Raw genomic sequence first — 144179 nt, 5'->3', positions numbered from 1 at the left:
GCTTAAGGGTAGGCTGAGGTTGGTGGGGCAGTGCCCCTATGTGCCCCAACGGACCAGCCTCCACTGGTAGAAGGTCGATTGGGACCTACTAGTAGCTCTGAGTGATATTGTAGTCCATATGAAACTGTTTCTGGGTTCCCAATTGTTCAACAGCAGCAACAACAGAATGACTTTTTTCCCATGTAAATTATGCTGCTGTAATGAAGAAAGATAACTGGACTTTTGTGTGAAAGTACAACGTGGTCAGTTCAGTTCTGGTTCTCAAAAAAAAAAATTCCTTTGCTCAGGACACACTCAGAGGCACATGCTACTGCTTTGTTCTAACTGTGTGCACATCCGCAACATACGTGTTAAAGGACTGCTTTATTTATTTATTTATTCATTCATTTATTATTTTATTTAAATCCCTCCCTTCCTCCCAGCAGGAGCCCAGGACAGTAAACAAAAGCACTAAAAACACTTTCAAACATCATAAAAGCAGACTTTAAAATACATTAAAACAAAGCATCTTTAAAAACATTTTTTTAAAAGCTCTGAAGAATCTTAAAAAAGAAAAAAAAGGTTAAAAACATATTGTTTTTTTAAAAAAGCTTTAAAAAGCTTATTAAAAAGCAATTCCAACACAGATGCAGGCTGGGATAAGGTCTCAGTTTAGAAGGCTTGTTGAAAGAGGAAGGTCTTCAATAGGGGCTGAAAAGATAACAGAGATGGCGCCTGCCTAATATTTAATAGGAGGGAATTCCACAGGGTAGGTGCCACCACACTAAAGGTCCGTTTCCTATGTTGTGTGGAACGGACCTCCTGATAAGATGGTATCTGCAGAAGGCCCTCACCTGCAGAGCACAGTGATTGACTGGGAATATAAGGGATAAGACGGTCTTTCAGGTATCCTGGTCCCAAACTGTATAGGGCTTTGTACACAAAAACTAGAACCTTGAACTTGGCGCGGTAGCAACTGGGCAGCCAGTGCAATTCTTTCAGCAGCGGGGTGACATGTTGGTGATACCGTGCCCCAGTGAGCAGTCTTGCCACCGCATTTTGCACCAGCTGCAGCTCCGGACCAATCTCAAGGGCAGCCCCACATAGAGCTCATTAAAGTAATCCAGCCTGGAGGTTACCAGTGCATGGACAACAGTGGTCAGGCTATCTCAGTCCAGAAATGGCCATAGCTGTCTTACCAGCCAAAGCTGGTAAAAGGCACTCCTAGCCACTGAAGTCACCTGGGCCTCTAGTGACAAAGATGGATCTAGGAGCATCCACAGACTATGGACCTGCTCTTTCAGAGGGAGTACGGCCCCATCCAAAGCAGGCAACTGACCAATTATCCAAACTCGGGAACCACCAACCCACAGCGCCTTCATCTTGCTAGGATTCAGACTCAGTTTATTGGCCCTCATCCAGCCCACCATAGAGTCCAGGCAGAGTCAAGGGCTTGCATGGCCTCTCCCGATTCAGATGTTACAGAGAAATAGAGCTGGGTATTGTCAACATACTGCTGACACCTTGCCCCAAATCTCCTGATGACTGCTCCCAAGGGCTTCATAGAGATGTTAAACAGCGACGGACAAGATGGTACCCAGCGGCACCCAACAGCACAACTGCCAGGGGGCCGAAAGACAATCACCCAATGCTATTCTCTGAAAACAGCCTTGGAGATAGGAATGGACCCACTGTAAAACAGTGCCTCCAATACCCATCTCACCAAGTCGGCCCAGAAGGGTACCATGGTCAATGGTATCAAAAGCCGCTGAGAGATCAAGTAAGAGTAACAGAGTCACACTCCCCCTGTCCTTCTCCCAATAAAGGCCATCCATTGGGGCAACCAAGGCAGATTCAGTCCCATAACCAGGCCTGAACTCAGACTGGAATGGGTCAAGATAATCTGTTTCATCCAAGAGTACTTGCAATTGCTGCACCACAACCCTCTCAATCACCTTCCTTAAGAAGGGAGCATTTGCGACCATCGGTAATTGTTGCAAACCAATGGGTCTAGTGTGGGCTTTTTCAGGAGCAGTCGAATCACTGCCTCTTTCAGGGTGGCTGGAACCACTCCCTCCTGCAATGATGAATTGACCACACCCTGGATCCACTCAGTCAACCCCCCTCGGCAAGCTTTAATAAGCCAAGAAGGGCAAGGATCGAGATGACACGTTGCTGGCCGCATCATCACAAGCACCTGTCTACATCATCAGGCCACATCAACTGAAACCATTCCCAAGAAGTTGCAGCAGATGTTGCACTGGACACCTCATTGGGGAATACAGTAGATGCGGATGGGGCATCAAGCCTGCTATGGAGGTGAACAACTTTACCCTCAAAGTACATCACAAACAGTTTACAGTGGGTCTCCGAAGGGTCTAGAACTCCATTTCCTGGAGTTGATGTCAACAGACCCCTGACAATATGGAAAAGCTCCACCGGATGGCTACATGAGGATGCGATGGAGGCAGAGAAGTGGGCCTTCTTCACTGCCCTCACCGCCACACAGCAGGTACGGTTATAATGTTTTACTCATGCCCGATCAGCCTCACAGCATCTTTTGCTACTTGCACTGTAGCCGTTGTCCAGCCTGTTTCATTGCCCTTAGCTGCTGGGAACTGCTGGGAACTGTAGCACTGTGAGCTCAGCACCCTTAGGAAATGACATTTCCCAGGATTCTGCATGACTGTTAAAAGTGCTACATCAGTGCTTGAAACGTCTGGTGTGGATGTGACCTGCTGTACGCCTTTTGCACCTGGCTCTGGTCGGTAGAGATCTTGGGGCTCTGGAGGGACAGAGATGGGGAACCTGTGGCCCTCCTGCTGCTGTTGGACCCCAGCACCCATCGGCCGCAGGCAGCATGGCCAAGGACCAAGGGAGGATGGGGGCTGCAGTCCAGCAGCATCTGCAGACTCACAGGCTCCCCACCTCTGTCATTTTTTTAAAAGACAGAGTAGAAGCAACCAGCAGGAGGTGCCATCCGGTGGAACAGCAGCCTAGAAATTCCACAAATGAGCAGGAATGGACTAATCTGTCACTTTTGGTATCTCTCAGTTTCTCATTAAATTCAATTCCCCACATTTCTGCAGCCATTTGCAGTTTTAAAGTCCTAATGAAAATTTGTCAGCATTTTAATGCAAGTTCCCCCTAATATACACATTATTGTAAGCAGTTTTCCCTAATATAATGCATTTTGCATGTTATTTTCACTAATATATGCATCTTTATGCAACCTTCCCCTAATATATTCATTTTTGTACACAATGTTTGGTTGGAGGACTGCACTGCAAAATTCAGAGAAGTGCAAATTTCAAAGGATAATGGTCATTCAGTTTCTGAATTGGTTTGAGACGTGTGGATTAGGAAGTTTGGCATTCAGATGCAAACTGAATTTAATTTCTCCCCATCCCTCCTCAGGGTCACAGAGACTAGAAAGCGTAACCAAAGGGTGGCCGTCATACAAGGAGTTGATTTGGAAGGAGGGAAAGGAAGGGGAAAGAACGCTCCTGAAAGAGGTTTAGTAACATGAGGCACTGACCCGTCTGCAACTGAGAGAATGCATTCCATTCTACTACAGCTTAATTTCAGCCACCGGATGGCCTTTGATGTCTGTCTATGGATTGCCAAGTACCTACTTGTTTCTCCAGGATTATTGAAATGGAATTTCTCTCCGATCCCTACAAATGAGTAAATCCAACAGGATCTCTACTTCTTTCAGAATTCTTCACTGGAAACATCTCTGAAGCGTGGCTGTATCCGAGAAACTTCCCTGAGGTGGTACATCAGATTTTGAATATGTTTATTGATCCAGTGATCATTACAAAATTGAACAAGCATTAAAACCAGTTGCTCTATAAACTGGTAATCAGCAAACTTTTTAGCCCTAGTCTCAACAACAATGCTTAAAAAAATGGCGTTTAAAATGACATAGGGACTATTACAGTTTAACCATACTTTCAAAATAACTCCATCAGCTTGACCAGGAAACTGTTCCAAAGTGGGATGCAAACTGTCCCTCGTACCCTTATAAAAATAACAATAGAAAAACATTTGTGCTATAGACTCCACAACACCAGAACCACATGGACACAGTCTCTGATTATGAGGTATGCCTTGGAAGCATCCTTCCATCATCACAGAGGACATGGCATTAATGCCAGCCAGAAAGAATGCTCTCTTATACTTTGGCCGAAATAAAGGGCACATTCTTTGCTAGGGGGAACATTCTTTGCTAGGTTTGACAGGGCTATCATATGTTATCCAGAATTCTCTGCTTGACCAAAAATTTAGCATGCAAGCTGTTAAGCGTACACCGCTCTGCAGTAGAAAGGCCAAATGAAGAGATATTTTGTGACAGAGCTTTTTTCCACAGAGAGATGCTCAAGTCCTTCAGTGTCAGGTAACATATAAATCTGCAGCTTCCCCGTATAACAATCTGATCCAATAACATAGAGCATGGCTTCAAGCCAGGCTTGTTAGCATGCATAGGCCCACCTCCACACTGAAGTGAGGAACCTTCAGCCTTCCAGTTGTTGCTGAACTACAACTCCCATCATCCCTCGCCATTGGCTATGCTTGCTGGAGCTAATGGGAGTTGCAGTTCAGCAGCATCTGGAGAGCCAAAGATCCCAAACTCTTGAAGTATATGAAGAATATTTGGAAAACTGTAAGCTAGAGCCATAATATACCTCCCAACTCATCTATTTAAATTCTATGCAATTATGTTACTGGTTACTCTGATTGAAAACTGTAAATCTTTAAACACAATTGGCTAGCAGAATTGGGGAAAAGTATTTAGCTCACACTATGGGCTATGGGTTCTCTCCAGTATGAACCTTTTCCAGTACGCTTCCTACACTCTGGAATTATCCTCTGTGTCCTCAAGCAATACAATGAGATACCAAAGTGCAAGGCACATCAAAGGTGGCCAGTGTCAAAACTTTCGTGGATTGCATCCAGAAAGAACAAACTCACACAGTGGTGTGCGTGTGTGTAGAAGAAATGGGAAGAGAACCAATGCTTCCTGAATCACCCATGCCTCGAGGCTGATATTATTTTCACAGCGTCTCATATGGACTCCCAAACTGCACAGCGAGGTCTGCTTTTCTACCTTCCCCCACCCCAGTTCTTCCCCACTGCTGCACAACCCCAAATGTGTGAGCCCCTTGACCTGACTCTCCCTTGTTTTCTTCCCGAAACTGTTGTTTCTTCTGTGACCTTTTTTTTCTCATTGCGTTTCTCCTCCCCAGCTTCCAGTAATTTGCCGCCCTCTCTCTGATCAGGATGCCCTGGTTCGTCTAAAAGAGAAAAATCTGGATTTGAGGACAGTGGTGTGAGTGTGTTTTATTTTTGTGATTTCCTTTCCATTTGTAATCCTGGATTTTCTATTCTTTGTGGAGCTGCCCAGTAAGGCCAGCTGGACTTTGTCTATGAGATGCTGCAACAGGGTTCTGGTCACTGTGCAAAGTAAGGCTCCCAAAATGCCCTGCAATGGACAGCAGCTGAGAGAGAAAAACAAAGTATTCCCTGAGTGGGACAGATTTTCAGGAGCATATTTACACAGTCTGTTTCCTGGTGAAGAAAGACTTAGAGGCAGCCCTGTAGCCAGCTTTCCTTGTTAGGTGGGGCAGCCACATTTCTAGGTGGAGCATTTTGGAGGAGTGCATAGCTCCCAGGGCCAGCACCAGAGAGTGGCCAGATCAGGCCCTGGCCGAGGGGCCCTGAGGGGCCCCTCCTTAAGGTGGGTGGGTAGCACTCCCTTCCACAATCCACAGCAGCATCGGCTCCCAACCCAGCCGTGGATCACAGAGAGGGAGCTCCTAGGCACCCCCACACACTACCACGCTGGCCTGTGATGCTCACCTGCATGCCCCACCTACCTTTCCCCTGAAGTAAATGCTGGCTGCACTATGGGTGCCTGCCTGCCAGCAACCAAGATGGTGGTGGAGGCTTCCCTAAGGGGCTGATGCCCCTGCCGCCATCTTGGTAGATGGCACGCATGTGTGCACAGTGCGGCCAGCATTCAATTCAAGGGAAAGGTAGATGGGGCGTGTGGGCAGGTGCTGGGACCCAGGGCAGGCTGGTGCCCAAGGGCCCCAGCATGCCTGGTGCTGGCCCTAATAACACCAGCCAGTCCCCCTCCTCCACCGGTAGAGAGGATGTGAAGACCAGGCCAGGAGAAGGGAAAAACAGTGGCCTTCCCTATCATTCCTCCTCCATCCTGAGAGTGTGTTGGCTTACATGACTGAACATTAATCTGTTGAATTGTCTTAGTTTAGCATCCGGGCACTGACAGGTGAGTCAGAGCAGACCTGAGACTTTTTTATTTTATTTATTCATTTATTATTAAAGGTATATCCTGCCCTTCCTCCCAGAAGAAGCCCAGGATGATCAACAAGCAATAAAACACACACACACTCAAACACCTTTAAAACATCTTTAAAGTGTTTAAAACAAAGCATCTTTAAAAAATCTTAAAAAGCAATTCAGACACAGGTGCAGACTGGGATGAGACAACAGAGACGGCGCCTGTCAAATATTTAAGGGGAGGGAATTACCTTAACCCTAACCCAAAGGGTGGTCGCCGCAACACTAAAGATCCAAGTCCTATATTGTACAGAATAGGCCTCCTGAAAAGATGGTATCTGCAAGAGGCCCTTCCCTGCAGAGTGTAGCTATCGGCTGGGTGTATAAGGGGTGAGATGATCTTTCAGGTATCCTGGTCCCATGTTGTAATGGGCTTTATAAACCAAAACCAGCACCTTGAACTTAGCCCAGTAGAACCTAGAATAGTGAATCTAGACTTGTGAGTGCAGGGAAGGGAAGGGGGCAATGGGCGAGGAGAGGGTTGGTGATGCCCCCTCCGTTAGTTCCTGGCATATGCCCATGATTTATAAATTGGGTGACTTTTACGTTGAACCACAATCCATCATCACAGTAGGATGCCATTCTACAAAGTTCAGCGTGGTATACATTGTTGCCAATAAAAAGGCCGTGGGATTTTTAAAAACTTTTTTTCAAAATTAGAAATTAAAATATGGACCAAAAGAGGGGGAATTGAATTAGAAAAAAGATATTCTGACAGTAGACGTCCTTCATACTTTCCTCCTGGTGAACCAACGGCAACAACTTGCTGGGCTAGTGCCAAAAGAACATTAGGACAAGGGGTGAGACGTGTTACATATCTCAGCAGGTCAAAATTTAAAAACAGAACAATTAAAATGTTAGAAGTAAATATGTCTGAACAAGGCAAGACAGCAAACCAGGATTCAGCGCCAAACAACACCAAGAAGTTGTGAGTTTCCTGCTGAAGAGGAATAATGACACCTTCAGACCTGTTGAGGACAGAACTTTAATACACTCACAATTTCCTTTTTTTTTTAAATGCCAAACTATGCTGCTGTCCTTGTGACGAAAAACAGCAACACTTGAACCCAGATGGGGCATGTCAAATCTAAAAAGCGGGAAACAGTATGAGCAAGAAGGACCATAGTTCAGTGGCAGAGCAACTGCTTTGCATGCAGAAGGTCCCAGGATCAATGCCCTGCATCTCCAGCTAGGGCCGGGAAAGACCCTGCCTGAGACTCTGGAGAGCTGCTTCCTGCCAGTGTTGACAATACTGAGCTAGGGGGACCAATTCAATATAAGGCAGCTTTCAATGTTCCTGAGCCTTCTTCCAGCTGTGAATGGTGAGCCTTCAAAGTATTGTGTTGCACCTTGCCAATCTAATTACTGGCAAAAAGACTGGACATGGCTGGTGCTAGAGCCCAGTAGCATCAGGCAAATGCCAAGGCCCAGAGCCTTTATAAAGGGGCCCATCGTACCAAGAATGCAGTCATTCTTAGGGTGAACCTGGCTCCTGAGCACCTTGCATGTCACAGAGGACACTGAAAAAACAGAGGATTCCCATTTTGCACAAACCCCTCTGAGAATGTCAGAACAGTGCAAAAGCGGCTTATGCTACTTTTGATCTCCCCTAACCTCTTGATGCTAAGCGAGGGATCACATTCCTCATGAGTTCTCTGCAATGCGCAAGCTCATTTCAGTTGTTTTTTATTTCCATATTGGCCAGAAGTCATAACAGAAAGCAATGTGCAAGAGAGGATAGTTCGATGAGCACTAGGAGCCACAAAATATCATATGTGCTCTCCCTCTCACACGTTAAGGGAGCAGACTGGTGGGTCTTTTTGCTGAGAACCCCCAAGTCCTTCAATGTAGAGGAAATACAGAATAATTTGAGTATAGCAAAAATTGGAGAGTATAATGAATCTCTTTATGCAGCCATAGTGCAGTGCCTGATGCTGTTTCCCCATGGTAAGATGTACCACACTGAAGCAAGACACCTGTTGAATGAACCAGAAGACCCAGGTAATATGGCCTCCAAAACCCAACTGATCAATCTGTCAGCACATACCTCCATGGACCGGATCAGAGTGTCTAGACCACTCTGATTGATCATTGGCTAAGCTGGCTGGGGTTGATGGGAGTTGTAGTCCAACCACATTTGGGGACCAAAGGTTGAAGAACAGCGGTCTAGAAGGTAGCAACAGCCCTACATTCCCCAGTTTACCCTCTAGATATACCTGTTTCTTCCTAGTGGGTTGATTCCAGAGCTTGGAAAAGTTACTTTTTGAACTACAACTCCCATCAGCCCAATCCAGTGGCCATGCTGGCTGGGGCTGATGGGAGTTGTAGTTCAAAAAAGTAACTTTTCCAAGCTCTGGTTGATTCCAACACAAGATCATGTGCAGTGGGGGTGGGGCTTTTTCAAGTGAGAAGGGCATGCATGTAAGGAAGTTGTATTGAAACAGGCTATCCCTGTGATTTTTTCCCGAGAAAGGATATGTGAGCAAGATCCAACAGGCAACAAGAAGACATGGGGATGCTCCAGTGTCTTTTTGAAGGGGGGAGTGATTATGAAGGAGGTCCCAGTGGAGGTCGTTGAGTTACAAAGCGGGACAATGAGCATGTTTATCTGGATGGGCCTGAGTGCTTCAAGATGAGGATAGTTTTTTCACTGAAGATGCAATGGTAGAAGAGCTGCCATTCATTCCATTGTCAAGCCTGGTTTTGCAGCACTGAACACCCACAAACCCCTTTTGTTCAGGGATGATAGTGGGACAAAAGCCATGTGTGTACGTGGCAGGGAATGAATTGATGCTTCAAACATGCCACCTTCAGCACTCTGAGTAGGGCAGGGAAATTAAGGGGTTAGGCTAAAAGCTTCATTGAAAAGGTGGGTTTGGGGAGAGGGATGTGAAGGAAGTAGAAGACATAAGAACCATAAGAAGAGCCTGCTGGATCAGGCCAGTGGCCCATCTAGTCCAGCATCCTGTTCTCACAGTGGCCAACCAGGTGCCTGGGGGAAGCCCACAAGCAGGACCTGAGTGCAAGAACACTCTCCCCTTCTGAGGCTTCCGGCAACTGGTTTTCAGAAGCATGCTGCCTCTGACTAGGGTGGCAGAGCACAACCATCATGGCTAGTAGCCATTGATAGCCCTGTCCTCCATGATTTGTCTAATCTTCTTTTAAAGCTATCCAAGTTGGTGGCCATTACTGCATCTTGTGGGAGCAAATTCCATAGCTGAACTATGCGCTGAGTAAAGAAGTACTTCCTTTTGTCTGTCCTGAATCTTCCAACATCAGTATTACACTGATGTTCTGGGAAACAGTTCTGAGTGCTCAATGAAGCCCACTTTGCTACCCTCCCAGAGTAAGCTTGGCACACACAGGCTGTGCCCAGACATAATGATAAACACTGGTTCATTGTCACAAGAATGAGCCATGGGCTTCTGGAGTATCCCCATTCCCCTCACCTCCAACACACCCACAAGGAGGAGTTTGGGAGCTTTCATTTCCAATTTTCAATTAACCATGGCTTAGCATTGCATCTGAACCCTAAACTGTGGTTAATCTTAACTATGATTAGTTGAAACAAGCCAGCTTCATATCCTACGGTTTGAAACTGACTTGCTTCAACTAACCATAGTTAAGACTAACCACAGTTACTCTGGGTTTAGACATAACAGCAAGCTGTGGTTAACCTAAAGCAGAAGCAAAAGCTTCTGAATTCCTTCTTCAGGCCACAAGGGACAAGAAGAAGGGATGGGGAAGCATGTGAGTCTGGGGCTCACCTTGGTTAACTCTCATGATGCAAAACCATTGTTTACTGTTGTATCTTACCACAGCCACAGTCTACAATTTTGATTCTTTCCTGATGCATGGGAATTGGATCCAAGTGGCCTATTTGTGTGTTAGTCTCTGGGCGAAGCTCCCATGTGCCAACTCCAAGGCTATGAGCAACCTGCTGTGTGCATCAGCAAGCATGCAGAGGATTTTGACACACATTGGCAAGAGTCACTTTTTTTGGATCTTGCCAACTGATGCTGTCACTGCCGTTATCTGCTTTGGCTTGTAACTTGTGATATAGAAGGAGGCGCCTTGACTGGAGCTTCCTTCCCACTAGGTTAGGATGACCCTGCCCGATTCAAGAGGAGAGACCAGACAAAACATGGCAGGGTGCCACTGGGCTTCAGAAAGTTGAGGAGGGTCTGCTCCACTTTCTGTTCTGTAATAAAGTAGCTTTTTCCCCAAATCTTGCTGGTTCTGCCCCCTGTTTGATAAAAGATGAAGCTGGCTATGTCAGCAGCACTCCCCATGATGACGATGACTGTGATCATTAACAACAGCATTGCATGTCACCCCATAACATAGATCAGCCTTAGTCAACCTGGTGCCCTCCATATGTTTTGGACTGCAACTCCCATCAGTCACAGCATCGTACAGGGAGTTGTAGTCCAAAACATCTCGAGGGCATCAGGCTGGCCAAGGGTGGGATGAGGTTTTCAGGGCAGCTTACGATGAAGAATAAAAACTGTAAATATGATATGTCCTTTACCATAACCCCAAAGTTAAAACATAGTTGTTTACATGGAGAAGTCCAGTTCCATTAGTGTTCTCCCAAAAATTCAAAACCATTTTTCAATCTTTGGAAAATATTGACGGTTTATTTCTGGGTCCATTTTGAGGTGCTCCCAGTAGTGTTTAAAGCATTACACATCTTAATCCCTAAATATCTGAAATATTCCTTTCCTACAGACGCACTCAGGCATTAAGATGAAAATGTCTCTGTTCCACTGCCCTGTCCTCAGACATTCAGGAGGCGGGTGGGCCAGGAGAGAGCATTCTCTGTGGCAGCCCCTAAGTTGTGGGATTCCCTCCCCACAGAGGTGCATCTGGCACCTTCATTGTGTAGTTTTTGTTTTATGCTGAAGAGGCACCTCTTTACCCTGGCCTTTGATACCACAGATATCTATATTTTGAGGACTCACCCAAGTCTTGTGGCTGTAATTTATTTTATACTGTTTTTAATATTGTATTTTTAAACTGCTCAACCTGCCCTGTATGGTGAAGAGTGGGTAAGAAATCAAAATAAGAGTAACAACAATAACAGACTCTAAATTCCTGGCATGGATTGTAGCTTTTGAGACAGATGGCTTATTGTGGATTGGCACAATAGTGTTCCCCTGTCTCATTCCATTCAGTGATAAGGAAGTAGGTTTACTGTCTTCTGTTTAAGAACATAAGAGCATCTGGACTGTGGGATTCCTGCGTTGAGCAGGGGGTCGGACTCAATGGCCTTATAGGCCCCTTCCAACTCTACCATTCTATGATTCTTGATCATCCCAGAGTGCAGGACACGGTATAACGGGCTCAACTAATAGGAAGCCAGATTTCTGCTGAATATCAGGAAAAACTTCCTAGCTACTCAAGCGGTACCACAGTAGAACCAATGACCTAGGGAGGTGGTGGGCTCTCCAACACTGGAGGCCTTCAAGAGGCTGCTGGACAGCCACCTGTTGGGAAGTTTTAAGCTGGATTCCTGCATTGAGCAGGGGGTTGGACTTGATGGCCTCATAGGCCCCTTCCAACTCTACTCTTCTATGATTCTCTGATAAGAAGAGGCTGCTGGATAAGTCCAGTGGCTAAAAAGAATAACAATGCATACAATTTCTATTCCATTACTCTACATTTTGTGCCCACATTAGGTGTCACATTAGGAATAACAGTTGTAGGATGTCAGCCTGCAGCTCCCATCATCCTTGACCACTGGTCAAGGAGGCTCAGTTTTAAGGATGGATGAATCTGTCAGTTTTAGTTTCTCTTAATTTCTCATTTTTTCCAATCTTAAATTCAGCTCTCCACATTTCCATATCAGTTTGCAATTTCAAATTTTAAGAAGTCCTCATGAAAATTCACCAGCACTTGTAGATGAATTTCTCTTAATATACTCATTTCTGCATGCAATTTCTCCTGATGTACACAGTTTTACAAAGCAGTTTCCCCTGATGTAATGCATTTTTGTATGCTAATGTATGCATGTTTATGCACACTTTACTCTGTACATGCACTGGAATTGCACTGGAAAAATTTGAAGGATGGCTGCGGTTCAGTTCACGTGTTGTTTCAGGAAGTGCATGTCAGGTAAGTTCACCCTTTAAATGAGAACTGAATTGAACATCCCCCATCCTTACTAAGAACGAAAGCCAGTGTGGTGTAGCGGTTAAGGTGTTGGACTATGACCTGGGAGACCAGGGTTCGAATCCCCACATAGCCATGAAGCTCACTGGGTGACCTTGGGCCAGTCACTGCCTCGCAGCCTCATGAAAAACCCTATTCATAGGGTGGCCATAAGTCAGAATCGACTTGAAGGCAGTACACAGTCAGGACGAAGAAAGGTGAAAGGCCAGTCTCCTCCCTCTCGCTGTCTTTCTGGTTACAGATAGTTAAACAATCCATGCTGAAATGATAGATGTCAAATCTAAGGAAAGAAAGAAAAAGCTGATGAGTAGGAACTAAGGCTGCAGTCCAATACACACTTGCCTGGGAGTGAGTCTCCTTGAACCCAATGGAGCTTACTTCTGAGTAGATATGTACTGGATTGCAGCCTAAGAAAGAAAGAGGTTAGTGCTATTAAGGTGTAGAACCAATGTACAATTGTCCTGCATTTAGCAGAAATGCAGAAGGCTGAGCAACCTGCTTTCCATCCTGGCCATTTTTTTTCCTTGCAAAGGTAAGTGTTTTCCATCCTCAGTGTTAACATCTTCTTTCAAGCCAGCATGTCATGGCTTATGAGTCAAAGAGATAAAGCGCTGCAGTTTTGCCCTGGTAGCTAATGGGGTATGTGATGTTCCTGTATTAATGTAAATATGGTAAGTGCTGTTTGTATAGAAGATACATGGTAAGTGGAATGAAAGAGGAGGGGGGAGTAGATGAGCAGTAGAATGCTGGATGATTGGCTGAGCTTTTGAATGGCTGAGAGTATAAATGGAAGAATGACCGTTGAATCTGGGAGGTGTTTGGAGGTGGGTGTTAGGTGGTGGATGTCAGGAGAGTGTGGAGAAAGAGGGAGTGGGAGTTCTAGTTAATGATAAGTCAAGTATCACAGGAATAGATGAAACCATATGCTTAAGTACCATTAGAAAAGTAATCTTGTTATTTCTGTTATTGAATAAATACTATGTTGGTTTACCGAAGGCCTGATCCTTGGCTGGGGTTTCACAGACCAGAAGGGAGGGTAAGGTAATTACCAAGGCTGAAGGGCAACAGTAACAAATGGTGGCAGCGGTGAAGAGGAGAATAATAACATTGCAAGTATCCAGAGCAACCCCGAGTTATATGAGTTATCTACATTGATACAAGGGGGTTGGGAACAGCATAAGCACGCAGTCACAAAAGTAACCGGATAGAGGGAGACTCAGGCAAAGTCTCTGGGAACATTGGTTATAGAACGTGACTGGTGGTGCTGCCTAGCAGGGGGATCTAGTGAGATCTGTGCTAGAGCGGAGAGAGAAACCATAGAAAAGGATAGTCCGGACTGGTGGAGTCCCTGGTAGTGCCTAGTGAAAGGCAGTAGCCACGCGCAGGTAGGAACCTGACAGGGAGAGCCAGGGAAGGGCATCACAGGGTACACTGCTGCTCTTCCATTAAAGGGTCAGATCTGGCTTACTACTCTCTCTGTCTTTGAGAGGAGAACTTGCTGCTTCTGCTCTGAAATCCTAGTGACCTTGAATTGCTAAGGATAAAGACAGGAATTTAAAATTCCAATAAATTCCAGTAAATTTTAGTAGCACAGATTTGACTGCTATAGTCCCATAAAGCTCTCCCTCCACCACCCCCATGCATGCACCCACAAATCCCACACTTGAAATTCCAAGTACCATGTAAAATGCTACAAATAAAACATTGCAGTGGGGAAGGAGATGGAAGGCGATGATCTTTCGGTGAATGCTGAGGGCGGGGGAGCGCCCCTGCAGCCGCTACTATCTTACCATCTGACCTCTGTCTGCTTGCCCTTAATATCGGCAGTGTTTACACCTTAATACCTTTGTTTTTGGCTTCTGAAGAGAACTTCCCTGTTAGTCGCGACTTTAAGGGGTTTGTTTGCTGCGCCCCCCCCCCCCCGCTGAATGTACTGGATGTTGGATGCTGAGATCAAGAGGGGGTGTTGTTTTTCGGTCTTGCATATGGACTATCACCCACACCAGTCTTTGTGCAAGGGTGGGAAGACTCACATCACGAGTTTCCATCTGAAGGCGCACATTTTGGACTATACAGATGAGAAGCCTTATTGTAACTGAATTAGTTTTTATGTTATTGTTCAGCTTTCTTGCTTAGTGTTTGGTGTTTTTGATGTTTTACATGTTTTTTGCTTTGTACGTCGCTCAGAGTGGCTGGACAGCCAGCCAGATGAGCAACTAAGAAATCGAATAAATAAATAAATTCCTCTACCCCCTACCCCTGTTTTCTCACAACCCCTGCTTGGTTGTGTCCAGAGGCTGAAAGAGGTTGGGAGAGGGCCATAGCTCAGTGGCAGCACATCTACCTTGCATGCAGAAGGTCCCAGGTTCAAGTACCTGATGTCTCCAGGGCTGCATTCAGAAAGCAGTTTATTCCATTTCCCCAGCATTTCTTTACCTGATAGTTTCCACATTTTATTTTATTTTTAACACAGTGTAAAAGCCACTTCTGGAAATCTTGCAGAATATAGCGGAAGTTTAGAGTTCATTTTCATGTTAATTGCTTCCAGAAAAATCTGTTTGCAACCCCGTTAAATTGCAGAAGTTCTTTCCCACCGTTTTATGGGGGAAGTGCACATGTGTGGAAAATGTGGGGGAGTAACATTGTGTCCAATGATATTCATTGTTGTGTTACACCAAACACATTGGCAGGCCCGGAACCAATCAGTGGCCAGGTCAGGCATTGGCCAAGGGCCCAAAAGGCCCCTTCTTAGGTTGGTAAGGTGGAACTCCTGCTCCCTGCTCCATGATCCTTGCCAGCATCTGGTCATGGGACCCTGCAACCCAATGCTGCCACAGATCACAGAGATGGATCTCTAACCTCCCAGGAAACACCCCCCATGCAGGTGGTGTTAAACAGGCCTGTCCACTCCACCTACCTCCTCTGTTGCCACATCAACACACAAGCAGGCTGTGCACACATACCTGCCATCACCCAAGATGGTAGGTGGGGTGGGGTGGGCCTATTTAAGCCTGCGCCGCCTGCATTGGGAAGGGGTGTTGGGTAGCAGGATAACGCAGGGCAGCCTGGTGTCCAAGGGCCCAGTCATGCCTGGTGCTAGCCCTGCCCACTGTTGTGCATGAAATTTAGTGTGAAATGCCACTGGCATTTAGTGGCATGTCAGTCAGAAAGGCACCGTTCCATAAGACAAGAGGTACTGCAGTGTGAAAGGAATGTTAGAAATCAGAAGAGAAGTGCTCCCATTATCATCAGGAAAAGTAACGCAATAAACCCCATGTCTGAATGCAGCCCAGGACAGGAAGAGCGAGGAATGTTGCCTGCTTAGAATCCTGAAGAGCCACTGCCAACCATTGTAGACAATACTGAGACTGATGTTCTGACTCTGTGTAAGGGAAGGTCCTGAGTTCCTAAAAGGGCTCGTCCAAGTCAAGCTTGGGAGGAGACTCTTTCTCCCCTACAGGCCCCCTTGCTGTTGGGCTCTGAGCCAGAGTGGTTGATTTGAGCCGAGGAAAGGATTCCTATTGCCCTCTCTCCTCTTCTGCCCAAGCCTGAAATGTCCTGTGCATACATTTCCTCTCTGCCAACATAGTTTACTCTCTCCTGTGGATGAGGGATAATCATATAATCATAGAACAGTAGAGATGGAAAGGGTCTGTAAGGCCATCGAGTCCAACCTCCTGCTCAATACAGGAATCCAAATTAAAGCATACCTGAAAGGTGGCTGTTCTTGGCTGCCTCCTGAATGCATCCAGTGTTGGAGAGCCCATCACCTCCCTAAGTATTTGGTTCCATTGTCGTACCACTCTAACAATTAGTAAGCTTTTCCTGATGTTCAGCCGAAATCCGGCTTCCTGCAACTTGTGACCATTATTTGTTTCATTTCACATTTAAAGACGAGCCTATCAGATTTGCACTTCCCACAACAATGCACAAACCAAAATGCAGGTATAGTTTTGAATACACACTTTTCTGAATTTTGCAATGCAGGTTTCCAGCCAAGTGGCGTGTACAAGAACACATATACTAGGGTAAAGTGTGCATAAAAATGCATGCGTTCATGAAAATAACATGGGAAAATGTGTTATATTAATGAAAAGGGACTGCAAAAATGTGTATATTAGAACTTTACTGATGAATTTTGAAAAAAATAACTTGCAGACTGGTGTGGAAATGTGGGGAACTGAACTTGTGACTGGCAAAATGGGAAACGGAGAGAAACCAAACATGACAGATTCTCCCATCTCTACTCTTCCCTCCTCCCCCCCCCACCCCCGGGCCTTGGGGCTAGCACCTGCATATGAACTCAAATCTAAATAGCTCCATATCTCTCTCACCCCAGATATTAAAATCCAGCCCAAATAAGGAGATGTTGCTGAGTTTAGGGGAAACATTCAGACTGAAAGACTGGCAAATGTTCAGGGGGAACAATCTGTACAGTGTGGGACAGCCACTAAAATCACCTCTCTGTATTTTCTTGCATGTACTACTGGTGTCGTCAAGACCTTGGCTGATCTTAAAAGTCATTGCACGGCATAGGGAAGGAGGTGTCTTGACATATAAGAGCTGTTTAAAGCTTGGACGGCAAAATAATTACTAATGATGATCCTTAATATTAATGTAGTGCTTTCAGGCACTGAATCCACTTCACATATATTACCTCTCAGTAGTCCTTCCAACAGCCTTGTAAGGTGGATGAGTGTTATTTATTCCCATGTTGCAGATTGGTGAGTGAAGATAAAAGAGACTGGCTCCTCTTAAGGCCATCTCAAGGTGAAACTAAAACTCTGGGTTTGGAACGGCAGCCACAGAAAGAGTGAGGCAACTGCATAGGAGAGGAGGGACTAATTCTTTGCCTCGGTGCTACAGCAGCAATTCCTGTGGTGGCTGGTGGTTCCATGTCAGTGGGGCAGTGGAAACTGCTCCGGGTTTTACTGTGAACTTTCAAGGAACTAGCCAAGGTGCTGGACCCTTGAAAGTTCAGACTTAAACCCAAATCAGATTCCACTGCCCAATGACATGAAGCCACTAGCTACCACTGGCCAATCCAAGTCCTTCTTAACCCCCTAAAACTGCTTAGAGGGGGAAATGCACAGTCTAACGGCACAATCCAAACCCGAGATCCACAGAGCTGAGTGAGGTTGGAATAGGCAGGAGTTGGGCTGACCCAGTGAGCCAGAGTAACTCCCTCATCCTTTTTCAGCTGGATATATACCAACGTAACTCCCTCAACCAGGCTGAACCGGAGTTATGTTGGCTCAGCTGGTGGAACTGGCAGAGCAATTCTAACTATAGGAAGATGGTGGAATTTATGCCATCTTAAATTGAAAAATGGAAATGGACAGCCTTCCAGTCAATTCCAACTTATGGCAACCCTACGAATAGGGTTTTCATGGTAAGCGGCATTCAAAGGGGGGTTACCATTGCCTTCCTCTGAGGCTGAGAGGCAGTGACTGGCCCAAGGTCACCCAGTGAGCTTCATGGATGTGTGGGGATTCGAACCCTGGTCTCCCAAGTCACAGTCCAACACTCTAACCACTACGCCACACTGGCTCTCTACCATCTTAAATTAAGATGGGGTAAATTACCTCTATTCCAAACTCCATTCAGGCATAAGGCTACTGCCTGAGTAGAGGGGAAACAAGCCTTTCAAACAGAGTTTGACTTACACCACCCTTTTTGCCAGTGTAATGTCTGCCAGGTTGGTGTAGATCTCCCCCTGCCCCTTTTTGAGACCCACGCCAGCTTCGACTTAGCCCCAGCTAAGCTGGGATGAAGGATTCATGCTGGCGTATCTGTGACTGATCCAGGAGTAGGGATTTATGCTGGCATACTCCCAGCAGAGCCAAGGTTCAACCAACTGAGCTAGAGATCGACCCAATCTTAACTCATTCATACCAGCAAATTTTGGGTTTGGGTTGTCCCTTGAGCCTAATGAGGCAGAATCTGAACTGGGAACTGTTTGCCTTGTATCTCTCACTCTTAGACCTTTTGCTATGCAGACTTTTAAAAATTCTGTTACTATTTCTGTGTTCTGTGAATCAAACATGGCCTGAAGTCTTGGAAACATATCGCAGAGCTTGGAAAAGTTCCTTTTTTGAACTACAACTCCCATCAGCCCAATCCAGTGGCCATGCTGGCTGGGGCTGATGGGAGTTGTAGTTCAAAAAAATTAACTTTTCCAAGCTTGTAGCATCTTTAGGGCCTGCATGGCAGCACAATGGTGTGGTAGAATCCTGAGATGGTTGAAGGTACAGATGGGGAATATCATTTTTGAGTGCCTTCCATATATATTTTTTAATCACTGTAGACACACATTTGTAGTCTACAATCAGATAGACCCCCCCTCTCTCATTTCATTCTGAAATAACCCAACTGATCTGTTTGACATAGAAAGCTGCCTTATGCTGAATCAGACCATTGCACCATTTAGCTCAATATTGTCCACACTGACTGGCAGCATCTCTCCAGGGTTTCAGACAGGAATCTCTTCTCAGCTCTACCTGGAGATGCCGGGGATTGAACCCAGGACCCTCTACATGCAAAGCAGATGCTCTACCACTGAATTACAGCTCTTCCTTTAAAATACCTGGCCTGTGGCTTCTGTGGGCTGACTGTGTGGCCTCAGCTTTCTCCCTGCGCAACTCCCTTGTCTATTTCCTCTCTCTTGTCCAGTTCAGGAGGGCAGGAATGTGGTCTCTCTCTCTCTCTCTCTCTCCCCCTGTTTATTCAATGCAAGGCAAGACCCATCTCAGTAGAGATTTAGTCAAAGCAAACCATGAACGTTTGACATAACGTGGAAAGGGGCTGCCGCTTCATATTTCTTGTGGTTTAAACTGTGTAAACCATGTCATCAGCTTTACAAATCCCCTTTTGAAAGCAAAATAAACCCAGCCTGCTTGAAATGCAAGGAAGCCGCAGCGGAGGCCCGCATGTGGCTCTTCTGTCTTGGAGAAATTTCCACAGCACACTTTGAAGGCAAAAGGAGCCATGCGGATTTGTCCGTGTGGTGATTACCCTTTTCCTACTGTGGTAATGGCAGCCATTATCTTTTTTCTGCATCACTTGTCAATTGGTAAAAAGGTAGCCAGGAGGGCATGCTGTTGCGTCCCCCCCTCTTAGCATTATCAGTCTCCATGGCAACTGTTTATGAGAGATGGGAAATAACAAACATTTGCAATTTGGCCAACGTTAATTCTCAGTTATATCCACACCATACATTTAAAGCAGTAATATTTATTTGTTTCTTTATTAAATGAGTATCCCACCTTTGCTCCCAAAGGAGTCCAGGGCAACAAACATCAAAATGTGAAAACAGTAAAATTTAAAGTAAAATAAAAGCATATTTAAAACCTTTAAAAACAATTTAAAAAACCTAAAAAGATTTAAATCCAATCACATACCCTCACAGATATTAACTTCATTGTAGTCATGGCCAGTATCTATCAGCCATCAAACTGGGCAAACTGGGATGTCTTTAAATTTTACCTAAGAATCAACAGAGAGGGAGACAGACACACCTGACCCAGGAGGACATTCCACACATGGAGTACCACTTTTTTACCACTTTAAACAGTCATGGCTTCTCCCAAAGAATCTTGGGAGCTGTAGTTTGTTAAAGGTGTGGACTGTTGATACCCCTATTTCCCCTCACAGAGCTACAGTTCTCAGAGTGGTTTAATAATCAATCCCTCTTCTCAGGGAACTCTGCAAATTGTATCTCTGTGAGGGCAATAGGGGTCTCCTTACATCTCTCAGCACCAGGAGACTTTGGGGTAGCCATGACTGTTTAAGGTAGCTTAAAGGTGCTTTAAATGTGTGGTGTGGATATGGCCTTAATTTCCAGATAGTAGAAAGTCTTCTCCCTCTCCTGCTGGAGGCAGTATGCCTCTGAATACCAGTTGCTGGGAATCACAAATAAGGAGAGCCCTGTTGCTCTCACTCAGGTCCTGCTTGGGGGCTTCCAGAAGAGTCATCTGGGTGGCCACAGTGAGAAGGGGATGCTGGACTAGATGGGCCATTGGCCTGATCCAGCAGGGTCTTCTTATATTCTTATCCTCATGAAATGATGAAGCCCTATACAGCTCGGGACCAGGATACCTGAAAGACCATTTTATCCCTTATATGCCCAGTCAATCACTGCGCTCTACAGGTGAAGGCCTCCCTCAGATACCATCTTATCAGGAGATTCATTCTGTACAACATAGGAAATGGACCTTTAGTGTGGCGGCACCTACCCTGTGGAATTCCCTCCCTTTGAATATTAGGCAGGCACCATCTCTGCTATCTTTTCGGCGCCTTTTGAAGACTTTCCTCTTTCAACATGCCTTTTAAGTTGAGACCTTATCCCAGTATGTGTCTGTGTTGGAATTGCTTGTTAATATGTTTTTTTTAAAATAATGTTTTTAACCCTTTTTTAAAGATTTTTTAAAGATTTTTTTAAAAAAATGTTAACATTTTGTTTTAATGTATTTTAAGGTCTGTTTTTATGATGTTTTAAAGTGTTTTTAGCACTTCTGCTTGCCGCCCTGGGCTCCTGCTGCAAGGAAGGGTGGGATATAAATCAAATAATAACTAAACTAACTAAATAAAATGCTGATCCCCATGCCACAAAAGCTTCATCTTCTGGTTTTTGCAGACCAAGCTGCTGTTGAAGGAACAAGAACAGGTCTGGTTGGGGTTGTTGTTTTATCAGCTAGCAACCAGGAGCCATGTGTTCAGTACTGTGGGCTCGATTCTATGGAACTGCCTCTCAGCTGAGATCTGATAAGTCCTCTCCCTGTTGAACTTCTGGCCCTTGCGAAGACTGTTTTTTATTTCAGCAGGCATTTCAGCATGTTTTCTGATTCTATGGTCAAATTTAAATGATTTTATCTTTTATGATATCTTTTGTAACCTAACTGTACACCACTTAAGAGACTACGGTGTTAAGAGGTATATAAACTGTTGATAGAAAAATAAAAAAAACCTTGCTGCCTGTCCTGGCTTCAGCCTGCTCCTTCTTTACTGTGTTTTTACTATTGCAAGATGTGCTGTAGATTGTTTAGGCCATGAAAGAGGAGACTCTTTTTCGGGAGTGGGGCAAATTCTGTGTGCTAGGCATGAAACGCACTGGCACCCCTCCCTACCGACGCCAGCTGCCATCTTGTCTTCCCCGGAATTCACTGGAACAAAGTAGGTCTGGAGAAACCAAAATGGTGGCCAGCATACAAGAGCAAGCAGTTTTGCCACCTGTTTCACAAGTGACCTTCCTTGCCCCCATATTCAGATAAAAGGTAGCAGCAAATGGGAACTTTCAGTACAATAATTGCAGTGGGAGCTGGTCCTCCACAGCTCTTTGAAAGTTTGGACTAAAAGCCAGAGTGGATTCACTGTCCCACTGACATCAGCCTCCACTAAACAGTTGTGTTATTTTTCTGGTAACTTCCTTTTTCTCTTCCCTGCTATGTTGCCCCAAATATTTATTCGTTTATACATACTAGGTAGGCCCCTCATAAAACAAGCTCTCTGTGCAATGTACAGAATCCATTAAAAGTATAAAAAATTCACTAATAGGCAAAAAACCTTGTGGTTTAAGAACGTACCTATAGCCCACAGATATTCCTATCAAACTTTAAAAAGCAGGGAAATTAGGCAGCTATAGTGAATGCACCAAAATGCAAACACAATTTGGGTTGGTCTTTCACAGTCCAATCTACTTCCTGTGAAGCTTGGAAGAATTTGGTAACATGTGCCTCTGAGCACTTGCCGTCTCTAAAGATAGAGAATTACATTTTTGTATGTTTGTTGCTGTTCTTACTTTGTTTCTTTTCTGTGTTACTAATGTTTCTACAGAGATTCTAACGTAGAAAATTATATTTCTCTCATTATTCATCATAGAATATTCATCATTATTCATCATAGAATCCCCCCTGGGATAAAAACCAAAGAAATGATGAAATTTTAAAAGGGGTAGGCCTAGAAGTAGGCATTGTGAGAGCAGGGGCACAGGATATAAATTCAGAAGAGCAAAATTACCACAGGCCAAACCACAAGTGCCAAAGACACTTGAAGAGAGACACTGCTTACAAGTGCCTGTACGCTAATGCTAGGAGCCTGCGAACCAAGATGGGAGAACTGGAGTGCTTGGTCTTAGAGAAGAGCATTGATATAGTGAGCATAACCGAGACCTGGTGGAATGGAGAAAACCAGTGGGATACGGTTATCCCTGGATATAAACTATATCGGAAGGACAGGGAAGGACGTATTGGTGGCGGAGTCGCTCTATACGTGAAAGAAGGCATTGAATCCAGCAAGCTCGAAACCCCAAAAGAGGCAGACTCCTCCACAGAATCGTTGTGGGTGGTGATACCGTGCCCCAGGAGGGACTTAATACTGGGAATGATCTATCGTCCCCCTGATCAAAATGCTCAGGGAGACCTTGAGATGAGATATGAAATTGAGGAAGCATCCAAACTAGGAAATGTGGTAGTAATGGGTGACTTCAACTACCCGGACATAGACTGGCTGCATATGTGTTCCAGTCATGACAAAGAAGCAAAGTTTCTAGATGTTCTAAATGACTATTCCCTAGATCAGTTGGTCATGGAACCGACCAGAGGGACGGCAACCCTGGACTTAATCCTCAGTGGGGACCGGGACCTGGTGCGAGATGTAAGTGTTGTTGAACCGATTGGGAGCAGTGACCACAGTGCTATTAAATTAAACATACATGTAACTGGCCAATTGCCAAGAAAATCCAACACGGTCACATTTGACTTCAAAAGAGGAAACTTCACAAAAATGAGGGGATTGGTAAAAAGAAAGCTGAAAAACAAAGTCCGGAGGGTCACATCACTCGAAAATGCTTGGAAGTTGTTTAAAAACACTCTATTAGAAGCTCAACTGGAGTGCATACCGCAGATCAGAAAAGGTACCGCCAGGGCCAAGAAGATGCCAGCATGGTTAACGAGCAAAGTCAAGGAAGCTCTTAGAGGCAAAAAGTCTTCCTTCAGAAAATGGAAGTCTTGTCCGAATGAAGAAAATAAAAAAGAACACAAACTCTGGCAAAAGAAATGCAAGAAGACAATAAGGGATGCTAAAAAAGAATTTGAGGAGCACATTGCTAAGAACATAAAAACCAACAACAAAAAATTCTATAAATACATTCAAAGCAGGAGACCATCTAGGGAGACAATTGGACCCTTGGATGATAAGGGAGTCAAAGGTGTACTAAAGAACGATAAGGAGATTGCAGAGAAGCTAAATGAATTCTTTGCATCTGTCTTCACAGTGGAAGATATAGGGCAGATCCCTGAACCTGAACTAACATTTGCAGGAAGGGATTCTGAGGAACTGAGACAAATAGTGGTAACGAGAGAGGAAGTTCTAAGCTTAATGGACAATATAAAAACTGACAAATCACCGGGCCCGGATGGCATCCACCCGAGAGTTCTCAAAGAACTCAAAGGTGAAATTGCTGATCTGCTAACTAAAATATGTAACTTGTCCCTCGGGTCCTCCTCCGTGCCTGAGGACTGGAAAGTGGCAAATGTAACACCAATCTTCAAAAAGAGATCCAGAGGGGATCCCGGAAATTACAGGCCGGTTAACTTAACTTCTGTCCCTGGAAAACTGGTAGAAAGTATGATTAAAGCTAGATTAACTAAGCACATAGAAGAACAAGCCTTGCTGAAGCAGAGCCAGCATGGCTTCTGCAAGGGAAAGTCCTGTCTCAGTAACCTATTAGAATTCTTTGAGAGTGTCAACAAGCATATAGATAGAGGTGATCCAGTGGACATAGTGTACTTAGACTTTCAAAAAGCGTTTGACAAGGTACCTCACCAAAGGCTTCTGAGGAAGCTTAGCAGTCATGGAATAAGAATAATATCCTCTTGTGGATAAGGAATTGGTTAAGAAGCAGAAAGCAGAGAGTAGGAATAAACGGACAGTTCTCCCAATGGAGGGCTGTAGAAAGTGGAGTCCCTCAAGGATAGCTATTGGGACCTGTACTTTTCAACTTGTTCATTAATGACCTAGAATTAGGAGTGAGCAGTGAAGTGGCCAAGTTTGCTGACGACACTAAATTGTTCAGGGTTGTTAAAACAAAAAGGGATTGCGAAGAGCTCCAAAAAGACCTCTCCAAACTGAGTGAATGGGCGGAAAAATGGCAAATGCAATTCAATATAAACAAGTGTAAAATTATGCATATTGGAGCAAAAAATCTAAATTTCACATATACGCTCATGGGGTCTGAACTGGTGGTGACCGACCAGGAGAGAGACCTCGGGGTTGTAGTGGACAGCACAATGAAAATGTCGACCCAGTGTGCGGCAGCTGTGAAAAAGGCAAATTCCATGCTAGCGATAATTAGGAAAGGTATTGAAAATAAAACAGCCGATATCATAATGCCGTTGTATAAATCTATGGTGCGGCCGCATTTGGAATACTGTGTACAGTTCTGGTCGCCTCATCTCAAAAAGGATATTCTAGAGTTGGAAAAGGTTCAGAAGAGGGCAACCAGAATGATCAAGGGGATGGAGCGACTCCCTTACGAGGAAAGGTTGCAGCATTTGGGGCTTTTTAGTTTAGAGAAAAGGCGGGTCAGAGGAGACATGATAGAAGTGTATAAAATTATGCATGGCATTGAGAAAGTGGATAGAGAAAAGTTCTTCTCCCTCTCTCATAATACTAGAACTCGTGGACATTCAAAGAAGCTGAATGTTGGAAGATTCAGGACAGACAAAAGGAAGTACTTCTTTACTCAGCGCATAGTTAAACTATGGAATTTGCTCCCACAAGATGCAGTAATGTCCACCAGCTTGGACGGCTTTAAAAGAAGATTAGACAAATTCATGGAGGACAGGGCTATCAATGGCTACTAGCCATGATGGCTGTGCTCTGCCACCCTAGTCAGAGGCAGCATGCTTCTGAAAACCAGTTGCCGGAAGCCTCAGGAGGGGAGAGTGTTCTTGCACTCGGGTCCTGCTTGCGGGCTTCCCCCAGGCACCTGGTTGGCCACTGTGAGAACAGGATGCTGGACTAGATGGGCCACTGGCCTGATCCAGCAGGCTCTTCTTATGTTCTTATAGAAATCTGTGTCAAATTTATTTTTATTAATTTCAAAGCCTTTTTATTGGTCAATGTCATATGATTGACATAGACAGACTTTTGTGTTTCAAACTGGAGGTTATGTTCTATTTCTATTTTGGGCACATTAACAGTTTAATCTGAAACTGCAGTTTGATGTAAAATCAGACTGATTACAATATGTTGTTACTTAAACAATGACTCTAGCTGTTGGAAAAAACAAACTTGGCCTGCCCCAGATGCATGTGTTCAGCTTGCTATGCTTAAACTACTCCACTTAAGGAAAGGTGGGTATGGTCAATTAAAAACACAGAGTACATCTAGAATTTTGCTAGAATATATTTCACCTCCCACTGGTTTATCTTGTGCAAATTGAGACACTCCTGAGGTCCACTGGAGACTATTCTGCAGAATAATCAGTGCCATTATTCCACAACTCTTTTTGGAACTTTTTTTTGGTGTTGCAAAGTGTTGCTGTACTTCACATATTCACAGTAACAGAAGCAAAAGAAAATGATTTACTATAGGAAACTTCACTAAAATTGCAAAGTAAATCAAATATATTTAAAGTGACTATCCAAACTCTATCAACTGTCTTATTATATTGCTTCCTCCCTGCTAAAACAAGATCAGCACAGAACATGTCTTGTTTCTATTATTTGGGCTGATTGCAGGTGTTGCCACCACTCACCATATGCTCAGAGGCACGTTACCAAATTCTTCCAAGCTACACAGGAAGTGGATTGGACTGTGAAAGACCAACCCAAATTGTGTTTGCATTTTGACAAATTTGTAGGGCAGTACAATATCTCAGAAAGGAGGTCAGGTCTCCTGCTCTCCTGGTGCATTCGCTGTAGCATCCCAATTTCCCTGCTTTTTAAAGTTTGATAGAAATATTTGCTGGCTATAGGTACTTTCTTAAACCGCAAGGTTTTTTGCCTGTTAGTGAATTTCTCTGCTTTTTAATCCGGGAGGTAAGAAATGGGATCCTGTGCTAGTTTGCTGAGAATGGATTGATCATTTGCATGCTTATTGAGTTCAGTGGGACTTACTCCCCCTGTAATCATGCTTAGGATAGGTGAAACTGACCACAGGGGATGGGGAGGGGAGCAGGCAGGAGGAGGAGGAGGGTAGGTTTGATAATTTGCATGTTTATTGAGTTCAGCAGGATTTACTTCCATGCAATCATGGCTGGGATAGGTAAAACTGACGGGGGAGGAGGAGGGGGAGGGGAGAGTAGAGGGAAAGAGAAAGAGGGAGAGGGGAGCAGAAGGAGGTGGAAAGAGGGGATTGGAAGGGGAGGGGAAGGGATGAAGGAAAGGAGAGGGAAGGGACAAAGGGGGTGGGATGGGGAGGAGGGGAGGGCAGGTTTGATCATTTGCATGCTTATTGAGTTTAATGGGATTTACTCCTGTGCAATCATGCTTGAAAATGAAATGGACTGCCTTCAAGTCGATCCCGACTTATGGCAACCCTATGAATAGGGTTTTCATGGTAAGTGGTATTCAGAGGGGGTTTACCATTGCCTTCCTCTGAAGCTGAGAGGCAGTGACTGGCCCAAGGTCACCTAGTGAGCTCCATGGCTGTGTGGGGATTTGAACACCGGTCTCCCAGGTCATAGTCCAACACTGACCTGGGTGAAGGGTGGGGGGAGGGGAGGGGAGGGGAAGAAAGGGGAGGGGGGAGGGGAGGGAGGGCAGATTTGATTATTTGCATGCTTATTGAGTTCAGTGGGATTTCCTCCTGTGCAGTCATGCTTAGCATAGGTGAAATTGACCTGGGGAGGGGGAGGAAGGGGAGGAGGAGGGCATGAAGGAGAGGGGGAGGGAGGGAGGGAGGGGAGGGGAGGGGAGGAAATTGGGTGGGTGGGTGGATGGGCACTGGGCAGAGGGGAAGCCCCTTTCCTTTCCAAAAGAAAAACATTGTGAACAGTATCATTCTTTTTCAGCATTTCCCCCACCTTTTTATTCTACAGCAGGCACATGTAGCCTCTAACCCAAATTTAAACCAAAGCTGTCCCTGGCCACATCCACACCAGACCTTTCCACTTTAGACAGTCATGGCTTACCTCAAAGAATCCTGGGAAGTGTACTTAGTGAAAGGTGCTAAGAGTTGCTAGGAGGCGCCCTATTCCCCTCACAGACCTTCAATCAGAATGGCTGACTGTTAAACCAGTCTGGCCACTGGTGCTCTGCCAGGGGAATAGGAGTTTCCTCTCAACACCCTTCACAAATCACACTTCCCAGGATCCTTTGCGAGAAGCCATGACTGTCTAAAGTGAAATAAAGGCCTGTTGTGGGTGTGGCCAGGGACAGCTTTGGTTTAAATTTGGGTGGGAGGCTACATGTGCCTGCTGTAGAATTTTTTTAACTTTTAAGCTGCAGAAGATGAAGATGAGAGTATGGGGCAAAGTCAGCAAAGGATTACAGGTACACTGCGAACATGGCTGATTTATAATTAATTTCAACAGATTATGAGAACAGAAAAAAGTCCCAAAGGGTCTGGTTTTTTTCTCTGTTTTTACACTTTGAACTCTTGATTCTCTCTGACTGTTTTGTGTATCGCCATGAAAATTTAGAAGTTGTTAAGCAAGTGTTTCTGAGCTCAGGACTATAAATTTTGTAAGGTTTTGTTTTGAAATGAGCTTATGGGAAGCATGAGAATGGCATGGGGGTATTTTCAATTTAACATTGCAGAATGCAAAAAATACATGCTGACTATAGTATACAGCCACTTTTGTGGCTGTATGATACCATAGAAAATCCACAAGAAATCTTTAAAATCCAGGCTGGTATAAAACTCCAGCAAAGAAAGAGAATCATTGTACAATACAGTACAAATTCACAGGAGCAGAAACCACCAGGCTTATACCACAGGGACTAAAATAACAAGATCTTATTTCTTATTGGAACAATAAAGTACAAGATACTAAAAAACCATACTCTTTGGTGGGGGAAGTTTAATCTGGTGGGGGAATTTGGGAGAACATATCAGGCAGTACAAAACGTACAGAAGAGTAAAGTAAATTTGATCATGTGATATATTTGAATAGGACCAGCACATGTGTTATTATTTATTGTAATATTTATATTCTATTATAACAGTTATCAGGCCCGATTATTCAATGTATAGAGCTGTATATTATTCATATGTGTATCTGTATTTAACTCTTTGTGCATTTTTCATAAAAATTAAATTAAAAAAATTAAAGCCTGAGAGAACAAAGAAGTCTCAGCATAGTACCAAAAGGGGGCCAAGCAAGCTTCCCTGGGGAGGGCATTCAATAACTTGGGGGGGCAACATCACTGAAAAAATGCACTCTCTCATCGTCACCCTTCAAACTGGCACATGGAGAAAGGTCTCTGTTAGGGATGGGCTAATTTCAGTTTCTCATTTTCATTTCTCCGCATTTCCACATTAGTTTGCAAATTCTTTTTTTTAACGTCTTCATGAACATTCATCAGCATTTTAGTGTGAATTCCTTCAAGTGCATGCAATTTTTGCTTAATATACATATTTTTGCAAGCAAACATATAATGCATTTATGTATGTTCTTTTCACTAATATGTGATACTTTATGCACTTTACCTTGCATATACATTACTTGGAGAACTATGTTGCAAAATTCAGAGAAGTGTGAATTTTAAAGGATGACTGTGCTTAAGTTCACATATTGTTTCGGGAAGTGCAAATGTGTTATGTTTACCTTTAAACGTGAACTGAATCAAATTTCTCCACTACCCTTAGTTGTAGTATTTATCCTGGCCTTTGACACCCGAGACGGAAATTTTTAGAACCCACCCTATTTTGTGATTTTAGGTTGTTTTTAATGCTGTAGTTTAAAACGGTTGTAACCTACCTCTGGGTGATGGGCAGGTAATACATGATAATAGTCCAACAACAGTGGAGGGCATTGCCCTGGCTACCCCTCTAGTGTTGGGAACCTTGTAGCTCTCCAGATGTTGATGGGCTACAACTTCCATCAGCCCTGACCATTGGTCATGCTGGCTGGGATGATGCCAGGATCATTGAGGATAGAGACTTGTGAAGCCAACAGGTCTTGATCTTGCAAGCAAACCAGTTTGGTCACATCCAGGGGCCTTGCGTTGAGGGTCTTGTCAAAACTGTCAGGATCCAATTTTTTAAATCAAAATGTTTTTTAAATAACTGCCTCTCCTCTTCAAAGAGAGAACGTGGGAGGAATTTCCCATTAAGCCAGCATACATTTGGAGCTTTCAAAATACTACTGTTTTATGCTGCCACTAGTCCCTATTGGAACTGGTCAACAGATGCAGTGGGAAATTCTGAGGAGGAGGCAGAAAATTACAGGGAGTTCTTCATAAAGGCACAATGTGTCCCAGTGATTCAGTCCTGTATCCCATCTAAACACTTAACTTGTTTACCTGATAGCAAATTTCACGGATGGGAAATCCCAGTGGGGAAGACATACACTGCATGTCATTCCACTTGACTATACGTTCCCAGGCTTATTTGTCTATTATTTCAACATCCATCTTGTCAGGGTTCTCACACTCCTTGTTTTACCTTCAAATAAAACTGCAGTGATGCATTTTCCCTCGGCAATCTCTTCGGCCTCTCTGCCACTTCCTCTGCCCCCTCAAGTGCCAATCAATGAGGGGTTCCCCCGTCCCACAAAGCAGCTGTTCCAAGCTTGTGAAAGAAATGCTAAAAGATGCCATTTCGTCACTCTGACATCAGAGTTCTTCCAATGAATGTTATCCCTGGCATCTGTCTTTCATTGAGATAATGTCCAACATATGAATCTGCTAACCAAAATGAGAAAAGGGGTTTTGGTGTGTCCAGAGGAAGGGGAAAAGTTGGCTCCTAGGCTTCTCCTCTTACTGAGATAAGGGAAGGAGGTCTTGGCTGAGACAGGCCATCAGTAGCATGCTAGGGCCCAGCCTCCAAGAGGTCTTCTGTGTCTTTAAAAGTTGTGCAGGAGGAAGGGAGAATTCCACCTTGTGTTTTTTCCCATTACAGTGTTGCAAGAACACTTGCACTTGGCTGACTTTCTCTTCTCCTAAAGATACAGGCTCTGTCTCAGGCCATGGACCTGGCAACCCTAGGATGGAAGGATCTATGTATTTTGGTTTCTCATTTTTCCAGTCTTAAGTCAGTTCTCCGCATACCTACATCAGTCTGCGATTTAAAAAAAAGTCCTCATAAAAATTCATCAGCATTTTAGTGTGAATTTCTGTTCAACATTGTTTTAGAAAGTGTGAATTCAGTAAGTTCACTTTTAAATGCAAACTGAATTGAATTTCTCCCCCATCCCTAGGTCTGACTCAGTATATGAGAAGTGCTAAAATATCTTTCAGCTTGATCCATTTTGCTGATTTAGAGACCCTGAGGCTGTTGTTTTTTCTCATGGGTGAATGTTGTGAAGGGCCTTAGCGATCAGTACTCCACTAAAATCAGCTGATCTGTTTCTGTTCCACCCCATCCTTAGCACCAAACCAGACAGGTGTAAGAATTGCTGACCATTTTGTAAAAGGAAAGACAACTGTGGGAGCCTGCATGTTTGGACTGGTGAGCAGAGTGTGAAGGGATCAAGCACCTCTTACTTCTCCCTGGAGGCCATTCTGCTGATCAGAATTGCTTCTCCCAACCTATATCTGTGTACGTACTGCCTTCAAGTCGATTCCGACTTATGGCGACCCTATGAACAGGGTTTTCATGAGGCTGAGATGCATAGACTGGCCCAAGGTCACGCAGTGAGCTTCATGGCTATATGGGGATTTGAACCCTGGTCTCCCAGGTCATAGTCCAACACCTTAACCATCCTCTGTGGGTGGAATAGCAGCTCCAGGAGTGTGGTTTTGATCAGAAAATGTGGCAAGTGGGGAAAGGACTAAGTACATACTGTGGATGGTCCTGCCAAAGGAATCTCTGCTCTAGTAATCTCCCAGTTGGATTGCTGTAATGTGTTGTATGTGGGGCTGCCCTTGAAGACAACCTGAAAGCTTCCATTGGTGCAGAATGCGACTACCAGAATTTTAACCTGTAGAGTGAAATACAATCACATTACACTGATTTCCAAACCCATTGGCTGCCTTTTCGCTTCTGAACCCAGTTCAAGTGCTGCTTTTTGTCTTTAACGCTCTAAATGGCTTAGAACCGAAGTGCCAAAATGATCACCTCCACCTGAAGGAGCACCTCTGCTTACATCAACCCACCCGTGCTTCGAGATCTTGGAAAAGGGGCATAGCTCAGTGGTAAAGCATTGAGCTGTTTTAAAACTTGCTTTGCATGCAGAAGGTTCCAGGTTCAATCCCTGGCATCTCCAAGTAAGGCTGGGAAATATTCCTTGCTTGAAACCTTGGAGACAATACTGAGCTAGATGGAACAGTGACCTGACGCAGCCTAAGGCATGTAAAGAATATGTTCCTACATACTGAGGAAAGACTTCTCCAGCCCTGTTCAAGCATAAGATCTGAACAACAAATATCAGTTGGCCCTGCCCACAACATCCCTGAGACCACCAGCCTCACACTGTTTGGTCCCAACTTGGCTGTGTTGAGCTGGGAAAGTCTGAAGAAGGTGTCTACCTAAATTCTCTGGAATGGAACTCTCCACTCAACTGGGTCCCCTGATAAAGCAGGTTTGTCAATTGCACTGTGACTTCTACTCATGTTGGAAGAGCTCTTCAGGGACTTCCGGGAAGGGTGACTTAGCCTGTGCCTGCTTTTGAGACGGGCTCCTGCCTCAAAAGAAGCTTATTCAGATATATCAGTCAGATTTTTTCTTTTTTTGACTGATTAAACTTCTCCCGGGTAGGGAGAAACGAAGAGATTAACCTCAAAGCCTATTTTTGTTGGGACGACCAGATCTCATTAATTTATGGGACGAGGTCCAGCCGACGAAGGTGGGACGGATTTTTAACAACAAGCTCTATCTGGAAAAGCGAACGTTCATCTTATCTTCTAAGAGAGAACGCACTAACAGGCAAGCACCCTTCTTTCTATATTTTTCTTTTACTTGACTTAAATTGTTGCTGTTTAAAAGAGATTTGCCAGATTGATCGGTTTTTGACATCTCACTGGGGAGCCATAACTTCTCTCTGCTACTCACTAATTAATAGCTTATCTCTGTTTTTGTTGCAAAAAGCTGTCCTGGATTTGCATTCTAAAGATATACACAGAAGAGGGATTTCTATTCCAGATTTTTATTTTGAAGAATATTATATTGTCTGAGACTACTCTCTTTTTGGTCTATTTTATTTTGACGAATCTGTTTTCTGACGACCGCCATTAATTGTTTCGATCCTGGGAACTGCATTTTGTTTACTTAAGCATGGAGAGATAAGGCTGTCTGCTCTGTTTATACTGTGATGTCACCAAGTTTGGAGTATTAACCCAATTGTTGCTGAAATAAGAAGTGGTTTTCCTATATTTTTCTTTTAAAATGGCAATTAAGAAAGTGGCTGAGAAGCTGGAAATAACTATGTTTCAGAAAATAATGGATGAGATTGAGATAACGAAACAAAACCTGCGACAGGGTTGTAAGGAGCTGAAAATTGAATTGAGTAAAATGAAGCAGGAGATTAAAGATATAGGGGTCCCTGTGAGAGAGGTGACCCTGGAAGGGGTCCCTGTGAGAGAGGAGACCCCGGAGATTGGAACAAACGTGGAACAGGAAAAAGATTTGGAGTCTATGGACTTTAGAAACAAAATTTATTGTTTGGAGACACAGGAGATTAAAGACATAGGGGTCCTTGTGAGAGAGGAGACCCTGGAGACTGGAACAGGGGTCCCTGTGAGAGAGGAGACCCTGGAGACTGGAACAGGGGTCCCTGTGAGAGAGGAGATCCCGGAGATTGGAACAAACGTGGAACAGGAACAAGATTTGGAGTCTATGGACTTTAGAAATAAAATCTATTGTTTGGAACTCAATGTTATCTCTGAAGAAATTAATGAAGATTCTAGAGATAAAGTTATCAATGGCATGGATAATCTTCTGGACTGGAATGATGTGATGGAGCCCAATATAGAGAAAATCTATGGAATTAACTGCAGCCATGTGACAATGGAAAAACTTTCAAGAGATGACCCAGTGTATTTTGAAAAAAAGAACAGAGATATGATTTTACAGCAGTATTTCAGCAACCTATTCAGAATGGATGGCAAGAAAATATTTGGGATAGAGGTAATTCCCATCAGACTCTTACTATATGACTATGGCTTTGACAGCAAGATTATTATGGAATACTGATAATGGAAGATTGGATACTGAAATTACTGGACTTAACAAGACTACTGAAGATGGAAGATGGAAAATGGAACTAATAGGGATAATAGAACAATGGCTACTGAAATTACTGAACCTAACAGATTCTGATGTGATGGATTAATTGAAATGTTTATTTTGACTATGGTTATGACAACAAGATTATCATAATTAGTAATGAGATGGATTAATCGATATGCTTATCTGGAAAAAAAAATTGATAGATATATTTCTTAAAGAATTGAAACCTCTCTTTGACTTTTTGTGGAAAGAATAAAGTAATGTTTATGAGATTTGATGATTAAGTAAGATAACTACTGGAGGAAAGTGATTTTATAATATGACTTAAGAGACAGGATTGTTATATATTATAGACTTATAACTGATTTGATCTTTGACAAATGGGAAGTCAATATTTTACTCTTTATTTTTTATTTTTGTTTTTTTTTTCTTTTTTTCTTTTTGTTTAACTATTTTTGATTTTGTTTTTTGTCTTTGAATGTTTTATGATTTTGTCTTGTATGTTTTATGAAAATCTGAATAAAAATTATTGAAAAAAAAAAAAAAAAAAAGGAAGAGCTCTTCAGACTTGTCTTCCTCAATGTGGAAAGGTTTGGAATTGCCTCCTCCAACAAGGTGATAATTCCTATTCAGGCATAACGCACATTTCATTGTCACAGGTGGTCATCATGTGATGACACAGGGGTGAACCATCTCTGTAGTAGCCTTGTGTCTGTGGAGTATCCTCCCCCTGGCATGGATGTCATTACCATTTTTGGTTCCTGATTACATGTTATTTATTCACCCAGACATTTTAAAGATGCTTAAGTTGTGGCGCAGCTGTTGCAAGTACTCTTTGATGAAAATCTTGATCCATCCCAGTCTGGGTTCAGGCCTGGTAAAGAGGCCTTGGTCACCCTGATGGATGACCTTTATTGGGAGAAGGACAGGGGGAGTGTGACCCTGTTATTCTTACTTGATCTCTCAGCAGCTTTTGATACCATTGACCATGGTATCCTTCTGAGCTGACTTGGTGAGATGGGTATTGGAGGCACTGTTTTACAGTGGTTCCAAACCTATCTCCAGGGTCGTTTTCAGAGAATAGCATTGGGTGACTGTCTTTCGGGCCCCTGGCAGATGTGGTGTGGGGTGCCGCAGGGTACCATCTTGTCCCCCATGCTGTTTAACATCTATATGAAGCCCTTGGGAGTGGTCATCAAGAGCTTTGGGGACAGGTGTCAGCAGTATGCTGATGGTACCCACCTCTATTTCTCCATAACATCTGAATTGGGAGAGGCCGTGCAAGCCCTGGACTGGTGCCTTTACTCAGTGGTGGGCTGGATGAGGGCCAATAAACTGAGTCTGAATCCTAGCAAGACAGAGGCACTGTGGGTTGGTGGCTCCCGAGTTCAGATAATTGGTCAGTTGCCTGCTTTGGATAGGGTCGTACTCCCTCTGAAAGAGCAGGTCTGTAGTCTGGGTGTGCTCCTGGATCCATCTTTGTCGCTAGAGGCCCAGGTGACCTCAGTGGCTAGGAGTGCCTTTTACCAGCTTCGGCTGGACTGGGGCAGGGTATCGCCAACATATCACCCTGTTGCTGAAAGAATTGCACTGGCTGCCCATTTGGTACTGGGCCAAGTTCAAGGTTCTAGTTTTGGTGTACAAAGCCCTATACAGCTTGGGGTCAGGATACCTGAAAGACAGTATTATCCCTTATATACCCAGTCAATCACTGCTCTCTGCAGGTGAGGGCCTCCTGCAGATACCATCTTATGAGGAGGTCCGTTCCACACAACATAAGAAATGGACCTTTAGTGTGATGGCACCTACCTTGTGGAATTCCCTCCCCTTAAATATTAGGCAAGGGCCATCTCTGCTATCTTTTTGGCACCTTTTGAAACTTTCCTCTTTCAACAAGCCTTTTAAGTTAAGGCCTATCCCAGTCTGCATCTGTGTCAGAATTGTTTAATATGTTTTTAATAATGTTTTAACCCTTTTTAAAGTTGTTTTTTAAAATATATTTTTTAAGATGTTTTGTTTTAATGTATTTTAAGATTTGTTTTTATGATGTTTTACAGTGTTTTAGTGCTTTGTTTGCCGCCCTGGGCTCCTGCTGGGAGGAAGGGCGAGATATAAATCAAATAATAAATAATAATAAATAAATACGTTGGTGGAGTTTTTTCATCCTGCCCTGCAGTTTTAGCTGCCTTTACCTGTCTTTGATTATGTGTTTTTGTTTTTTTAAGGCTTAGCTGATTATTCTGTGCTTCATAATTTCACAACCTGTACCCTACTCTGCTATCTGTATAGATGAAGGGCCAGTTATGAATAATTTTCATAAATAAGTAAACAATGCACACACCTCTCCACTGATCAGCTCTGAAGCCTTCCCACAGCTGCCCAAATTCATCAGCATCTCTCTCTCTCTCTTTTATGTATATAAATGGGAATTTCCAGGTCACCTTGCATAACTTATATTATTAACAACAATGTATTGTATTTCATTTTAAAGGCATGTCTGCAAGAACAGCAGGGGTAGCAGATTAATTGAGGAAGAGGAAACAGGGAAAAGTCATTTTCCGAACACCTGCTCAAACGTTGGAGATAAAACCATCCCCATCCAATGAACAGGAGTGACAGATAGGAAGGGAATTGGCTTTTTCATTATACAAACCCTGCTGTTCCCTCTGATATGACCAACCCTGTGACCCCTCCGCCTTGCTCCTGTCTTGTTCAGCAAGGTCCTTGTCAGCAACCTGTGCCTTTTCTCACTCTTTGAGCCCCGAAGCCCTTCCCTTTTCTGTTCTGTGTCTGTGTGACAATCTGTATAAGCAGGAAACGAGCAAGGTCACAACCTCACACAGCCTTCCCCATTCAGTAAGATGTCACAGGCTGCTGGAGACGTAACACAGCACAGCTCCAGCCCAGACACAGCAGGAAAGGCTCTGATACCACCACAGGGCTTATTTGCTCCCAAAGAATGTGCTTCCTTCATGCCCTCAGTCAAGTGCCCGGGTGGAAAAAAACAGGCACCACTGGGGTCTGGTGGCTCCCTGTAAGTGAGGCAATGGAATCCACTCCAGGTTTAAGTAAAACTTTCAGCCACGGAAGCCATTTTGTGACAGGTGCCCACAATGCTTTCTCAAAATTCCAAATCTGCCCACTGGCCAGAAAAGGTAAGCAACCCCTACTGCAGGGGGCTCATTCCTTCCACTCAGGAAAACCTTTTCTTCTTCTTCTTCAGTTTTTAATTTTTTTTTTTAAACGGCCATGAATTCCTACTTTAAAGCCATCACTAAAATTACAAAAGGTTTGCCTTCCTTCCCTCACACATATAAAGACAGGGCTTTTTTGGGGAAAGCATCAAAGCTGGCATCTTCTAGACCAGTGCAGCCTTTGGCCGCTCATTTATTTATTTTCTTGGGAAAGACGTTTAGCATAGCAGAGATTTATAGCTTTGCAAATGATAAGCATGAGATGGAGAGGGATGGATGGAAAGGAGTCTTGAGGAGACACAGAACTATAAAAAAGACAGAAAGTTGCCCTTGTGAGCCAAGAACATCTGAGACCTTAAATCAATAAACTGAAGAACTCCCACATCATGGAAAAGAATCCTCTTCTGCTTACATTTTTTTTGTGGGGGGGGGGAGATGCTGAACCTCTTCAATTTGTTGCAAAAATTGTTTCTTTCTTTGTTCATTGAAGTATTTATAAGCTGCATTTTAATAAAAGTTTATCAAGGCGGCTTACAGTATACAAAAACATCATAAAATATAAAACCAATAAAAACATCATGAAAAACAATAATAAAAGCATCAACACATACTGCATTGGCTGGCAGGAAAAAAAATCATGTTAAAGGCCTGTCTAAAATGATGAAGGTCCAGCCTCACATGGATGTTCAACATGGGAATAATCAGCAGAGCATCATTCAGTGACATGAACAAGCATTTACTGATCAAAGGTGACAAACAAAATGTTTGTTATTGTATCATATGCACCGTTGGTCAGCGACTCATTTCACAAAATCAGCTGCGGCCATGTATACACCAGGATGTTAATGTGCATGTGCGTCACACAGATCCAATTTTTCCATGGGTACTTTTGTGTACTTTTATCTACGCACATGTACTTTCAATGTAAATCTTAATGCTTAATGCTTCCTATCCACACTAGTGGGCAGCGCTTGATGACATGTATTCACTGTGTGTGGTGTTGTCCCTTCCCCTCAGTTAATACTTCTCAATTTTTTGGAAGTTCCAGAACCCTGAGGTCCATTGTAGGCATGTGCACGTATTTGTTTATTTGTGCACATTCATCATTAAATAGATATTAAATAGCATTGGGGATAAGATGGTAACCTGCAGCACCCCACAGCACAACTGTGAGGGGGTTGAAAAACAGTCATCCAATGTTACTCAGTCCTGTAGGCAGGGCTGGAACCACCATAACATGCTGCCCCCAATTCCCATTCCATGGAACCATGGTCAGTGGTATCAAAAGCCACAGAGAGATCAAGAAGGAGAAGCAAGGTTGCATTCCCCCTGTCCACTGTCTGTAAAGGTCATCCATCAGGGCAACTACGGCTGACTCAGTCCCATAGCCAGGCCTGAACCCAACTGGAATGGATCTAAACAAATGCATTGTATGTAAATGTACGTAGCCTGAGTTCCTCTGTCATCTTCAGTCCAGAGTAGGACCTGCAGCTTGTTAGTGGGCAATATATAGCTATCAGTTGCTATATAGTTTATTTTATTTATAGGGTTTTTATACCATCTTTCCTCCAAAGCCCTCAGGATTGGGATGCCAGTTTTCTTACTGGTCCTCCCCATGTGCCCTTTTAACATCAACCTGATAGAGAAATTTAGTGGGTGAAGCTTTCCCCATCATCAGGGCCACTGTTGGCACTTGGCACCCTTGGGTAGTCAATTTTAATTTCCCACAATGCCTTGCAGCAATGCTACACTGGAGCATTGTGGGAAATTTAAGCATTGGTTAGACCCAGCCACGCTTTACCATTTGGGGTGCACCTCAAGTGATTGCTGCCCATCTGCCTCTACCAGCAAATAAACCCAGCAAGGACTGCTGATAAAGGATGGTGCTCAGAAGAGTAGTACACTTTGTCCAAGACCTCCTGAAACCTACCTACCTACCTACCTACCTATCTATCTATCTATCTATCTATCTATCTATCTATCCTCCCTACACCCAAGTCTGCCCATTATTTTATATCCATGCCTGGAAAAGTTTCACCTGATAAATATCTATGTATCAGGATGCTGTTAAAAGCACAGGACCATGGGCAGTTTTAAGAAGACTAGACAATGTAGAACATACATGAGAAGGTGCCATATGCCGAGTCAGATCATTGGTCGATCTAGCTCATCACTGTCTACCCTGAGTGGACATTCCCAGCCCTACCTAGAGATAGGGGTGGGGAAGGAATTAAATTCAATTCACATTTAAAGGCAAGTCTGCATATTCCACACTTCCCAAAACAATATGCAAACCAAAACACAGGCATTCTTCCAAATCTGCATTTCTCTGAATTTTGTAGTGCAGTCCTCCAGTCAAATAATATGTACAAAACTGCAAATGCTGGGGTAAAGTGTGGATATAAATGCAGATATTAGTTAACAAACAAAGTGCATTATATCAGGGGAAATTGCTTGCAAAAATATGCATGTTAGGCAAAATTGCATACAAAAATAAATATTCACGCTAAAATGCTGATGAATTTTCATGAGGACTTTTTAAACAAGAAATTTGCAAACTGATGTGGAAATGGAGAGAACTGAATTGAAGAGTGGAAAAATGAGAAACTGGGGGAACCAAAATTGACAGATTCATCGATTCCTAATTGGAGAGTTCAGGGATTAAACCTGAGACCTTGTGCATGCAAGGTGAATGCTCTGCTTCTGAGCAATGCTCCTAGCCCTTATACGGGGCAATATTCTATCCCTAAGTAGACCAGGCTTGAAAGATCTTGAAAGACACTGAATATGACAATTTTACTGGATTTATCTCTCTCTCTCTCTCTCTCTCTCTCTCTCTGGTTATTTTAACCTCAGATGTAGCAGTGCTCTCGTAAATAGACACATTCCCACTGGCTACAAGTTATGGGAAAGTTTCTATCTTGGGCCTAGAAGGAATGTGCCCCTGTTTTCTGCCCTGTGGCTGAGCTGCAGAGAAGCTGGCAAATCTGTAGAGTGGGGTCCAGCTCCATCAGAGAATAGACAGCAGACTCCTTCAAGAAAGGTGAAAGGTGGCCTTCCAAGGGAGAAGCCAAAACCTGGACGGGGGCCATTTTCTTGCTGGAAAAAAGGCCCAAAGGCATTTATTGCATCTTTTAAACACGCAAAACTTTTTTTAAATTTTTTTTAAAAATGCCTTATACCACTGTAATTGTCTTATATTATATTTTTGTACGGGTCTTGCCTAGCTCGGTAAGTGACAGTACCATCAACCCTCATGCAATTTGCCCGTGTATATGGAGTGAAACAGGTTTCATTATAGAGAGCAGGCGTGAGTAACAGGCAGACATCATTTCAGGCCCAACCCAGGAGGAAATCTCTGGCGTCAAAAGCGGCCGATGGTGGGAAACATGATTTATCTGCCCTCCATCAAATTCCCTGGCAAACACAGTGATCAAGTGGGTGATGTGATGGAAAAGCATCCGGTCCCTTGGGAGAAAGAATCCGGTGTAAAGTCCTAGCCCTCCATCCAAGCCACCATCCCTTTGAGATTGGCAGGCACAGCCTTCCTCCATGTCTCCAGAACGCCCTGTCCAGTGAGGTCCACTCAGCAACCTCTGTAAATTGCCTGCTTGCAAGTGTGTGCATTTTCATACCAAAAAATCCTTTGCTGGGTACTGACAAGTTTTTATTCTCTCTGCTGTGAAGTAGTCAGCTTCATCTCTTTCAGAAGGTTTTCACAAGACTAGTTGTGAGAGTAGCAAACCTAGGTCTGCTCTAACCATGTAAAAAGTAGAGGGGGCGGAGATCCAATTTTTGAATGTAAGGGGTAAACCCTTCCGACACCTACCCCTTGCCTACCTCTCCCCAGAGGATGGGAGAGAAATACAATTCAGTTTGCATGTGAAGGTGAGCCTACATAATTTGCACTTTCTGAAACAATGCATGAACTGAACTGAAACACAGCCATCCTGCAAAATGCACACTGCTCCATGTGTACAAAAAGGCACATACTGGAGTAAAGCATGGATAGAAATACATATCCTAGGGAAAGCAACATCCAAAAATCCATTATAGCTCTGGAAACCGCTTTGCAAAAATGTCTGCATCCTGCAAAATTGCATACAAAAATGGGTGCGCTTGGAGAAATTCCACCCAAAGGCTGACAAATTTTCAGGACATTTTAAAAAAGAAGGAATTGCAAACTGATGTTGAAATGTGGAGAACTGAACTTATTTATTTATTTATTTATTTATTTATTTATTTATTAGATTTATATCCCGCCCTTCCTCCTAGCAGGAGCCCAGGGCGGCAAACAAAAGCACTAAAAACACTTTAAAACATCATAAAAACAGACTTTAAAATACATTAAAACAAAACGTCTTTAAAAACATATTTTAAAAAAGCTTTGAAGACATCTTTTAAAAAAGTTTAAAAACATATTTTTTTTAAAAAAAAAATTAAAAACATATTAAAAGCAATTCCAACACAGACGCAGACTGGAATAAGGTCTCAGCTTGTTCATCTCAGGTGTGTTGAAAGAGGAAGGTCTTCAACAGGCACAGAAAAGTTAACAGAGATGGCACCTGTCTAATATTTAAGGGGAGGGAATTCCACAAGGTAGGTGCCGCCACACTAAAGGTCCGTTTCCTATGTTGTGCGGAATGGACCTCCTGATAAGATGGTATATGCAGGAGGCCCTTGTGATGTTCCTATATTAATGTATATATGGTAAGTGTTGTTGTTTTAGAAGATACATGGTAAGTGGAGTGAAAGGGGGGGAGTGAATGGGCAGTAGAATGCGAGATGATTGGCTGAGTGTTTAAAATGGCTGAATGTATAAAAGGAAGAGTGAGAGTGGAATCTGGGGGGGGAGAAGAGAAAGAGTGGATTGCTTGGTGGGGTTTGAGAGAGTTGTTTGCCAGATGAGAGTGAAGAAGGAGGGAGGTGGAGTTCGGATTAGTATTGAGTAAAACCATATGCTTATGTGCCTTAAGAAGAAATCTTGTTAATCTTGTTAGCTTTGTTATCTGTAATAAATACTTAATTTGGTTTACCAAAGGCCTGATCCTTGGCTGGGGTTTCACAGACCAGAAGGGAGGGTAAGGTAATGACCAAGGCTGAAGGGGAACTGTAACAAATGGTGGCAGCGGTGAAGAGAATAACAATACCAGTATTCAGAGTCTCTGGGAATACTAGTATTGGGACGTTACTGGTGGTTGCCTAGCAGGGGGATCTGTTGAGATCTGTGCTAGACCGGATAGGTAAACCATAAGAGAGTGCGGTCCGGACTGGTGGAGTCCCTGGTGGTGCCTATAGACAGGCAGTAACCACGAGCAGGTAGGAACCTGACAGGGAGAGCCAGGGAAGGACGCATCACATGTGGTGTCAGTAGCGGTGGGATACGAACAACAGAGAATCCAGATACGAATACTAGAGAATCCAGAACAGTGGTGTGGCAAACAGAAATAACAAAACAAGATTTCTTGTGAGAGTGACTGGCAAAGAGTGTGTGGCAAAGAGTGAGTGAACTCAAACACCATGGCTGAATACATAAAAATGAAAAGAGAGGAGCTGGTGGAGAAGTGCATAACATTCAATTTACCTTATGAGGGTAAAGGGGTAGATGAATTGAGGGTAGCACTTACAGGATTTGCAACTGCCCAGCAAAAACAACCTGTCAGGGAAGAGACCCCAGAAGGATATTTAAGCAATCCCGCTTATATAGAGTACTTGAGAGAGAAGTTAAGATGGGAGGCTGAGGAAAAAGACAAGCAGAGGGAGTTGGAAGCTGAGAGATTGAAGATGGAAGCTGAGAGATTGAGGATGGAAGGTGCAGAGAAGGAAAAACAGAGGGAGTTGGAAATTGAGAGAATGAGATTGGGGTTTGAGGAGAGGGAGAAGCAACGAGCATTGGATGCTGAATTACAAGTAGAAAAGTTAAAATTTGATAGAGAGAAATTTCACTCTGAGGAGACAAGGAAAGACAGAGATGGAGCAAAAATAAAAATTACTCCAAAGGACTTTGCTGTCTATGAGCCTGGTCAAGATCCTCAAATTTACCTCAGCTCCTTTGAAAAAGCAGCTCAGTTGTGGGGGCTACCTGAAGATAAATACATGCAGTATTTATCAAACCTGATTAAAGGGGAATTGGCTGAGGTATACCAATATTTCCCCTCAGACAGGCCCATCACCTATGCTGAATTCAAAGAAGCAGTGTTTAAAAGATTCAGACTGGGGCCTGATTATTTTAGAAAGTTTTCAGAAACTGCCAGATACAGACAGGGAGGTCTTTTGTGGAACTGGGAGCAAAGTTGATGGATATATTTGGAAAGTGGATGAGTAGTGCCAAAGCTCAGTCAGTGGAAGAGGTGAAAAGCCTCATGATACTGGATCAATTATACCATCAGTTACCACCAGAAATAAGGCTCCTGGTCAAAGACCGTTCCCCTACATCTGTGCAGGAGGCCACAGAGTTGGCGGATCACTTCGCCTCCAATAGAACTGGCTGGGTGGAGAAAACATCAAGAGAGTTTAAACCCAGACCATATAGTGCTGGCAGAAGGGATGTGGTACCACAGCGAGTGAGTCCTCCATTAAAATCTGAAGGGCACAGGACACCCCAGAGTGGATCTGTGTACCCTAAAAGTGAGGAGAAATTATGCTACAAATGTGGTAGACCGGGGCACCTACGTTTTCAATGTGAGGTTGCCAACCCCATTAGTAATCCTGCTCAGACAAGGGCAGTGAAAACAGAGCCCAAGGCTTTAGAAGCAGTGAAAAAGGATCAGTTTTGCCAGATAAACTGGACAGAAGTAACAGACCTTGATTCAAGTCTGAGAGAGGAAGTGAGCGTACAAGGGGCAACTTATTGGGCATTGCTTGACACTGGTGCCGCTCAGACGTTACTGAGGCCAGATTTAATAAAATCTGAAGAAATATTACCTCAGGAAACAGTGACTATCCAAGGAGTGAGGGGTCAACCAGAGAGTTTGCCTGTGGCCCTAGTGAAAATGGAATGGAGAGGCCGAAAGGGCCAATATAAAGTTGGTATTAATGCCCAGCAACAAGAACCAGTAATACTGGGAAGAGATGTTATGGGGGCACAGGGGAAAATATATGTAGTGACCAGACAGCAAATTGGCAGAGAAAAAGAAGCCATATTAAGGGGGGCTGAAACAAACAGGGTGGAATCTGTTAACCAGCCTCAGGTCACCATAGCAACCACTAGCAGGCCTGCTGAAGAAGACAAACTGTATCAAGTGGTCTCTGGGGAAGAAGCAGATCAATTCAGGGAAGAGCTGCATAAAGATATAAGTCTGAAGCAGATAAAGGAACAAGCACTGACCCAACAGATTCCTTTCACTGACAAACTGAGGAATCAAGTTGTGTGTGAGAATGGGATTTTATATAGACTGTGGATGCCTGCTGAGAGAAAGGATGAATGTGAACCAGTGAAACAAATGATGGAAGTGGTGAAAGAGAATCTCAGTCAAGCTCAGCAGAAGCAAAGTTACTGGTATGACAGAACAGCCAGAGAACGTGTGTATGATGTGGGAGATATGGTTATGGCGTTCATACCCAGGAAACATGACAAATTACAGGCTAACTGGGAAGGACCATATACCATCAGAGAAAGGCTTGACACAGTGACATATGTAAGCACCACAGACCAATTAAACAAAAGCAAAGTGGTTCATGTAAATATGTTGAAGCCTTACCATGCCAGGGATGCAAAGGTGTTGCAAGTTACCTTATTCCCTGAGGGAAGTGGGCCTGAACTTCCAGATTTGGTACAGGAAAGCAAAGACAAAGGAGGGGTAGATCAAGTGGAATGGTCAGAGGAGGTGAAGGAGGAAGTAAAAGAAGAGATTCTGAGAGTTTTGAAAACCTATAGGAATCTCTTTAGCAACAAACCTGGCCGAACCAGTATAGTTATACATTCCATTGATACTGGAGATCATGCCCCAGTCAGATCTGTACCATGCTGTGTGAATGGGAAAGTAGTGAGGGAAGTAATCTATGTAGGACATAAGGTGGGGAGTGGGAAAATCACCCCCTTATGGAGCAAGGTAGAGGCAGTGCAATCGTGGCCTATCCCCTTGCATGAATTAACAAAGAAGAAGTGTTCTGAGCGTGTGGTATGGACGGATGAATGTCAGAAGGCTTTTGATCTACTGAAGCAAGCCTTGTGCCAAGGACCCATATTAATAGCACCAGACTATGAGAAACCATTCATCGTGGCTACAGATGTGTCGGACCTGGTGCTGGGAGTCGTCTTGCTACAGGAGAGAGAAGGCACCAGACATCCAGTGGCGTACCTGAGTCGCAAGCTGACGCCGAGGGAGAAAAACTATTCGTCGGTCCAGAAGGAGTGCCTAGCGGTCATGTGGGGACTGAACAAGTTGCGCCCATACGTGTGGGGACGAAGATTCACAGTGACTACGGATCATCGGGCCTTGTTATGGTTGCAGACTATGAAAAACCATAACACTATGCTGCAGAGGTGGTCCTGGGCCCTACAGGACTATCAAGTGGACTTCCAGTTCATCAAAGGCAAGGACAATGTACTGGCCGATGGACTTTCCAGGCAAGTGGCTGGGACTGCAGTGACGTGACCAGACAGAGGAACAAAGAAAGACATTTTCCCCATAGAGACTTTTATTTGTTAACGCGACGTATAAATCCTGGAACAGGAATAATACTCTGCTGTTGTTTAAGGGGGGGGAAATGTGATGTTCCTATATTAATGTATATATGGTAAGTGTTGTTGTTTTAGAAGATACATGGTAAGTGGAGTGAAAGAGGAGGGGGAGTGAATGGGCAGTAGAATGCGAGATGATTGGCTGAGTGTTTAAAATGGCTGAATGTATAAAAGGAAGAGTGAGAGTGGAATCTGGGGGGGGAGAAGAGAAAGAGTGGATTGCTTGGTGGGGTTTGAGAGAGTTGTTTGCCAGGAGAGAGTGAAGAAGGAGGGAGGTGGAGTTCGGATTAGTATTGAGTAAAACCATATGCTTATGTGCCTTAAGAAGAAATCTTGTTAATCTTGTTAGCTTTGTTATCTGTAATAAATACTTAATTTGGTTTACCAAAGGCCTGATCCTTGGCTGGGGTTTCACAGACCAGAAGGGAGGGTAAGGTAATGACCAAGGCTGAAGGGGAACTGTAACAAATGGTGGCAGCGGTGAAGAGAATAACAATACCAGTATTCAGAGTCTCTGGGAATACTAGTATTGGGACGTTACTGGTGGTTGCCTAGCAGGGGGATCTGTTGAGATCTGTGCTAGAGCGGATAGGTAAACCATAAGAGAGTGCGGTCCGGACTGGTGGAGTCCCTGGTGGTGCCTAGAGACAGGCAGTAACCACGAGCAGGTAGGAACCTGACAGGGAGAGCCAGGGAAGGACGCATCACAGCCCTCACCTGCAGAGTGCAGTGATCGACTGGGTATATAAGGGGTAAGACGGTCTTTCAGGTATCCTGGTCCCGAGCTGTATAGGGCTTTGTACATCAAAACTAGAACCTTGAACTTGGCCCAGTAGCAAATGGGCAGCCAGTGCAGTTCTTTCAGCAGCGGGGTGACATGTTGGTGATACCCTGCCCCAGTGAGAAGACTTGCCGCCGCATTTTGCACCAGCTGCAGCTTCCAGAGCAACCTCAAGGGCAGCCGCACATAGAGCGCATTACAGTAATCCAGCCTGGAGGTTAGCAGTGCAAGGACACTTATGACAGGAAAACCAAAAATTATCATATTTGTCCATCCCTACCCAAGAGATAAGCTGTTGGCAGGAGGGAAGGGTTCATTATTATTATATTTCTCTATCTGCATTTCAGCCAGTTACATTCAACAGGATCAACTGGGTAAAGCCATCCGTACCCCTAAAGGCCACAGAGGAGAGCTGCCTGTGTGCACCTTATCCCATTGCCATGGAAGGCTTAGTGTTAGTGGGGCAAACCTGTATCAGCCACATTCAAAGTTCACTGGCCACATCCCAGTCATAAATGTGGCCAAGGTAGCCACCAAACATGCACTCTTGGACCACACTTACCAAATACACAGATCACACACATACCCAGGGCCAGCCTTAGGGGTGGGAGAGCTGGAAGGTCACCAAGTACACCAAGCTGAGTTGAGAGGGGCCCAAAGTTGAGCTTAATGGCTATTTTTTTTAATGTACTGTCTGCAAAGAGCTAGCGTGGCAAAAAACAAGTGTCTGCAACTTTTTTACAAGGTACTACAGGTTGTTTGGGTATTAACTGCAAAAATGATCTTCATCCGATTAGTTGTAAAGTATGTTTCTTTTTCAGTTTCTCCTTTGATGCCATTTGCACTAGGTAAAAATCAGTGGAATGTATCTTCACTTTGAGGCAACCTTACGATTAGCACTTCAAAAAATATAAACACTGCGGTATAAGCACTTTGGGCTCCTTCTGGAAGGAAGGGCGGGTTATAAATCGAATGAATGAATGAATAAAGCCCTATGCTGCAAGAGGTCAGCTAGATAAATTCCTTTATTATTTTTAAAGATAAAAATAATAGATATTCTAAAATAAAGAATGCTTACCAAAAGATAGGAACTGCTACAAAACAAAAAATAATAAAATTAAAATCTGTGATAGCTGAGGAGAGAGTTTTGGTGCTCAGGGAGGAGAGCTTACAGCAGGAACCATTTCGTGTGTGTGCTGAACATCATAAGGAATACAGGCCTACATGAAGCTTATAACTCCATTAGGTCATCATTTGGCCAGGGGTGTAGTCGTTCAGGGTCTTGGGGGATCTTAAACCCTTTACTTTTTTGGGAGCTGGGTCCCAGCAGGTTCCCTATGTGTTCAGCATCCTATGAGGCAATCAGCATGAAAGGGGAGTGTGTTAGCCACTGAGAAGAGTCTTCTAACATCTTTCCTTGCCCTTTCCTGATGATTGGAGCCAATCAGAGTGAAAAGAAGTGAGTCAGCCATTGAGAAGACTCTTCTCAGAAGCTAACACTCTCCTCTTTCCTGCTGATTTGCTCCTAGGAACGTCTGTTGTTGTGGGAGAAGGCATTAACAAGGATTTCATTCTCAACCCAGCAGCAAAATGAGGGGTACATGGCTGTAACTAACATGAAGGGATCCTGCACTTCTGAATTCGCCACTATACTACTGCCTTTGACAGAGACTTCATTGGGATCCTATAACTGGAGCAGGAGTGCACTGACAGTAGAGCAGCAAATAAGAGGTAGCTTGCTTTGGGCCCTTTTCATAAGCATTGCTGGGGGAAAGCCGGCTTGCTACACTGCTATGTTTTCCAGTCCTGCACAAACTATACAATTTGGTAACACTGCAAAGCTGCCTGGGGGAGGCAACTGGGGCAATTTGCCCCAGGCCCCCACAAAGCAAAGGGCCCCCGGCCTCAGTTCTTATGCCTAGCATTGGCCCCTGCCCTGACCCTGCCACATTGCTCACCAGAATTCTTGATATTTTGTTTCAAGTTTTCATAAAAAGAAGCAATGGCATATTAATGTGTAAAATGACACTGAATCTCAGCGTGCAATTGTGACATAATGGGACCTCTCCCCAGCCATGATGAAGTAAATATTTTACATAGTTGTATATGAAACAGAATAGATGCTAATTTGAGGCTTACACTGGCTGTAAAATGTATCCGTAGCAGGCTGGAACAGAGGGACATGCTGATTAGCTAGGCATGCACCCTAACTGTACGGGAGTCTAAATCAATTACAGTGAGGTAAAATGTTTCTTTATGTCTGGCAGCAAAAGCAATAGATTGGTCGGGGAGGCTTATGACTGGCCCAGGCCAAGTAGCCCCAGTTACAGTTTTTGTTGTAAAGAGAGAAGGAAAAGGGAAGACATTAAGGGGGGATTCTGTGGCAGAGTAGGTGGTCTGTGCTTGTCATAGAAAGAATTCGAGGCTCACTGGGGAAAGAGTTCAAGTAGTGAGTGAGTAAGGATGTGCTAGAATTCCTCATAATTTGGATTTGGTACAGAATTTTCCATTAATTTGCTTATTTGCTATCATTGCAAATCAGATTTTTATGTAATGATTTTCTGTGGCTACTTTCAGTTTTTTTTAAAAAAAATCCATGTCTAAAACATTGATGTTAATATCAATATTTTATTGATTTTCCCTTCAATTTATTGATATTTAATTTATTGGCATTTCCTTTCAAAATATTGGTATTACTATCAATATTTTTTCCAAGGGGGGGGGAAACAGATTGGTAAAAGCAACTGCTTGCAGATAAAGAATGAACTTGAATTGATAATAGGCCAATGGAAAGATTTCAAACTGGCACCAGCCAATGGATCCCATCCCTATGTGTGTGAACACCACCTAAGATTTCTAGGCAAGGTGTCACTAGAGAGTAGTTTTGTGTGGCAGTGACCACTGTGAAAGCCGTAAGAGTGGTGGGAGGCCAGGCCTGCAGGGAGGATTCCTTCTTTCCTGAGTAGTGGAGACCACCAGCAAGCCTCAACCAGAAGACCTGTGAAACTGAGCCCCAGGAAACAAAAAGAAGTTCTGCCAGAAGGAGTTAGGAAGTTAGAGGCAGTACCTCCAGAGAAGCCTGCTGCAGATCCCTTCTTATCAGGAGGTCCATTCTACACAACATAGGAAGTGTGGATCTTTGGTGTAGTGCCAGCAGCGTCACTAGCGGGAGTGCAGGGGGGTGTGGACCTCCGGTGCATGCCCTCCCAGGGGCATGGATGACGTGGCTGGGCTTGTGTGCGCATGCATGCATGCGTGCACTCGAGGCCAGCCACCCCATCCATGCCCCTGGGAGGGCATGCACCAGAGGGGCACCCAGCCGGAGAAGGCCTGGGAATGCTGGCGCGCCTCCCTTGCCCCACTGACGCTGCACTCGGTCTCACCCGTCCACCCACCTCCGAGGAGTTGGAGCAGCCTTGCCGGGCAACGGTGCGGGGTGGGGTGGCTCTGGGTGTCACCCCCCTCATGGTGACACCCGGGTGCGGGCCGCACCCTCCGCACCCCGGTAGTGACGTCCCTGTGTAGTGCCACCAACCCTGTGGAATTCTTTCCCCTTAAATATTAGACAGGTGCCATCTCTGTTATCTTTTCGGCACCTACTGAAGACCTTCCTCTTTCAACAAGCCCTTTATGTAGATATCTTTATTGCAGTCAGAATCTGTATTGGAATTTTTTAAAGATGTTTTGTTCTTAAGTTGTTTTTTTGTTTGCTTGCTTGCCACCGTGGGCTCCTTTGGGTGAAAGGGTGGGATATTTATTTATTTATTTATTTATTTAATAACTAGGGGGCAGAACCCCCCTGCTCGCTTCGCTCACCAACCCTCCACCCAAAACACACACACACACAGAGGGACTCTCTCTCTCTTTCTCACACACACAATCAAAGGCACCCCCAAATACACACACAGGGACTCCCACACACAGAGGCATTCACAAACCTTACCAGCCTCCCACCTGCCCAGGCTGCTTGCACCTCCACAGCTACCCTGCCTCAGCTGCTTACTGGCCTTCTGCCCCCTCCCAGCCTGGAGCAAAGCTGCTGCCCCCCCCGAGCTGCTTACAGGCCTCCCCCTGAAGCTGCCATTGCTGCCACATTGGCTGCTGCCGCCACCGTTGCCACTGTTGCCACCATGTGAGCTCCTTACCAGCCTTCCCTCCCCCCCACCCCTGGCCTTGAGCCCAGCACAGCTTAGATCTGCTTCCGTCCCTCCTGGCTTCCCCCCTGCCCCCAGCCTTGAGCCCAGCACAGTTGCATTTTGCATCCTGTCCCCCTTGGCCACCTGCTCCTGTTGCCACTTCCGCCACCACCACTGAGGCAGGCAGCTGAAGTGTTCATGCTGCAGTTTGCTCACTTCAGCCTCCCATCTCACCTGCCCACTCCACTTGCCATGAATGGTTCAGTAGCAGCCACCATGCGCCTGCACTGAAGCATTCACGGCAAACATTATATAAACCACTTATAAAAGTATAGCTATAGGATGATGATGATGATGATGATAGGCAGGCTTTTTAAGAGTCGATCTGTTTTCTATCTATCACTGTTTTAAACTGCAGTTTGTTTTAACTGTTGCTGATTTTAGTGAAAGTTTGATTTGTTAATTAGGTTACATTAGGCTGAAAGAATTGCACTGGCTGTCCATTAGCTTCCAGGCTAAGTTCAAGGTGCTGGTTTTGGTGTACAAAGCCCTATACAGCTCGGGACCAGAATACCTGAAAGACCGTCTTACCCCTTATATACCCAGTCGATCACTGCACTCTGCAGGTGAGGGCCTCCTGCAGATACCATCTTATCAGGAGGTCCATTCTGCACAACATAGGAAACAGACCTTTAGTGTGGCGGCACCTACCTTGTGGAATTTCCTCCCCTTAAATATTAGACAGGCTCCATCTCTGTTATCTTTTCGGCGCCTACTGAAGACCTTCCTCATTGAACAAGTCTTTTAAGGAGAAACTTAACTGCAGTCTGCATCCGTGCTGGAATTGCTTTTTAAGATGTATTTTAAGCTTTTTAAAAATACTTTTTTAAAGACGTTTTATTTTAATATATATTAAAGTCTGTTTTTAAGATGTTTTAGAGTGTTTTTGGTGTTTTTGTTTGCCGCTCTGGGCTCCTTCTTGGAGGAAGGGTGGGATATAAGTAAGTAATTAATAAATACTATTATGTAGTATTACAGCATACTGTAGTTTGTATATTTTGATTTTTGTAAGCTGCCTTGTATGCACAGTAACAGAAGATGAGACAGAAATAAATTGATGGGGATAATGAGAACTAACAGGCCATTTATTTAGAGTTGGGGTGAGGAAACATTTCCCATGGGCCATTTTTAAGAGGTGTATCGGCCACGGGTCAATCACCTGATATCAGGTGATTCAAAGTTCAAGCCCCAGGAGCCGGCACAGGTTTATCTCTGATCTTACTGTCCCACAACGCTAAGATTGGAGACAAGTCTCTGCATCCTCCTTAAAAGGCGTCAGGCAAAGGCTTACCTCCAATCTTAGTGTCCCCAAATGTTGTTGGACTCCAACTCCCATCAGCCTCAGCTAGCATGACCGATGGTCAGGGACAACAGGAGTTCTAGTCCATCAACATATGGATGGCCACAGGTTCTTCAGCCCTGATAAGGTCCTCAGCTGAGCCAGTGCCACAAATAGGCCATATTTGACTTTAGAAGATCAGCCTTCCAATGAGAGAAATTGCTGTAAGTGCCTATTTAAAGCTCTCAAAGTGAAGACATCTTTTGGCACAGTTATCATAGGTCTTAGTACCTCTTAAAATCGCCAGAATCCCACCTATTGACTATGACGATTGCAGCTTGCAATCCTCAGTTCTGCCCAATGCCAAGTAAATGCCACCCCTTAAATATTTTGGACATGATCCAGCCCAAGGTAAGCACGTTTCAGCCTTGTTCATTTCAATGGGAACACAAAGCATATGTTGAATTCACTCCCACTGAAATGAGTGGGACTTAAAAGTGATTTAAGGCTGGCTGCATCATGCCCTTCCTGTTTAATCATCCTGGTCTCCTTCTTTCTGCCAACTTTCCAAGCAGGAGCCCTGCATCCTCTTGATGGCTGTGGCTTTGACGCCCATTTAAAGCCATCTTATAAAGCCTTTTCACAAGAGTTGAGCCTGGCTGGTGAACCTTTTTCCAAACCTAACTCCAAGCAGAGCTTGTAAAAGTCTGAAACTGCCCTCATGTTGGACAGCCAAATTCATCCTCATGCTTTGGGGGCAAAAACTGCTCTATTGTCATCCTTACCATTTTTAAAGACCTTGAACTGCTTGATGTGCTTCATGCAGGTTATCATGGTAATTCTTACATCAGCCCTGTAAGACAGGCCAGCAGAAATGGCTCTGAGGCTGAGAGAATGTTGGCTTGCATGCAGCCACCTAATGAGTGTGAGATTTGGGTCACATCCACACCATAGATTTAAAGCACATTTAAAGCACATGGCTTCCCATATGGGAATCCTGGGAACTGTAGTTGAGCCCTGACAGTCAGAGCTTGGAAAAGTTCCTTTTTTGAACTACAACTCCCATCAGCCCAATCCAGTGGCCATGTTGGCTGGGGCTGATGGGAGTTGTAGTTCAAAAAAGGAACTTTTCCAAGCTCTGCTGACAGTGCTTTAATTCCCAGCACGCTGCAGTTTAAGCCTACGCACTCAAATGCTGTTCAAATTCAAAATTAAACTTGTTGAACTTCGGGCACATGAATAAAACGATCTTGTTCCAACAGACATTTTAAGGTAGAGGTTGGTTTTATTAATTTTTTGTTTCATTTTATGTGTGACTTGTTCTTACGTGCACTGCTTAGAAATGTGAATGATTAAGCGGTATATTAATATCCTAAATAAATAGATATTTTTCTTTCCTACTGAAGTCTTCCAAAGCTTTCAGAGACTCATTTATTGTTTGCAATAATAATTTTAAATGTTCTGTGGCATTACCCTATGGATGTTTGACTGTGGCACTGAGTTCAGTGGGGCATCCTCTCAAGTAAGGGTGCACCTTCCAAAACTGCAGCCTTAGAAGATTTAGCATGATGTGTCTTGTAAAAAAGCTCTCCAGTCTTCACTTTAAAGTTAGAATTCTAGGTGACTGCAAACTGATCATTTGCCTTTGCCCAAAGTCTCATTGTGAAATTATCTTCATCTCGTTATTATTCTTTCTCCATTGCATTCCCAAGAGGGGACTCGCTGCTACCATTCTTTTACAAATAATCAACTTAAAAATAGCAATTGAATCTTCTATATATAGCAAAAAGCCAGAGCAGTCTCAGTTCATCTGCATTTTTCTTAGTCTTACCAATGAGAGACACACCCTACCAAGGGAAATAATTTTGGGGCCTCTTCCTTCAGGAAACATAAGGACCAAAGTGCACTGATCCATGGATTGCAAGCTTCTCAATACTTGCAAGAACAAACAATTTTTGGATCATTGGCGGATACATCTTGGCCACAGTTAGGGTAAAACGGTTGTGACTGACCAATTTTCAAGAGCGGGGGAGCTGTTCCTGACTGCGTTTTGTTGTGTTTTTAACAGCAACGTGTAAATTTTTTTTAATTTTAAAAGAGAGTAAGAGGAGACATGATAGAAGTGTACAAAACGATCCATGGTGTGGAGAAAGAAACGTTTTTCTCCCTCTCTCATAATTAGGGTTGCCAGGTTCAGGGCCTGAGACCGATCCTGTATCTTTAGGAGAAGGGAAAGTCAGCCAAGTGCAAGTGTTCTTGCAAGACTGTTATGGGAAAAACCACAAGGTGGAATTCTCCCTTCCCCCTGCACAACTTTTAAAGATACAAAAGACCTCTTGGTTGCCAGGCCCAACCTCCAAGAGGTCTTCTGTACCTTTAAAAGTTGTGCAGGGGGAAGGGAGAATTCCACCTTGTAGTTTTTCCCATAATAGTCTTGCAAGAACACCTGCACTTGGCTGACTTTCTCTTCTCCTAAAGATACAGGATCAGTCTCAGACCCTCAACCTGGCAACCCTACCATAATACTAGAACTCCTGGACCTCCAATGAAGCTGAATGTTGGAAGATTCAGGGCAGACAAAAGAAAATTCTTCTTCACACAATGCACAGTTAAACTGTGGCATTCACTCCCACAAGAGGCAGTGATGGCCACCAACCTGGGTGGCTTTAAAAGAGGATTAGACAAATTCATGGAGGATAAAATTATCAGTGGCTACTAGCCATGATGGCTGTGCTGTGCCTCAGTGGTCAGAGGCAGTACACTTCTGAAGAGGAGAGTGCTCTTGCACTCAGGTCCTGCTTGCGGCCATGGGCATCTGGTTGGCCACTGTGAGAACAGGATGATGGACTAGGTGAGCCACTGGCCTGATCCCCCAGGCTCTTATGTTCTTTTTGCATTACAGCCATCTAGAGGGGCACTCGTGTGCTGTAGCACAGCAAAAGCAATACAAGACATTAAACTGGAACATTCCTGGTATAAAAGGTTACAAGATTTCCCAGGCATTTTAGCATGTGTTCTTAAATTGTTTTTTTAAAAATGTGTTTTTAAGTTTGTATATTTGCAGGGGCGTCACTACCAGGGTGCAGAGGGTGTGGACCGCACCCGGGTGACACCCTGAGGGGGGTGACACCCAGAGCCACCCCACCCCGCGCTGTTGGCCGGCAAAGTAGCCAAGAAGCGCTCCGGGTTGGCGCAGCCAACTCCTCCTCAGAGGCGGGCAGGCAAGACCGACAGCAGGTGCCCGCTCGCTGGCGGTGAAGCCGGGACGGGCCTTCCACCACCAGCCTGGAGCGTGTGGTGAGTGCGTGTGCAGAGGGTGCGCACTGGAGGGCCACACACCCCCGCACTCCCGCTAGTGACGCCACTGTATATTTGTTTTTAATGTTTTTAATTGCTGTAAACCGCCCTGAGAGGTTCAGGTATGGGGCGGTATACAAAAGTAAATAATAATAATAATAATAATAATAATAATAATAATAATAATAATAATGGGACATTCACTACAGGAAATTAAGTAGTATGTCTTCTCCAAAATGTTTGCAAGTGCAAACAGTACTGAAAGTGTGATTGTGTATAACTATTGCCCCAATGCCATTACAAGCACAAATCATCATGTATGCACAATATAAAGTACATATGGAGGGGCCCTTACTGTTGTTCTATGTATGTAGGTGTATCCCATAGGGAGGTGTAGGTGCCAAGGAAGATGAGTGTGATGGGGTGATTATTTAACACCAGGACTTCATTGACTGCAGCAAGAAGGGTGTAAATAATTTGGTCACTGGAAAGATCTCTCTCTTTTCCTCTCTATTCTTAGAAAATATTCTAGAGGTATTGAAAGCTTCATTTCAGGAACTGATGATCCCCAGACCAAGCAGGAGAAAAAATATGATTAAAAATAACCAACAGTCACTGTGAAGAAAGGAATTAAACTGCTTTTGAACCATAAAGCTTCTGCAATAACATTTTTGGCTGTGCACAATAAACTTGAATGTTTTAGGTTTAAGATGGCAAAACACAAAGGGGTGGAATTCATCACAGAAAGCTTAAAGCTAAGGAAAGGATTACATAGTAGTCGAGTGTGGGGAGGGAAGAAATTGCTCCGGCAGACTTTGATCATGTAAGGCAGCATTTAGCCAGTTTTACTGCAAGCAAATCCCCAGATGAAAGCTAGAGCAGAGAAATGTATGTGCAAAACATAACAGAAAGAAAAAAGAAACAAATGTCAGCTCACATTAAGCAAAATGATAATGCATCAATCCTAATTTAAACATATATATTAATACAAGCAGTCCATAGGTCCCGAAAGATATTCAAACGACAAGAGTGATGATTATGAGATATATGGTCAAATGTAGAAAGGGCAGTAAAGTTGAGTAATGGATGGTGAGTGTTTATCCTTCCAGCCTTGAAGTATAAGTCTCTTTGCAACCATAACAGCATGCATCTTTTGTTGTCCATAGGTTAGCCCCCACATCATAGAATATAATTTAAAAGTGCATGAGCATCCGCAGTTATCAATTATTTTTTCCAAAACAAAGTTAATACAAAGAACAATTTCTGACCAAAAAGAAGACACCACAGGACGCTAGGGTTGATGTAGTCCAAAACATCTCGAGACCACTTATAAATCTATGGTGCGGCCACATTTGGAATACTGTGTACAGTTCTGGTCGCCTCATCTCAAAAAGGATATTATAGAGTTGGAAAAGGTTCAGAAGAGGGCAACCAGAATGATCAAGGAGATGGAGCGACTCCCTTACGATGAAAGGTTGCAGCATTTGGGGCTTTTTAGTTTAGAGAAAAGGCGGGTCAGAGGAGACATGATAGAAGTGTATAAAATTATGCATGGCATTGAGAAAGTGGATAGAGAAAAGTTCTTCTCCCTCTCTAGAACTCATGGACATTCAAAGAAGCTGAATATTGGAAGATTCAGGACAGACAAAAGGAAGTACTTCTTTACTCAGCGCATAGTTAAACTATGGAATTTGCTCCCACAAGATGCAGTAATGGCCACCAGCTTGGATGGCTTTAAAAGAAGATTAGACCAATTCATGGAGGACAGGGCTATCAATGGCTACTAGCCGTGATGGCTGTGCTGTGCCACCCTAGTCAGAGGCAGCATGCTTCTGAAAACCAGTTGCCGGAAGCCTCAGGAGGGGAGAGTGTTCTTGCACTCGGGTCCTGCTTGCGGGCTTTCCCCAGGCACCTGGTTGGCCACTGTGAGAACAGGATGCTGGACTAGATGGGCCACTGGCCTGATCCAGCAGGCTCTTCTTATGTTCTTATGTTCTTATGGAAAGCTGATCTGCACTGGGTGACAGTGGCTGTCAGACAAGACTACGATGCAGCTCTGGGGATGCAAGGGATGAAACCTGGAACTGTCTGCATGCAGAGCTTAGGCTCTGTCACTGTCCTATGGCCTTTTCTCATGGATTTTTCCCAGACAATTGCCTACAGAACCAGAGTCAAATCACCTAAAGGGCGTGGCCAAGCTGGACTCATTTATATGTCTAATTACCAAGATTCAGAAACGGGAGAAACAGCTCAGTAACATGTGTTATGTAGATAATCACTCAACATAGCTTTGATTCAGCTGTCAGCGATGGGGGTGAAATATACTGAGCTGTGATTGACTCTTACGCTGAGCATCCTGGCAAGCTCAGATGTCATTTATGTTAAAAGTTTTGTCGCTGTGCTAACATCACAGGGAACACAGAAAACAATGTGGCCAACGTGCACACCAGGAGTGGGCAACCTTTTTTCTGTTCGGGGTAATCTGTTGGGGGCCACATGCTGTTGGTGGACAGAGACAAAGCTGATGACGGACACAGCCATAGAGAAAAATGTTCTGGATTCACCAACCTCCCTGATTCAGTTTCCACCATGCTGGTGAAAGTTAAAGAGGAAAGTACAAAAGCAGGACTGCAGCTGAACGTCAAGAAGACTAAAGTAATGACAACAGAAGATCTTTGTAACTTTAAAGTTGACAATGAGGACATTGAACTTGTCAAGGATTATTATCAATACCTCGGCACAGTCATTAATCAAAATGGAGACAATAGTCAAGAAATCAGAAGAAGGCTAGGACTGGGGAGGGCAGCTGTGAGAGAATTAGAAAAGGTCCTCAAATGCAAAGATGTATTACTGAACACCAAAGTCAGGATCATTCAGACCATGGTATTCCCAATTTCTATGTATGGATGTGAAAGTTGGACAGTGAAAAATGCAGATAAGAGAAAAATCAACTCATTTCAAATGTGGTGTTGGAAGAGAGCTTTGTGCATACCATGGACTGTGAAAAATATAAATAATTGGGTGTTAGAACAAATTAAATCAGAATAGAAGCTAAAATGATGAAACTGAGGTTGTCATACTTTGGACACATCATGAGAAGACATGATTCACTAGAAAAGACAATAATGCTGGGAAAAACAGAAAAAGGGGAAGACCAAAGAAGAGATGGATTGATTCCATAAAGGAAGCCACAGACCTGAACTTACAAGATCTGAACAGGGTGGTTTATAACAGATGCTATTGGAGGTCACATATTCATAGGGTCACCATAAGTTGTAATCAACATGAAGGCATATAACAACAACATAAGAACATAAGAACATAAGAAGAGCCTGCTGGATCAGGCCAGTGGCCCATCTAGTCCAGCATCCTGTTCTCACAGTGGCCAACCAGGTGCCTGGGGGAAGCCCGCAAGCAGGACCCGAGTGCAAGAACACTCTCCCCTCCTGAGGCTTCCGGCAACTGGTTTTCAGAAGCATGCTGCCTCTGACTAGGGTGGCAGAGCACAGCCATCATGGCTAGTAGCCATTGATAGCCCTGTCCTCCATGAATTTGTCTAATCTTCTTTTAAAGCCATCCAAGCTGGTGGCCATTACTGCATCTTGTGGGAGCAAATTCCATAGTTTAACTATGCGCTGAGTAAAGAAGTACTTCCTTTTGTCTGTCCTGAATCTTCCAACATTCAGCTTCTTTGAATGTCCACGAGTTCTAGTATTATGAGAGAGGGAGAAGAACTTTTCTCTATCCACTTTCTCAATGCCATGCATAATTTTATACACTTCTACCATGTCTCCTCTGACCCGCCTTTTCTTTAAACTAAAAAGCCCCAAATGCTGCAACCTTTCATCGTAAGGGAGTCGCTCCATCCCCTTGATCATTCTGGTTGCCCTCTTCTGAACCTTTTCCAACTCTATAATATCCTTTTTGAGATGAGGCGACCAGAACTGTACACAGTATTCCAAATGCGGCCACACCATAGATTTATACAACGGCATTATGATATCGGCTGTTTTATTTTCAATACCTTTCCTAATTATCGCTAGCATGGAATTTGCCTTTTTCACAGCTGCCGCACACTGGGTCGACATTTTCATCGTGCTGTCCACTACAACCCCGAGGTCTCTCTCCTGGTCGGTCACCGCCAGTTCAGACCCCATGAGCGTATATGTGAAATTCAGATTTTTTGCTCCAATATGCATAATTTTACACTTGTTTATATTGAATTGCATTTGCCATTTTTCCGCCCATTCACTCAGTTTGGAGAGGTCTTTTTGGAGCTCTTCGCAATCCCTTTTTGTTTTAACAACCCTGAACAATTTAGTGTCGTCAGCAAACTTGGCCACTTCACTGCTCACTCCTAATTCTAGGTCATTAATGAACAAGTTGAAAAGTACAGGTCCCAATACCGATCCTTGAGGGACTCCACTTTCTACAGCCCTCCATTGGGTAAAATGTCCGTTGATTCCTACTCTCTGCTTTCTGCTTCTTAACCAATTCCTTATCCACAAGAGGACCTCTCCTCTTATTCCATGACTGCTAAGCTTCCTCAGAAGTCTTTGGTGAGGTACCTTGTCAAACGCTTTTTGAAAGTCTAAGTACACTATGTCCACTGGATCACCTCTATCTATATGCTTGTTGACACTCTCAAAGAATTCTAATAGGTTACTGAGACAGGACTTTCCCTTGCAGAAGCCATGCTGGCTCTGCTTCAGCAAGGCTTGTTCTTCTATGTGCTTAGTTAATCTAGCTTTAATCATATTTTCTACCAGTTTTCCAGGGACAGAAGTTAAGCTAACTGGCCTGTAATTTCCGGGATCCCCTCTGGATCCCTTTTTGAAGATTGGTGTTACATTTGCCACTTTCCAGTCCTCAGGCACGGAGGAGGACCCGAGGGACAAGTTATATATTTTACTTAGCAGATCAGCAATTTCACCTTTGAGTTCTTTGAGAACTCTCGGGTGGATGCCATCCGGGCCCGGTGATTTGTCAGTTTTTATATTGTCCATTAAGCTTAGAACTTCCTCTCTCGTTACCACTATTTGTCTCAGTTCCTCAGAATCCCTTCCTGCAAATGTTAGTTCAGGTTCAGGGATCTGCCCTATATCTTCCACTGTGAAGACAGATGCAAAGAATTCATTTAGCTTCTCTGCAATCTCCTTATCGTTCTTTAGTACACCTTTGACTCCCTTATCATCCAAGGGTCCAATTGTCTCCCTAGATGGTCTCCTGCTTTGAATGTATTTATAGATTTTGTTGTTGTTGGTTTTTATGTTCTTAGCAATGTGCTCCTCAAAATCTTTTTTAGCATCCCTTATTGTCTTCTTGCATTTCTTTTGCCAGAGTTTATGTTCTTTTTTATTTTCTTCATTCGGACAAGACTTCCATTTTCTGAAGGAAGACTTTTTGCCTCTAAGACCTTCCTTGACTTTGCTCGTTAACCATGCTGGCATCTTCTTGGCCCTGGCGGTACCTTTTCTGATCTGCGGTATGCACTCCAGTTGAGCTTCTAATAGAGTGTTTTTAAAAAACTTCCAAGCATTTTCGAGTGATGTGACCCTCTGGACTTTGTTTTTCAGCTTTCTTTTTACCAATCCCCTCATTTTTGTGAAGTTTCCTCTTTTGAAGTCAAATGTGACCGTGTTGGATTTTCTTGGCAATTGGCCAGTTACATGTATGTTTAATTTAATAGCACTGTGGTCACTGCTCCCAATCGGTTCAACAACACTTACATCTCGCACCAGGTCCCGGTCCCCACTGAGGATTAAGTCCAGGGTTGCCGTCCCTCTGGTCGGTTCCATGACCAACTGATCTAGGGAATAGTCATTTAGAATATCTAGAAACTTTGCTTCTTTGTCATGACTGGAACACATATGCAGCCAGTCTATGTCCGGGTAGTTGAAGTCACCCATTACTACCACATTTCCTAGTTTGGATGCTTCCTCAATTTCATATCTCATCTCAAGGTCTCCCTGAGCATTTTGATCAGGGGGACGATAGATCGTTCCCAGTATTAAGTCCCTCCTGGGGCACGGTATCACCACCCACAACGATTCTGTGGAGGAGTCTGCCTCTTTTGGGGTTTCGAGCTTGCTGGATTCAATGCCTTCTTTCACGTATAGAGCGACTCCGCCACCAATACATCCTTCCCTGTCCTTCTGATATAGTTTATATCCAGGGATAACCGTATCCCACTGGTTTTCTCCATTCCGCCAGGTCTCGGTTATGCTCACTATATCAATGCTCTTCTCTAAGACCAAGCACTCCAGTTCTCCCATCTTGGTTCGGAGGCTCCTAGCATTAGCGTACAGGCACTTGTAAGCAGTGTCTCTCTTCAAGTGTCTTTGGCACTTGTGGTTAGGCCTGTGGTAATTTTGCTCTTCTGAATTTATATCCTGTGCCCCTGCTCTCACAATGCCTACTTCTAGGCCTACCCCTTTTAAAATTTCATCATTTCTTTGGTTTTCATCCCAGGGGGGAGGTTTATTCCGAACCAGACCTTTCTCAGCTCCTGTCGGGTTTCCCCCCTCAGTCAGTTTAAAAGCTGCTCTGCTACCTTTTTAATTTTAAGTGCCAGCAGTCTGGTTCCATTCTGGTTCAAGTGGAGCCCGTCACTTTTGTACAGGCCCGGCTTGTCCCAAAATGTTCCCCAGTGCCTAACAAATCCGAACCCTTCCACCCAACACCATTGTCTCATCCACGCATTGAGACTGCGAAGCTGGGCCTGTCTGGCTGGGCCTGTGCGTGGAACTGGTAGCATTTCAGAGAAAGCCACCTTGGAGGTCCTGGCTTTCAGCATCCTACCTAGCAACCTAAATTTTGCTTCCAGGACCTCACGGCTGCAATTCCCCATGTCGTTGGTGCCAACGTGCACCACGACCACTGACTCCTTCCCAGCACTGTCTACCAAACTATCTAAACGATGGGTGATATCCGCAACCTTCGCACCAGGCAGGCGAAACACCTTGCGGTCTACACGCCCATCACACACCCCACTATCTATGTTCCTAATGATCGAATCACCCACTACAAGGATCTCTCCACCCCCTGGAGATATATCCTCGGCACAAGAGAATAGCTGCTCATCCCCCAAGGAATGGGTCCCTTCTAAGGGATCGTTTCCCTCTTCCTCAGCTGGATGCTCTCCTTCCCCGAGACCATCGTTCTCCATGATAGCAGGAGAGCTATCATCGTTGGAGTGGGACACAGCTATAACGTCCCTGAAGGCCTCCTCCACACACCTCTCTGCCTCTCTCAGCTTTTCCAGGTCAGCCACCTTGGCCTCAAGGAAATGAAGTAGTTCCCGGAGAGCCAGGAGCTCATTGCACCGAGAACACAACCACGACTTCTGTCCAACAGGCAGATAGTCGTACATGCTGCAGGCGGTGCAAAACACTGGAAAGCCCCCACACCCCTGCTGGCTTCTTACCTGCATAGTTTTGTTTAAGGATTATTACATCAATGGGTTGGAGACTGTGGTTTAGTTGAGGTCCAGACGGGCAGAGTGGGGGGCCCTGGCCTCCTTGCCCTGCTGCCGAACTCGCTCTGCTGCTTAACTCGCCTTGACGCTTTGTCAGCTGGGGCTCCCTCTAGCTCGTGGAGCAGGCTCCCTCGCTAGGGTGCTCTGACGTTATATGTGTGGCTGGTTCCTCCCAGCTACTGCTGCCAGCCAATGATGTGTTACTTGAGGCTGATGGCTATCAGCTGGGGCTTAACTCTTTAGTATTCTCTCAGGCTTCCTTCCTTTGAAGGCAGGAAGGCAGGCTTCCTTTCTTCCTGAGCGAGGGGCGGGGCTGTTTAAGCTTTTCGCTGCTTTTAATCTAATCAAGGGGCTGTGCCTTCCAGGCAAGTCTTTTGTGTTTGTTGTTTTCCCACCTAGAACAGCCTGACCTTTCTTTAACCGAGGGAAACAGAGCTTGTGGTTGTGTTTCAGGAAGGCTGAAGCTGCCCTTTTTAGCAAGGACTGAGCTGACTCTCTCCCTGTATGTGTCGGTAGAGTTTCCTTTTCCCCCTTCTCTCCGACTGGAATTTAGCGTTGTTTACAGTGTCCCCTGAAGCTTTCCTGCTAGGGTGGTGTTGAAAACTAGCTTTCTATAGGCTTCCTTCTCCTAGGATCTGTCTCCTAAGATATAGGTTCTTTCAGGATTTGGCTCCTAGCTCAGGGTGACCTTGGGCTGCCCTTATTACTTATTGCTCTGAGCTGTTTTACTTCAATTAAATAATGGAATAAATGGGAGCTACTTACCCTCTTTTCGCTCTGCTGCTTAACTCGCCTTGACGCTTTGTCAGCTGGGGCCTTGACGTTTCGTCAGCTGGGGCTCCCTCTAGCTCGTGGAGCAGAGCAACAACAGCAGGTTCCCTTGGATTTAGAATTCCCAAACATATGCAGTTTACTCACAAATAATCCCTGTGGGGTTTGATGGTGTTACTCTCAAATAAATATATAAAGGATTGTTTTTAATCCTGGTCTGGAAAGCAAGTGAAAGTAATTCCTTTCTGACATCAGTGTCCTATCCATGGACGCATCTGCATACACACACATACATGCACACACAATATGAAAAGCCTACCATTTTGCTCTCAGATGCATGGAGAGAAAACCTCTTTTCCCCACACCACATAACTAGGGGAAATTAAAAATAATCAATTTATTTTTATCAAATAAAATACTGCCCCTTCCAATTATTCTGAAACTAAGCAATGTTAGGCAACACTTTAAAAAACCAGGAAGAATAAGGAGGAAACAAATAGGAAGGAGCTCTGATGGGATGGTAGAATGAGGTTGTGAGTTATGCACTCCTCGAGCCACAAGTTGCTCACATGCAGTGTACATTACCTGAACATGAGTCTTGTTTGCTAAGTGCAGTAGATCCCTCCTGCCAGCAGAAGGCAATCCTGCAGTAAGATTTATTTGTGTCAACATGCCTGGTGGCCCACACTGGGGATGATACTGTAATTTGAAATACAGTACAACATATGCATACCTTTAAATAGCATTTTTACAAAATGAATATTCTTGCAATGAGGCTCAGATTTGACTCAGAATCATCTCTGATTCTGATGGTTGCACCACTGGAATTTGGTGGACGAAATCTGAACTTGGCCAAACTTCAGTGGTGGCATAGTGGTGGATATATAGTGGGAGAGGTTGCTTCCCCAGAAAACTAAAAACTTAAGACTTTTTTCCGTCTTACTTTATTGAATTTTTCAGGCAGAACTCAAGAAGGCAACACAAGTCCCAAAGAGCCAGACACAGAACAAACAAAAGAACTCAAAGGGATGAATGATACAACATAATATTATAAAGGATATTCCAGAATCAGATCAAGAATTCCAAATGTCCCGAGAACAGACTTTTTAGAAAAAAATCACCTCTCTTTTTAAAAATGTAAAACAATATTCTGGCAAGCTTTAGAATTACAGTATCTGAATTCTGCAAAACATAGACATGGTTGCATGCCTGCCATAAATATTGAAGTGGAACAAATCATACTCAAAACTCATCCCATAGACAACATTTTCATTTTTAAAAAATTTAAAGCCCCACTAGCGTTCATACATTTTAACTAGACAGTGGTCATGACTCATTTCTACGCCTGGAGTAGAGTCCCAAACTTTGTGGATTCTTCATTCTTGGGAAAGGTACACCTGCTAAATATCTGCTAAGTAATTGCTTAAACATCCTTAGTGACTTTGCAAGGGAGAACAAATGACAGAAAATCACCTATCCACACTCTGCTTACTGTTAGCTCCACCTACTGTTACCCCTGACTCCACCTACCTTTGATTCCACCAACCAATAGCTTACCTGCCACCGTCACCAGCCACCACTTTATATCCCACCCTTCCTCCCAGCAGGAGCCCAGGGCGGCAAACAGAAGTGCTAAAAACACTTTAAAACATCATAAAAGTGCTAAAAGAAATAAATCCTCTCTAGCCACTTTTGCCACTATATTAATTAATTGTTATACAGATTTATGCAGCACTTAACTGTTAAATATCTAAGTGGTAAATGTAAAACCCTCATTAAAATATGTATAATTTAATCAACCCTTACTCATGTTCTCTTCATAGTCTGCAGTCCTAACCTCACTTACCTAAGAGTTAGCCCTACTGAATTCAATGGAACTTGCTTCTGAGTAGACATGGATAGGATTGCAGCCTTAGTCATTTCTTCCCCTAAACTAAAAAATGTAAATGTACTGCCTTCAAGTTGATTCCGACTTATGGCAACCGTATGAACAGGGTTAGAGTTTTCATGGTAAGCGGTATTCAGAGGGGGTTTTACCATTGCCTTCCTCTGAGGCTGAGAGGCAGTGACTGGCCCAAGGTCACCCAGTGAGCTCCATGGCTGTGTGGGGATTCGAACCCTAGTCTCCCAGGTCGTAATCTAGCACCTTAACCACTACACCACACTGACTCTCTCCCCTAAACTAAAAAGCCCAAATGTGTTAACATTTCATCATAAAGAAGCTACTCCAAACTCTTGATCATTTTGGGGTTTATTATTATTATTATTATTATTATTATTATTATTATTATTTACCCGCCCTTTACCCAAAGGTCCTGGGTGGATTACAACTACAGTCTGTTCCTGGGATTCATCATTACAGCAAATCAATCTATTTTAGTAAAAAACATATTCCAAATTGTTGTATATAACCAGTGTAAGATTTCCTACTCTGTTTCTGGCCCTACCATATCCATATTTTCTGACGTGATGCATACTGTTGCCACAAAATAGCCTGAAAGTCCACAATGCTGTTGCTTTTGTTCAAACTAAGCAGGTCTCGTGCTAGTCAGTGCCTGGAATCTGTCCAAGGAGCCCCTTCTTAGCCATTTCTGACTTCCCAACAGAACAGTGAGAGGTGTGTCATAAATAAATAAAATACTTGCATGAGAGATTACACATGCTATTTTCTGGAAATGCCCCCACATGGCTCAATGTCTCTCGGTCGTAAAGACCGCTCTAAAGAAGGCATATTTATTCCTCCCTTCCTTCCTTTTGCCAAAGTTTTTTGGAGGCTAGAGAAAGGACTCTGACGTCAATGTCAAAGAAAACCAAAGAAGTCTGCCTGCTGCAGCACTGAGTTAGCAGCACTTGGGAGCCGGGAGTATCCAGACGACTGCTGGCTGGCTCAGGGGTCTGGGACCAGGAGCGAGGCTTTCTCCATCCAGCTGAATAGGCAGGTAAGGGCAATGATCTTCTCTGGACAGAACATGATGAGAGGCAGACGTTTGTGTGTGTGTGTGTGTGTGTGTGTGTGAAAGAGAGAGAGAGAGAGGGAGAGAGAGAGAGATTAGGGGCTCTTCCAGACCACCTATTTATTCAGCATTCGTCCTGATTTGTTTGCACAAAGCTTATGTGGAAGTTATATCCGATCTTTACTGAGCATTTATTCTGAGTTGTTTGTGGGATGGTTATATGACCATTCATCCTGCATTCACCTTGATTTATTAAACTATGGAATTCACTCCCACAGGAGGCGGTGATGGCCATGAACTTGGGTGACTTTAAAAAGATTAGATGGATTCATGGAGAATAACCCTATCCATGGCTGCTAGTTGTGATAGCTGTGTTAACTCCAGTATGCTTCTGAACATCAGTTGCTGGGAATCACAAGTGAGGAGAGTGCTGTAGCATTCACGTTCAGCTTGCGAGCTTCCCATGGGCATCTGGTCGGCCATTGTGAGAACAGGATGCTGGAGTAGATGGGCCTTTGGCCTGATCGAGCAGGGCTCTTCTTGTGTTCTTATGCTTTAAACATCTCCCCATTAGTCATTTGTGCAACCCACACTTTTCAATGCACTTCCCCATCACTTCCCAAACTCTGAAAAGCCAGATTCTTTTTTTAAAGTGAATTTGCTGCACTAGGGTGACACAGTGCTTTAAGCCATTTTAATTGCACAGATATAAATTTCCTGGTTTGCACTTGTATTCCTGCTGTGAAATATCGACAGTCTGCAAGCACCCATGTTCTCTTGGGGATTCTCACCATTGAAAGATGAGATGCAAAGCACTCGTAGGAAGCTGTCTGCATGACTGAAGTCGCCGGTGCGTGAGACAGCAAGGCTGGTCCGCATCCGTTACATATGTGTGCTCAAGGAGGTGGAAAAGGTTTACTCAAGTAGAAAGCTGTGGGAGATCAGTCTATGGAGCGAAACATTAGAAAGTGCAATGGGGAGAAAATGATCAAGAGTGGTATCCAAAGCTAGTCCTACTCAGAGTAGACCCACTGAAGTTAATGGGCATGATTAACTTAGGTTTATTCATTTCAATGGTTCTACTCTGAGCAGGATTTAACTGAATACCAATGGAGGCTGGTCTATTAGGGCAATTGGGGTGCTCTGCCACCAACTTCAGTCTGCCTTCAGTCAGCCCCACTTATGACCAGCCCAGGGGGTAGCCCTGGCCGTCAGCTGTCTCCTCCTTAGTCTCAATGTTGCCCTTGTAGAACTCAGCAGGGAGGAGGAGGATGGGGACAAAAACTAGAATGAGTTGGCTCTGCCTGTCATTGGCTCTGGCTCCACCTATCATTGGTCTCCTCTGCCTTCCGCCCCACCAATCCCAATGGGCGCCAGCCACCACAGCTGAACACATGGTTTGTGTGCCCTAATTCTGGAATCAATTCAGGTTAAGAACTGCTACTAGATTCCATGATGCTGTTACCTGCAAATCATAAGAGGTTTTTTAAAAAAATACATACATACATACATAATATTGTATATAGACAGCAAATCTTATAATCGCTGCAAGAATTATTAGAAAGTAGAACAAAGAGTCTTGTAGCACCGTACAGACTAATGAATTTATTACAGCATAAGCTTTTGTGGACTGCAGTGCACTTCATCGCATGCATGGAGTGTTATCCTTGGTTATAGATTTATATATACACACGGCATGGGTTTTTTTTGGGGGGGTGGAATTGTAAAATGTGAATTACAATACATCAAGAGTTTCAATGCTTTCACTTGTGGACTGAGTCAAAACACAGGCTTTTTAGCACATTATATGTATAAATAGGCTTGCCAATGCCAGAATGTCTTTATCATTGAGAATTGTTTTGTGAATTGCCGCTGTTAAGTATGTGTGCATCATTGCCTGTACTTTTCTGCAGTACATTTGACTTCACTTTTTACAACACCCCACCCCCCAAAAAGTGCATGCATAAAGAAACCTATGACGAGTCAGGATAACACTTTATGCATCTGATGAAGTGAGCCATAGTCATGAAAACTCATGCCCTGATCAATGTGTTAGTCTTTAACATGCCACAGGACTGTTTGTTGCTTTTGCTACAAGAGACTAACACAGCCACTCCTCCAGAAATCAGAAGACTCACGGGCAGTTGTTGATTGGAACCAGAACATCTGGCTTACACAATCCAAATGATAAAACTGACACTTTGGGATATGAGTAAAGAAGTTCGAGTGTGTGGAACAGGCTTTATTTTTGAAGTTATTTATTTCTTCTTTCTATATATATATATTTATTTATTTTATTTTATTTTATTTATATACCGCCCTAAGCCTAACGGCTCTCTGGGCGGTGTACAAAAAAAGTAACAGCTCAATATATAACTTCAATAAATATAAAAGGCAAAAACCAAAAACAGACAAACAACAACAAAAACCAAACAACATCATAATATAACACTAGTAAAATACAATTAGGAATACACTGTAAAAACAGATTAAAATACACTTTAAAATGCCTGTGAGTATAAAAAGGTTTTCACCTGATGCCGAAAGGATAGCAGCGTCGGCGCCAGGCGCACCTCATCAGGGAGACTATTCCACAATTCGGGGGCCACCACCGAAAAGGCCCTAGATCTGGTCACCACCCTCCGAGCTTCTCGATGAGATGGCACTCGGAGGAGGGCCTTAGATGTTGAGCGCAGTGTATGGGTAGGTTCATATTGGGAGAGGCGTTCCACCAGGTATTGCGGTCCCATGCCGTGTAAGGCTTTATAGGTCAAAACCAGCACTTTGAATCTAGCCCGGAAACAAATAGGAAGCCAGTGCAGACGGACCACAACAGGTGTTATATGAGCAGACCTACTGGTCCGCGTCAACAGTCTGGCCGCTGCATTCTGGACTAGCTGTAGTTTCCGAATTATCTTCAAGGGCAGCCCAACGTAGAGCGCATTGCAGTAGTCCAATCTAGAAGTTACCAGAGCATGAACAACAGAGGTGAGGTCATCACCGTCCAGATAGGGACGTAGCTGGGCTACCAAACGAAGATGGTAGAAGGCATTCTGTGCCACCGAAGCCACCTGGGCCTCCAGTGACAAGGAAGGATTGAAAAGAACTCCCAAGCTACGAACCTGTTCCTTCAAGGGGAGTGTAACCCCATCGAGAACAGGATGAATATCCACCATCTGGGCAGGGGAAGCACTCACCAACATTGTCTCAGTCTTGTCTGGATTGAGCTTCAGTTTGTTCGCTCTCATCCAATCCATTATCACGGCCAGGCAATGGTTTAGTACGTCAACAGCCTCACCTGAGGAAGATGCAAAGGAGAAATAGAGTTGCGTGTCATCAGCATACTGATGACAACGCACCCCAAAACTCCTGATGACCGCACCCAGCGGCTTCATATAGATGTTGAAGAGCATGGGGGACAATACCGATCCCTGCGGGACTCCACAATGGAGAGTCCAGGGTATCGAGCAGTGTTCCCCAAGCACTACCCTCTGGTGACGACCCACCAAGTAGGAGCGGAGCCACTGCCAAGCAGTACCCCCATCTCCCAACTCCATGAGTCTTCCCAGAAGGATACCATGGTCGATGGTATCAAAAGCAGCTGAGAGATCAAGGAGAATCAACAGGGTCACACTCCCCCTGTCCGTCTCCCGACAGAGGTCATCATACAGGGCGACCAAGGCTGTTTCGGTACCAAAACCGGGCCTAAAACCGGATTGAAATGGATCAAGATAATCAGTGTCATCCAAGAGCCCCTGGAGCTGGCCGGCAACCACCCATTCCAGCACCTTGCCCAGGAACAGAACGTTCACCACAGGTCTATAGTTGTTCAAATTATCTGGGTCCAAGGAGGCTTTCTTCAGGAGTGGTCTCACTACCGCCGCTTTTAGGCAGTCAGGGACCACTCCCTCTCTCAAAGAGGCATTTATCACCTCCTTGGCCCAGCCGGCGGTTCCGGTCCTGCCAGCTTTCACCAGCCAAGAGGGGCAAGGGTCCAGCACAGACGTGGTCGCCCGCACCATTCCAAGGATCTTGTCAACATCCTCAAGCTGCACAGACTGAAACTCATCCAATAAATAAGGACAAGACCGTGATCTGGATGCTTCATTAGGTCCAACTGCTATAATAGTGGAGTCTAGGTCTCGGCGAATGCATGCGATCTTATCTTGGAAATGCCCAGCGAACTCATCACAGCGGGCTACAGATGAATCTATAATGTCCCAAGGGCCAGAGTATAAGAGCCCTCGTACAATTTTAAAGAGCTCCGTTGGGCGGGAAAGTGATGACTTAATGGTGGCAGCAAAATAACTCTTTTTTGCTGCCCTCACCGCTACTATATATCGCTTAGAACAGGCACATACCAAGGCATAATTGCATTCGTCAGGAGTTCACCTCCATCTGCACTCAAGCCTCCTCCTCTCTTGCTTCATTGCTCTCAGCTCCAAGGTATACCATGGAGCTGTATGAGCTCTGCATAGGAGGGGGCGCATAGGAGCGATCGTGTCAACCGCCCGGGTCATCCCTGTATTCCACAGTTCGACCAAGGCCTCGACAGGAGCACCAGTCTTCTCAGTCGGAAAATCCCCCAGAGCCCTTTGGAAACCTTCCAGATCCATTAGTCTCCGGGGGCAGACCATTTCAATAGGTCCCCCACCCTTGCAGAGGGAAAGGGATGCTGTGAGCCTAAACTTCAGCATGACAACGGACTAGATGAAAAACCGCCAACCTCCAGATCATCATCCCCATGTCCAGTGGCGAAGATCAAATCAAGGGTATGTCCCGACACATGCGTCGGGCCAGTAACAAATTGAGACAGCCCCATGGTTGTCATGGAGGCCATGAAGTCCTGAGCCGCCCCAGATAAAGCAGTCTCGGCATGGATGTTGAAGTCCCCCAGTACCAATAGTCTAGGGGACCGCAACAATACCTCCGAGACTACTTCTGTCAGCTCAGTTAGGGAATTTGTTGAGCAGCAGGGTGGGCAGTACACCAACAAAATTCCCAGTCTGTCTCTCTGGCCCAGCACAAGGTGGAGACACTCCAAGCCAGTCATCACCTGGACAGGGTGCCTGGTGAGTGAGAAAGAACTCCTATAGATCACAGCAACCCCACCTCCCCGTCCTTCGGTTCTACCATGATGCTGAACCATATACCCAGGTGGGCAGAGCTGGGAAAGAGCAACTCCTCCCTGATCTCCCACCCAGGTCTCAGTTATACACACCAGGTCGGCATCCTCCTCCACAATTAAATCATGAACAAGGGAGATCTTATGATGTACCGACCTGGTGTTCAACAACAGCACATGGAGATCCGAAGGCCGACTGATAGAACAACCAGCAGTCCCGGGGATGTGAGGAGAACCGGAACAAGTCACAGACACTATTTGTCTGGGGTGAGTTCCCCTTACCTGGCGCGTTCTCCTCACAGCACCATACCTCCCATTACCCGTCACTACGCTAATTGGGGCCCCCAAAAGTCTCCCCAGTTGATGTATAATACTCTCTCCCAGGCACATATTAAATAAAAAAGAAACACACCTGGTTTCATTCTCATCACATAAGACACTTTTACACCAATACACACGACAATTCACACAGACACACAACATATACTTCATCAATCACCCAAAACAATAAACATTCACACACTACAACCAAACAATATTAATTAATTACAAACTTCCAAATAAAAACTCTCATATACCACAATACAATCATTCATATAAGCACAATACACATTCAATCTTATTAGTTACATCCAGGTTGCAGCAATGAGTTAAAATGTTGCAATCTCAAAGGCCGCAATTAGGTTGGTAACAGTAGCCACACTTAAAGGAGCAGCAGCAACACAATGATAGTAAGGCGACGATAAAACAAAGAGACAAAAGCCATGACAGTCCTCCAAAAGTAACGAATGCGACGCCCACGCCCCCAGACAGACGGCGACCCGCTCCGTCTCCGACAGCGACGACGAAAACATCATGCTTACAAAATGAGGAGCTTTGCTGACCTGGGTGGGAGCTTGTCAACCCGTGATCAGAGGGGGCTCTGGCAACCCATGGGGGAAGGGGAGGGCTTTGGCGACCTGTGGAGGGAAGGGGGCAGCTTTGGAGACCGGTGGCGGGAAGGGAGTGACCCATGGGAGGGATCAGGGCAGCTTTGGCAAACTGTGCGGGAAGGGGCAGTTTTGGTGACCCATGGGGAGGGAGGGGGATCTTTGGCAACCCATGGAGGACCTTTGGTGACACTTGGGGAGCAAGGAGCTTTGGTGATGGTAGGTGGGGTTGGTGAGCGAAGCAAGCAGGAGCCCCTAGTATTAATATATTTCTATACCACCTTTCATGCACATGAACACCAAGATGGTGTACAACAACAGCAACAACAAAAGAAGCAGAAACAAAATTACAGTTCAGAATAAAACAACAGCCACTAGGTCAATAGCAAATAAGTTACAAAGAAAACAACTGGCACTGTTATTGTGATTACTATTATTATCATCATTGATTGATTGATTGATTGATAGGATTTATTTGTCATCTAAAACAAAATGTCTCTAGGTGACTTACATATGCAGTTTTGAAAAATCATTAAGTTTAACAATAGAACATTAATAGCCAAACAAAACTAACACAGGAACAGCAATACACATGATAATCACATTCCCCCAAATGCCTGCAATAAGAGGTACATTTCACCTGGTGCTAAAAGATTATTAGTGCCAGTGCCAGGCAGACCTCTCTGGGAAGAGCACTGCATAGACATTCACCACCGAAAAGGCCCTCTCCTTTGGGAGCTCCCGGAGAAGGGCCTCCAATGATGACCGCAAGGTCCAGGTATGCTCCAGTCAGGAGACGCAATCCCTTAGATGTTGTGGTTGGTCCAGAGCTGGGAAAAGTTACTTTTTTGAACTACAACTCCCATCAGCCCCAGCCAGCATGGCCATTGGACTGGGCTGATGGGAGTTGTAGTTCAAAAAAGTAACGTTTCCAAGCTCTGCCTGAACCATAGAGGGCTTTGTAGGTTACAACCAAAATTTTGAATTGGTATTGGTGGCCAGCAAAAGTCTCAGAAAATAAATGGGCTTTCAGCAAGCACTGAAATTGCATAAGCGTAAGGTGCTTGCCACAGTTCAAATTATGTATTGGCCAATCATGGCTTAAACACAGTTTACAAAGGGCCCCATGGTTCATCGCCTGTGACAACTTTGAATGTCCTACAGGCGATCAAGAAAAGGAGCTGTGGCCCTTCCCATACAAACATCCAGCCATTGGTGAGCTGTTGGTAAACTGTCTTCCAGGCTATGTCCCTCACTGGTTCTACTCTGTGCTCTCCTCTGGTGATTTTCCCAGGCTGGAATGTGACCTTAAACTGTGATAATGCCCTTTTGCTTGGCTGGATGAAAGGGGGGGGGGTCTGATCACATTTGATTTTGCCACATTCACCACTGGTATACAGCCCCCTGCAAGGCTGCCCTAGAAGGAATGTGGCCCTCAAGGTGGAACAGGTTCTCCACAAACCTTTGCCAACAGAAGATCTATCTTTCTAATAAATATTAGAAAGATTGGTCTTGGGCTGGTGAGGGTTTGTTTTATAATGGTTTGTTCTATTAAGGGTTTGTGTGCTGGTTGGCTATCTGAGATTGTCTGTTTTTCTTCTTCTTTGCCGCTTTGCCCAGTTTAAAATGCTGGTTTTGACCTATAAAGCTCTTTACAGCAGAGGAGCCCAATATCTTCTGGAACGTCTCTCCCAATGTGAACCTACCTGAACCCTTAGATCCTCTTCTGCCACTCATCTCAGGTCCCCCATCTGAGGGAGGCTCAGAGGGTGGTGACAAGGCAGAAGGCCTTTTCAGTTGTGGCTCCCATCTGTGGATTGCTCTCCCCAGTGAGATCTGCTTGGTGCCTTTGTTGACATCTTTGGGGCGCTTGGTAGAGACTTACATTTTCACCCAAGCTTTTGATAGACTAAGATGTTACTAGTGTGCTGCCCAAGCTTCCTGAGGCTGTTTTGGGGATTGTTTTGTTCTGTTTTTATGATATAAGGTATGCACTGGCTGGCATCTGTGACTAAGTCCCGTCTCACAAATGAACATATCTGGTGTCTTGTCATTGTACGTCATGTGGGCCCGCAGCTGAAGGTGTGAACCAACTCCGATGCAAAGGCGTGTGTCTGAAGTGGAAGCTCTGTCTGTGGTTTTTACCCGTGACAGCTCATTCACACATGCAGATCATCTCTTGATGTTGCTGCAACCATCACCTGATCAACATGCAACCATGAAGTCCCCTGAGAAGGTACATGGAGTACTGACCTGAGCTATTGGGACTCTTAAGTGCCTATGGCACACCAAAGACTGTGATGAACAACAGAAGGGATGTGATTCCTGGCCAGAGGATTTACAGTTTATATCAAAACTACAGCTGATGCAGAAAGCAGATGAAAATATCTCCTAATGGGTTTAGTCAGAGGTGGAAATCTCAGGCCCAGGGGCCAAATACAGCCATCCAGACGCCCACTATCTGGTTCGGGGCTGCAACCAGGCCACACCCCTCACTAGGCCTATTCCGCAATCTCCTCTTGCAATTTTACCTGGCTGGAATGTACCATTGGACTGTGATAATCTCTCTTGCCTGCCTGGAGAGTGGCATGTGACTGACCATGCTCACGTTTGCCATGCTTACCACTGGCTCGTGGTCCTCAGAAGGATGCTTACAAGGTAGGGTTGCCAGGTTCATGGCCTGATCCTGATCCTGTATCTTTAGGAGAAGAGAAAATCAGCCAAGTGCAGGTCTTCTTGCAACCCTGTAATGGGAAAAACCACAAGGTGGAATTCTCCCTTCCCCCTGCACAACTTTTAAAGATACAGAAGACCTCTTGGTTGCCAGGCCCAACCTCCAAGAGGTCTTCTGTATCTTTAAAAGTTGTGCAGGGGGAAGGGAGAATTCCACCTTGTGGTTTTTCTCATTACAGTGTTGCAAGAACACCTGCACTTGGCTAACTTTCTCTTCTCCTAAAGATACAGGATCAGGATCAGGCCATGAACCTGGCAACCCTATTACAAGGGCATGTACTCTCAAACTGAAAACGTTTTCTCTCTGCTGGGTTTAGCTGCCTACTTAAGTGTAGCCACACACTATGTAGGAAATTGGATCATCCCCATTTCTCAGCAACTTGCTCTGCCCTTGAAAGTCCAGCCAACCAGCGTTTTGTTCCATGCCTCCGAAAATATTCCCACACTCCTTTCTAAACTCCTGACCTCAAAACCAATCACAGACAGTGGCGGCTGGTGGCTCCATGTCAGTGGGGCAGTGGAATCCGCTCCACGTTTTAGTCCAAACCCAGAACAGATTCCACCACCCCATTGACATGCAACCACCAGCTGCCACTGATCACAGAACAGGAAAAATGAAACCTTGTCACTCAACAAAAGTGACGGCAGCTGAACACTTGACACAAGCATATTTCCAACGCCTTTGAGAGTCGTTCCTCCACCACATTTCTCAGGGAATTAAATGGAGGAAGCTGTGGGTAGCAAAGGCTTTAGAAAGTGGATGTTTTTGTTCCTACCCATCAGCAAATATGACCAAATATTATCATGTACATAGGGGTATTTCAGGAAATAGGATACATCCTATATTCCTATCCATGTTTAATTTTAATCCATGTTTGAACAGAGATGTAGGATAAATGTAAATGTACTGCCTCCAAGTTGATTCCCACTGATGGTGACCCTATGAATAGGGTTTTCATGGTAAGCGGTATTCAGAGGGGGTTTACCATTGCCTCCCCCTGAGGATGAGAGGCAGTGGCGGGTCCAAGGTCACCCAGTGAGCTTAATGGCTGTGTGGGGATTTGAACCCTGGTCTTCCAGGTCGTAGTCCAACACCTTAACCACTACACCACATTGATGTAGGATAGGAGTATAATTTATCCCATTCCCCCGCACGTTAGATCCAATTAAATTTAGTACGTCAATTGATCGTGTGAATATGCACACAATTAATTGATCAATTAGTTGGTTTTATCTGCATAAATTTGCATATGACTGCAATGTCACTAACAACAAATAAAACACACGTCATAGAAGGAACCATCGTATAAGAGACTTTCACTACTGTATGTGAGAGAAGACTCCTCTAAGCCCGTCACCCATCGTTTTTGTAAATTCTCATATTAAAACAATTGATTTTTTAAAAAATTGGAGATACCTTTTTAGTCAATCAAAAGGGTTTTTATTAATTATTTTATTGAACCAATTAATTTACCCAGAGCATCAGCCCTGCACACGATGCGAGTCACGGTGTCAGTGATCACCAGAAATGCAACCACATGAATGGAGGGGGGGGGTTGATTACAATAAGTAGAGCTCTCCAAGAAGGTCAGGGTGGAGTACATGGTTTGGGAAGATCCATAGCTCAGTGGATGAGCATCTGCCTTGTATGTAGGTCACAGGTTCAATCCCAGGGATCTCTAGGTACAGCTGGGAACATCCCATTTGTAACCCTGGAGAGTGGCTGCCAGTCAGTGCAGACAATACTGAGCTAGATGGACCAATGGTCTGACTCAGTATGAGGCAGCTTCCTAGGTTCCTCCCCCCCCATTTTATTTAGATTAGATTAATAGGTAGTTACAGAGTCTGTGAGTTCAAATCCCCGCTCTTGTCTCCTGGGCGTCAAGGGCCAGCTAAAGATCACCCCCACACTTCAGGGGCTACGTGCCCTGCCACCTGTGCAGCTGTGAGCAAGCTGCATAGTCCCAAGGAGCCCAGTTGCCCCCCAACTGGCAGTTGTGGACAAGGAAGGGGCTGGCTTGTGCAGCTGTGGCAAGCTGAGCAGGCCCTAGCCAGCTGGGGAGGGCTAGCCTCAGAAGAAGGAAATGGTAAACCCCCTCCAAATTCTTCTTACCATGAAAACCCTATTCATAGGGTAGCCATAAGGATCAACTTGAAGGCAGTCCATTTCCATTTACTAGTCCAAGGCCACTCAGGGAAGCTTTGTGGATTAGAACCCAGGTCTCCTTAGTCTACGTCTGATTCTTCAACCAGAGGTAGCTAATGTAGTGCCCTCCAGATGTTGTTGGACTACAACTCCCATAATCCCTGACTACTGACCCCAATTCTAGCTGGGGCTGACAGGAGTTGAAGTCCAATAACTTCTGGAGGACACCATGTTGGCTATCCCTGTTCTAACCCCTCCACCACACTGGCTTCCAAGTTAATTGCCTGTCTGTAGCCTTAGGACAGGGCTGGGGGAATTCAGGCCCAAGGTCTGCTTGGCCTTGAACTCTCCCAGGCCAGACCTCCTCACCAGCTCTGCTTCTCACCCTCCTTGAGTGGTTTTGGCTGGCTGCCGTGTCTCCTTGATCTCTGATAATGACTCTTGTGTGTCTGGATAGAGGCCAAAGAGGAGCCTACTATACAAAGGTCACATTTACATTTCTTCCACTGGCACCACCCACCATTGGCATGTGGCCCTCCAAAGGTTGCCCAAAAGGGAATGTGGCCCTCAGACTGAAAAAGTTCCGCTGCCATTGCCTTAGGACATTTCCAAGACGCTGCTCAATGTGACTACACCATCTGTCTCAGTAAGCAAGAGAAATGTATTTTAAGCCCCGTCGGTCATTTCTTTGGAAAGCTATTACTGCTGGTGACAGAGTTCCAGTGACAGCTTGTTTGTCCCTCTGAAAGGCTCCTTGGCGGTTCCCATCTAGTTTTGGGAGCCACAGGCAGATCAGGAGTTGTCATCTCCTCTCACAAGCCTGGCATCTGTCAGGCATGAAAGCCTGGGAAACCTGTCCTTTCTTTGGCAGAGTCTCAACAGCCAGCTTGAAACTTTGCAGCTGTTCATCACTGGCTTCTTTCTAAAGAGCTGCCAAGACAGGGGGACTTTGTGGTGGCAGCAGCACTGTCACCACCAGGACAGGACATTCGGGCAGAAGCCGAGGGCCCCACTCAGCAGAACGAGAAGGAGGGTCCCCAGCAGTGGTGACTGGTGACCACTGGGGTTGGAAGGGTGGAAGGCAAGGGGGCCAACAGTAGGCAGAGCCAACTAATCCTACTTTCATCCCCCTCCTCTTCCTCCCTTCTGGGTTCAACCAGGGTAAAACTGAAACTAAGGAGGAGGAAGCTGAGAGCCAGGGCCGCCTCCTGGGCTAGTTGTGAGCAAGAAGGGCAAGCAAGTGAGGGCTGAGTGAGAGGAGGCTGAGGTTGGTCAGGCAGTGCCCCATTCGCCCTAATGGATCCACCTCCAGTGGCCTTCAGATGCCGCAAGGCTGACGTATCTTTTCCTTTTTGAAGTGAAAATACACGTTACTAACAAGGGAACCTCCTTAAGACCATGGGGTCCAGAGATTAAAATTATTACTGAACTGTGTGGTGTCATGTTCTGTCCCATCAGACAGGTAAAGATGTGAGAGGCATGGCTGGATGGAACTCTGTCTGTGTGTGTGAAAATGTGCATGTGCAGAGAAATCAAAACAATGCTTAGAAGAAGGAAACAGTCCTAGGGACAGTATGCTTCTCAATAGCAGTTGCTGGAAGCAGCAGGAGGGGAGAGGGCTTTTGTGCTCTTGTGCCCCCGCTCCTAGGCATTTGAGTGTGGATTTTTCCTAATAGACACATTTTTGTATGCAGTTTTGACTTATATACAGTTCTGCAAGCCATTTCCCCGAATATAATGCAATTTTGTATGTTATTTTCACTAATACATGCATTTTATGCACTTCCCCCTAATATACTGTATGCATTTTTGTACACGGTGGTTGATTGGAGAACTTTGTCATAAAATTCAGAGAAGTGCGAATTTCAAAAGACAGTTATGCTTTGGTCTGTGTATTGGTTCTCAGAGTGAGAACTGGGTTGTTTCTCATTAAAATGCAAACAAAGTTTTAATTGCTCCCCCATTCCTACCCCTTCCTGGGAAAGATACTTAAGCAGGTGGTCAACAGTCAGATCCAGGCACTCTTGAATGAGAATGATTTTCTGGATCCATTTCAACTGGGGTTTAGGACCAGTTTTAGCATGGAAGTGGTCTTGGTCACCTTGCCAAAGCACCTTGGACAGCTCCTTGAAAGTCTGGACTAAAACCCAGAGTGGACTCCACTGCCCCACTGACATGGAGCCACCAATTCCCACTGCCTATATGATGACCTTTGTCAGGAGACAAATAGAAGGAATATGACCCCTGTTGATTCTCCTTGATTCCTCAGTGGGTTTTGATACCATCAATCATAGTATCCTTCTGGTGTGGTGATGTGGGTTGGGAGTTATTATTAATAACAATTATTATTTGTTTATTAATTTTATATCCCACCCTTCCTCCCAGAAGGACCCCAGGGCAGCAAAAAAAACCCACTAAAAGCACTCTAAAATATCTTAAAAACAAAAGACTTTAAAACATATTAAAACAAATCATCTTAAAAACATCTAGTCCTACTTCTCTCTGGTGGTAGCTACCATGTGGAATGACCTCCCTGTAGAGATCAGGCAATCACTGACTTCAGGGTGCATCTACAGACAGCTTTAACAGAAGGTGCATCCCTGATGTTTGATAGTTACTCTGTTGATGATTGATGATCACTGATGATGATGACCTGATTTTATTATATATTTTCTGTATATTTTGTTGTGGTTTTACTGCTGTACATCACTTTGGTATCTCTTCTCTGACACATTCAGAGATGGTTTTGCCATTGCCTTCCTCTGAGGCTGAGAGGCAGTGACTGGCGCAAGGTCACCCAGTGAGCTTCATGGCTGTGTGGGGATTCGAACCCTGGTCTCCCAGGTCGTAGTCCAACACTCTAGCTACTACACCACACTGGCTCTCATTCTTGATAATGATAGACTATAAAACTGGCTGCTGCATGTCTGTAAGCCTCTCCCAATCATTGACAGAGCTTTCGGGATGACACAGAATGTTCACAAGCATTCTAACTGCTGAGGGGAAGATTCAATCGCGGAATGTTTGGAATGGTTAGAGGACCCCTCCCCTCTGAACTGTATTTAAGCCAGGCTGTTGAAGCTCCTTGGAGTGCAGCAGGAGGAGAAGCTGGAGCTCGATTGTCTGATCTTTTTAATTGAAGTTTAGATTATTTCTATTGTAATATTGAATTTATTTTAAGTTTGTTAAATGGTTGGCTTTTTCCTATTTGCATTTATTGTGCTTTGTAAACTGACTTTTCTCCCCTACCCCAGTGATTTGTATTTTGAATGTTTGTTGTAAACTGCGTTAGGCTCAATGAATCAATGTTAAAACATCTATGCAGTTCCTATATGGGAACGTCAGCTCGGCTGGAGACAACATTACATAGAGCCGCAGGCCAGATGGGCTGTGTTTCAGGAGGCTTGGAAGAAAGGCCAGGAGGACTCCAGAGATGTAGGGTGCACAGTCAGCACATACAGTAGCTTGGTCGTAAAACAAATACTCCCCATGCATGATGACCCACGTTCAATCTGTATCATCTCTACTTAACATGATTTTTTACATGGCAAGACTGGAATTAGAAAGAAACACCCCCCTTTTCTTGAGAGTTTGGAGAGTCACCAACAAGCCAGAGCTAGGTGAACTAGTGTCTGACCCAATATAAGGAAGGCAGTGTTGTGTAATTGCCTGTTTCCAGATAACTCACCAGTTCCCTTAACTGTCTGCCTCTAGGAGTTCCAAATGGTAAAGCCTTCTGGGAAATGCTAACATTCTACAGAAGCAATTTATTCTAGCAATATACAAAGTTGGGCAGCCACCTTCTGTGGCCATTTATTCCCACAGGTTCTATTGGTTTTTCATGACGATGAGCCATCAATGCGAACTAGACTGTTGTAGAGCGCTGCTCATGGAAACCCATGGCCTCCCAATTCATCTTAATTGGTGTCACAGAGGGCATCCTCATCTGTGTACTCCCAAGCTGCTGAGGACGGAGTCTGTTTACTCAACCAGTTCTGATGCATGGAAATCCATTTGTCAAATTGCTGCAACTGGAACTAATTTTGTGCTAACAGCCCCAAGGCGCTTCACTTAGTTCCCAGTGCAAACAGAGAACATAAGAACCACCTTCTTGGATTCAAGCAAAGGCTCAGCTATTCCGGGATGCTTATTTTTAAAAAAGGAATCCTTGTCCTTGGCATCTGGTAATCGGAAGTGTAATGCTGCTGAATGTGGAGGTTCAGTTTTTAGCTGTTGTGCCTTAGTCATTGATGAATCTACCCAGGATTGTCCAGCTCAGCTCAGCTGCTGTGCAGTTACATAGGAAACTACCTTATACTAGGTCAGACTGTTCCTCCACCTAGCCCAGTATTGTCTGCTCTGATTGGCAGTGGGACTCCAAAGCAGGTAGGTCATGCTACCTGATCCTTTTTTAGATGGAGACACCAAGGACTTAACCTGGGACATTCTCCATGAAAGCAGGTTGTCTGCCACTGAACTTGTCGTTGACTTGTTGGCAGGGGCTGAGGGACATTAAGGCTGAAGACGGCTCTGTAGCTTAGCGAAAGCAGAGCTCCCAACTGCTCTGAACAGCAAAGGGAAAGACTGATCCAGAAGCCTTCAAAGGGACCAGAGACTGAGTACACTCTGACCTACTGACGTCAGGAGGCTGATGTGACTGGTCTTTCTGTAGTTCCTTCCTTTTGCCCTGTGCTGGATGGTTGTGCCAAGGCTGCCTGATATCCCTGACACAAATCACCCATTCACAGCCTGCTGTGGACCCCAAAGAAGACACCTCCAAATAAATCTAAACCTTCTTTTGAAGCTAGTGACCATCCCCCAAACTTGAGACAATGGATTCCATGTGTTAACAGCCGCTCTGGAACGGGACACAGGATGACTCCTGTCCACAGGTCTGCAATTATTGGCACACAGCTGTGCAGGATTGTAACAAGGGGAAGGAGTACTACTGAATTGTGGTAGGGTAACTGTGAAGGCAGGAGTGGCTTGGGAAGCTGCAATAACTCCTCCTCACCAGATGCACTGATGACGCCCAAGAGCAGCATCAAGGGCAGCGGTTCCCTCTTGTGAAAGGGAATAAAAGGAGGAGGTTAAGCATCAGTGCTGTCCCAATGAAGAGTTCACAAAGCTCAAAATGCATTGTGACTAGGGCTTCTGATGAGCTTCTCTCTAAAAGTTAGATTGAGCCCAGTCTCATGTAAAACACAGTATACCAGATCCAGAAGAAAAGGCTAAATCACCAGTGGAAAAACTGTGGCTGGCCTGGGCTACAACTCCCATCATCCCATTCTGGCTGGGGCTGATGGGAGCAGGTCCAACAGCATCTTGAGAGCCAGAGGTTCCCAATCCCTGGCCTAAATGAATCCATTGGGAAGGATGCGGTTGCAGCATTTGGGGCTTTTTAGTTTAGAGAAAAGGCGGGTCAGAGGAGACATGACAGAAGTGTATAAAAATTATGCATGACATTGAGAAAGTGGATAGAGAAAAGTTTTTCTCCCTCTCTCATAATACTAGAACTCGTGGACATTCAAAGAAGCTGAATGTTGGAAGATTCAGGACAGACAAAAGGAAGTACTTCTTTACTCAGCGCATAGTTAAACTATGGAATTTGCTCCCACAAGACGCAGTAATGGCCACCAGCTTGGATGGTTTTAAAAGAAAAATAGACAAATTCATGGAGGAAAGGACTATCAATGGCTACTAGCCATGATTGCTGTGCTCTGCCACTCTAGTCAGAGGCAGCAAGCTTCTGAAAACCAGTTGCCGGAAGCCTCAGGAGGGGAGAGTGTTCTTGTACTCAGGTCCTGCTTGCAGGCTTCCCCCAGGCACCTGGTTGGCCACTGTGAGAACAGGATGCTAGACTAGATAGGCCACTGGCCTGATCCAGCAGGCTCTTCTTATGTTCTTATGATCAGAGGAGTTTGGGGTGACACTGATTAAATCTAGCCGTGTTTTTCATTTCCATCAGAAGCAGGTGAAGTAGAGCACTCTGGGATCATTAGTGGAATAAACTGAAGCTCAGCTAAGACAAGTCAGGGATGCTTACAGCAGTCAGTTCACTGACCAGAGAGGTAGGAAACAGATCTGCCCTGAAAAGAGTTTTATACACACAAACCTCTGACTGGTGTGTGTTGGTAGCCTTGGGGTGCTCCTGGATGCACAGACAGTAGCTGTGGCTAAAAGTGCTTTTCTCCGGTGCTGAGAATGCCAGCTCTGCCCCTCCCTGGAAAATGAGGACTTCACTATTGTTTTTCATGTCCTGCCAACTTCTCATCTTGCCTACTGTAATGTGATTCATTTGAGGCTGCCCTTGAAGACCATTCAGAAACGTTAGCAATTTGGCAGCATGGCTCTTGCACTGAGCTGACCATCTATGACGTCAGTTTTAAAAGAATTGCCCACGTCCTCCTACACTGCCCATTCTATTCTGATCTACGAAGATCTTTAATTGTACCTCTCCTATCGAAAACCCTGGGATGATCAGATGCATTTTATGTCCTCTTACTTCTTAGTGATCAAAATACTTTTATCACCTCCAGTGTTGCCATATTTTGTGCTGCAGCAATCAAAATTCTCCACAAACTGACTCTTGCCACCTTGTAATTCTTGGTTGTTTTGTTTTGTTCTGTGTTTTGGATTTGATAACTATGTCTTTGACAATACTATTTTATAGTATTGTGTTTTAACAATTTTATCTGATTACCTCATGCTGGTCATTGACCGTAACAATAAAGATGATGATGATGATGGTGATGATTGAATTGCCCTGATCAGCATTTAGTGTTCAGGCTAAATTCAAGACATTTGTTGGGGATATCAAAGTGAGAGTTGATCTGATATTACCATCATTTGAGATGAGACTCATTTGTTCTAGAAAAGAAGCCTTTTTCCTGGTGGCTCCTTGGTTACAGAATTCCCTCCCAGACCCAGCCCATTCAAAAAGCCCATAAGCACATCTTTCTTTTGCCATCCCTTTGAGTTGCTGGAAATGGGATTTTAAGCCTTTCCTCCCATTTGTGTGCATGTTTTATGAAGTTTTTATTTCTAAATTAAAGTTTAGTGGATTTTAACTTTCTTTCTCACTCTAAGCCATCTTGGGAACATTGGCTAAGAAGCAACAGGACACACATTTTCTGGATTAAATAAATAAATAAAGCCACTGCATGTCTTAAATGCTCAGCAACTTCCCTGCCACTTCGTAAATTTCCAACAGATCCAAGGCAGCAAGCCAGTAGCTTAGAAAGCCATTTGGAGTTCAGACAGAAGACTAGGAGTTTGATTTTTGATTCTTTTTTGGTTCCCAGTGCCTATTCCCCACCCAGCCACCCCTCTGTCTCCAATGCTATATTTAGGAGACAGAGAGAGAGACGACTGTTTTTGTACTGTAGGCATGGCTTTCTGCTCAGAATAACTTCCAAGCATCTTGAATGAAGAGACTTGATTCCATAGGTAAGAATTTTCTTCTTTATGGCCTTTGTCTCTTCCAGATCCCACTTGTAATCCATCTCTCTGCATAGCTTTTTCTCATACACGTAGTTTTGTAAGGTTTGGAGGGATGGGAGGGACAGATGAAGTGTGCCCATCTGTCCCAGGACCGAAGCCACAAGAACCCAGCACCCTACTTTCATTTGCAGTCTAAGGAAGAACTCCATTTTTGTTTTAGTGTGATGTTTTTCTCTAAAAAGGGAAATACTTTTTTTAATGTTTTGCATTTACATTTTAATTCCATATTCTTTTCATAGCCATCCTGAGGAGGTCTGAAAACACTTATATAATATCAGAGAATGTAGCCATTGTTTGCTTATTTGGTACAGGGACTGTGAAGGGTTTAAAAGTAAAAAATCTCAGGCTGTTTCCCATCCTGATATCTTCAAAAAGGGCAAAAAGGAGGACCCTGGGAACTACAAACCAATCAGCCTGGCATCAATCCCTGGAAAATTCTGGAGCAAATTTTAAAGCGGTCAGTCTGTAAGCACCTTGAAAACAATGCAGTGATTACTAGAAGCCAACATGGATTTGTCAAGAACAAATCCTGCCACGCTAATCTTAACTCATTTTTTTGATCAGGTGACCTCCCTGGTAGACTGTGGGAATGCTGTGGACATAATATATCTCAATTTCAGCAAAGCTTTTGACAAAGTGCCCCATTATATTCTGATTAGCAAGCTAGCTAAATGTAGGCTGGATGGAACAACTATCAGGTGGATCCACAGTTGGCTACAGAATCATACTCAAAGAGTGCTTATCAATGGTTCCTTCTCATACTGGGGGATGGTAACGAGTGAGGTACCGCAGGGCTCAGTCCTGGGCCCAGTGCTCTTCAACATTTTTATTAATGACTTGCATGAGGAGGTGCAGGGAATGCTTATCAAATCTGCAGATGATTGGGAGGAATAGTTAATACCGTGGAAGACAGAAACAAAATTCAAAGTGATCTTGATTGGCTGGAGCATTGGGCTGAAAACAACAGAATGAAATTTAACAGTGATAAGTGCAAAATTCCACACCTAGGAAAAAGAATCCAAATGCAGTTATAAGATGGCTTAGCAACTACATGTGAGAAGTATTGTGGAATTGTTGATCAGAAGCTGAACATGAGCCAACAGTATGATGTGGCTGCAATAAAGACAAATGCTATTTTAGGCTGCATTAACAGAAGTATAGTTTCCAAATCGTGTGAAGTACTAGTTCCCCTCTGTTCAACACTGGTTAGGCCTCATCTAGAGTACTGAGTTCAGTTCTGGACACCACACTTTCAGGAGGATGCAGACAAACTGGAACAGGTTCAGAGGAGGGCAATGAGGGTGATCAGGGGACGAAACAAAGCCCTATTTGAAAGGACTGGGCATGTTTAGCCTTGAGAAGAGAAGACTGAGGGGAGATATGATAGCACTCTTCAAGTACTTGAAAGGTTGTTATACAGAGGAGGGCCAGGATCTCTTCTCATTCATCCCAGACTGCAGAACATGGAATAATGGGCTCAAATTACAGGAAGCCAGATTTCAGCTCAACATCAGGAAAAATTTCCTAACTGTTAGAGCTGTACAACAATGGAACCAAAGAGATAGGGAGGTGGTGGGCTGTCCTGTCCAACATTGGAGGCCTTCAAGAGGCAGCTGGACAACCACTTGTTGGTTGTGCTTTAAGTTGCATTCCTGCATTGAGCAGGTGGTTGGACTCAGTGGCTTTATAGGCCCCTTCCAACTCTGCTATTATATGATTCTATGCTGAGATATAGCAAATTGACCAAATCTGCTGTTCAAATGCGAGGAGGACTGTGAAGTTCCTGTTCTTTCAGTGATTCCACACTCTTGACTAGTGTGGATAAAGAATATGAGAACTGGCCTTATTCCAAGTCAAGCTGAATTACAAAATTGGGCTTAGAGGTATAGTTGCTTGAGTTATTGGAATGACAAATATAATGTAAATTTAAAAAATAACACCACTGAACATAACCAAACTATACAATTAAAAGATCACCGTTACATGTACAAACATACAGAGATTGAAAGCTTGCATAACAGATACGGTTTCTCACTATCTTTTGTATCTGAACATGCCAACCTCACAAGGGATTCCTATTGTGAGGTCTGCAAAAGAACAATGCACGCTAACAAGACAGTCTCAGCTTAGACTAAGTCTCTATCCAAACACATTCTGACCTTTATCAGGTCTTCTTCCATGGACAATATGAATAATTAGTGGCTATATATTACTTAGCTACTTTTAGGTCTTGATTTTAGTGAATATGACTTATATAATATGTAAGCATATGTGCTACTCAGTCTATTGGTCCAGAACTGGTCGATAGATGTTTTAAATCCTTTGCAATATGAGCCAGTCAGGCAGGGGTGAAGTCATCCAGGGTCTCAGAGGGTCTTAGACCCCTTAGTTTTTGGGGAGCAGGGTCCTGGCAGGGTCCCTATGTCTCCAGCATCCTGCAAGCCAGTCAGAATGAAAGGGGAGTGTGTTGGCCACTAAGAAGAGTCTTCTAACATGGTTCCTTGTCCTTTCCTGTTGATTGGATCCAATCAGAGTGAAAGGAGGTGAGTTAGCCACTGAGAAGACTCTTCTCAGTAGCTAACACACTCCTCTTTCATGCTGATTGACTCCTAGGGGCGTCTGTTGTTTGGGAGAAGGCATTAACAAGCATCTCATTCTCAGCACTAAAGTGGGGAAAAAGGGGAAGGGGGCATGGCTGGGACTAATAGGAAGGGACCCTGCACTTCGGAATTTCCCACTACACTACTTTTCCCAGGTTAAGTTGAATGTATCAGCCAGCTTTTCTTCTTCTTCTTCTTCTTCTTCTTCTTCTTCTTCTTCTTCTTCTTCTTCTTCTTCTTCTTCTTCTTCCCAGTCAAACCAACAGTCTGCCTTGTCAGCTCTGATTTGCAGAAGGGATGGGGGAGAAATTAAATTCATTTTAAAGTGAACCTACCCAGTTTGCACTTCGCCAAAAAAAATGTGTTCTAAAACCCAGCTGTCCTCTGAAATTCACGCTTCTTCAAATTTTGCAATGCAGTTCTCCAACCAAAAACAGTGTACAAAAATGCATATAATAGGGAAGTGTGTGAAAAACGCTCACACATATATTAGTGAAATTAGCATACAAACATGCATTATGCTAGGGGAAATTGCTTACAAAAATGTGTGTATTAGTAGAAAGTATAGGACATTGGGCCCAATGTCCTGTAGGGCCCTGCAGAGCTGCGTAGCGGAACGGAGAGTATTGAGCGAGCTTACGTGTGTGTGTTTGAATCTTTGCTAAGATCTATCTTCCCTGCTAATTAGTCAGACAGAGACTTTAAGCTTTAAAATAAGAAATAACTACTTTATTCTGGAAGTACATGTTTGATAGGAAAGAGTTCTACATCTAGCTAACTAGCTACGTTGGAGCAGCAAGCACTGCGCCCAGTGCTCGCCCTCATGCTGGAGGAGAGGGAGAGACAAAGGAAAGATGTCTGCTCCCCTCTTGAGAGAAGAAGACTGGGAAGGAGGGAAGGAACTGGGATCAACATCCTTTGCATATCAGTCTAGCAGGAAGGGAGAGACAGCAGGAGATCAAAGGGATAGGTATAGCCTAGCAACCAAGAGGTCTCCTCTCTAGGTACCCTTTTTAACCCCATGCAGCCTCAACCAACAAGTTGGAGTTGAACCTCATACATTCCAACAGAAAGACACCCTTAAATGCTGATTAAGAAAAAGGGAAGCTGATCCAGAAATGTGGCAAACTAATTTAAGAACGGGAAAAATGATAGGCTAGGAGAAACTGATAATTGACAGATGTGTCTGTCCCTATGTCTGACTGAATGACCCAAAGCCACCTGGACAACTTGTAGCTAAGGAGATGATGATCAGGACTGGGGCTACAGCTATGGAAAGGGCAGGCATGGCTCAGAAGGGGTGAGAGAGAAGGTCCCAGGTTCAATTCCTGGCATAGAATTATAGAATCATAGAATAGTAGAGTTGGAAGGCACCTATAAGTCCAACTCCCTGCTCAATGCATCTCCAGTTAGAAAGGTCTGGCAGCAGGTAATGGGCAAGACCGCTGCCAGAGACCCTGAAGAAGCACTCCCGGTCAGAGTAGACAACACTGGCCTGGAGGAACATATAACACACCATGGTGTAAGGAGGCTTCCTATAGGAAAGCCACAATCATGTGCTTCACGTGCTGCAAGCACAGAATGTGGCATCAGAAATATCCCTCTAAATCTCAGTTTTATTTATTTTTAAAAAATAGTAAGACCTTATCTTATTGCACAGATGCTGGATTTTGTTGCCTTGGCTGACTTTGCAGATTGGAGTGTGGTGCCTGGTAAAGAAAGAGTTGTATGTTTTTTAAATGGAACCAATGACCTAGAGAGGTAGTGGGCTCTCCAGCACTGGAGGCGAATGCAGCTGGACAGCTGACAGCCATCTGTCGGGAATGCTTTGATTTGGATTCCTGCATTGAGCAGGGGGTTGGACTTGATGGCCTTATAGGCCCCTTCCAACTCTACTACTCTATGATTCTATTATTCTAAATGTGATTTGTAATTTTTACCTTGGGTCTAAAGTGGCACTATGTCAGGGGGGAGGGCCTCCAGTCATTGTTGGACTAAGACTCCCATCATCCCTGATCACTGGTCATGCTGGCTGGGGCTGATGGGGGTTGGAGTTCACCAGCACATGGAGGGCCACAGGTTCCCCCACTCAGGCACTAGGTGATTGCATTTGCATCTCTTGTTCTCTCTCTTTTCTCATTGAAAGCAGGCTAGGATCTAGCCCTTATGGATTGTACAGACATGCATGTGGGCAATGCCTGGTGAAGTCAAAGGATTTTCAGGGGTCAAAGCACAGAGTTTTCTGTCTTCCTTGCCTTCCCTATGGCATACAGAAGCAGGATAAATTATGCAACAGAAGCCAGCTTAAGCAATCCCGTTTAGTTTGCATTATCTGCCCAGCTCACAGGATTCAGGGCTGTGGCCACAGAATTTAGAGTTCATGCTGTAGTTGTGATGCATCTTCATCCTAAGCACTGACACACTTAGCTAATTGGTCTTAGCGGTGATTAAAAAAAAGTGGCAGACACCTTAGCAGGACTTACTGTACACAGCCAATCAGGAAACCAGAAATAGGATTCTGCGTCTTGTCTGGATTCACCATCCACAGCCCAGTCAGGGCCCAAATGTGGTTTCTGGGGAGAGCTGCAAAGAGGTCAGTACCTTCCAGAATAGCCTTGTGCCTACATATGAAAGGGAAAATATGCATGTCATTCTATGATTACTCCCTTCCCACCCACCCCCACCTACCCCACCCCTTGCAATCCCCATCTGAGCACAGCCTGGAAGCCCAAACAGTTTAAGTTCAGAACAGGTTCAAAGGAGGGCAACAAAGATGATCAGGGGACTGGAAACAAAACCCTATGAGGAGAGACTGAAAGAACTGGGCATGTTTAGCCTGGAGAAGAGAAGACTGAGAGGAGATATGATAGCACTCTTCAAGTACATGAAAGGTTGTCACACAGAGGAGGACCGGGATCTCTTCTCGATTGTCCCAGAGTGCAGGACACGGAATAATGGGCTCAAGTTGCAGGAAGCCAGATTTCTACTGGACTTCAGGAAAAACTTCCTAACTGGTAGAGCCATACGACAATGGAACCAATTACCTAGACAGGTAGTGGGCTCTCTGACACTGGAGGCGTTCAAGAGGCAGCTGGACAGCCATCTGCCAGGAATGCTTTAATTTGGATTCCTGCATTGAGCAGGGGGTTGGACTTGATGGCCTTATAGGCCCCTTCCAACTCTACTATTCTATGATTCTATGATTCTAAGTGGGCCTTTTCGCATCTGTTGCCGCAAGCTGAAGGCACATCAGTATTTCAGTGACCCACTCTGGAGGAGCTATTCTCTCAGGATCTCAACACGTGTGTGGGACTATCTTGGAGACTACAATCACAGGACATATTGTGGGAATTGTAAAAAAAAAATACAGAGGTCTTGCAGAAGACATCTTTGTCAGAATTTCAGAACAGCTCAATATCAGCCTTGAAATGGATATGGCCTGCCTTCAAGTCAATCCCGACTTATGGCTACCCTCTGAATAGGGTTTTCATGGTAAGCGGTATTCAGAGGTGGTTTACCACTGCCTTCCTCTGAGGCTGAGAGGCAATGACTGGCCCAAGGTCACCCAGTGAGCTTCATGGCTGTGTGGGGATTCGAACCCTGGTCTCCCAGGTCGTAGTCCAGCACCTTAACCACTACACCACACTGGCTCTTACATCACTAAAATACCAAATGGAAATGGATGTTGTTCCGCCACCCCAACCCCCCCCCCAAAAAAAGGAAGAAGCTTCCAGTTTGTTCATAGTGAAACTAGTCTGAAAGAACAACTTCCCTTGTATAAATTTCACTGCCTGCTACAGTAATCAGAAGCCATCTTGATCATGGTGTGCCCTTGAGATATTCATCTTATGACCATGTGGGGGTGAGCTTCCTCTATAGTCGCATCCATCTTACGGAGTGGCCTCTCTCTGGATATCTGGCAGGCATTGACACTGGCTCACCCACCCAGCCACCCACACTCCTCTGGCACTTTTGATGCGTTATACCAGGTTTTTCTTGTTCCTTAGATAACGCAGGTGTAAATGTTTATACTCTTAATGGTGTCTAATGCATTTTAGTGGATTGTCTTCAGTTACTATGTTGTATTCTCTCCTTGGTAATTTCTGGTTTTAAGGTGCTGTATAGATTGTTTTAATTAATAAATAATGATGCAGGATAACTAGGGCCTGGTAACATTTGATCTTGTGCACTTCTAAAGTACAGACAGGTACAAAACTACCTGTGGGCATGCCCAGAATGAAAAAAAAGGCACTGGAGGGCACAGGAGTAGCGATTGGGAGGGTAGAAAATACAGCACAGCACAGAAACGCTCTGTCAAGGGCTGCCCACTGGTATGGATGAAAAACAGAGGAATACCTTTGGAAGGGGAACTAAAGCTACTAGAGAGGGAGAGTGTGGATGGTTGCATGCCAATTACGCAGATGGAAAAATCAAATCTGAATGATCCATTTGTGACGTAAAGCCCCCAACTCGAAGAGCCCTTAGTTTCTCCAGGTTAAAAATAAAATGTGGTGTCCTTTGCTCTTCCAGCAGTCTTGATGTGGCTATTTTGTTATTTTTGCAAAACATCAGGAAAAGGCAGAACCCGGCATCACTTGCAGTTAGGTATGAGGAGGGGCAACTTGTATATGCCTGGACCACCTTTGCCTAATTACCAGCTCATTTATCCATCTGCTGAAGTGGACTCAAGTCCAGGGGTAGCCAGCCTGATGCCCTCCAGATGTAATTTCCTTATTTATTATATTTATAGCCAAATTGGACCCATTCAGACATATTCAGGCCTGTTTTGACAGCCACGGATCACCACGGGTCAGATTCAATGACCCAGAGATACCTGGGACTGTCGGGGAACAGGGCAGCCGCGTCTCCCCTTCCCACAGCGATCCTCCAGGCAAGGCCGGATTTATGTACAAGCTAAAGAAGCTACAGCTTAGGGCCTCACATTACGAGGGGTCTCGCATTAGAAAGAAAGAAAGAAAGAAAGAAAGAAAGAAAGAAAGAAAGAAAGAAAGAAAGAAAGAAAGAAAGAAAGAAAGAAAGAAAGAAAGAAAGAGGGGGAAATCGTTTACAACATTGCCACCGGGAAACCATAAACATCTTACAGAAACAGCCTTGGTCGCCCTGTATGATGACCTTTGTCGGGAGAGGGACAGGGGGAGTGTGACCCTGTTGATTCTCCTTGATCTCTCAGCTGCTTTTGATACCATCGACCATGGTATCCTTCTGGGATGGCTCACGGAGTTGGGAGTTGGGGGTACTGCTTGGCAGTGGCTCCGCTCCTACTTGGTGGGTCGTCACCAGAAGGTAGTGCTTGGGGAACACTGCTCGACACCCTGGACTCTCCATTGTGGAGTCCTACAGGGATCGGTACTGTCCCCCATGCTTTTCAACATCTATATGAAGCCGCTGGGTGCGGTCATCAGGAGTTTTGGAGTGCGTTGTCACCAGTACGCTGATGACACGCAACTCTATTTCTCCTTTGCATCTTCCTCAGGTGAGGCTGTTAATGTACTAAACCATTGCCTGGCTGCGATAATGGATTGGATGGGAGCTAACAGACTGAAGCTTAATCCAGACAAGACCGAGACGCTGTTAGTGTGTGCCTTCTCTGCCCAGATGGTGGATGTTCACCCTGTTCTGGATGGGGTTACACTCCCCTTGAAAGAACAGGTTCGTAGCTTGGGAGTTCTTTTCGACCCTTCCCTGTCTCTTGAGGTTCAGGTAGCCTCAGTGGCACGGAATGCTTTCTACCATCTCCGATTGGTAGCCCAGCTACGTCCCTATCTGGACAGTGACGACCTCGCCTCAGTCGTTCATGCTCTGGTAACTTCTAGATTGGACTACTGCAATGCGCTCTACGTTGGGCTGCCCTTGAAGATAGTTCGGAAACTACAGTTAGTCCAGAATGCAGCGGCCAGATTGTTGACGCAGACCAGAAGGTCCGCTCATATAACACCTGTTTTGGCCCGTCTGCACTGGCTTCCTATTTGTTTCTGGGCTAAATTCAAAGTGCTGGTTTTGACCTATAAAGCCTTACACGGCATGGGACCGCAATACCTGGTGGAGCGCCTCTCCCAATATGAAACTACCCGTATACTGCGCTCAACATCTAAGGCCCTCCTCCGAGTACCATCCCATCAAGAAGCTCGGAGGATGGTGACTAGAAATAGGGCCTTTTCGGTTGTGGCTCCCGAACTGTGGAATGGTCTCCCCGATGAGGTGCGCCTGGCGCCGACGCTGCTATCTTTTCAGCGCCAGGTGAAAACCTTTTTATACTCCCAGGCATTTTAAAGTGTATTTTTATAGTATTTTATTACTATGTTGTATTCAGGATGTTGTTTGGTTCTTGTATTGTTTGTGTGTTTTTGTTTTTTGAGTTATGGTATTTATTGTATTTATATATTGCTTTTACCTTTTATGTACACCGCCCAGAGAGCCTTCGGGCTTCGGGCGGTATACAAATTAAATTAAATAAATAAAAATAAATAAAAATTACAAAAACCAAAGAAAATGTGCAAAGAATAATTACTTATTGTGAATTACATCTAATTTATATATTATTACCTTGTATTGTTTAATTGTGTTATGTGTTTGACAATCTCCTAAATGAAGAATGTGCACACATATAACTTGCATTTTTAATACCCAGAGCTTGGAAGATTACTTTTAAAAGGTAATAAATTACCGTTACAGTTACAAGGCCCAAAAAGTAGTAATTACCGTTACAATTGCACTTGCTCTGAAAGTAACTGATTACTTTACTTTTCCTCCAAAGTAATCACTACAATTACATTTCAGTTACTTTTGAAAAAGCCTACAAGGTGCTGGCCTTGGCTGCTGCACATCTAAGTAGCCTAAAACAACATTAAAAATAAACAAACACATACAGAGGTAGTAGAATAATTATTTTTATTCATAGGATAGCAATGGTGTTCTCTCCGCTGGTAAGGGTGGTGGGGAGGGAGGCTGAGGCCACTACTCAGATCTTTGCACGTCAAACCAAGTGCAACCCCCCCCCCTCAGCCAGCAAGCATAATCCATCTCACTTTACCACCTCCCGGACCCTGCCCTGCCACCAGCTCAGGGACACTCACCCAAGCAAACATTTTCCCCTGAGATGCAAAAAAGTTAAAATACTGCAAATGCAGCACAGTAGCCAGAGAGGATGGTGGAGGCCACATTGTGTGCCAAGTGCAAACACAGTATTCACTCTCTCTCTCTCTCTCTCTCTCCCTCTCTCTCACACACACACACACGTTATCATATTTCACTTCCACAGTTCTTTATCTCCATTCTGCTGCTGCCTCCTTCTCCTCCTTTATCCATGTTCTTGACCTCCAGATCCTTTTTCCCTCCACTCCATTCTTCACCACTACTATCCATTTTTTAAAATAATTGTTTTCTCCACTCCACCCCGTCTCTGCCTCCTCCCTCGTCGCCTCCTACGCATCCACAGAGCATGAGGAAAGAGCAACACTGCACAGAAGCCCAGTTTGAGGCACATGATTTTCATTCACAAATCAGAGGAGCAGAAGACTTCCTCTGCTCCCCCCCCAGTAATGCCCAAAAGTAATTCTGGAAACGTTACAATTACTCCACAAAAGTAGTAAAATTACTCCTAGTTCTATTACAATCAAAATGTAAAGGAATTACCCACTTGTTACTCAAAAAAGTAATGAATTACAAGTAATTCGTTACTTGTAGCTAGTTACTTCCAAGCTCTGTTAATACCTATGTTACACAACAATCAATTTTTGTTTAATTGTACAGCCCGTACTTTGCATTGAATTTTTTTATTATTTGTTGAAGAGGGAAGGGCCTCACTCACGTTATAGCTTGGGGCCACAACAAGTTTAATCCGGCCCTGCCTCCACATCTGTGGGTACTGTTTTGCAAAACAGCATCGCCATGCCTGCTGCCAGCGGGTGGCCAGGCCGGGCTCTGGCCCAAGGGCCCAGGAGCTCCCAGGCATCCCTCACCACTACCAGTGTCAGGACTTGTCACCTCCTCCCACCGCCCGTCTTCATGGCTGCGGGGGCCTGCCGGCGCCGCTATCACCGCTACTTCCTCGTCCTCCATGCTCGCCCATCCCTTCAATGGCTGGAGGCTCCAAGTGCTCTGCCACAAGCCTTTCCGCAGCTGCCAGAAGCACATCGGGCCTCACCCCCTCGGAAGCAGCCTCCGTGGCATGGAAAACTTCCACCTCACAGACACCATCACGGCTATGGCGTCCACGAGGCAAAGTCTCCCACGCCAGGGAGGCCCAGCATGCTTCTGGTGGCAGCAGCTGCAGAAGGGCTCGTGGCAGAGCACCCAGATCCTCCAGCCGCTGAAAGAATGGGTGAGATGTGGAGGAGGAGGAGGAGGAGGAGGAAGAAGGGGGTGGTAGCAGTGCAGGTGGGCCCCCACGGCAATGAAGACAGGCAGCGGGAGGAGGTGACCATCCCTGGCGCTGGTACTGGTAAGGGTCCCACTGTGCCCAAGGGCCCCCAGAAAGCTGGAACCAGCCCTGAGCATCAGACAGGATCCTCCCTCCACTCACAGGCCAAGAGAGCTATCCTGGGGGGGGGGTGCTTTGCAAAGGACTTTCGAAATCCCTTTGCAAAACAGCATCAAGCAGGGTAAATTGTCACAATGTCTCTTTCTCCCACCCCTCCATAAGTTTCCGGGGGGGGTTCTTTTTAGCTTGGTAGGGAGTTGGGAAAGAGCCAGTGTGGTGTAGTGGTTAGAGTGTTGGACTATAACCTGGGAGACCAGGGTTCGAATCCACACACAGCCACGAAGCTCAATGGGTGACCTGGCAAGTCACTGCCTCTCAGCCTCAGAGGGAGGCGATAGTAAATCCCCTCTGAATACCACTTACCAAGAAAACCCTATTCACAGGGTCGCTATAAATCGGGATCGACTTGAAGGCAGTCCATTTCCATTTTCAGGGAGTTGGGAAGCTGTGATGTAGCTGCAACCCTCACTGTCTCCCTCCCGCATGCTCACTGGCTCTTCCCTTATGTTTAATTAGGGTATTTTGTACCCTAATTAAACATGAGCCGCACCCCAAACTTATTCAGGAGTGGTTCTGAGCCAGGATGGATGGGCCCCAGATCAACCCAAGGTGGGCCTGCCAGATGTCTCCCCTCCAGGTTGGAGCCACCGGGCAGATTGGGGGAGTGTGTACAGCCCTGCTTTCCTCCAAAGGGTTGAAAGTGGTTTACACAGTTCTCATCCCCATTTTATCCTCATAACAACCCTGTCACTTAGGCTAGGCTGAGAGGCAGTGACTAGCTCATGGCCACCCAGTCAGCTTCATGGCTGAGTGGGGATTTGAACCCTGGTCTCCCAGGACATAGCCCAACACTCTAACCAGTACACCACACTGCTTCTTTTCTTGCTCCAAGGGCCACATAGCTGGTATGATAACAAATTGGGATCAGAAAAAAATACCATGAACTGCTGTAACACTAGTGTGATAAAGGTTTATAATACGAATGATGGTTGGCATATACACAAATAATGAATTCCAAAAAATATATCTAACAATGATAGTTTAAATGATCGTTGTTTAAAATAACTGCATAGATCAGTAGTAACACCCAATTAAGCTAACTGTAATAGTTCTTATCAGGCCAAATGCCTGCCAAGTGTATAAGAATCGCTCTGAAATGAAGCTGCGAGCTGTCCTTCAGACTGAAATGTATATCTGCCGTGGCCTGACATACGAGACAGCAAGGAAGCAGTGGTGTGTTTTTTACACTTGCATTTGTGTTATAAACCTTCTTTATTATACTGGTGTAACAATTTCTTTGTTATCATTGTGTGTGGGGGTGTGGTGTTGGGATGTGTTCCTGTGTTTAGCCCATGTAGATGGTAGGCACAGGCCATCTGTTAGCCAGCCCTGGTCTAAGGTGAGGTAGCCTTTCTCAACCTTTGGGTCCTCAGATGTTGCTGGACTACAACTCCCATCAGCCCCAGCCAGCGTGGCCAACAGTTAGGAATTATGGGGACTGTAGTCCAGCAACATCTGGGGAGCCAAAGGTTGGGAAAGTTTGGTGTAGAGTGTCAGACTAGGACCAGAGATGCCCAGATTTAATTCCCTACTCAGCAGTGAAGCTCACTGAGGAATACCTCCCTCTCTCAGCTTAACTTACCACACAGGATGGTTGTAAGGATATAGTAGGGAAAATCCACATCCTCAAGGTTCTTGGGGGATATAAATGTCATTGCAGAAAATAATAAAGAAAGGTTGAGGAAGGTGGTAGCTGTGTTCCTCCCAGGCACTTTCTTGAGGCTTGGCTTCCGCTGCTGCCGTTGTAACAGAAAGAAGCTCTAGAAACAAGATACGCTATAAAGCGCAGAACAAAATTGCTGGAACTAATAATAATGTGCCCTGTTGAGATCTTTCCTGGGCATCTGGTGTGCAGTTATTAGGCAAGGCTGATCTTGGTCCTGCCTGAAGTTGGACAACTGGAGGGCAAAGTCTGTTGCAGGGGGCTGGCTGGCATTCCATCTGCCAGGTCGCACATTAATGCAAGCCCACTTTAAACCTTTCTAACTTTGCCATCCAGGTTTTTTTGTTCTTGAACAGAAAGAGACAATCACCGGGGTGGGAAGGGGTACATACGAAAGGAGCTGATTTCATCTGAAACAGACAAGTGTCCTGTAGCTCAGAGGCTCCTGCGGAGGCCGGAGAGTTGTCAAAACCAGAGCGTGTCTGTTTAAGACAGCCGCCTTGCTGCAACTCTGGATGTCTGTAAAGCGTCCTCTTGAAGCCCAACACTGTGAGCGTGAGTGCTTGTGTGGTGTGTTTGGAAGTGTAAATCTTTCCCAATGTCATTTCACCCTTATTAGGCAGTTAACAGTTTTGCATAAATACTGCAGCTGTCCGGGGATTAGCACGAGAAGAGGATGTTTACAGTGTATGTGTTTGCCACTGTGTTCTTGGAATAAACGCCTTTCATTTCGTGTAAGGTGACCAGATGTCATTTGCTAGGGTTCTTCCCCCCCCCCCAAAAAAAACTGGATTCGAGTAACTCATCCAAATGGCAACAAGCCACACGCCCAGTTGAGTGCTCTGCTACAGAACTAGGAGGACAGAAAGTATTTAAGCGTGCAACGTTTTCCAAACCTCTACTCATAAAGCGAACCCAGGAGGACACCAGTGGCTATTAATGGGTAGACAGAACCTCCAGGTCAAGCAGCTGTGTATCATTGAATCCAAATTGCTGGAGGACATCAGCAGGAAAGGGCTCCTGGCAGTGGGGTGGTGGAATCCACTCTGGGTCATCTTGGACAACTCCTTGAAAGTTCAGACTAAGACCCGGAACAGACTCCACTGCCCCACTGACATGGAGCCACCATCCACCACCAGCTACTGGCTTCCTGCCCTGTTGATGGACTTTCCTGAAGTTCTTGGTTGGGACAAAATGCTGGAGTTGATGGAGCTGTGGTCAAAGGCAGGATGCCTCTCCTTATGGGAGGGAATTTCCAAACAGAAAAAAAGGAACCCCTTCTTTACACAGTCCATAGTTAAACTTTGGAATATAAGAACATAAGAACATAAGAAGAGCCTGCTGGATCAGGCCAGTGGCCCATCTAGTCCAGCATCCTGTTCTCACAGTGGCCAACCAGGTGCCTGGGGGAAGCCCGCAAGCAGGACCCGAGTGCAAGAACACTCTCCCCTCCTGAGGCTTCCGGCAACTGGTTTTCAGAAGCATGCTGCCTCTGACTAGGGTGGCACAGCACAGCCATCATGGCTAGTAGCCATTGATAGCCCTGTCCTCCATGAATTTGTCTAATCTTCTTTTAAAGCCGTCCAAGCTGGTGGACATTACTGTGTCTTGTGGGAGCAAATTCCATAGTTTAACTATGCGCTGAGTAAAGAAGTACTTCCTTTTGTCTGTCCTGAATCTTCCAACATTCAGCTTCTTTGAATGTCCACGAGTTCTAGTATTATGAGAGAAGGAGAAAAACTTTTCTCTATCCACTTTCTCAATGCCATGCATAATTTTATACACTTCTATCATGTCTCCTCTGACCCGCCTTTTCTCTAAACTAAAAAGCCCCAAATGCTGCAACCTTTCCTCGTAAGGGAGTAGCTCCATCCCCTTGATCATTCTGGTTGCCCTCTTCTGAACCTTTTCCAACTCTAGAATATCCTTTTTGAGATGAGGTGACCAGAACTGTACACAGTATTCCAAATGCGGCCGCACCATAGATTTATTCAACGGCATTATGATATTGGCTGTTTTATTTTCAATACCTTTCCTAATTATCGCTAGCATGGAATTTGCCATTTTCACAGCTGCCGCACACTGGGTCGACATTTTCATCGTGCTGTCCACTACAACCCCGAGGTCTCTCTCCTGGTCGGTCACCGCCAGTTCAGACCCCATGAGCATATATGTGAAATTAAGGGTTTTTGCTCCAATATGCATAATTTTACACTTGTTTATATTGAATGCAATACCAACTCAGAGAAGCTCGGAGGATGGCAACAAGGGAGAGGGCTTTCTCAGTGGTGGCCCCCAAATTATGGAATGATCACCCTGATGAGGTGCGACTGGCGCCAACACTGTTATCTTTTCGGTGCCAGGTCAAGACTTTCCTCTTCTCCCAGGCATTTTAGCATGTGTTTTTAAATTGTTTTTTAAAAAAATTCAATTGTGTTTTTAAATTTGTATATTTGTTTTTAATGTTTTTAATTGCTGTAAACCACCCAGACAGCTTCAGCTATGGGGCAGTATATAAATGTAATAAATAAATAAATAAATAAAGATCACCTCCACAGTGAGTGGCTCAGGGGTTACGTGCCCTGCCACCTGTGCAGCCATGGGCAAACTGCATAGTCCCAAGGAGCCCAGTTGCCCTCCAGCTGGCAGTGGTGGACAAGGAAGGGGCTGGCTTGTGCAGCTGTGGCAAGCTGAGCAGGCCCTAGCCAGCTGGGGAGGGCTAGCCTCAGAAGGAGGCAATGGTAAACCCCCTCTGAATACTGCTTACCATGAAAGCCCTATTCATAGGGTAGCCATAAGTCAGGATTGACTTGGAGGTAGCCCATTTCCATTTTCACCCCTGTCTTCAGCTAAGAATTTATACCCCTCCCAACAACATCTGGAGGGCACTACCTGAAGACTCTCCCTTGACTAGATGGTGTCCTGTGCTCATGAATGTGGCTGCTCGTATGCTTGATGCATTTTTTCCCCAGCTTGGCAAGTAGATGTTGTTTGTAGTTGAGGGAATGTCAACAGAACTGATAGCAGTCTCTGGTATGCAGAAATAACCTGGGTGTTCAAATGGGAGAGAAGTTTGATGAAGTTCACAAATTCACACGTTCCAAAACAAAATTAGAATTGAAACACAGCCATCCTTCAAAATTCTCACTTATCTGAATTTTGCGACACAGTTCTCCAACCAAGCAGCGTTAACAAAAATGCAAACATTAGGGGAAAGTGCACAAAATGAATATATCATTGAAAATAACATACAAAATTTCATTCTGTTGGGAGGAATTGCTTGCAAAAATGTGCACATTAGTCAAAACGCCATACAAAAATGTGTTTATAAAGAGAAATTCACACTAAAATGCTGAAGAATTTTCATGAGGATTTTTTTAAAAAAAAGATATCACAAATTGCTGCAGAAATTTGGAGAAAGGAATTTAAGATTTGCAAAAAAGGGGAAACAGAGATAACTGAAATGGACAGATCCTTCCATCCCTTCCTAGGAAGTTGATACAACCCAGGTGTGTTCTGCCACGAAGGAGGGCCCCACTGACCCTCCCCCAGGTTTACTAGTGAGATAGCGACAATGAAACAGTGGTTGCGACAATGCCTTTCGCGCAAGTGGTAGGAAACTCAGAGACAGCAAAAGCAAACATGAGCTGGAGCACATTTTGGAGCCTACCCCATGGCATATGAGCCAGGGTTGAAAGCCAGTGTGGTGCAGTGGTTAAAGTGTCAGACTAGGACAGACAGACCCTAAGCAGGGGGATCCAGGTTCAAACCCTACTTAGCCATGAAGTGCACTGGGTGACCTCGGATTCTCAGCCTAAGCTACCTGCCAGGATTGTTGTGGGGATAAAATGGGGGGAGGGAGCAGCATGTATGCTACCCATATCTTCTTGGAAGCTGAAATATTCATATACTAAATGGAATAATCATTAAATGAATGGTGGAGAGAACAGCAAAGAGAGATTACTTCTCTGTCACCAGCATGGCATCCAGCGGAGGTATTCTGAGTGTGTGATGAGTCTTTTACATCCGTATCTCCAACGCAAGGCACCCAAACCCTCAGCAGGATGCTGTGACTTTTTTCTCCCAAAGCATTTCACAGAGATAATCGCTGGCATCCTTTGTGACTTGGATGCCACTTTATTTGCAGTGCAAATACTGGATGCCCCCGGGGACTGGTCTAGTTGCTTTTCCACAGATGGACTTCAGTTTCTGCGTTCTGAAGGCGTTGGCAGGGTGTTTGGAGGAGTTTAGCCTACCACCTGTATGACTCAACCTCTGCCTGCCCTCGCTAATTACATCTGGTCAGGTGCTTTCAGGTGGATTTTTGTTCTGGACTGCGTGTTCCGCAAGCATGCAAGTTTTCTGCAGTGCACACACAATCTTGTTGGGCCGCAGCTCAGTGGTTAGAACACCTGCTTTGCTTGCAGAAGGTTTCAGGTTCAATCCCCGCCATCTCCAGGAAAGGATGGGAATGTCCCCTCCATGACACCCTGGAGAGCCGCTGCCAGTCAGTATAAATGATATTGAGCTAAATGGATCAATGCTCTGACTCAATGTAAGACAGCTTCCTACATCTGTATGTTTCTAAATGCCAGTCCATATTTTTCACCCATTTAATCCAGGTTTACCCTTTCTGGAGAAGAACTGGGTTTTTTTTTAAATAAAGCACCTGTTGCCAGCAACTCATTTGTGATATCTGAACACCCCCATTTACAATAGTAAGCTCCTGTTAACAATATTAAGCACCCTAGATCAGCCTTTCCCAACTAGTGGGCCACCAGATGTTGTTGGACCACAACTCCCATCAGCCTCAGCCAACATTGCAAATGGTCAGGAAAGATGGGAATTGTGGTCCAGCAACATCTGATGGCCCACTAGTTGGGAAATGCTGCCCTAGACAGAAGAGGCAGTTCATTGAGGGAGGACATGGCCCTTGACGCTTTGTTGGAGGTGGAAGATCATTCCTGAAGAAATCCTTCTTGGATCCACATGATTTCAGGAACTACTGACCGGTTGTGAATCTCCCTTTTGAGGAAAAGGGTGTGGGTGGTTGCCGTGCAGTTACAAGCATTTCTGGATAAAATGGAAGATATGCGGATCCGTATCAGTCTGGCTTCTGACCTGGTTTGGGGATTGAAATCAGTCATGCTGCAGACAGGGAAGAGATATGCCTCCCCTCCCTGGACACAGTGTTCCCTGTAAGGATTCCCGTCTTCCCCTCCCTACAATGCACACCTCTAATTTAGGGAGAAAAAATCAAGGCATGTAGCTGCAGGAGATGTAGTTGATCCTAACCTACAGCTAGCGTTTTGCCCCCGAAGCTTGTGAAATGTTTATGAGTGTGGGACAAGAGGGTTTGTACAATATTACCATACCAGCCTTTCCAATAAAACATTTTTACTAGGTTTTAAGTGTGCGTGCAGATAAATAAAGAGTCGAGTGAGGAACCAATTTTATCCCGCCTTGTCACAGCACTGCTCTTAAAAGATCTCTTCAAATCAACGGACTATTTTAAGCCACTGGTGACAGCAGGAAGGGAAAGTACCCGGACAATGCAAATCTCAAGAGATCAAAAACCAAAAGGGCAACCTGACAATAAGAGAGGTCCAATAGCAAAGGGACAGAATATTTTGCTTGTATGCGGAAGGCTCAGGCTTCAACAGAGAGGGAGCCTCAGTTGCGGGGGCCAAATACGCCCCTCCAGGTCTCTCTCTTTGGCCCTTGGAAGATTTCCCAGATCACACCTCCTCCCCAGCCACACACCCTCTCCTTAGGCCACACCCCTTATTGGCCCTGCTTTGCACATTCCTTGAGTGGTTTAGCCTGCCTGGAATGAGCCCTTGCACTCTGATAGTGCTTCTCGCTTGCCTGGATTGAAGACACAGAGGGGTGTGTGTAGAAACTTACCTACTGTATACAGGTATAATTTACACTCATCACTCCAACCACTTTTGCCTCTGGCTCCACCCACCACTGGCACATGGGCCCCAGAAAGTTGCCCAGAACAGAATATGGCCCGTGAGCTGAAAAGGGTTCTCTACTTCCAGTCTTCAGCATTGTGGGCATAAAGGACAAAGAAAGGTCATTCCTGAGCCCTTGTAGAGCTTGCCAGTCAGAGTAGGCATTGCTGGCCCAGATGGACCAACCTGGTGCCTTCCAGATGCTCTGGACTATAATTCCCACCAGCCTGAAACATGCAAGCCATTTCACCTAATATAATGTATTTTTGTAAGTGATTTTCACTAATAAATGTATTTTATGCACACTTCCTCCTAATATATGCATTTCTGTACACACTGCTTGGCTAGAGAACTGCAATGAAAAATTCAGAGAAGTGCAAATTTTGAAGGATGGCTGTCTCTCCATTCACGCCTTGTCTTGGAAAGTGCAAATTTGGCAGGTTTGCCTTTAAAGGAAAATCAAACTGCATTTCTTTCCCATCTGCCTAATGCTCCAGGATAGTTACAGCTATTCTTCCTTCCCTGCCTGGCTCTGGGTCCATCTTACCAGCTCTGCACAGAGACTCTCTTCCATGCTTCACAACAGCAACCCCTTCCATGCCTCTCAGCCTAAGCGTGGCACTCAAGGCCCAGTTCAGCAGGCACAGGCAGCCCTTCTCACTTTTCACAAAAGTAAAATACCATATTTGGCTAATCTGAGCCGGAGCACAGCAAGAACGTGCCAAAACACAAAGCGAACTATTAAAAAAAAAAGTTTAACCCTTCATTTATAAATAAAATGATAAATCACTGCAAGAAAGTTTAAACAGAGAGGTTTTGGAGAATTAAACAGGGCGGAAAAAATTTCACCCGACAGCAGGAGCAGGGAAGGGATGATATAAAAGTCGGCTCCAGTTCAGACCAGGAGACTCAGAATGCCGAAACGTTACTGCAAACGGTTTATTTAGATAACACTCTTTTCTGTGTTCATCCCAGGACCATGCAGCTTTGTATCTTGCCTTCTCTTTTCAGAACACAATAAGCTGCTGCATACTGAGTCAGACCATTGGTGCATCTAGCTCTAGGAGGGGAAGGGGATTTGATTAAGTTCACATTTAAAGTTGAATCTATCCAATAAGAACATTAGTTGGATGTACCAGTCTTTTTTGCCACCAGATGAAAAGGCCGCATACACACACCATACACCAGCACATTTCCCACACACACAAAGAATCCTGGGAGAACTGTAGGTTGTTATTGGTGCTGGGAACTATGACTCTATGGCTTAGGTCCAGGCTATCTGTTAGATCGTATCTCCCCTTATGAACCTGCTCGGCCTTTGAGATCATCTGGTGAGACTCTTCTCTCTATTCCATCTTCTTCGCAAGTTTTTCTTGCGCAGACACAGCATAGGGCCTTCTCAGTGGCTGCCCCTAGATTATGGAACTCTCTCCCCAATGAGGTTCGTACGGCTCCCTCGTTATCGTCTTTTCGTACCCAGTTGAAGACTGTTTTGTTTAGACGGGCTTTTAATTAATAATGTTTATCATTTTTAATCTATTTAGGATTTAATGTACTTTTAACTGTTTAATTTATTCTTGTTTGATTTAATTGTTTTGGTTTTTAGTCTAATTATGTTTTAATTGTAAGCCGCCCTGAGTCTTTTGAGAAAGGGCGGGGTATAAATATATATATTTTTTTTTAAAGTAAACTACAGTTCCCAGGATTGATCTGCTTTAAATGTATGGTGTCTGCACAGCACAAATATCGGAAGCCGCTGTATTCTGGCCCACATCATTGCTTTGTCTAGCCCAGTGTTGTCAGGCAGCAGATCGCCAAGGTTTCAGGCAGATGTCTTTGCTCCATGCCTGCTATCTGAGGTCCTTTCAGCTACAGAAGCCAGGAGCTGAGACTGGCACTTTGTGCATGCAAAGCATTTGCTCAGCCTCTGAGTTAGTCATCCTGTCGTAAAGGAGAAGGAAAAGAAGTAGGATCCAAATGCACAAGTGCAGTGGCCAATCAGATGGAAAGCCCACAAGGAGAACCTTTGCGCAACTGCAGCGCTCTCCCACTTGTGGTTCTCAGCAAGTTATAGCCTTCAACGACGGAAGCAGAGCTTACCCATCATGGCTAGTAGCCACTGATAGCTTTATCATCCATGAATTTGTCTAATTTTCTTTTAACACCATCCAAGTTGGTGGCCATCACTATGTCTTGTGGGAGCAGATTCCATAGTTCAACTCTGAACTGTGTGAAGTACTTTCTTTTGTCTGTCCTGAATCTTCCAACATTGGATCACCCCATTGGGTCCTAGAATTGTGAGAGATGGAGAAAATCTCAGGGCCAAGTCAGATTTTTTTTTTAGGCAATAAGTAAATGCTGAAATAGTTACACAGAAGAGGTGATATTGTTATTTCATCAGGCATTTAGATGAGTGAAACTGAAGCTGCTGTAAATTAAAATAGTTTTAGGCTGCAATCCTATACACACTTACCCTGGAGTAAGTCTCCTTGAGCTCACTGGGCCCCACACTTCTAAGTAGACATGCACAGGATTGCACTGTCAACAGTACTCTGTGTGTTTCCACTATGCTTTTAATGGTTTTTTTAAACCACATTGAATTTTAAAAAATTAACAGAGGTTACAGATTACGAAAATGGAAATGGACTGCCTTCAAGTCGATCCCGACTTATGGCGACCCTATAATAGGGTTTTCATGGTAAGCGGTATTCGGAGGTGGTTTACCTTTGCCTTCCCCTGAAGCTGAGAGTCAGTGACTGACCCAAGGTCACCCAGTGAGCTTCATGGCTGTGTGGGAATTCGAACCCTGGTCTCCCAGGTTGTAGTCCAACACTCTAACCACTACACCACACTGGCTCTCCACAGATTATAATATAAACAAACAGATACAGCTTTAAAATGGAAAACGTACAGAATGTAAGCACTGCATATAGAATGTGAGTATTTCTTTTTCCCAGGAACAGGTTTTCCTTCCCCTTTCAAGTTCTTTATTCAAAATCATGCAACGTAATTGAGGCAGGAATATGTGTGCATGGGAGCAGAAGGATTATGCACATAACACTTCCATGCTGGGTCAGTAGCGACATGTGCAGATGAAATGCGTGTTTCTGCATACAAAACTGACTGTCCAAAATGTGATCCAGAGTTCTTGCACCATCAGGACTAAGTTTTGCACCAAAACTTCCCTAGAAATCAGCCCTGCAACTTGTTTTCAGTAAAAACAGAACATCATCTCTGAGCATGTGCAATTTCCTTCACCACTGAGTAGCCAGATATATCTGGAAATAAGAGCAAGGGCAGGGCAGGCTGTGAGCCCTAGCATCTCCATTATCAAAAAAAGAATCTCGAGTTTGTGTGTTACTGTCATTACATTGTTGTTGTTATGTGCCTTTAAGTCAATTTCGACTTATGGCGACCCTATGAATCAGTGACCTCCAACAGCATCTGTCATGAACCACCCTGTTCAGATCTTGTAAGTTCAGGTCTGGGGCTTCCTTTATGCAATCAATCCATCTCTTGTTTGGCCTTCCTCTTTTTCTACTCCCTTCTAGTTTTCCCAGCATTATTGTCTTTTCTAGTGAATCATGTCTTCTCATTACGTGTCCAAAGTAAGATAACCTCAGTTTCATCATTTTAGCTTCTAATGATAGTTCTGGTTTAATTTGTTCTAGCACCCAATTATTTGTCTTTTTCACAGTCCATGATATGCTTTGCTTTAATACGTTTTAAAATATTTTGTTTTTAAGATGTTTTAAAGTGCTTTTAGTGTCTTTGTTTGCCACCCTGGGCTCCTTTTGGGAGGAAGGGTGGGATATCAGTTAAATAAACAAACAAATAAATATAGGTTGGATCCTAAAAATATACATCTCTGGTTACAAAGGGCCTCGATGGCTAGGAATGCCTTTTACCAGCTATAGTTGGTTCACCAGCTATGTCCCCTTTTGGACAGACATGACTTGGCCACTGCAATCCCATGCTTATCGTCTTTTCTAGTGAATCAGGTCTTCTCATGATGTATCCAAAATATAACCTCAGTTTCATCATTTTAGCTTCTAGTGATAGTTCTGATTTAGTTTGTTCTAACACCCAATTATTTGTCTTTTCCACAGTCCATGATATGCGCAAAGCTCTCCTCCAACACCACATTTCAAATGACTTGATTTTTCTCTTATCCACTTTTTTCAGTGTCCACCTTTCACATCCATACATAAACTGCCATTTACAATCCTGTGCAAATGTGTGAGCCTGCTTCTTTGCTTGTGTTTTGTAGGTGCCAGTAAAACCCCTGACCATGAAGCCCTCCAATGACTCCACAGGGTCACCCAATTACACCAGCCTGTTTAACAAATTTGTCCACCTAGATGGAGAACTGTCAGATACATTTTATACTCTGTGGATCGTGCTGGTGGTGATCAATGCCATCATTTTCCTGGTGGGTGTGGTGCTGAACTCTTTGGCTCTCTACGTCTTCTGCTTCCGCACTAAGACGAAAACCACCTCGGTGATCTACACAATCAACCTGATCATCACTGATTTGTTGGTGGGCTTCTCTTTACCCATCCGGATCATCATGCACTATAGCGCCAGGAACTGTCAGAGCTGTGCCCTCATCCACATCTTCACCTACTTCGTCAACATGTATTGCAGCATCCTCTTCCTTACATGCATCTGCATTGACCGGTACCTGGCCATTGTCCAGATAGAAGCCTCCCGCAAGTGGAGGAACCCCAACTATGCCAAAGGCATCTCCGCTTTCATCTGGATCTTTGCTACAGCAGTCACCTTCTCCATTCTCACCATGGCCATGAAGTTCTCAGACTGCTGCATTGCTCAGATCTTGCCCCTTATGGTCTGCGAGTACTTCTTCCCCCTTATCATCATCACGTTCTTCACCACCAGGATCATGTGTGCCCTCTCCAAGCCAACTCTCATGCACCAGAGCCGCGAGAGGCGGATGAGGGCCGTGCAGCTTCTCATCACTGTCCTCATCATCTTCATGATTTGTTTTACGCCCTTCCACGTCCGCCAGCTGGCCATTTCAATCAACCCAGGTATGCCCAACAACATCAGCTTGATTGTTTACCACGTGACTGTTACCTTAAGCAGCCTCAACAGTTGCATGGACCCGATCGTCTACTGTTTTGTTACCAACAACTTCCAGTCAACCATGAAAAACATCTTCAGGAAGTCTGAACCTGAGCAGACCAGTGGAGACATCATCAGCGTAAACAAGGGCTCAGGTTCGAATGCCATTATAGCCTTCTCAAATGCTATAGGGAACCCATTGGGCCTGCCTTCCCCTAACAGTACAGCAAGCTCTTAAAGGCAGGGGGATCCCAATGTACACTGTTGTAAACATTGTCAGGATATGTGGAACTATTCTCTTTTCTGAGAGTATTGTAGAACATCACGTTGACCTTCAGCAGACTGGAAGCAAAACTCCTTGGGTTCACCAGTGGCACCATCCATTCTTGTATGGCAGCTGGCTTTCACATCTGGGAATGATATTGTGATGTTTCCACTCATATGCCAATCCCTGGGTTATATCCCAGGATGCATTCTGCATCCCAAGCCAGCAGTAGCTTTCTTGACCTGGGAACCATAGAGCAGAAGACAGATGCAGCTATATATTTTGGCAGGTCTATCTGCTTCTCCATGATTATTTGGAGGACTGGAAAAGAAGGGTGTATTTTAAAAAAGAAAAAAGAACTTGTTCAGATGTTGACCTTATAGACAGTTTCAAGTTGGACAGGAGGAAATGCAACACTGGGCACTTCCAGACTGTTGCTATTTTTGGGTGGGATTCAATCACATTCTGGCAAATTCAAGTTGTGCAGTTAAAGTTGATTTGCACTCTTGCACACCAAACTCACTTTCATCCAAAAGTGGACTTTTTGCAATAAGGATAGTGATGGGGAAATGCATTGCAAATGTGGGATAACAATTGCTTTACATAGTGTCATATAATCGCCCGGCAAACAAATCAGAATAAATGCTCAACAAACGGCTGGCAGCATGCAACCACCCTACAGACTTTGTGCAAACAGATCAGGATGAATGCTAAACAAACAGGTCGTCTGGAAGCCACCAATGACTTGGATTTTCAAAGGATAATAATATAGGAGACAAACAGTTGTGAGAAATTGGTGGAGGTGATTTTAAAAAATATATACGTGCCTAGAATGCCAAAATCATGAGAGTAATAAACAAGAGATTTAAAGCCATAACTAACTAAACTTTAGAAATACTGTGGTCAAGATTTATTTCTCAGGAATATTATTATTTTTGGAAAGAGTAACCCAGGAGAGCTGGGGGCCAAACTATTTTTTTATGCAATCAGCTGTAAGAAAGACCCTACTGGCCTACTTGTGGGATTGAAGTTAAACAAAGATTTTTCTATGAAGAATTGATGAGGGATGCTTAACCCTTTTTCTGCCTGATGCTTTGTAGCTGCTGTTTCCCTCCCACTCTCATCAGGGTTCATATGTTTTCATGCAGGGAATCAGCTAGAGGTGCAAGGAAAGTTACAGCAGAAAAGTGGCAAGCTGGAAAGGTATAAAGCACCACACACACGCACATACACACAATCACTTTTCCAATGAAAACACAGAGAGAGACGGGTCTCCAGCAAAGAAACAGACCGCGAGGGTCTTCTGCCGTGAGTTTATATGTGAAATGCCCATGCACCCATGACATTAGCAACAGTGTTGGGGAAGAAGCATCGCTCAGTAGCAGAGCATCTGGTTTGCATGCAGAAGGTCCCTGCTTCAATCCCCAGCAACTCTAGGTAAAACTAGGAAAGATGCCCTGTCTGAAACTCTGGAGAACAGCTGCCAGTCAGTGTAGAAAATACTGAGGTAGATGGGCCAATAGGCTGACGCAATATAAGGCAACTTCCTATGCTCCTAATAATCTTTTACCTTTAATATGCAAGCCTAGTGGCTGTAATTTCTTTGTGCTGTTTCTGACTGTCACGTCACATTTCAGGCGCAGAGCAAAGCAACTGCAATGTTGCAGTGTGACCTATCATGGTAGGCGGGTTGGTTCTCAAACATTTCCCCCCCCCCCGAGGACCACTTGAAAATTGTTGAGGGACTTGGTAGACAACTTAGTGATTTTTCTGCCTGTTGTGGCAATTGTAATGTGCTGCAAGGTGCTATATTGTATTTTGTTGAATTGCCATTTGGATTTTGTAGAGTTAAAGGTGTAATACAATGAAATGCAATATAAAGGAAGTAAAAGAAGCAATACAAATACAATTAAAAATCAATATGCATATTTAATGCAATGGATGTGTCATCTCCCATCTTCAGTCACAAATCCAGAGACATGCTATGGACCACCTGCATGAAGCTCATGGATCATGGGTGATCTGCAGACCACAGTTTGTGACCCCTGTGGTAGGGTTTTCACACATCTGGTGGCATTTTCCAGGGACCACCCAAAACTTCATACATTCATATGTTTTCGTGCAGGGAATCAGCTAGGGGTGCTACCTGAGACAAATAATAAGATGATGCCCCCTCCCCATTCCATGCACAGAAACTGGCCAGAATGGCAGCTGAGTTTGATTTCAACTTTGGTGATGAGATAGTGCTCTTCAATACACCTGAGTGCATCAAGCTAACGTCAAGGCCAGGGACAAGGGAGTTTTATCACCACTAGGGTGCTGACTCAGGGATGAGTGTCTGGCAAGGGAGGCACTCAAGATGAACAGCCAGAGAAGACTCAACAAGAATAAATGGTGGTGGGCACCACTGCCCCACTCAGCAGTTGTCACCTGAGGCAGCTGCCTCACTCTGCATAATGGTAGGGCTGGCCCAAGTAAATTCTTCTAACAGCGAAGATCCCAACAATCTCTCACCTCCCCACTCAAAGCAGCATTGTGAACATGCACAAGGAAAGATGACATCCACCTGCACAGGAAGCGTCTATGAGACTTAGGAGCAAGGCAGAAGTAGCACAGGAGAACATAGCAGCAAGTAACACAGAGACACCATTCTGGTGGCCAAGCCAGAAATATTTATAGTAAGGGAAATGGGTATATCCTCCTCCATTTAGCACTTGTTTAATGTGCAATATTATGTGTTCATCCCTACAATGCTTCTGTGAGGTAAATTTCCACTATTCCCATTTTACAGATGGGAAAACTGAGGCCAAGAGACAGTGGCATGCCCAAGCCACACAGTGTGGCCAAACATGAACCCAGATCTCAACACATACTGAAGTTTCATTTGACAGTCAAATGACTGTGATGAGGATGCATGTAGAAACTCTAAGGCTGCAATAATATGCACACTTACTTGGGAATAAATCCAATGACATCAATAGAAGTTGCTTCCAAGTAACCATGGGCAGGATCAAATGGCATGACTCAATCCAAAATAGGTGTGTAAGAGCTTTTTGCAATTTTGTGTTGTTGTTGTTTTGAGTACTGTTTTTCACCCCCTAATAGCTTCCTGGATCTCAAACACTTGTGATTTTATCTTTCAAATACTGGTTGGCAAATTCTACTGTTTCTATTTTCCTGCCAAATATTGCAGTGGAGAGGAGAGATACCAAGCAATTCCTGCCCAAACACTGTGAATATTCAATGTTTTAAATCCTGATGGATGGCATTGCTTCCCTGACCTGTGAAGCCATTTTCCCCTACAATCTTTCTCCTTCTTCTTCTTCCTCCTTCCCGGATCAGTAATCCCAGCCAATCAGAGGTCATGTGGGGAATGAGTTGACATGCCAGTGCTGAATATCACATCAGATTTGGACATGTAATAATGTTACTGAGTATAAGAGAAATCATTTAAGAGTGAAGTTAATGCTTCCTCAATCAATTGCAAGAATAATTCCAGCCAAATAGGGATCACAATGATAAATCTTTTTATTGTGTCACGTTATCAGTCTTGGGTCTTTGGCTCTGCATGATATGCAGGACAATCATTACTTTAATCAACCAATTGGCTGTGATACGGATGAATCTCAAAAGATGAAAACTGACTGCTCTACCAAATACTCCCTTAGGTCTATCTAGCTGCCACTTTTTAAAACTACAGTTGGGCTAATGGGAGTTGTAGTTCAAAAAAGAAACGTTTCCAAGTTCTGACAACGCGCTCAGCAGCTGAGTCCGAGAAGGGCGTCCGGTGCCATTTTATTGTCGAGGGAGGCGGCGGAGGGCAAGCGAGCATGCGTGAGAGCAAGCAGGCGGGGTGGAGCGAGCGGGCAAGGGGGGATGAGCAAGGGAGGTGGCGGAGGGCAAGCAAGCGCACGAACAGGCAGGGGGAAGAGCGAGTGGGCAAGGAGGGATGAGCGAGGGAGGCGGCAGAGAGTGAATGAGTGTGCGAACAGGCAGGGGGAGGGCGAGTGGGCAAGGGGGACAAGCGAGGGAGGCAGCGGAGGGCAAGCGAGCATGCAAACAGGCAGGGGGGAGAGCGAGTGGGCAAGGGGGATGAGCGAGGGAGGAGGCGGAGAGCACACAAGCAAACAGGCAGGGGAGGGCAAGCGGGCAAGGGGGGATGAGCGAGGGAGGCAGCGGAGAGCGAGCAAGTGCGCGAACAGGCAGGGGGGAGGGTGAGCAGGCAAGGGGTTGTCATGGCCCCGTCAGAGGACTCATCAGAAGAGGATGACTCAGGAGTAACAGCAGCAGACCCAGAAGCAGCAGACCCAGAAGGAGAAATGGAGGAAACTCCTGAGAACCCAGCTCCTTCTCCCCCTCAGCTGCAGAGCACCCCAGACACAGCTGAAGCCCTTCAGCCAGTGAACAGGAGACTCCCCCCTCACCTGCAGAACGTAGACAACAGAAGGTCAGGCAGAAGATGGGCAGGCCTGTCCACTTAAGGCCAAAATGCTGAGGGCTCACACCTGCTGACAAACCTGCTCCTTAAAAGTCAAACCTTGGCTTCAGCTTGTTGCTGACTACAACATCAGGCGTGACCACTGTGTGTCTTCCTATCCCCTGAACCTTGACTTGGACTGATCTCTCAGCAAACTAGACCCGGACCTTCACTGACGTCTCTTCTGGATTTCTGGCTTGGCACGTAAGCTTTGAACGTCCTCTGCCCTTATCTTGCTTCCTCCTTGCTAGCCTGGCAGATTTATAGCCAAGCTGCCGGCTGAGGACTTACGGCCTGGCAATTACCAAGGAATCTCCAGCCTGCCTGCACCCCCACCGACACTGCTGTCTCAGTGAAGAGCTGACAGTGGGGATGAGTGAGGAAGCTGGTGGAGGGTGAGCGAGCGAGCCAGCAGGCAAGGGGGGACGAGCCAGGGAGGCAGCAGAGGGTGAGCGAGTGAGCCAGCAGGGAAGGGGGTGATGAAACAGGGAGGTAGCAGAGGGCGAGCGAGCAGATGTGGGTGGGCAGGCAGCTCCCTCCCTGTGATCCACGGCAGGGAGCCTGCCACGGAAGGGGAGCACTACTCCCCCACCATAATGAGGGCAAGCGAGCAGGGGGAGAGAGCGATGCACGGAAAAGCGGAACATTGACCAGCTGTTGCAGGGGGAGCTTCAGGGACCAAGCGCTGTCAGCTGGAGCTCCCCACACTACAGCTGACTGATGTTCTGCTTTTTTGGCAGTTTTCGCTTTACGGTGGGGGTCTGGTCCCTAACCTGCCATATAAGTGGGGCTCTACTGTAATATTAACTGCTGATGTTTGGGGAAAGTTGAGCATGAAACTGCTGATCTAGCCACAAATTGGGGGGGTGTACCTCTGCCTTTCAACACCTTGGACATCTCCTTGAAAGTTCAAATTAAAACCTGGAATGGATTCATCGTCCCATTGGCATAGCAGCCACCAGTTTCCACTGCTCCACACAGTATATATAAGACATTTTGGGGAAAACAGGAGTCAGGGGTTATGAACCTAACCATGCATATCCCCAGACACTAATTTCACCCCACCTTACAGGATACTTCAAGTTATTAGGGGTCTGCCCTTGGAGTCCTTGGAGGAGTGATTAACTAGGGTAATTAATTTGGTAGTTAGACTATTGATGGGGCTCATAGTCGACAACATGTAACACCATTGTTAAAACATCTGTACTACATTGTTAAAGGATCTACTACGGAGCTACTACTCTGTGTTCAAGGTCCTTGTATTAATTTACAAAGCCCTCAACAACTTAGGTCCAGGGTATACCTTAGGAACTGCCTGAACCTTTATATAGCAGCTCAACCACTGAGATTATCTGCAGGAGCATCATTGGTCCCCCAAGTTGGTGAGGTTCATTTAACATCAATGCAGAACTGACCCATCAAAGATAGTGACTCCTTCCTGTGACATTCTCTTCCAATAGAGATTCAGCAGGCAACTTCTTTGCTAGCGTTCAAATGTTGCTGAAAACATTTGCTTGTTGCCAGACAATTAAGAAACATTTTCCGTAATGGTCAGCTGATGGGCTGTTTTAATTTTAATGTGGTTATTATTATATTTTAGTTGTGGGAAAGGGCTTTGATATTTTTGATGAAATTTGTGGTTAAACAAATATTTTTATACTAGGGGCTGCCAACCCTACTTGCTTTGCTTGCCAATCCCACCTACCTTCACCTAACTCCCCCTACCCCTCACCAACCCCAACTCCCCCCCAGAATCCCTTAGACCTTCCCCTTTCACCACCTACAACTACTAAGTCTCTTCCTTCCCGCCCACAGACCTTTAGAACACACGGCACGGAGATTGAGCAAGTGAGCAAACAACAAGGAGGAGGCGAGTGAATGGGCAGCGGCAGAGGCCTGGGCAAACCATGGTGCTGGCTCCTAGGAGGTCTCAGCCCTACCATGAGGTCTCCCAGGAAATGGGTTGGTCAGACCATTGCTGGCCACCATTTGCCGTCACCAACTGAGCATTCTTGTGGATGTCCATTTGGTCTCCTCCCTCCTCCTACTTGGTCATGCTGCAATTCACAGCACTCGTTTCCTCACTTGCCACCCCGCCCCCTCCACTGTCACTCACACTCCCCACCCCACCTCACTTGCCTCAGCTGTTGCTCAGTCGCCAGCCTCCAGCCCACCCACCCAGGCTGCAGCTGCTGCCACTGCCACCACATAGTCCACCCAATCACTCGCTCACTCGCCACCCCTTCCAAGCACCCACAGTCCCCACCTCAACCTGCTTGGCTGTCCCAGACACCCTATGCCCAGTCAGCCACCTTTATGTCTTGCAGGCCTGAGACCAACCCCTCCTCTGACGTGATGCTGCATGTTGGGAAGGCATAACATCTTGTCTTTTTTATTGTATACTAAGAAAAAATTCAGTATACAAATAAATAAACCAGTGTCTGTGGTAGGTGTGGGGAACCTTTGGCCTTTCAGATATTGCTGAACTACAACTCCCATCAGCACCAGCAGGCATGACCAATGGCCAGGGATAATAGACACTGTAGCTCAACAACATCTGTAAGGCCAGATGCAGAGCTTGGAAAAGTTACTTTTTTGAACTACAACTCCCATCAGCCCAATGCAGTGGCCATGCTGGCTGGGACTGGTGGGAGTTGTAGTTCAAAAAAGTAACTTTTCCAAGCTCTGGCCAGATGTTATAGAGATACTCCACATACACAACCCCCCGAATCTGCTTGCCTCCTTCCCCTATATGTTCTAGCTCTTTCCCCGCACTGCAAATGCCCCCTTAACCTCCATGTCCTTCAACCTGCACCCTCCCCAATGCCTCCCTCCCCCTCACCAGAGGCCTAAAACCAGAGGCCTAAAACTCCTTTTCCCTTCCAGGCCTTTCCTAATCCCCACCTCAGGAATTCACCCAGCCACTCCACTGTGACCCCTCCATCCCACCCCCTCAGACTTACTTGCAGATGATTTGCTATCCCAAGAGGAGCTACAAAGCAAGGCACCTTCGCATGCCAAGTCCCATTCCCTCCCTTTAAACAGCGCTCAGTTTCTGGCAGCCATCTTTCACACACGCCCACTTCAGTCAGTCCTCTCTCTGTTACCACACAGATCTCTCTCCAGGACATTCCTCCAGGAACTACCGGCCGCCTCCTCTCTCAGATCCTTTCTGGCTCCTGCCCCACACAGCAAATGCCCCCTTGACCCTCATTCTTGTCTACCAGCCCTCCTCCCCAACTCCCCCCAGAGATCTAAGACTGTAACCCAGAACCTCCTTCTCTCTTCCAGACCTTTCCCTACGTCCACCTACCCCCTCCCAAATTCCTCCTCACCAGCTTTCTCACCATCTCCCCTGTCACCCCTTCAGAGACCTGAAGGCTCCTTCTTCCTCTCTTCCCGTACTTTGAACTCCCCACAGTTATTAACCACAGCAACAACTTGTCTTCTTTTTCAGCCTTTTGTTTTGAAATGGCTCTTCTTTGACACTCAAAAGCCTTACTATTCTTTAGGTTGACAAATGCAAATATGTGGTTTTTTTTTTTTAAAGGGATGCTTCCCTCACCCTCTACCTACTCCATTGTGACCTCATTCTACCTCCTTTCTCCCACAAACCCCCTGAACTCCCACCCCTGTGATCTTAATCTCCCATGCACACACAATGGAAAATAGACACTACAAGATATCAAATAGCAAATACATATTGTATTTGTATACAGCACGCTTTCGCTCTCTTGCTCTCTCTCCCCGGGAAGGAGCAGTAGTGAGGGGGAAAGCGTACAGGTTAAGAAGACCAGCCGTTCTCTCACTTCAGACCCCTGCTTTGCCCAAGACTGAGCACTTTTCATGGCCATTTGTCTCCTCTCGTCCTGTTTGCTGCTGCAACAGCTGCACCTACCAGACTCAGCCAACCAGGCCTCTAACATCCTCCTCCTCTCCCTCAGAGTGCTTCTGCGGCGGCCACAGGTGAAGACAGGCGAAGGGAAGTAAATGTAGGTGCACAGGAGTTTTTGTCAGCCACTGCCAGTCTGGGTTCATCTACACAGTGGTTTACTGTGTGTTTGGTGCTCCTCACATCTCCTTTAAATTTGCATGGTTCACACGATGTTACCAGCAAACAGAAGCTATCATGCAGTTTCACCCCTGTAAATCTATACTAACCCAATCCTCTAATAATACGAAAAGGGAAGGGGGAAATGTCTTCACTATGTATCTCTAATGCTTCTAGACGCTTTGCTCTTTTTAGGTGGGTGTGTCAATCGTTCCCCTCTCCATATCCACTCCCTCCTCCTCCCTTTGTTCATTTTGTTTCTTTTCTTCTTCCAGCTACTCTCCCCAATTCTGCTAGCATTTTTATGTTGCTCCAAACAGTGCCTTTATTTTCTTTTTTCCCCTAACTTGTGCGCAAAAGCATAACACTGCTCAAACAAAGATTTGTATTTCAGCTGTATTGTACCTGGGAAAACACAGAGATTCGCACTTCCAGGGTGTTTTTAAGGAACCCACTGCAGCATGCTCGGTTGCCAAGCAACCAGAGGGAGTGGAAATGTTAAATTAAATGTCATTACGAAACTGTGTGATTGATCCTTCCCCCTCAGTGTGAACAAAAACACTGTGTTTGCAGCTGGCATTGAGCCCTTACTGTGGATGATGCAAACAGAAAATGGAGGTAAAAATAGCATCCCTAGTATGAAGTAATGCTCCCATGCGGATAAGCCCTCTGCCACTTTCCTTCCGGCTGAGATGGTAGCAGCAGCCTAGTTGTGGTGGCTGAGGAGATAAAAAGAGACGCCCACATAAGCCTCAACATGTGGGGAGAGGGTGTGTGTGGAACAGTGGGGTGCATATGGCACAGGTGCTGCCTCTTCCTTCAGTAGAGTAAGAGCCGTAGCTGTGGCAGCAGTGGTGGGCAAAGCAGGTTCTGAACTGGCCTTGTGAAAGAGGGCAGGACCTGAAAGTTGTCCTGCAAGGAGGCCCAGCCTTGCCTCCTGTCGCCCTTGATCGCCAATACCACAGGGGGCTGAAGTATTCGTGCTGCAGTGCACTTGCTTCAACCACTTTGTCTGCCTGCTCCACTTCCAATGAATGCTTCAGCCACCACTGCGTGCCTGCCTGTTGTTGCCGCCACCAACATGGTGGGAGACGAAAGTCTTCACACGGCAAAGAATTGCCTCCTATCCCCCTTGACCACCGCTCCTGCAGAGGCTACCAAGGCAGGCGGCTGAAGCCTTCATGCTGCAGTTCACTCACTTCAGCTGCCCGCCTCGCCTGTTCCACTCGCCATGAACACTTCAGCAGCAGCTGCTGCCACCATGAACCTGCACTGAAGCGTTCATAGCAAGCGTGGAGCTTACAAAAATATAACAAAGTTATAATAAGTAAGTGCAAGCACTTTTCCTCTGAACCTAATTAATTCCTCTCTTCAGGGTCCCATCGGCTTCAATGAAGCTAGAGGTCCTGAAACTTTTTCACATCCTGAATTGAAGGGTGGGATTACAGTCAGGGGATGCAGGTCACGTGGTAAATATCCCCCAGTGCTGATTCTCACCCTCCAGGGCCCTATAAGCTATTAAGGCTTGAACAAGCCTCTTCCCAGCACCACCCTGTCTCTTTACTTATTATTCATTGCATGCCTCTGGGATGGCAAAGAGCATGCTCTACTCTCATCAGGTTGTGGATTTTTTTAAATGAAGTTTCCCTCTTTTTATGTTTACAAAGTGATCTTTTCCTGCATGCCTTGTGGGGAATCCCCTCAGTTTGCCAAAACCACAAGCTTCTCTGCTTGTAGCCCAGTTCCACTCCCTAGCTAACGCATATTACGAGGAAGGAGTGAGGACTAGGAATGGGGGAGAAATTCAATTCAGTTCGCATTTATCAAATGTGATAAAGCCAAATGTATCAAATTTGCACTTTCCAAAACAATATGAGAACTGAAACACAGCAGCCATCCTTTGAAATTTGCACTTATCCAAATTTTGCAATGCAGTTCTCCAACTAAACAATGTTTACAAAAATGCATGAACTGGGGGAAATGGGTGTAGAAATGAATATATTACTGAAAATAACATACAGAAATATATTAAGAGAAATTGCTTGCAAAAATGTGTACAGTAGTCAAAACTACATACAAAAATCAGGGGGGAAATCGCATTAAAATGCTGAAGAACTTCCATGAGGATTTTTTTTTTATCCTGAAATTGTTGCAGAAATGTGGAGAACTGAATTTAAGATTAGAAAAATGGTAAACTAACAGCACCAAAATTGACAGTTTTGTCCATCCCTAGCAACAGGGCCGGCTCTAAAGAGCTGCAACGTTGGACCCTGGCCGAGGCCCTGCGGCCCAGAGAGGCCCCTGAAGGGCCCCTCTTTAGGGTGGGGGAGTAGCGCTCCCCTTCCACAATCCGCGGCAGAATCACTGCCGCAGAAACCATCGCCTGCCCGTTCCCTCGCTCCGCCTACCTTTCCTGTGTTTTGTGGCTGAGCGTGCAAAGCTGCCCTTAGGTGGCCGAGGTTTCCCTAAGAGGCTGAAGCGTCTGCCACCATCTTGGTTGATGGCAGCCCTGCATGTGTATAGCATGCATGCATGCCATCAACCAAAATGGCGGTGGAGGCTTCAGCCCCTTTGGGAAACCTCGGCCGCCATCTTGGTTAAGGGCAGTCTTGTGCGGCGGCCACAAAACACAGGACAGAAAGATAGGCAGATTGAGGGAACGGGCGGGCAGTGCGATCCATGGCAGCGTGTGCCGGGGCCCAGGGCAGGCTGGAGCCCAATGACCCCAGCATGCCTGGAGCCGGCCCTTCCTAGCAAGGACGCACAGGAACATTTGGCAGTGGATCCCCAGCCCATTGAAAGCAGACTGCTGTCAAGTCAGACCATGGACCCATCTCACTCAGGATTGCCACCTGACGGGCAGTGGCTTTCTGGGGTTTCAGGCCAAGGACATTCCCAGCCCTACCTAGAGACACCAGAGATAAAAAGATGGCTCCTGTGTGGGATTCCAGTCATCTTGGACTCACACAAGGCAGGGAAAGGACTCCGGGGAAGGGCAAGAAGAAGGAACACCCTCTTTCCTTACCCTCCTGAAATGTTCCATTGCTGTGCCACAACACTCCATTTCACAGCAAGTGGCCTTTTTCAACGTCCCCCTCATGAGACCATCCCATATAGCTGGGGAGGGAAATGCCAGGCCTGGGGCCAAATGCAACTCTCCAGGCCTCTCTAACTGGCCCACAGAACTCTGTCCAGGCCAGAGCTCCTCACTAGCCCTGCTTCTCACTCTCCATGAGTGTTTTTCCCTGGCTTGAATGCGCCCTTGACCTCTAATAATGCCTCTTGGATGGCAGATAGAGGGGGTGGGCAAGAGTGAGTAGAACCCAGCCTACAGCACCAAGGTAAAATTTAGATTTGTTGCTCTGACCACTTTTGCCCCTGGCCCCGCTGCCACTGACATGTGCCCCCCATAAGGTTGCCCAGAAGGGAATGTGGCCCTTGGGCAAAAAACGAAAAAGGTCCCCCACTTCTGCCACGGAGCATGGGGAAAAGAATGTTTTAGTTCATGGTACACACTCGCCCTCTCCAGGGCCACATCCACACCATACACTTATTCCACTATTATTCCACTTTAAACAGTCATGGCTTCCCCCATAGAATCCTGGATAATGTAGTTTGTGAAGAGTCCTAAGAGTTGTCAGGAGACCCCCCCCTTTTCCCCTCACAGAGCTACAATTCTCAGATTTCTCTGGGAAGTGAGACTGACTGTTAAAACACTCTGGGAATTGTAGCTCTCTGAGGGGAAAAAGAGTCTCCTGACAACTCTCAGCTCCCTTCACAAACTACACTTCCCAAGATTCTTTGGGGTCTAAAGTGGAATAAATAGTGGAACAAATGTATGGTGTGAATGTGGCCTAGGGCATTAGGACCTGCTTGAAACTTGAGCAAGCCAATTCTCTCTCACTCATGTGACTAAGCTAGCCTTTGGTTGGGTAACCCCTTGGCCTACCATGATGAGAGGAGACTCCTATTCCACTGAGAGAGCTTCAGTGGCCAGACCGGTTTACAAGTCAGCCACTCTGACTGAAGGTCTGTGAAGGGAATAGGGCGTTTCCTAGCAGCTCTCAGCACCCTTCACTAACTATACTTCCCAGGATTCTTTGGGGGAAGCCATCACTGTCTACAGTGGAATAATAGTGGAATAAATGTATGGTGTGAATGTGGTCCAGGGCATTAGGACCTGCTTGAAGCTTGAGCGAGCCAATTCTCTTTCACACATGTGACTAAGCTAGCCTTTGGTTGGGTAACCCCTTGGCCTACCATGATACACAGTGGCACTCACGCAATTACTCCAGCAGCCATGCTTCACTCTGTTCCAAACACTGGGTGGCATAGACAGATCAATCCTGTCACAGTTTAAGCCAGTGATGAGGCCGCAAAGATATGCACACTACATCAACATCTGTACCAGCACAATGCCAGAACATCCATCTCCTGAATGAAGAACACTTGTTGTCTAGTTTGTGATGTGTTGTATGGTCTATATATGCCCACAAGGATACTCTACGTTTGCTGTTGCTTTTTTTCCCAAATGCCAACAGCACAATTTCATTCCTCGAGGCCAAACATCTCTGGGCTATTTTCCTTGCCTCGGAGGCGTTTTTAGAAGAATCAGCAGAAATGCTCAGGATCACCAACTTTGATATAAGAAAGAATGGTGATACGGATGGTAATTATGATTGGGACAAAGGCTGGATGAAATCTCCAATGGGGAATCATACAATAGTAGAGTTGGAAGGGGCCTATAAGGCCATTGCGTCCAACCCCCTGCTCAATGCAGGAATCCAAATCAAAGCATTCCCGACAGATGGCTGTCCAGCTGCCTCTTGAAGGCCTCCAGTGTCGGAGAGCACACTACCTCTCTAGGTAATTGGTTCCATTGTCGTATGGCTCTAACAGGAAGTGTTTCCTGATGTCCAGTCGAAATCTGGCTTCCTGTAACTTGAGCCCATTATTCCATGTCCTACACTCTGGGACGATCGAGAAGAGATCGTGGCCCTCCTCTATGTGACAACCTTTCATGTACTTGAAGAGTGCTATCGTATCTCCCCTCAGTCTTCTCTTCTCCAGGCTAAACATGCCCAGTTCTTTCAGTCTCTCCTCATAGGGCTTGGTTTCCAGTCACCTGATCATCTTTGATGCCCTCCTCTGAACCTGTTCAAGGTCCATTGCTCAATGGTAGCGCACCTGCTTTACATGCAGAAGACCCCAGGTTCAATCACTGGCATCCTGAGGTAGGTCTGGGAATGCCCCCTATCTGAAACCCTGGAGAGCCACTGCCAATACTCAGTTAGGTGAACCAGTGGTCTGATTCAGTATAAGTCCGCTTCCTATGTTCCTATTTTGCCTCCAAATGAACATCAGGAATTGATATTTGGGGGCAGGCAAAGCTTTTTAACTCTCCTCTGGGTCATTAGCTGCCATTTTAGATTTCCCAGACTGCACCATTCCCAGAGCCATTGCGCTGAGGGACAAGGGGAAATGGACATTGCCAATGAAAAAATGCCAGCTGAGGCCACCCCTCCCCCCCCAAAATGCCCATACTAGAAACTTTAAAATGGCAACAGTTAGCCCAGTGAAGCACTGGAGGCCTCCAATAAGTTTGTTTCTACCAAAAATCATGTTCTACCCCCCCAACAAAAAGAATATGAAGAGAGATGGGTTTCCCCCTTCTTTCATTACTAACTCTGCCCCCTCCAATTCAGGCCAAACATTCAGAAATTTGGCTCCATTTTTGTTGGGGCAGAGACCAGGTGCACTGACACCATTCATTCACAATGAAATCTGCCAAGACTCACTTTTACTAGGAAATAAATCCCATTCAGCTTAGTACGACATTTATTTATTACATTATACCTTACCTTTCCTCCAAGGTGAAAGATGATGAACTGTGCCTGGGCAGGGCAAAGCCGGAGGAAACTCCATTGGAAGTCCGTAGCAGTCCTGATTAAGGTTGCCAGGTTCAATTCCTGAGACTGATCCTGTATCTTTAGGAGAAGAGAAAGTCAGCCAAGTGCAGGTGTTCATGCAACACTGTAATGGGAAAAAACACAAGATGGATTTCTCCCTTCCCCCTGCACAACTTTTAAAGATACAAAAGACCTCTTGGAGGCTGGGCCTGGCAACCAAGAGGTCTTCTGTATCTTTAAAAGTGGTGCAGCAGGAAGGGAGAATTCCACCTTGTGGTTTTTCCCATTACAGGGTTGCAAGAACACCTGCACTTGGCTGACTTTCTCTTCTCCTAAAGATCATAGCTTGGAAAAGTTACTTTTTTGAACTATAACTCCCATCAGCCCCAGCCAGCATGGCCACTGGATTGGGCTGATGGGAGTTGTAGTTCAAAAAAGTAACTTTTCCAAACTCTGCTAAAGATACAGGATCAATCTCAGGGATTGAACCTGGCAACCGTAGTCCTGATGTGCAAGTCGGTCACCCTACCTGGGTATAGAGGCAAAAGACTAATCGAACAGCAGCTGGTTCCCTCCAAAGTTCTTTCACCTTTATCTTTTGGGTCCTTTCGGAGGGGGTGAGGCAGGCTGGTGGGCTCAAGGTAGAGCACATGATTCTCCTCCTCCCTATTTTCTCCTCACAACAACCCTGTTAGGTAGGTTAGGCATAGAAGTGGTGACTGACCCAAAGGTCATCCAGCAAGCTTCATGGCTGAGTGGGGATTTGAAGCCTAGTCTCCCAGGTCTTAGAGTCCAGCACTCTAACCACTACACACCAAACTGGCTCTCATTTCATAATGAACCTGCTTTGGATGAGGCTGTTCTGCATCCTGTGGCTTTAATAATTATGTAGGGCACAGGTGGGGAACTTCAGGTCCAGAGGCTGAATGCAGCCCTCCAGGCCTCTGTTGCTCTGCCCACTTTCACCTCTGGCCATACCCCCACTGGCATGTGGTCTCTGAAACATTGCCTATGAAGGAAAGCGGCCCTTGGGCTGAAAAAATATCCCCTTCTTATCCCAGAGTGAGAAAGGCTTTAGCTGTTAAAATTCTCTTTTCTACACAAAAGGGCATAGAAGGAATCTTCTCCTACTTTACGGCTGTTCAAGAGTGGTCGTGTCACATGAGTAGGTGGTTGCAGAAAGGTGGTTTATTTAAGTATTAAACAGGGTTGCCACATGACCAGGAAAAGACACCTAGCTTGCACTGGCCCCTTTAATAGCAACCTGATCTGCAAAACTCAAGAAGTAAAGCTTTTCATTGTATGAAGAACACATTTCTCACCTGCTAATGTGTGTCTGCTAGGGGTGAGGGAGAAATTCAGTTTGGTTTGCATTTAAAGCCAAATCTCTCAGATTCATACTTTCCAAACCAATACGAGAACTGAAACACAGCCTTCCTTCGAAATTTACACTCTTCTAAATTTTGCTATGGAATTCTCTGGACAAACAAAGTTTACCAAAATGCACATATTAGGGGAAAGTGTGCATAAAAATGTATATATTAACTTACAAAAATTCATTATGTTAAAAGAAATCGCTTGCGAAAATATGCTCGTTAGTCAAAACTGCATACAAAATACATTTATGAGGAGAAACTAACACCAATTTTTTTTTCCAAGCGGAAATGCAAATTGCTGCAGCACTGGATTTCAGACTGGGAAAATGAGAAACTGACAGAAAGGAAATTGACAGGTCCACCCATCCCTACTGCCTGCAGAGGAAGCTGCTGTTCCAAAAGTAAGGGAAGGTTTCAAAAAAAAGTTTGGCAGCCTTAGAATGAAATGATGGAAGGGACGCTTTGCCCCCTCTCTTCCCGTATTCCTGAAAAAACCCAACCACTGAGCTTGGAAAGAGGAGACGAGGGCTGTCCATCATCCATCAAGATATCCAGCAGAAGGAACGCAGAGGTAAATATTTGCCATTACTGTTTAGATTACGCTCCATTAATAGCAGGAAATTAAACAACTGGCAGCCTCCGCAGATCTCCTGCTTTCTTCATTGTCCTGACAACGTAAGGCCACCTTGGCCACAGGCCAGTGGAGAATGGAATATATTGGAGATTCAAAACAAAAATCACCAAACAGGATTTTGTGCTCCTCAAACCAGGGTTGCCCTCTCAGCTTCTGTGTCTTTAACAGTTGCAATGTTAATCAAATTTTCAAAGGATGTTGTTTTTCCCCATTGTGTCAAAAACAGAAGAAGCTGCACCTGTTAAGCAGGCTCCACAAGATTAGGGATTAGAGATTTTTAAAGCATTCTGGGGATGGGGCAAGGGGAATCAAAGGGGAGGCCTGTACCTCAGTGGTAGAGCACCTGCTTTGCAGCATATCAAGGCAGGACTGAGAAAGGCTATAAGCCTGGAGAATAGTTGCTAGTGAGTGTAGGCAACAGTAGATAGATGGACCAAGGGTCTGACTCAATACAAGGCAGCTTGATACTTTCCGGATGGCATTACAGGCACTAGCCAATCCATACTGTGCACTGGAGACCTCATCTGCAGACCAGCTGAACTAGTTTTTCCCGAGTTTTACCCTGGAGAGCAAAAAACACACCAACCAGAACCTGATGAATGTGCTTTCAGCGTTCAGCAATAATTACTGTTAAAATGTACATTTGTACAAGTTCTAAGTCAACAAGGAGGTATAAACAGGTGAAGATGCCCCCTAAGATGTGCCAGCCTTGAGCTGTTTATGTTGAAAAGTGGTTGGCATGACTTATGTCCTGTTTAACGGGGCATGGCAGTTTGCGCCTACTACCCATCCAAGCCCTCTGGGCTTAACCCCTTTGGCCTACTGTTGTATACTGTGTAGCTCCTGCAATTGCTCCAGCAGCTCTGCATCACTCTGTTTCAAATACTGGGTGGCATAAGCAGATCAATCCTCTCACAATTTAAGCCAGTGAGTGGACCTCAAATATATGTGTGCTGCTTAGATTTCTGCACCACTACAAATGCTATATATCTGGGAATCATCAGTGCTGATATGTCGGCATAAGTGTAAGTCACCCAATCCAATCTTAACACGCAGTTATTCTCTAAGAGTCTGGATGAATTAACCTGAAATGGTTGTCATCGTCTAATACGGTGGTTTCCAAACTTTTTTTCCCTATGGACCACTTGAAAATGATTGTGGGTCTTGGCAGACCACTTTGTTATGTTACTCCTTGTGGTAGCAATTATAATGTACCAAGCTAGAGGCAGTATGATTTTTAATTGTGTTTTTATTACCTTTCTATTTATATATATATATATATATATGTTATATTTTACTGTATTACAATTTGAATTCCACAGAATTGTAATGCTATCAACCACAAATAAAAGAAGCAATAAAATATTAAAATCAATATGCATTTTTATATGGGCGTGCCACAAACCACCTGAGTGAAGCTTTGTGGACCACTGGTGGTCCCCAGACCACAGTTTGGGAACCCTGTGATCTAGTCCCATAGCAATACAGATTAGAAGTCTGCACTTTGACTCTAAGCACATGGTGACAGAGTAGGGAATATCCATTGTTGTACTATTTAGGAAAGTACCTTTGCTCAGTGGTCAAGCACATCGTTTCCATGCAAACAGATGCCAGGTTCTGTCCTTGACATCACCAGTTAAACAGAGATCAGGGAGATGGTCACTGCCAGTCTGAGTAGAGAGACAGTGTGGTGTAGTGGTGAGAGTGTCAGACTAGGACCTGGAAGACCAGGGTTCAAATCCCCAATCAACCAAGAAGCTCACTGGGTGACCTTGGGCCAGTCACTGCCTCTCAATCTAATGTACCTCACAGGGTTTTTGTGGGGATTAAATGAGGAGGGGGAGAATCATGTTTGTATGCCACCCTGAGCTCCTTGGAGAAAAGATGGGATATAAATGCAATAGATAAATAACACTGAACTAGATGGACAAACAGCTCAGCCTGGTAAGAACATTAGAATTCACTCCTACAAGAGCCAGTGATGGCCACAAATTTGGATGGCTTTAAAAGAGGATTAGGCAAATTCATGGGGGTGGGGGGGGAAGGCTATCAATGGCTGCGAATCATGATGGCTATGTTCTACCTCCACTGTCAGAGGCAGTATGCTAAAATCCAGATGTGAGGTTGCAGATTTAAACAGTGTTAAAGTCATCTAAACAGTTTACAGACGGTGGAAACACAAAGGAGAACAAAGGTACAAACTGATCTCTTCCTTTCTGAAGTATTGCACATCAATCCCAGTCTATGCTCTTCGACCAACATTGTAGTAATGACTGTGAAGGTCCTCAGATCTACGGCTGGATGGACACAGGGCTCTCCTGATCTTAGCACTAGGGAAGGATGTGCAACTTTCATTTTCCGTATCTCTGTATTTCTCGTTTTTCCAATCTTAAGGTCATTTCTCAACATTTTCACATCAGTGTGTGCATTTTGCGTCTTTTTTTAAGTTCTCACGGAAATTCATCAGTGAATTTCTTCTAACGTACACATTTTTGCATGCAATTCTGCCTTATACAGACATTTTGCAATCACTTTTCAATAACAAGGTGCACTTTGATGTTATTTTAACTAATGTATGCATTTTTATGCACTCTACCCTAGCGCATAGATTTTTTACACAATATTTAGCTGGAGATCTCCACTGCAAAACTCAGAGATGTGCGCATTTTGACGGATGGCTGTTTCACTTCCCATATTATTTGAGAAGTGTGAATTTCGTAGGTTCGCCCTTAAATGTAAGCTGAATTGAATGTCTCCCTCAACCCTACATTAAAGAGTTGACCATGTGAGCCCCTCACCTTATGGAAGGTGGGATATTGACTGGCACAATTCCACAAAAAAGACCCTCCATTTTCTGGTAGGGCTCCCATAATGCCAGTTAAACAACTTTAAGATAGTGGAAGTTTGTAAAGTTTCACTCCTTTCTGAATTTGTGCACAACACACAGCTGTGGGTTGCATTTTTAACAACAAAAATATTTCTTGAAAAATTACTTTTGATGGATCGGCTGGTCCTTAGTTTGAAATATTTGTGTCCCAGCTCTTGAATACAGACTGTCAAAGTTCCCACATATTAATATTATTTACTCCAGTGCTCTCACCACTTCTTAACAAATTAACCAAAAAAAGGTTATTTGAAATAATATCCAAATCTGTCTGTGTGAAGGATGAAAGGTAAAAGGACAGACGTAAAAAATTATTCTAGTATGTGCATATTGCCTGATACTTTAGCACAGGTGTGGGAAACCTGTGGCCCTCCAGATGATGTTAGACTTCTTCTACTCCCATCAGTCCAAGCCAGAATGGCCAATTGTCAGGGAATATGGTAGTTATAGCCTAGCAACATCTGTTGGGCCACAGGTTCCCCACCTTCATTTTAGCAAGTTGCTGATGTCACCATAGGCTAATAACAACAATAAGATACTGAACTGTATAACTCAGGATAACAGGAATGTACTCCGTGAAAGCGTATGCCATAAATTCGGTAGTTTTTAAGGTTCCACAAAGCTCTTTGTTGCTTTTGCTGCAACAGACTCAAACAGCTACTTCTCTAGCAATTCTATGTTCCTTAGATCTCTGATTGCATGTATCAGATATTAAAAGTGGATCAAGACAAAATCTTACCTGAGCTCATAGAATCATAGAACAGTAGAGTTAGAAGAGGCCTAAAAGGCCATCGAGTCTAACCCCCTGCTCAATTCAGGAATCTAAATTAAAGCATACCCTACAGGTGGCTGTCCAGCTGCCTCTTGAATGCCTCCAGTGCTGAAGTGCCCACCACCTCCTTAGGTCATTGATTCCAATGTCATATCGTTCTAACAGTTAGGAAGTTTTTCCTGATGTTCAGTTGAAATCTGGCTTCCTGTAACTTGAGTCCATTATTTGTTTCATTTCACATTTAAAGATCAGCCTATCAAATTCACACTTTCACAACAATGCACAAACCAAAATGCAGCCAAAGTTTTAAATTCACACTTCTCTGAATTTTGCAGTGCAGTTTTTCAGCCAAGTTATGTGTACAACGACACATATGCTAGGGTAAAGTCTGCGTAAAAATGTATGCATTCGTGAAAATAACATGCAAAAATGCATTATATTAGTGAATTTCTTGCACAAATGTATATATTAGCCAAAAGTGCTTGCAAAAATGTGTACATTAAAACTTTGCTGATGAACTTGGAAAAAAATAGCTTGCAAGCTGATGTGAAGTGCATTGGTTTCTTTTTCCTATGTATAGAACTTTGCACTTATCCCTGTTGAATTTCATTCTCTTGTTTTCAGCCCAATGCTCCAGCCTATCAAGATCACTTTGAAAAAAATTTCTGTCTTACAGGGTAAGCTATCCCTCCCAATTTTGTATCATCTGCAAATTTGATAAGCATTCCCTTCACCTCCTCATCAGTAAAAATGTTGAAGAGCACTGGGCCCAGGACTGAGCCCTGTGGTACCCTGCTCATGACCTCCTCCCACTTTGAGTAGAAACCATTGATAAGCACATTTTGAGCACGATTCTGTAACCAACTGTGGATCTACCTGATAGTTGTTCCATCCAGCTCACATTTAGCTAGCTTGCTAATCAGAATATCATGGGAAGTCAAAATATATTATGTCCACAGCATTCCCACAGTCTATGAGGGAGGTTACATGATCAAAAAATGAGATAAGATTAGTCTGACAGGATTTGTTCTTGATAAAACCATGTTGGCTTCTCGTAATCACTGCATTGTTTTCAAAGTGCTTACAGATTAACTGCTTTATAATCTGCTCTAGAATTTTCCCAGGGATCGATGTCAGGCCGACTGGTCTGTAGTTCCCAGGTTCCTCCTTTTTGCCTTTTTAAAGACAGGGACAACTTTTTGAAGACAGGGACAACATTAGTTCACCTCTAATCATCCAGCACTTCACCCTCCTCCATGATTTTGCAAAGATAATAGACAGCAGTTCTGAGAGTTCTTCAGCCAGTTCCTTCAATAATGTAGGATGCAGTTCATCGGGCCCTGGAGATTTGAACTCGTTCAAAGTGATTAGGTATTCCTTGACCAATCTCAAGCTGCAATCCTGCCCCTTCTACTTCATGTTTCCCAGGAGGGTCACATATCCTTTTTTGAGAGAAGACTGAGCCAAAGTAGGAATTGAGCACTTCTGTCTTTTCTTTGTCATCTGTTATAATTTTGCCATCTTCATTGAGCAGCTGTACCAAATTCTCTGTCTTTTACTATGGATGTACCCGAAGAAAGCTTTTTTGTTGCTTTTAGCATCCCTCGCTAACCTCAGCTCATTCTCAGCTTTAGCTTTCCTGACACCATCCTTGCAATTGCATGCTACCTGTCTGTACTCTTCCTTTGTGGCCTGACCTTCTTTCCACTTCCTGTATATGTCCCCTGCTGATTTAGAACACCCCTGCTAGATCAAACCAGAGGCCCATCTAGTCCAGCATCCTGCTATCACAGTGGCCAACCAGATGCTCATGGAAAGCGCATAAGCAGTACCTGACAGCTTCAGACTTGCCTGGCCTTAAATTGAGGCAAATCACACTCGGCACAGCAATGGCAAAGAATGTGTATTTCTGCCCTCTGCTGAGAAGAATCACAATCTCTTCCCTTTGTCTTAAATTGACTTGGATAACATGGGAAGCTGATTAGTTTGTTCGTCCAGCCCACCAGTATTTCTTCTTCTGACTGTCAGAGGATCGATACAGAGACAAGAGATACACAGTGGTTGGGGGAGACAGTGAGGTCAGAAGGAAAGGAAATGCCGAAAAGTACAGATGGTGATAGTTATTAGCAGTGGTCATTTACCAAAAAAAAAAGGGGGGGAAGGTTTGTATTGATAACACAGACAATTTGGCATTGGTAAGCCAATTAACACATGTAGTGTGCTCAAACAAAAAAAACCTTTGTCCTGGTTCAAGTGACAGGTAATCACACTGAACAACATGATGCATTAGAATGCAGCAGTTTCAGGACTAGACAAGCATCTATTAAATATAAATAAATGCATATAATTATATATAAATAAATAATATAAAGCAAATAAATGTACATAACATCAAGACATAGATGAAATATTTATGATTTTTTCCCACATACATGCATTTTTGAACAAATTAGGAAACTCCCTTATACAGTTAGGGTATAGTATAGTTTGGCCAGACTATTTATCCATATTGCCCAATACTGAGTTGTCTGTTTCTGACTGGCAGCGGCTCTGCACGGGACCCAGGTAGAAAAGGCTCCTTCCTGTCACTTGCTATCTGACCCTTTTAACTGAAGATACCAGGGATTGAACCTGGGATTATCTACATACTCGTCTTCCTGTATTCTTTTTCTACAGACGGTTCATTCGTTTTCTTTAGAGTGCTACTGAAGGGGTGCATTTCAGTACATCAAAGCTTTTGCCCGTGGGCTCTGGGTTGAACAATTAGTGCCTCTGTGATGTTCTCTCATTGGCCACTAGATGGCGCTCTCATAAAGGGTTACTCTACAATTTCCTCCCCAAGCAATTCCTCAACCCTTAATCTCTCTCTCTCTCTCTTGTGCATTTTGCTTGGTCATGTAAACTGCAGTTCCTCTTATGCGGCACTGATAAATTAATTTCGCTTGGGGTTGCTAAATTCCTCCACACGGCCCAATCCTCACGTAGCAAACACATTTCTAACATCCTGTGTTGATAGATGTACTTGCTGTATATTTTTTTTATCTTTTATTTTACTTTGCTTGTTTTAATCTTTTATATGTATAACGGGTCCATGACCGCACAATAAATTTGAATTGAATAGTGCCTCTGTGATGTTCTCTCATTGGCCACTAGATGGCGCTCTCATAAAGGGTTACTCTACAATTTCCTCCCCAAGCAATTCCTCAACCCTTAATCTCTCTCTCTCTCTTGTGCATTTTGCTTGGTCATGTAAACACGCTTTCTCCTCGCAACATGTTCTTACCATCTTGGTAATCACAGCACCTCCACTTATAATCTTCTGGCAAACCTCCAGGATCCTCTTTTTCCAAACGATCGTGCACTGATAGGATTCTAGTCTGCATTTGGCCCCTCTTCCCCACCCCGAATACAGTTGAGCCACGTGGTCGGCACTCCAGATACTACCCCCTCCACCAATACCCCCGAAAGGTTTCCCTAATGGGGATGAGATTATGGTGTCCCGTTCTTTTGCCACGTTACTCCCCCAGGCCCAATTAGATGTTTTGCTGAGACTTGAACGCTTAAAGGATCATCTACTCAGTATCTTTAGAGAGGGAAAACCAACAGAGGATCTGCGCACATCTGAGGCTGATGCCATTCCCAATCATCTCCCCGAGGCCAGAGGGGTAGCCCAGGTTCCGATTTCCCAGCCACCTTTCCAATCCTTTCCTGGTCTTTTGAACACTACATGGACTCCAGGGGCGCCTCTAGTTATACCCACCTCACCCACGTCTGATGACTTGGGTAACCCGAATTTCCCCTCCTCCCTCCATATGGCTTTCCAGTCACTCTTGCTTCACTCCCCCGCCCCCTCCACCCCAAGGCGCTCCACCGACAACCTTTAGCTCGTTTTCCTGATTTACTTTCCCTTTGCCCTCCCCCCCAGCCCCCTTCATCCAACTTTGACAGCCCTAATGCCCCGCTTAATCTTCTATCATGGAACATAGCTGGCTGGGCTTCCAAGCGCAACTCGCCAGATTTGCTATCTTTTTTGACTAATTTTGACATGATTTTTTTACAAGAAACATGGGCAATTGATACAATCACCCTTGAAGGCTTTTCTTCCATTGACCTCCCAGCCGCCTCTCCCAAGGGCAAAGGTAGACCCAGGGCGGGGCTGGCTATCCTTCATGCAACCTCCTTGGCTGTTTCACTCTCCAAACTCCCCACTTGCGGCAATATGGCTATGGCCGCTTTGTTAGAATCTAGCGACCTATCCCTTCTTTTGATCAATGTTTATATCCCCCCCTTTTTGGCCAGGAGGGACGTTTCTGCGGCTTGGGAGACCCTGGAGACCTATATCCTTGACATTGAATCGCGTCACCCTCATACACCCCTTATCATCATGGGCGACTTCAATGCTAGGATAGGACCTAACAATATCAGCCTTTTCTCTTCCAACCTTTGGGAAGCCACAGACCTCACTGATCTATTGTCCTCCCATGAATGGTCATGGAAAGATGAACTATGGTGGCACCCGCCTGCTGCTCTTGGCGGGTTGTTTTAACCTGTCGATTTTGAATGGCCACCACAAGTTCGATGACTGTGCCGAATTCACTTTCATTTCGGGCTGGGACAGTAGCGTGGTCGACTATGTCTTGGTTTCCTCCTCCTTATCCAATGCCATAGCCTACTTCACAGTGGGTATTAGATTGGACAGCGACCACCTCCCATTAATGTTCTCACTCTCATCCCGGGAGCCGGTCCACTTAAAACCCAACCCTATCTATAATCATAACTCCTTTTCTCTCAGACATAGGAGGATTAAATGGTCTTCAGACTTTTCTGCCAGGATAGCTGTTTTTCTAGAATCTCCCCCAGCTCTGGAGCTCAAAGAATGCATTATGAATGCTACAGATCCTCAACTCAAATTAGCTGCCTATTCCAACTTGGTCCTTGCCCTGGACCCTTTTTTAAAACACAACCCTCATCACTTAAAGTCTCACGGCTCCTTTCGCTCCACCCACAATGAATGTGTTGTTGCTAAGAAAAACCTGAGGAAGATTTATGTCACCTATAGGAACAGTAACTCCAATCATCTTCCGATGGAATACTATGCCGCCAAGCGATACTATAAATCCCTTTTGGTTTCCAAAAAGAGGCAAGCCACTCTTGCTGGGTGGAAGGCACTAATCAATGCCTCCAAACTTAACGATTCCAAGATCTTTTGGGCTCTGGTTACGGATGCCCTGTCCTCTTCGAACCCGGTCGCCTGCCATATTCCCCCCTATGTCTGGGAAAAACACTTTTCTGACTTGTTCAAGGAGCCTACATCTTCGTCACCTAATAAGTTAAATTGCCTTGACTGCTTGGACCTCCCTCCCTGGCCCCCTGTCTCACAGAATGAGATCATCTCACTCATCAAAGGCTTGAAGGCTGGTAAAGCTCCTGGTCCCGATGCTATCCCTTCTGACCTTTTGAAGTCACAATCAGCATGGTGGGCCCCCCTTCTTTCCAACCTCTTTACATGGATTAACATCTCTGGTCTTATCCCCGCTGCTTGGCTGGATGCTATTGTGATCCCCATCTATAAAAAGGGACCCCAGGATAACCCCCAGAACTTTAGACCTATTAGCCTGTTCTCTACCGTTGGGAAACTCTATGCTAGATATCTTAACGGTAGACTGACTTCCTGGATTGAGGAGGAGACCATTTTAGGTCCTGAACAGGCCGGTTTTAGAAAATTTAGATCCACTCTTGACCACTGTGCCCTGCTAAATCATCTTGTGGAAAAATACACCAGCCCCTTAGGGAACGGTCTCCATGTGGCCTTTATCGATCTCAAATCGGCCTTCAACTCAATCCCCAGAGATAGGCTTTGGGTGAAGCTTCTCCAAACAACTATTGATAAAAGACTTCTATTTCTTATTTTCCAACTTTACCAACCTTTCACCCTTCGGGTCCGGTGTGGAACTGACGGTTCCCTTACCAACCCTATCCCAGTCACCAGAGGGGTGAGACAGGGCTGCATATTGGCCCCTACCCTTTTTAACCTTTATTTAAATGACCTTAGCCTATATTGCCATTCCGCCACTTTTCACCCTCCTAAAATAGCAGATCATGCCTGCCCCCTATTACTCTATGCTGATGATACGGCTCTTTTGTCTCTATCCAGAATAGGCCTTAGAAGGCTTTTTCATGCCTACATGGCCTATTGTGATAAAAAAAAATTAACTATTAATTTTTCAAAAACAAAAATCTTGATTTTTTCCTCTCAGCTCTCTACCCCAGTCTGGCGAATTAACGGACAGAGGATCTCCCAGGTCAGGGAATACAAGTACTTGGGGATCACATTCCATTCTTTACTCTTCTGGACCCCTCATATTCGCTCCTCCGTTTCCTCGGCCAAGATTCTGGCTAAAGCGCTACTCCGCTATTTTTTCTCCAAAGGTGGGCAATTTATACCAGCTGCTACTAGAGTCTTCACCGCTAAGATTGTCCCCCAGCTCCTTTATGGTAGTCCAATATAGATTGTGAATTTCTGCTCTAAAATTGAGGCCATTCTCTCCAATTTTCTCCGTTCCATCTTCGGCGTCCCCCGCTGTGTCCCCAACACAGTCTTAAGACTCGAGGCTGGGTTTTCTTCCCTAGAATGCCTTTCTTGGTCCCAAACATTGTGTTTCTGGTCCAAGATGGCTTCCACCAACCCTGCATTGGGATACCTTACTGCCATGCAGTCCGATTGCTTTAGCAGCTCTTGGGCCAAAGTGGTGCAGCATAAATTTTCTTCCCTTGGCCTACCAATGGAGTCTTTAACCACACTTGACTCAGGTTCAGTCAAAATGACCATTAATAGGCGACTAAAGGATATAGACCTCCAGCGAGACATAGCCAATGCAGCTACAACCTGTTCCCCCCTCTATTCTGGACTGAGGTTTTCTTCCCCCTCTACCGCCCCATACCTTGAATTCTTAGACCTCCCATGCTATAGATTAGCCTTCACTAGGGCCAGGTTTAATTGCTTAATGTCAGCTCTCCTCAAAGGTCGCTTCCGGGGCATCCCGCAAGCCAACCGTTTTTGCCCCTGCCAACTTAATGAAATCGAATCCTTGTCTCATGTGCTCTTTACTTGCCCTCTCTATTCTACTGCACGTGCCAAGCTCCTAAACCCTCTGATTGTAAACCTGCCAGGAGGCACAACTCCGGACAAACTGCAGTTCCTCTTATGCAGCACTGATAAATTAATTTCGCTTGGGGTTGCTAAATTCCTCCACATGGCCCAATCCTCATGTGCAAACACATTTCTAACATCCTGTGTTGATAGATGTACTTGCTGTATATTTTTTTTATCTTTTATTTTACTTTGCTTGTTTTAATCTTTTATATGTATAACGGGTCCATGACCGCACAATAAATTTGAATTGAATAGTGCCTCTGTGATGTTCTCTCATTGGCCACTAGATGGCGCTCTCATAAAGGGTTACTCTACAATTTCCTCCCCAAGCAATTCCTCAACCCTTGATCTCTCTCTCTCTCTCTCTTATGCATTTTGCTTGGTCATGTAAACACGCTTTCTCCTCGCAACATGTTCTTACCATCTTGGTAATCACAGCACCTCCATTTATAATCTTCTGGCAAACCTCCAGGATCCTCTCTCAGTAGATACAAGCAACAATGTTCCTACTGCTGAGCTCACATTATGGCTCAAAGCTGATCAGCTGTTGGCCAGGGACCTGGTCCCTGAAGCACACAGTGAATCTACCTGCTGGGATTGGTGGCATTTAATTGTACTACTCTGCAGGCCTTTAATGCAGGCGTTCCCAAACCCTTTTTTTCTCCACTGACCACTTGAAAATTGCTCATGGTCTTAGTGGACCGCTTAATGACTTTCCTTCCTGTTGGAGCAATTGTAATGCGCTGTGCTAGGTGCTGTATGATTTTTAATGACATTTTATTGCTTCTCTTCTTTCTCATATTGTATTTTACAAAATAGGCAATAAAAATGCCATTAAAATATAGGTATTCAATGCAGGCATGCTGTGGACCACCTGAATGAAAATTTCAGTTATTGGGTGATCTAGAAGTTTGGTTAGTACAGTATAGTCAAACTGCACTGGAATCATATTTATTTATTTTATTTATTTATTTTAAAAGTATTTATATGCCACTCAATATTTAAAAAATCTCAAAGCAGTGTACAGTAAAAAAAACAAAAACAGTATATCCTTAAATTGTTAAAACAAAAAACACAACCTAAAACCAGTCAAACAGCACTATAAAATCACATGAAAGCAGTGCTTGTTTTGGTAAAAAAAAAAAAATGAGGTGCCAGTACTTATACCTTGATAAAAGCGCATTGAGTGCCAGCACAAAACAGTTGTCATGGGCAGCAAAAAAAGAGGAGTACTTGCAAAAGCAGGTAAAAAATAAAAAGGTAAAGGTGTCCCCGCACTTATAGTGCGAGTCGTTTCCGATTCTTAGGATGACGTCTTGCGACGTTTACTAGGCAGACCGTATATATGGGGTGGGATTGCCAGTTCCGTCCCCGGCCTTTCTTTACCCCCCAGCATATGCCGGGTACTCATTTTACCAACCACGGATGGATGGAAGGCTGAGTGGACCTCGACCCCTTTTACCGGAGATTCAACTTCCTCCTTCCATTGGAATCGAACTCCGGCCGTGAGCAGAGCTTCGGCTGCGTTACCGCCGCTTACCACTCTGCACCTCGGAGGATCTTCAAAAGCAGGTACTATCACAAAAAAAAGCACTGCATAAAATGATATAAAAGGAAATGAAAGAGAAATCCATAAGATTGCAAACATGTAAAACAGGGTCCAACCTTATGGATGAGGGAAAGCCTGGGCAAAAAAAATATAAGTCTTCACAAGTCATCTGAAGCACTTGAATGTTGCTACTTCATGGGTGGCAGAAGGAAGGGCATTCCGCAGAGCCAGGGCAACAACAGAAAAAGCCCATTTTGGGGGCACTGACTGTGTTTGCCTGGCTAGGATGTGCCGTATGCATACTTGGGTGAGGAGGAGTGGGGGGTGTAAGACCCACATCTGTGGCCGCACCCGCTTTTGCCTCTGACCCTGCCCACCGCTAGCATGTGGCCCTCAAAATGTTGCTCATGTGGGAATGTGGCCCTCAGGCCAGTAGAGACTGGTGGCTCCAATGTCAGAAGGACAGTGAATCTGCGCTGGGGTTTAGTCCAAATGTGTCTCGGACAGCTCCTTAAAGGTTCAGACTAAAACCCGGAGCAGATTCACTGCCCCTCTGACGTCGGAGCCACCAACCTCCGCTGCCTCAGGCTGAAAAAGGCTCACCACTCCTGTGTTAAGGAAAGGAATCTTTCAAAAACTTCACATGTTTGTCGAAATCAATATCTGTATAACAAGGAGTTTCTCCAGTGCTCACTTTTGCCTGTGGATGACAAAACTGGAGTGAGTCAGAGAACTCTGGAGAGCTGTGGAGCTAGACATTAGCCAATCGCTGCTCTTCCAAACCACCTGATTGCCATGCAACTGCTTAGAAGCCCGTTTGGCACCTAAGCAATATATAAATTATTTAAAATAACAGGGCTGAGGAAGATGTGAGATGCCCGTTCACTGGTTAGGGACAAAGGAGACAGGTTTTACATTATTTATTCATCAGCTTGAAGAACACACACTTCTGCCAGCACCTGGAAATTATTACTAAATCACAAACTGGCCAACAAGCCTGCAATCATATGGCCGCTTACTAGAAAGTTAACTCCATTGAAATCAATAGGATTTCAGTTCAGAAGATTCTTAGGATGGGGGTATTAATGTGTGAAATTCGCAGTTTAGTTTACTTTAGCTTAGTTTTTTTTCAGAAATCTAATATGTGGGAGGAAGCTCACCCGCACCCTTTCTGTGCTAGCACTAGAGTTAGCACTAGCACAACGGGGTTTCCCTGCGCCATCCCAAATCTGCTCTGGAGAGTTGGGGAAATCTCCAGAACAGATTTAGGAGACACACAGGGGGAGGAGATCTCATGCAAGGAGAAACCTTTGGACTCCTGCTGGGAGGAAGGGCAGGATATAAATCAAATAGTAAATAAATAAATAAATCTTTGCACTGATGGAACGTTAGTGCAATGTTGAATACAACCCTCAGGGTCCCACTCCTCCCGTTTTAAAAGGGCATGTTTATTTATTTTATTTATTTATAAAAAATACGTACATAGTGCAATTTAATAAAGATATCAGAGCAGTTTACAGCAATTACATACGCAATTTAAAAATACACATACAAACTAAAATTGCAGATCACCAGCTAACTGTAAAAGAGAAACGTTTTCTTTAGATGTCCGAATAAGCCTGGGGGCATTAAAACGTTTTCAGCAAATGTTTAGAATTTCATAGAGAAGATGTCTGCTGCATCTCTGTTGGAAGCCCGTTCCACTAGACTGGACTGATAACACTGAAGGCCCGATTTTGTGTTGACGTCAGCTGAGGCTCACCAACTTGGGAGACAACCAGTGATGCTCCTACAGATAATCTCAGTGATCAGGCTGGGATATAAAGGTTCAGGTGGTCCCTAAAGTACCCTGGACCTAAGTTGCTCAGAGCTTTGTAAATGAATACAAGGGTCTTGAACCTGACTTGGTAGTAGATGGGCACCCAGTGCAGATGTTGTAGCAATGGTATCACATGCAGTAGTGTAGTGGCAAATTCAGAAGTGCAGGGTCACTTCATGATAGTCACAGCTACCACCACCACCCCTTTTTTGATGCTGGGTTAAGAATGAGATCCTTGTTAATGCCTTCTCCCACAACAACAGACATCCCAAGGAGCCAATCAGCATGAATGGCAAGAGTGTTAGCTACTGAAAAGAGTCTTCTCAGTGGCTGACTCACCTCCTTTCACTCTGACTGGCTCCAATCAGCAGGAAAGAACAAGGAAGCATGTTAGAAGACTCTTCTGAGTGGCTAGCACACTCCCCTTTCATGCTGATTGGCTCATAAGATGCTGGAGATGTAGGGACTCTGCTGGGACCCTGCTCCCAAAAACGTAGGGGGTCTAAGACACCCCCCCAAGATCTCAGATGACTGCACCCCTGGTCGCATGTTGTGATCTGTCGGGAAAATTTGTCATTTTAAGATTGTTTATGCTGCAGTTTATTTGGCTCCGAGTTAACTTCTATATGTCACCTTGTGTTACTTTTTCATGATGTTAAACTTCTGCAAAGGTCTGATGACTAGATAGAAATCATTAATTAATTTCCTCCCTCCCATTTTTTTCCTGCTCCTGCCACTAGATGGGCATTCCCGAAGTGTTCTGAGAAGGAAATCCGGGGGGAGGTGTGTGCTTACTTTGCAGAGTGTTGAGATATCATAAATGGGTCATTGGCAACAAGTGTTTTAAAAAAATTATCAGATTTCCCCCAGAAAATATAAATCCAGGTCAGACAGAAGGTGGGGAGATACAGGCTGGCATTTTGTTGCTGACGATTGTAAAAGATTACATCTTTTTAAATATAAGTAGGAAGAACTTGCACCAGCCTCAGATAACAAGTGTGGGCAGGTATCACCTGCACAGATGGGTCAGAAATCTCCTGCCTGCTGCTAAGGGCCAAACCGCCCCAGAGCAACTCCCTCACCCAAGCAGGCATGAGAGGAGGCAGATGCCATCTTTCCATAATGAGAAGCCGTAGGTATGTGCACTGACTGGTGCCAGTCACCCCCACTGTTCAGCAGATGGCACGTGTCAGGCCCTGAGAGCACCAAAACAAGTTGCCCCTGATGTTGGGTGGACATTGCAAAAAAAAAAAAAAACTTGCATGCATGAGACAGACTGTTCCCACAATAAACACCCATCCAGAGGCGCCCTGAGAGGGAGTTCCAGACTTAACAGGCAGGAATAGACAGTCATGTAAGAGAGCATGAGGGGTTTGGGCGGCTATGGGGGGCAGGGCTGTGGAGCAGCAGAAGAACCAGTAAGCTTGGAAAGGGGCTGCCTCATAACCAGGAGTGTAGTTGTCTAGAGTCTCGTGGGGTCTTAGACCCCTTACATTTTTGGGAGCAGGGTCCCTGTAACTGCAGCATCCTACAAGCCAATCAGCAAGAAAGGAGAGTGTGTGCACCACTGAGAAGAGCATTCTAACATGCTTCCTTGTCCTTTCCTGCTGATTGGAGCCAAAGGGGGTGAATCAGCCACTGAGAAGACTCTTTTCAGGAGTTAACACTCCCCCCTTTCATGCTTATTGCCTCTGAGAGAAGTCTGTTGTTGTAGGAAAGGGCATCAACAAGGCTCTCATTCTCAACCCAGCAGCAAAAAAAGGGGGGAGGTGCGTGACTGTGACTATCATGCACTTCTGAATTTGCCACTACACTACTGACCATAACCCTTGAGAAATGCTGTTGGACTAGGCCCTGGGAGACCAGGGTTCAGATCTCCACTTGGCCATGAAGCTCACGGAGTGACCATTAGTCAGTCACCAACTCTCACCCTAACCTACCTCACAGGGTTGTTGGGTGGGTAATATGGAGAGGTGGAGAGCCTTACCTCACCTTGAGCTCCTTGGAGGAAAGGTGGGATAGAAATGCAGGAATAAATATACAAATATAAATACAAATATAAATATTTATGCAGGGCTCTGCACAATGAGACTAGCTTCCCATTGGAGCTCTCTGTGTTTGTAGCTGAAATTTTTGGATGTCTTCAGCGTATCCAGTATAAACACACCCCTAAATATAAATCCAGGTTGACACAGATCTGTCAAGTCAATGACATGGAGATCTTGTAATGCCTCCTTAATTGCCAAGCAGGGATTCCTTGGCTACGTGATCTCTGGGCATTCATCTACACAAAAGGTTTGCTCCAAGGCTTGGGCGGAGGCTGCCTGACATTCAGGCGATCCCTGCCGTAGAGCCCTTCTGAATAGTCTGTTTCTTAATCCTCCCAAAGGCAAACAACCGGACAGGGTCAGGCAGGCGTAAAAGGTTTGCCTCTCACTCTCAGCTCACCTTGGTTAATTAGTGTGTGGAACAGCCCCAGGCCCCAGGTGAGGCCTGTTGAGCCGAGGTCAGGCAGGTGCAACGCCCCTTGCGCAGGCTGATAAGTCATCCCCGTTCAGTTTTCCCTCTAATACAAACTAACTGACATCTTGTAGGGAATGTTCCTCTGTCAAAAGGTACAATGGAATGGCACATGGGCAGCAGAGTGGCACAGACTTGGCCACAAAGCCAAATCAGTTGAGAGAGTGGCAGGCTGCTCCTCCATAATCTTCAGAAAGTTGGAGGGAACAATTCCGTCCCGTCCCCCACTTACTGCTGCCCACCAGCTGCCATTTGTCTGTTGAGTAGGTATGCCAACACTCAAACCGCTCTATGGATAACCATAAAGCAATTATCTGACCCTCCACAGGGTCCATTGCTTATAATTCTCCAGTCTCTCTTGGCCTCAGTCCAATAAATAATACTTACTTACCTCAGAGGTTGCTGTAACTTAATGACAACCCTGCAAGGAGCGTCAGTATTATTTATCCTCCATATTGTGGAAATGGGGGAGGGGGAGGGGCTGAGGATGAGAAAAAGTGGCTTGTCTATGAGCAGTTAGTTATCTCATAGGAACTTCCTGATCCGTAGTTCAGTTTCTTGGCTGTGAGGCTGTTACCAAATCTGCTGGATCCTCTTTAAAAGCCATCTGTTCTAATAGCTCATCACAGCATCTTATGGCAATGAATCCCGTAAAGTGACTGTGTGCATCATGTGAACATGCACTTCCTTTTGATTGTCCTTGCCAAGCAGTTCATTGGAAATGCCTAGTTGTGGGCGCTGCATAAATAGTCATTCAAAAGCTAACTGCCGTCTGTTTGTTGGAGAGGGATAAGAATTGTTCTATGAACTATCTCAAACGGTGTGACAACATGAGCATCATTTGGGACCACACCAAGCAGCATAATCCCTTAAGAGAGATAGGGGCCGTATTCGACAAAGTTCTGCTAGAGCAAACCCACTGAAGGTAAGAGATGTGAGTTAGTCATATCAATGAATTTCAATGGGTCTCACCCTATTCCCTTGATCGTAATTTGTTTTAACTGTTTTTAATATATTATAGCTCTAAATGATTGTAACTTGCCCAGAGGACTGCCATCTCTTTTATTTTTTTCAGCACTCACAACATTTTTATCAATATATTGGTACTGGCACCTCATTCTTTTTACCAAAAAAGCAAATAATAATAATAATAATAATAATAATAATAATAATAATAATATGGGAGATCCCAATCCATCGGAAGACATTTTGCTGCCTGTGGCAAAAGACAAGATGGTGCCCCCTCACCTGGTCTACCCATTGACTCTTACTTCAATGACAGCAACAGGATAGCATCCTCCACTACACCTGAGGCAGCAGGCTAGTTTAGGGGGGCAGGGCAGGTAGTACAGCATACAGCATTGTCCTCCAGCATAGGGAAATGGCCAAGAATCTTAAGAGGAACAACCAAGGGCCTGCCACTACTAGCCCTCAATATTTGCCACCTGAAGCAGTTGCCTAATGGCAGGGCCAGCCCTGAGGCATCCTGGAGCTGAGCACATGTGTCAGGCAAAGGAGATCACTGGCCACTCAGGAAATGGGCAAATGTAACCAACTCATTGATTTCCTTCTGAGCAAAGCACTCAAGGGGTGTCCTTCACACACGGCATTCAACAAGTGTACAATCTGTGTGCACAATAGTTGACATGCAGACTCGTACACTTATTCACATGTAAGTGTGGCGTCTGTGGGCCCGTGTACACATGGCAGGGCAGATTGCAGGGGGCCAAACAGAAGGTGGGGCCAGAGCCAATGACAGATGGAGCCACCTAATCCTAATCCTGGCTGAGGGCAGGCAGAGGATGGTGGGGCAGTGTGTGGCCCCCTTGCCCTAATGGACCAGCCTTCACTGGTTGGGCTGTACAAATCAGCACTTGTACAGTCTTTCACACAACCACTTACACAAGCGTAGAGAAAGCTTGCACCTGCATTCAGAGTCATACAGTATGTAACCGAGCCTTCATAAAACACTCTCCCACCCA

General features: G+C 44.9%; 1 protein-coding gene across 1 annotated transcript; it reads left to right on the top strand.

The window, feature by feature from the left end:
* Positions 1-66368: 66368 nt before the first annotated feature.
* GPR20 (G protein-coupled receptor 20) lies at positions 66369-109851 on the top strand. The gene is made up of 2 exons (XM_061607977.1): positions 66369-66469; positions 107974-109851. Exon 2 carries the CDS (start codon positions 107995-107997, stop codon positions 109024-109026), a length of 1032 nt encoding a protein of 343 aa, XP_061463961.1. The 5' UTR covers positions 66369-66469; positions 107974-107994; the 3' UTR covers positions 109027-109851.
* The last annotated feature ends 34328 nt before the right edge of the window (positions 109852-144179 follow it).

The sequence above is a fragment of the Rhineura floridana genome, chromosome 1 (genome assembly GCF_030035675.1).
Source record: "Rhineura floridana isolate rRhiFlo1 chromosome 1, rRhiFlo1.hap2, whole genome shotgun sequence".
NCBI classification, from domain to species: Eukaryota; Metazoa; Chordata; class Lepidosauria; order Squamata; family Rhineuridae; genus Rhineura; species Rhineura floridana.
This window is presented reverse-complemented; position numbering and strand designations above follow the sequence as displayed.

Bases quoted from the DNA above. Each gene is read 5' to 3' on its own strand.
- GPR20 (XM_061607977.1), top strand. From the start codon at position 107,995: ATGAAGCCCTCCAATGACTCCACAGGGTCACCCAATTACACCAGCCTG.